Below are 144,179 nucleotides of genomic sequence, written 5' to 3'. Positions count from 1 at the left end.
CAGACTTCTAGCTTCTACAGGAGCAGGAACTTTCATTTCACAACCACTTAGCTCAGGGTCAGTGTACCTCGGACGGTTTAGACATTATGACTGATATTCTAAATCCTTATGGAGAAAATCAACGGGATTTTTACTTCCGGAATCGGCTGTGGGCGGGACTGTTGAGGTCTATAGCCTAAACTGTACATATACGTTATTACAGCTATGACTTTACTGCTACCTTAATACTCCTGATACACTCCCTCTTTCACACACACACACACACACACACACACACACACACACACACACACACACACACACACACACACACACACACACACACCTTTCCCCTTTGCTCAACACTGCAGCTTGCTAGGAGTTTGCTACCTCTAGAACACATCTGAGTTTAAAAACATCTCTGTTGTGGTATGCAGCCGAGGTTCCTCTGAGCGGAGAACGCATTTCAAACGGCAACGCCGCAGTCAATCATGTTCATTTGATTGTGGGAAGCAATCGTGATAGGGATTAGCATCGGATTAATTGTGCAGCCCTATTTATGAGTTTGGGCCTCATAAAGTCCTAAAAAAGTCAGCAATAATAAAGAAAAAAAGCGGCAAAAACTGTCGAAAAAAGCAACAAAAACATTGAAAGAAGCTCCAAAATCATCAGAAAAAGAGGCAGAAATGCTATTGGTATCCTTAATTGATATGCGGGCCAGATCAAAGCCTGCGAGGGGCCAGATTTTGGCCCGCGGCCCTTGAGTTTGACACATGTGGCCTAGCGTATCCAGATTATTACTGCTGCACCCCCACAGTGCCACATGCCACAGTCAAGTTCACAACGAGACAGCGGCATACCAAACAAGCTTTGGCAGAGTAACACACCACACAGGACTGCTACTCTTTGGAACAAAGCTCAACCATGCGTCGTCAAAAACAGAAACTCTCCAACATCACTGCCAGCTGGCAACAATCTGCAGAGGACAAGACCAAAAAGAACTTTCACATGAATATGTCTGTCCTTATGCTTCATACACTGTCAGATAACACCACACAAGTTAGAAGACATAAAATATAGGAAATATTTATGTTTACTAATCAATAGGGGTGGGGGAAAAGAAACTGAAAATCCTATGTATCGTGATTTTATTTGCATTGATTTTTAATATTGAATATTTATTTTTACCAATAATTGAGCTAAATGTTTTCTGTTTCTACAGTACCACTGACGGGGACTACATCATATCAGTTTCCAGCAGAACTGAGAGAAAGCAGAAAAAGCAGAACATCCACGTTATGTTCCTCTTTACAAAGTACATAAGGGTCAGACTGGCTGACATGTGATGTCATTCTTCTTAGAAACAATTAGTTTTTAGAAATGTCTCTAGAAGTGTTTTATTCAACTTTTGTTTTCGTTAAAAAAAGGAAAAGAATCAAATCACAATACTTCTAGAATCACAATAAATGAAAAACACAATACAAATCCAACCGGCACCCATGTATCGGGAAAAAAGAATCAAATTGGGACAAACGCATACCGTCCCAACGCTAATATTTTGTGTGTGCGTGTGTGCGTGTGTGTGTGCGTGTGTGTGTGTGTGCCTCTGGGGAAGCTTGTGGTGTGTGTGTGCCTCTGGGGAAGCTTGTGGTTTGGGCCTGGCAGGGTGGCAGGGTTGCTATGCTGTGGTTTGGCACCACATGCCTACTGTAATCCCACAGCATTAAGACATGCCGCCTGTGTCAGTGCATCCCCAAACAACACCCAGTCCTTAAAACAGACACAATCAATTTAACAATTCATCATTCATTGAACAATAAAAAGGACTTTGTGAAGGACACCAATGTCAACTTCAAACTACTATGTACAGTCAGTCTACAGCTACGTTTCCAGTTGTATCTTTGGCGACAAAAGCGTTAGTCTTTATCTGTTCCCTATCTGCATGATATTGTTTTATAGTTTCTATAACATTTTGATGGTTAGAGCATCCTAATAGATGAGAAAAAAAAAAAAAAAAAAAAAAGTCTGGATGGCTTGGTATTTTGTGTCGCAAGGATCGGCTCAGAGCCGATATGGACATTGTATTCTATTATACCTATTATATATAATAATGTGCAGCTACTATCAGTAGACTATCAGTGAACAAAGGCCCATTTGCAGTTACATTGCAAGCAGTGATGGCCCACATATTCTGCTTTCATAGGTTCATTGTTGTGGGATGTTTATGCTTTTAAATGCTGCCAAAGCAGAAATAATATGGCACTTCAAAAAAAACGTCCATTGACCTACTGCTGATAAGCAATGCTGAAAGTATGGAGCTAAATCGGGGCCAAATGTTTTGTTCATTCAAAAAAAATATATATAGTTGAAAAAATAAAGCTTGAAATTGAAAATTTAAGTTTTGGTCAAAACTTGGAAAAAATAAAACCATGTATTTGAACTAAAAATAAGTGTACCAATTTTTCTTTCAGTTTGAATAAAATATAGATTCAATTCTGGAATTATTTTGAATAAATTATAAATTTTCATTTTTCACTTTTATATTTGTTTTCAGTTCCACATTTCATGTTTTCAGATTCAAAAGTTATTTTTTACGGCTTCAAATCTTTTTTTTACGGCTTCAAATCTTTTTTTTTTTTTTTCGTTTCAGATCTGTTTTCACTTTCAGATATTTTTTTTCGGTTTGAGACTTTTGGCCCTGATTTGGCGTGGGGGGCGTGGCTTCAACTCAGAGGGGCGTGGCATTATGAGTGACAGCCTATCAAAGAAGGCAGAAGACTCCTCTTTCATGTTGACTTCAGGGAATGGTGTTACTGTGAGAACTATGACTGAATGCTTTCTATCCACTATATACATGTGATTTTTACTTAAACTGATGCCAGTGACAAAGTTCCATTTAAAAAAATGTTTTGGACAACAAATGGTACCAATTACATTATAAGAGCAATAAACTGTGCCAGATTGTGCAGTTCAGCAGGAACAATGACTTCTCCCACTTCCATGTATGACTTATAGCACCACAGTATTCACTGGCACCAGCCCACAGGTAGGACATGTGAAAGATATTAGCATTTTTGAATAGATACTTTGCGACGTTATCCCCTCAGTGGCATTTTTTTTGATTAACACATAAAAGGAAAATAGGTGGACAGCTGGACAAAGCTGGCAATCAAGCATCGCTAGCACTAAAGTTAGCATTAACTAACGTTAGCTTCACACTAGCTGGTGTTTTTACACTAATTTCAGTGTCCAGCTCAAGTTTTTTTTTACTTTAACGTGTATTGGTCTTTGTTAACCTCGGTTTGTCAGAATGACCATAACTTGACACTGGCTGCAGTGAAGAAGGTCTCCTTTTATAGAGTAGACAAATATGACTTTACATTAATGCTCTGGCCTGATAAATTACGTTTTACACTATAACGTTACATGTAACAGCATGACAGTTATGCCTTACAAAATATGCCAAGTGGGCAAACTTTGAAGGCTTCTACCACAGCCTAACTTAAGTATCAGAATACACTAACTTGTCTTTTTGTATTTGTATGTCTTACTGTCTGTTTTCTGGACCGTGTGTGTCCGTAATAAAAGCTTTGATTGATTGATTGATTAACAAAGCGGACCAGGACAAGTTATGTTGTTTAAACGAACCATGAAAAGGTAACACTAGCAATGTTAGTTATCTATAATGTTTTACATTATATGTAGACCATTTACATTTTTATATTATATGTTTTATAAGGCTGTGCGGCTGCAGGCAGCCACTGTCGAGTTATGGTCATTCTGACAAACAGAGGTTAACAAAGACCACTACACGTTAAAGTCAAAAAACTTGAGCTGGACACTAAAATTGGTGTAAAAACACCAGCTAGTGTGAAGCTAACGTTAGTTAATGCTAACTTTTGTGCTAGCGATGCTTCATTTCCAGCTGTCCACCTATTTTCCCTTTATGTGTTAATGCCACTGCGGGGATAATGTCCCAAAGTATCTATTCAAAAAGGCTAATATCTTTCACATGTCTTACCTGTGGGCTGCGCCAGCAGGTTGCCTTGGCGGAGCGGACGCTATGCTGACTGCCGAGTGAATACTGTGGTGCTACATTCAATGTCATACATGGAAGTGGGAGAAGTCATTGTTCCTGCCGAACTGCACAATCAGTTTATTGCTCTTATAGTGTAATTGGTACCATGTGTTGTCCAATACAATTTTTTAAATGGAACTTTGTCACTTGCATCAGTTTATTAAGTAAACATCACATGTATATAGTGGATAGAAAGCATTCAGTCATAGTTCTCACAGTAACACCATTTCCTGAAGTCAACATGACGGAGGAGTCTTCTGCCTTCGTTGTTAGGCTGTCACTCATAATACCACGCCCCCCACGCAAAATCAGGGCCAAAAGTCTGAAACCGAAAAAAAATTATCTAAAAGTGAAAAACAGATCTGAAAACGAAAAAAAAAAGATTTGAAACCGAAAAAAAAAAAAAAAGATTTGAAGGCGTAAAAAAAAATAAGTTTTGAATCTGAAAACATGAAATGTGGAACTGAAAACAAATATTAAAGTGAAAAATGAAAATTTATAATTTATTCAAAATAATTCCAGAATTTAATCTATATTTTATTCAAACTGAAAGAAAAATTGGTACACTTATTTTAAGTTTGAATACATGGTTTTATTTTTTCCAAGTTTTGACCAAAACTTAAATTTTCAATTTCAAGCTTTATTTTTTCAACTATATATATTTTTTTCAAATGAACAAAACATTTGGCCCTGATTTAGCTCCATATGAAAGTAGCTAGTCTAAATCTTAACAGAATCAACTGTGCTGCGATATTTCCATGCACTGCATTGCAAATTGAGGTGCACAGGTTAGTTTATTAATCAATTAGTCCATCAAGAGAATGTAATCGCAACCAGGTGCTCGAATATGAAAATGTGCTGAATCTCCACTGGGTGCATCTGTGCTGTGTTCCGTCTTGCTTGTTGAATTTAAAACAAATAATCGTTTCTAACATTCTTTTATTGAACAAATTGAACATTGAATTGACAATGACAGGCACTACTAAAAAAGAATGACATATACACAGATAGTGTCTATCACGATATGTATATTGCGCCAGTTGATATTGCGATGATGATAATAAAGAAAACGATATATTGTGGCCGGCTTAGCTATATATAAATATATATATATATATATATATATATATATATATATATATATATATATATATACTGTATATATACAGGCCAAAAGTTTGGACACACCTTCTCATCTTCTCATTCAATGTGTTTCTTTATTTTCATGACTATTTACATTGTAGATTCTCACTGAAGGCATCAAAACTATGAATGAACACATATGGAATTATGTACTTAACAAAAAACTGTGAAATAACTAAAAACATATCTTATATTTTAGATTCTTCAAAGTAGCCACCCTTTGCTTTTTTTGATAACTCTGCAAACCCTTGGTGTTCTCTCAATGAGCTTCATGAGGTAGTCACCTGAAATGGTTTTACCTTCACAGGTGTGCCTTGTCAGGGTTAATTAGTGGAATTATTTCCCTTATTAATAAAAAAGCAAAGGGTGGCTAATTTGTAGTACATAATTCCATATGTGTTCATTCATAGTTTTGATGCCTTCAATGAGAATCTACAATGTAAATAGTCATGAAAATAAAAAGGAAACACATTGAATGAGAAGGTGTGTCCAAACTTTTGGCCTGTACTGTATAGATATATAGTGCAGCCCTAGCGCAGACGCAGCCAGGGGAAAATAGGGGTATCAGTGCTGTAAATGGAATATCTTTGGACATCTGATGATGTCACCTTGTTCTCTGGGATATCGTGATGGGCATTTTTCATCATTTTCTGATGTTTTATAGACCAAACAATTAATGTTCAGATGAATCGGATAAATCACTGTTGAAAATGTTCCCACCAAGCAGGAACCACAGAGGTAAGCTTCCATCTATGAAGCTTACACAATAGCTGCAGTAGGATTAGGCATCGAGAACCGGTTCCAACTTAGAATCGTTTCAAAAAGTACGATCCCAATGGAACATTTGGTTTTGAATCTGGTCACCGGTTCCAAATTTAATACTCGTACGTTTTGGTTTGTTGTGTTACAGCCACGGAGCACAGTAAGCAGCGCTCTAAAGTGGGGCTTTATTTTACGTTGAAAAGGTCTGTTCAAATCTGTAAACAACCATTGAATAAAATTAAAAGTTCCCTCTTATCTGTGAAATAAGCATGTGACCCGTTTCAACTCCACCCCTCAAAGAATCAGAATCTACAATCGATAAGAACCGGAATCTAAACGACGGATCGGAATCAGAACTGTTAAAATGCCCAACCCTAAGCAGCAATATGACTGCACAAGCCTGCAGCTATATAAAAAATAAATAAAAAAAACTAATCATCTGGCTCATTTATGAAAGGAACTGACACTAGTAGCTGTAACAATTCCACATTTTACTGTACAATTAATTGTCTCAGAAATAATTGTGACTGACAATATAATTGTGTCTTTCAGTCAAATTAAAGTTCTGAATGAATCTCAGAAAACTTCTTTTGGTTAAATCACTGTCATGTGACCCTGATGATGTAATAAACACAAATACACCACCTAGGAAGTAAACCACGCCTCTTTATTATCATAAGCATTGTATTTTATTCAGAAATGGACATAAAATTGACAAAACCATCAACAGTCATAGCCCTAAGACCTCAGCTAATGTTTATTAATTGGGTAACACTTTACTTGAAGGTATCTACATAAGAATGACATGACACTGTCATGACACAGTCATGACACATGAACCATAATCATAACCATAACCAGAGGAGACTTACTAAAAGAACATAAACATTTATGACTTGTTTATAATGTTTATGATATGTTCATGGCAATGTCATGTCACTCTTACGTAGAGTATAATGTAACCATTAACTGCGGTTAAACAAAGAAACAGTGATTAGACAATTACTAAATAAATCTTACAGGCCTACCTGACACAGATCAAAATAAATGAGAGCGAGAGAGGGGGGGGCAGACCACACACTCTGGCCTAACAGAGACGCTCCAGTGGGGATTAGTGCCAGCTGACTGAGAGGACAAGCCCAGACTGCTGTATCCAAACACTACACTCACACACGCTATATATATGTAAAGGCTCTGGCTGGCTAACAAACAGAAAGGGATGTATTTCAGACGCTTTCAGACATGCACCTCGCAAAGTAAATGCTCATTTAGCACGCATTTCCATACAAGCCACGACAGTAACGTCTCAATTAACACTTCCAACCCGGCACTAGTCTGAATGTGGTCCCAATAACATCAAGACGCCAGCAGCACAATATGAAATACACAGAGACATATTAAACGCACGAGCCAACTAGGGGTGGGAAAACAATGGAAAATCCTATGCATCGTCCTATGCATGCACATTTTTTTGCGACAATTTTTAAAATGTATTCTTTTTTACCATAAACGATATTCTTTATTTATTTACCAATGATTGAGCTAAATGTTTTCTGTTTCTACGGTACCGCTGATGGCGACTACATCATATCAGTTTCCAGCAGAACAGAGAAAAAGCAGAAATCCATCTTATGTTCTTCTTTACAAAGTCAATAAATGTCATTTTTCTTAGAAAACTATCAGTTTTTAGAAATGTCTCATCATTATATTGCCTCTAGAAGTGTTTTATTCAACTGTTGTTGCTGTTAAAGAAGGAAAATAAAATCCCAATACTCAATACTATCGAATCTCAATACTTCTAGAATCATAACTGAAAATCACAATACTAATCCAATCAGCACCCATGTATCGGGGAAGAATCTAATCAGCCCAACTGCAACACACTTAATGTACAGCATGTGACCAAATGCGACCTGCCAGAGGAATTCAAATTGTTTTTTCTTCAAATAATGACTTTTCAACTCACACTAAAATTAAAAAAACTGAAAAAAACAATGTGTGTTATGTAACACAGACATAAATGTATGTCTGAATGACATTAGTCCTCATTATTTCAGTAATTATTACTGTAATATATATATATATATATACTTAATAAATATTCTAAATATAAAATATGCACTTTTTTCAGCTACAATGAAATGCTACAAATGTTAAATTGTGTGTGTGTGTCTTCATGGGTGCAACAGCACACAAAAGAAAAAAAGACCAAAAAACGACATTTGAGTTCGTCAATGGGATTAACAATCAAAGTAGGGGGGGGGACGCGCCTTCATTGTGTGTGTGTGTGTGTGTGTGTGTGTGTGTGTGTGTGTGTGTGTGTGTGTGTGTGACTGGGGGGGGGGGGGAGGTCGTACTGAGGTGGCAGCTTAAAAAGAAAGAAGGGTCCCAAAAGAAGTTTCTAAAGCGTAGGCAATGGACTGCTGCACCCCTTTCTTCTCACACACGCACATGCACACACACATGCACACACACACACACACACACACACAGTTGTCCTGCTTTGTTCTGCTTGGAGAAAGCTAACAGGCTCCCTCGCATTACATCTTATCAGAGCCCATCTTAACAGAACCCTGTGTGTGTGTGCGTGTGTGTGTGTGTGTGTGTGTGTGTGTGTGTGTGTGTGTGTGTGTGTGTGTGTGTGTGTGTGTGTGTGTGTAGGGTTGCAAGGAAGGAAGAGATTTTCTTCACACCTCCCCAGTTGGGACAAGAAAAATGTGTGTGACGAGCGCAGGGAGCATATTTATGCAGTGTGTGTGTGTGTGTGTGTGTGTGTGTGTGTGTGTGTGTGTGTGTGTGTGTGTGTGTGTGTGTGTGTGTGTGTGGACCCTAGAGAAATCAAGGTAGACTGCCACAGACTTCCTCTCTTTCTCCACCTCTGCTCCCTCTGTCTCATTTCTCCCTCTCCTCCTCCCTTTGTCCACTTCTCCTCTCCTCTTTTCTCCTTTCCCTCTTCTCTCAGCAACTTTTCCCTTGTTCCAGTCTTCTTCATCTCGGTGTCTGTCCTACCTCCATCAGGTTTGTATGAAATCCAAACAGCAAAGAACCTCCTCAAGTTTCACACCAGAGAAACACAAACAGGAAAAGATATACATCTCTTCCTGACTTTTCTCCTCAGCCCTTCAGCCTCAGACTCTTTTCCTTTCCCTGCTGCCAGGAGCGTACCAACAAGTGTGTGGATTGCATATTCTTCATTTTTTGCCAATTTTAGACTATTAGTTCTATTAGTGGTTGAACAGTAATAGTTGTGAAAACAGGTTTTTTTTCGGAAAAATTAAAATGTAAAATATATATTTCTTTAGATTGTTTCAAACTAAAATATTACATTTCCTTCTGAAGGAATGAAGACACGGAGCAGTAGCTCTGTTCCCAGTCGACCTCCGTCAGGTCCTGCCCTGTTTGGTGGCGTGTCGAGTGTGCCTCCATCCAAACAAAAGAACAGCTCAGTGTATGAAGCCTGAATGCAGTCAATGCAATGGTCCATATGCTGCAGGCTAATGGAGAGCACTGTGGAAATCACCTATTGGTCCGTCTCAGCAGTGGGAAGAGAAAATACCCAGGTCCACTGGGCAGAGAGGTTCTTTTTTTTGGCGGCCCACCCAAATAGACGAGCCCGCACCCAAAAAGAATAATTTTCCTATTCACAAGTCAGAAGAGCTGGCAATCAAACCTCAATCCTTTTTTTAAAGTGCTGAACCAAAACATGTCCGTATGGCTGCTTGTGTTTGGACATTTAACATATGAGAACTTTGGTCTTTATCTTATCTTTAATGTTGTTACCGGTCAGGTGACCTTTCCCTCTAGAAGCAGGGCCAGACCAAGCCCCCATGAACAACAACCCAGGGCTTATAGGCAGGGTTGGGTACCGAAACCTATGCAACTGGAAGGAATCAGACAAAATTTCAGTTCCTCATTTTGGTTCCACTTAATGTGTCGACTGAAATATTTTCCCTCCGAGGTTATCAGCTGTGTCTGCCTGACATACTCTGTGTGTAGGACAACCGATTTAACCCCCCAGTCCTAGTCGATATAGTGCCATGTGTCCCGTAGCTCTCTGCTGTGAGCAGAAAAAAAAGCTTTACAAAAACCTTAGCAGTGAAAAGACAGCTTTGATTTTTTTTTTGGCATATTAGATCAGGGTTGGTGTCCACCTGCCACTGTGGCCGGTGGCTTCCAAGATTTACCAGACTACCGTTGTTTAACTAGCATTTGGCTGGTGCTCATGTCCAACCCTGTGTTATAAACTATGATTTTTGTAAAGAAGTAATGTAGGAAGTGTCTTACTGAAAATATAACGTGTTAAAACAGAACCAGTAAATGGAGTTTTTCAAGAAATAGTAATGCATAACCAAAAAAAACAATTCAATGCAGAAGGTTTTGAACTTTACCGGGGAATATTAATTTCCTCTACATAAATAGACATTTGCACCATAAATTGATGCAGCAAAGGCAGAATGCTGGAAATGAAGTGTTTGACATTCAAAATGTTTATGGGGGAGGACCCCCGACCCCCCAGCTACAATGTGTCCCCCAATGTTGAAACAAAACCTACGCCCTTGCACCATAGTGAAGACGTACTCTAAAGCCACGTCCACACGTACCAAAACAATCTTTTTTTCCCTCGACTTCCCTGGCATCGTTTCAAAAATGTTTGCGTCCAAACGGATCCATTTGTAAATGACTCAACACGCTACTTCATATTCATATTCCAGGCTTCCAGTTTCTGCTACAAAAATTCACCAAAAAACAGAGAAGAGGCGGAGCATGGGCATAAGCTTGCGCAAACAGACAGTAGAAGAAGAAACCAAACAGCCCTAGTAACCCTAATAGGCTTAGTATCTTCTCCAGCAGGAACACAAGCACGTAGTCCGCCATTGTTGTTGTTATGAGACGTTGTCGCTGGATAAGAGAAGATCAGAGGTCCAGAGGTGTGGCGATGACATCATTGATACGCAAGTATACGGCTTCGCCGTCCAAAGGTCGACGTTTTCGATTTTTTTCACCCTGGGACCAGGTTTCAAAAAAGTGCGTCTTCAGGCAGTGCGTTTATAGGATTCGTTTGGACGATCGGCCACAACCATGCAAAACACGTGCGTTTACACCGAAAAGCGTTTCCGTGTGGATGGCCCTTCAGTATCATTTAGGAAAAAGCACACCATTTACAAAGTGATCTGACAGTCTGTCGGCACACAGCTGGGATGTTTGCCCTGCAGTGTACTGACACTACTTTGGTGTTTTTGGCCAATGGGTGTGAAGTGTGCCAAACTTGTGTGTCACCTCAGTGCCAAACTTAGGACATCATTCTTCTTTCGGAACCAACAGGAGCCAACCACTTCAACTGATTCAGTATTCAACCCTGTTGCTCCCAGCGGAAGGCCAGTTTCCAGCGCAATGTTTAAGTCAGACTTACACATCAACTGATTGGTGTATTTCACTGTTAATTAACATTTCATAGTCAGGGCTTCCCTTGAGAAGGGACTGATGGCAGCGTTAATGTAGAGAATAGCTTTTGTGATGACAGAATCATGAAATTGAGAGTTTAAAAAAGCTAGAAGACAGATTCCACAGGGCCCTACATTAAGTCAGTACTTAATGCTAACTGGACATTTGAAAATATGACTGGGGGTAACCCTGATAGTCCTGATCTTTATGAGCAAAATAAGCTATCATGCTTTGCTGCCTGATGTTATGGCAACATGACTTATGTTTGCATGTGTGTTTGTTTGGGGACACCTGGAGGCTGCTGACATCCTCCCTACCTCCATTCTCCTATGTTTACCATCTAAATATTTAGCTATCTAGAATTTTATCATTTTACCCGTTAAAAGAATCGCCAAATATTTAATTGATTAATCGTTTATTGCTCGTTTCTGTTTTCAATCTTATTAAACTGAATATCTCTGTGTTTTGGACAAAACAAGATATGTAACCCTCCTGTTGTCCTCGGGTCAACAAGTTTCTATATCAGAAATGTGGGATTCTTTCAACCAAATTTTAAAACAAAATAACGTGGATGGTTCAATATGCTAAATACATAATCAGTTCACTACTTTCATTGAATTTGGGTGTTTAATTCAATTGTATAGCATGTAAAGAAAAACTGTTAATAGAACGTTGAAAAATATAGGGACAATTATTTTTAAAAAGCACAGAAAAAAAGTCGGTAAAAGTGACAAAAATGTCAGGATAATCTTAAAAAACGTCAGGAAAAGTATTGTTTTTATATAAGCGCAGAAGAATATTGACAGAAACTTTGAAAAAAGTGACAAAAGTGTTGAAGACGACCAAAATGTTTTTACATTTTGACCCAGAAAAACAAAACGTTGCATGGTCGACGGGGAAGACAACACAAGGGTTAAAGACATCACCTTGGACTTTGACAAACTAAGACATTTTTATAGATTAATCGATTAAGCGGGAAAAGAATCTGCAGATTAGTCTATATTGGATATAACCGTTAGTTGCAGCTCCATATGTCCATCCTGGGAGAGGGACCTCTGTCTGAGCTTTTCTCTAGGCTTTCTCTGTTAAAGGTTTTTTTTTTCCTCATCTGAATAGCGGGTCAAAAACCAGAGGCTGTCGTATGCTGCACAGATTGGAAACCCATTTGAGACAAATGTGTGATTTGTGATATTGGACTATATAAAACTGACTAGAGGTCAACCGATAGTGGATTTTACCGATACCGATAGTTAGGTTGGGCCGTATTTGCCGATAACCGATTAATCGACCGATAGTATTTAGAATTGATACTGGATAAATCAGTTGACAAAATACATAATTTTTTTCAAAAAAAGTCCAGACGCTTTTGCCAATAATCAAAATAATAATGTCATATTTATTGATATTACACCAACAGCAATGCTACACAAGCATGTGTGTTGTCTAAAACAGTTCTCCTACATATTTGGAGTCATCCAGCGCAAACATAAACATAATGAGCATTATAAATCATATAAAAGCACAAACTATTTACATTTCTTCAAAAAAGGCCCAAATGTATGCCAAATCTCCAAACAGTGACACCATTCTTCTCTGTAGAACGGTTTAGACCTAGCCTGACCTGGTCCTACCATGGATGTATTAAGAGAACGGGTCCGACTCAGATTCTAGTCAGAATGTGAGTCTGAAACCGATCCATTGGGCTGTGATTATGGGGCGTGTTCCAACAGAACCAGGAAAAAAAATGCCTCTGCATTCATTGGATAGACCTACAACCAATCAGAGCAACGGAACTCAACACTGTGTATCGTCTCCATAGCAACCACTCTTTGTACAATGCATTCGTTCTAACTTCAGACTTTTTTGAAGCTGGATATATCATTTGTTGCGTGTAAATATAAATGTGGATAACGTTAGTGATAGTGACATGCTCACTACAGTCGCATTTCTAGAGAGATGGATCGGTGAAAACACGTTTTATTTCTCTAATTCACGGCTTTGTTCTAGCGCCGGAGCTCCCTCTCTTCAGTCTCTCTCTATGTCTCTCCACCATATAACGCTCGCTCTCTCTCTCCAGTCTCTCTCTATGTCTCTCCACCATATAACGCTCTCTCTCTCTCTCCAGTCTCTCTCTATGTCTCTCCACCAAATAAAGCTCTCTCTCTTCAGTCTCTCTCTAGGTCTCTCCACCATATAACGCTCTCTCTCTCCAGTCTCTCTCTATCTCGCTCCACCATATAGCTAATGCTACCGTGCTTTCGGGCAGTTGTTGATGCTCCTCCGCTGAGGATTTTAAAATGAATGCGCTGTCAATTCTACACATCTCAAATTCCCCAGCGGCAGCCACTAGACGGATCGTGGACAATTTGGGTCGGACTTCATTTTTGTCAGTGTTTAACCGCTTAAGGTAAGTTAGCCTACTGCTAATGTTTAGGGTCATCTCAGCCTCGAAAGCAAACAAACAAAATACTGTTGCGCTGTTCTTTCTCTACTAATGCAGCATCTATTCAACAAATTAATAACTTTATAATGATATGACAAAATGTACTGCATACCTTTTTGCTGTCGATGCTTTAAACGAGCATCTGATGTCAGCCTTCTCCGCACAGCATGTGCTCTCCGTGCAGCGCGCAGTAACACGTGTCGAAAATAAACAACAAGAGGCATCAGTGATAGTTTTTATTTCGCCTCTAGAGGAGCTATTGTAATGCATGATGCCAGCAGACCCTTCTCAGCTCTGTGTACTGTGTAATGAATGACATTAAAGTATGTACATATATATATATATATATATATATATATATATATATATATATATATATATATATATATATATATATATATATGTGTGTGTGTATGATTAAAAGTGAGAGCATAACCTTCACTCTCTAAAGCAGGGTGTCAAACTCACTTTTACTAAGGGCCACACTGGAAAATGAAAATCACATCAAGGGCCAGACATATAGAGCTTATTAACATGCTTTAATTGAGAAAAGTCAAATATCTTTGACTGTATTACTGCATGTTGCTTTTTTGACATTTTTCGTAAGCCGTACAGGCTCATTTTCATCTTCAATCCCTGCATCCATGCATCTTTGACTGCACCACTGAGTGAGCTACACAGAGTTGTGAAGGTTTTATTACACTGTTATACACAGCATTAATGTGAAGCTGCCGTTTTAGGATGCAAGCAGACAAATGGAGTCTGTTGTTATGCTTAATATGTTTTAATGTTTTTTTCTTTCAGAATTTATTTTGCTTTACATTTTTATTTCTTTTCAATCAAGTTGACGGTTTAAATTTGTTTATTTGTAGTGTAGTGATGACGCAAGTCATGTGATGAAGTGATGAAGAGTCAAAAGCATTACTAACAAAGTCCTCAGTAAGAACAGAATATAGATAGGAGAGAAAGAGGAAAGTTTGGTGTATGGAAGCGCTGCTGAAGTACAGATTTCTGGCTCAGAGTCTGAGAATAACTCATTTTAAGAAAACTGCCTTTAAAGATATGGATTATAAAATGCAAGACGTTACAGGTGAACATTTTAAACAGATATCACCATTAAACATCCCCAGTTAATTACTTACATTAACACATATTTTCGTATTACAAGTTTTCTGAAATGTTATGTTTAAATATGCAAATGAGGCATTATCTAATGCTAACTTTTGGTGAATTTTGGAGACATCTACCTGCGCATAATAGACAAAGTGTAGTAAAAATAAACACCTAGGTGTATAATGTTTTTGCCTTAAGAACAGAAGTCAGTGAAACAACATGGTATTGTTCACGTTTTGTACTACCCGGTAATCTGCTTGTACCTTTATCACTTAGTTCATTGACTACCATTAATCTTCCCCAGTTAATTACTGACATTAAGACAACTATCTTTTGTATTACAAGTTTTCTGAAATGTTATGTTTAAATATGCAAATGAGGCATTATCTAATGCTAACTTTTGGTGAATTTTGGAGACATCTACCTGCGCATAATAGACAAAGTGTAGTAAAAATAAACACCTAGGTGTATAATGTTTTTGCCTTAAGAACAGAAGTCAGTGAAACAACATGGTATTGTTCACGTTTTGTACTACCCGGTAATCTGCTTGTACCTTTATCACTTAGTTCATTGACTACCATTAATCTTCCCCAGTTAATTACTGACATTAAGACAACTATCTTTTGTATTACAAGTTTTCTGTAATTTTATGTTCAAATATGCAAACAAGGAATTATCTATTGACATTAGGAGAAATTTGCATGCACAAATAGACAAATTGGGGTGAAATAAACATCTATATGTGTATTTTGGATGTCTTTTTTCCCACTAGTCTGAAAGAAGACATGCTATGGAAGTAAAATAGCCCAAAAAACTATTACGTTTTTGCCTCAAGTGTCTCCCCTTTAGAACAAAGGTCAATGAAACAACATTGTATGGTTCACCTTTTCGTAGGCCCACTACTTTGTAATTTCCAAGTGCATTTATCACTTAAAGTGTTGTAAAAAATAAATGTTAATGTATTTAATAAAAGAGCTTTAAGAGCTGGTGTAATGCCTTGCATCCATATGAGAGAAAGCTAAGCTCCGCCTCTGCCTGGCCACTTTGAGATAAATAGTAAGAGCGCAAATATCAAAGAAAGTAAGGTAAATAAGAGCTAGATCCATAGGGGAGAACATGTTAAGGGTGTCCAGTGGCGTACTCTTTCCCAAATTAAGACATCCCGGCTTCTTTTTCACTATAAAAGCAGAAAGTGTGCGTGACACCCGACACCGAGCAGGAATGGCTGGAGCCGCCGAGGCCCGAGAAAATAGCCCCGGCTGGCTTCAAAATTCATTTCTGCTCCGACACATAAACTCATCAACTATAATGTTACTGTACACAGCACCGGAGACACCGTTTAGTTACAGTTCAGTCATCCTCCAGCGTGACGCGCATACACACACACACGCACACACACAAACACGCACACACCAATGCAAAGTTTCGCCACTTTCATTACAACTAGTGTTGTTGTAACGTTACCCTTGGGACATGAAAAAAGCTCCACTTCCAGACAAGGAATCCCAACTCACAGCGTCTCAGCGCGGGGACGTTTAGCCCACAGGCACGCAGACAGAGTTGTAACTACCATGTTCTTATCGTGTCTCGGTCCTGGTGGCTCCACGGCCCCTTGTTCCCCGAGGATCCATGTTGGGAACAAACAAAAAGAAAAAGTCAACGTACCGTGAATCGCCGGCGGCAGGCAGCTCCACAGCAGCAGCAGCAGCAGCAGCAGCGGCGGCGGCAGCTCCAGCAGCACACCGCCCATTGCAAGTCCTCTGCCGGGCCGCGTTAGATCCACAACTCCCGCTCCATTGTCCGAGATCTACTCCTTAATTAAGTTCTAAACACTTTTCTCTGTGTGTACATGTACACACATGGGCCAGTATTCCGTTGTACAGCCAGATAGCCTATGTGTCTGCATGCGTGCGTCTGGGTTTGTGTGCGCGCGCTTCTGTTCTGTGTATGTGTGTGTGTGTGTATGTGTCCCCTCTCTATACTTCTTTTTCTTCCCCCCAGCTCGCGCTACTTTATACTTTGGACTGTCGAGCTCGCGCACGGATAAAAAGGGCAGGAGGACGTGGTGTGACGTCACTCGACACGAGGCAGCAACATTTTCTTTTCTTATTTCATTTCACTTTACTTTACTTTTGAGGTTATGTATTTTTATGTTAACAATAAAACAAATAAAGATGAATGACAACATGTACATTTCAGCACAAGCAAGAAAACCAAAAAAAACAAAATACTCAGCAAACATAGGCTATATTTCAAAATTATTGTAAATCAATCCAATAAGGATTCCCATGTTCAAAAAGTAGTAGGAAGAAGTTGAAACTTTTCTGATCCTACCCCCTTTTTCTACTTTTGTACTTATATACAAACAATTTCATTTTTCACAGATTTATTGTGCCTCCCATAATAGCCTAGGGTTAATTCAACAAAAGAATTTGAAAAATAATTCATATAAATATCTATGTACAGCTAAATAAAGCTGCGAAGATTAATCGTTTAGTTGTCAAATATGACTTCCTTACATATGACTTAATCTACAAAAATTTTGATATTTGATTAATCGAACATTTTCAGATATCGGCTTGTTAAATGTGAATTCTTTTTTTTTGTTTCTACTCTCCTCTGTGACAGTAAACTGAATATATAAGACGGTTTTGAGAACGTCCTTTTTAGGCTTTTGTAGACCAAACAGAGTGGAAATCTAGTTTTATCACGTATGTTAGTTTATATTTTGCTTAGATGGGGTGTATTACTCCCTGTCGAAGGAGACCTATCAGTGAGCAACAATATCCAATAGAAGTCAGGTATAACCACAAACAATTAGGCCGACAAGCATTCAAACACAGCTTGTTCAGTATCAAACCAACAGACTTATAGAAGCAGGCTGTATGTTCTGCCGATCGGATTAGGGTCATATAATTTGTGCCAAAGTCATTATTTAACATTAACAATATTGTTAATATTATACTTACTGCACCTGTTCCTATTAATGATCATCGAGTGATTGCAGACTGTGTTTTAGTCCAAGTTATTAAAACATGTATCTTTAAAATAAAATAAGAAAAACAGTAAACGTGTCATTTTGAATAGGAACAGGTCAAGATGCCTAAATGCATGCTAGGGTGTGGCATAATGAATCCAATTCTTTTTCTTTTTTCTTTATAAGGACAACACACATTAATCAACATTTGTGTAAATGTGCCAGTGTTAGCCAGCCGGCTTAGTTTCAGCTGTGGTCCTTTGGTGAGATGTTTTGAGAGCAGAGCAACAGGAAACAGTGAGACATTAGGGTGGGTTAAAATATGCAGACAGAAGACAAGAAGACGTCATAAAGACAGCAACAGCAACTAAATCCATGGCTTGTGGCCCAGAGGTAAGATGGTTGCCCCACAACCACAAGGCTGGCAGATCAATCCCAGGTCATCCGGCCACATGTCAAAGTGTCCCTGAGCGAGACACTGAACCCCAAGTTGCTCCCTGGATGCTGTATGTATAGCTGTCCACTGCTCCTAATACTTAGGATGGGTTAAATGCAGTAATATCATTTTCATTGGTGTGTATGTGACGATTAAGAATAAAGTTTGATCCTTTGAATAAGAATTGTCAAGAAGCCATGCAGAGCAACAGGAAGCAGCGAGACATAAACCGTGTCCACATGCAGTACACGTTGCCGTGTCAGCAACTAAACACAGCAGAGCAATACTGATTATGGCCATCATTTATTGCAGTGCAGCAATAAACAATGAGACATAAAACATACAATAATCATGATGGAGATCTTGATAGAACATTAAAAGCAGCAGTTTAGCCAGTCTGCCCTACAAAGGCTAAGAGCAGTATCTCCAATTTTTCCAAAAGCTTTTTTTGCACAAATAACAAGTGGAGGATCTGCTCTTCAATCTGTTAAAATTTCATATGGCTACCTAATACATTTCTTATATAAATTTACATTTTTAGTTTGCAGTTTTTATAGAAAAGTAGAGTGAACCCAAGGCAGAATGCAGTATCTGCCCGTACTGCAGTCTGCCTTGGTTTCACTATGATACTGCAGTTTGCCTTTGTATCAGTATGAACATTGTTGCAACTAGCTAAGTGGCATGAGTCAGGTTTTATAGCATACAGTTACTGTATGCTATAAAAACCTCTCTCAGAGAAGAAAGGAACTGTCAAAATGGCTTCACTTTTACGTGGAAAAATGCTGGTGAAACTTGCCTTAAACAACAAGGCACCCAAAATTGGTAAGTTTTAAACCTCTTAACCCTTTTTTTTGTCAGTTCTGTCTGTTTAGCTCTTTCTAGCTAGCATTAGCTTTTTTACAGCATTGGGATAGCAACGATACCTTGGGGAATACCTTAGAGAAATTACCTTAAAAAGGTCAAAATTAACGTGTAATACTGACAGCTAGTGTTTAAAAAAAGTTACTGCAGTACAAATTTAAAATACTGGAGAGAGACGTCTCCCCCGCCCCCAGCCCAGACTCAAGGGGAGGAGTTCATTCCCTGAATGATTAAACTTAAACTGTTTGTAATTACATGTGAAGACCTATTCCCAAACTGAAATAAAAGCAATACGTTAATAATTGCCATAAAAGACAGCACTTTTGTGATACAATTAAAATATATGAATCTAATAACGCCTGTGTTTTTTGTTTGTTATATAATGTCAGTATATATAATATAATAAATATTATATAAATAAATATAATATAATAGTAATAGTTTGGTAATAATTAACATATACTGTACTTTGACAATACTATAAGCAGCAGTGTGCAAAGGTTTTGGTGTGCAGCAATGCAATATTGCTTGACATGAAGGTCTACAAGAATACCCAATTGATTTTGTTCATATATGTTGACATACATTTTTATAAATGACGGAGTTGTGCCATTGTTAAGGCATCAAGCAGCAAATCTGTAGAAAATGTAGTAAGTGCCTCCTCAATAAATTATTTGATTTGATTTATGATATAAACAAGTGATTATGATCACTTGCTACACTTACTGCTATATGTTATTGTATAGCCATGTAAGTATACGCAGTAATGCAAAGGCAAAGCACAGCATAGCCTATAAAACTACGAAATTTTGCCTGACTGTCAAAAAACTAAATGTTTAATATTCACCTCCCTTTGATCTATCTAATTGTACCCTTTGTTGTTAAATTTAATTGGATGCTTATATTTGGTGTAAGAAAAACACAAAAAGCTGTTTTTCTCAGTTTGGCGTTTTTGCTGATACTGCTCTTTGGCTTTGTAGGGCAGCAGTATCAACAACAGCCAATCACATTTATTTAAAGTGTAAAATCACCATTAGACATGGTATCAGTGCACTTTACAATTAAAAGAACACAGAAATAAATATTTTTTTTGACAATTTGGTTGAAAAAAACCCAAATTTCTGATGAATTTGGAAAATGGGTAAAATGTGACCCGATGACAACGGGAGGGTTCCCAGCTTTGCCAAAGCTTCAGTCTGTAAAGGACACAGATCCAGAGCGTCCCATAGCTCACCATCATGAGGCAGCTTCAGCACAACAACTGTTGCTGCTCAATGGAAACAGCCGGCGTGGTAGTTCACTTTTTTGGACACATTTATTCCAGTAAATTCAGATGTTAGAACACACACACGGCCAAATATCATAGATAGTGCCAGAGAGCAGATCAAGGCTTTGATTATCCAGCTTGTTTTTATTAGATTTTTGAATGTTGTCTTGATTTGTATGTGCTGAGTATTAACTGGCATCACACAGCAACCAGCTCAAACTGGTTCTGTGTAAAAGTGCTGAAAATAAATATAGATCGATAAAAATGACATGCTATGTGGTGTGCCTTGTTGTGATGTAGCAACCCAGTCTTCTACAAATTCCCGTATATCTACCAGCAAGTTCTTTACCTGGATGATGTTCAGTTTATTGTTTTTTTCCAGTGAAGGATGTGCTGTGTTTTTTTTAACAAACAAAAGTCTCAGGAAGGTGGTCGGGGGATGGTGCGCCTACAAAGCCCAACACTTTGGCTAAGGTAAGGGAAAGATTGTGATTTCGGTGATTAACCCTTCTGTTGTCCTCGGGTCAAATTTGACCCATTTTCAAAAAGTTTCTATATCAGAAATGTGGGTTTTCTTTCAAACAAATTGTCCAAAAAACTAACGTGGATGGTTCCCTGCAACGCTCTTAAAAAGTTAAATAAATAATCAGTTCACTAATTGCATTACAAATGTCAAAAAAAGTGACAAAAATGTAAAAAAAAAATGTCAAAAGAAGTGACAAATATAAAAAAGCTTTAAACATTTGGGGAAAAAACACAAAAAGGCTCAGAAAAAGTCAATGAAAGTTGAAAAAGTGACAAAAACAGCGAGGAAAGCCACAAAAGTGTTGAAAAAGACGACAAAACGTTTAGAAAGATTTTTCATTTTCTGTTACCCACGGTAGATTACTGAGTTAGTGTAAACGGATGCATCGTTGCATTTCAAGTGTTGCACCCGGGCAAAGGCATTAATAAAAACTATATAAAAATAGCATTCTTTGCACTGCTAGTCTCGTTTGCTGTTACAGGTAATTTATGATCATTATACAGTCCTTCCAGAAAAATGCAGAGTTTTTTTGTGATTGTTGCGGGCAAAAATCCTTGATTATTTATGCAATTTTATGCGATGAAATTGCGGGAACTTGCAAAAACTGCAGTTTGATGAAAAAGAGAAAAAAAAGTGATTCGCCCCCCCCAAGACCCTGCTTTTCGATGATGTTCATGTCGCGTAATTACGTCACTTCATAAAATTCCCATGGCAACAGGAAACGGCTGCTCTTGTGTGAAGTAAACGCAACATTTTTCAACTTTCTGCTAAAATATATGTGATATATGTTTTTGCAACGAAAATGCGGGGATTATGAAATCATGCAAGCCCCGTATATTTTGCGTGGAAATCGGCAATTTATGCGGCAAAAGTGCGACGTAGTTGAAAAAATGTGGCCCCCGCATAAATATGCGGACTTTGGCTGATTATACATTGAATTATGCAATCGCATAATCGCGTTTCCCTGGAGGGACCGATTATATGAAAAGTCACACAGTTTCAGAAACAATAAAAAGTTAGATATAGGAACTTTAATAATAAAAATAATAAAATACAATAATACATTTTGAATACAAAATCAATATTTAACCATGATCATAAGACCATGATAATTTCCAAAGCTTAACCAAATGCTGTCAAAGCCTAAAACAGAACCATAAAAAACAATCCCATGCTTTAACTGCTACAAGTAAGAGTGGATACTGTTGGAATAAGTTTTTTTTTTTTTACAAAATACAAAACATACTGTACAACTGGTAAGATGAACACATACCACTCTCCCAGGAAATGGGAAATGGAACCTGGGTCCCTGCTATCCAACCAAGGGGGTAAGCTTCGCTTCAGAACTCGAATCTCCTATGGCGCCATTTTGATGCTACAAAACGATCACCTCCCGTTAGCATCCCATTGACTCCCATTCATTTTGACGTCACTTTGACAGCAAATAACTTTACATCTGAAGCGTTTAAAGACTCTATTGGTCCATTGTTTAGTTCTAAAGAAACACGACAATGTATAAAAGGCTCCATTACCTTGTATCTTCAAAATTTATTTGCTGTTGTAATTTCTACTAGTCAGGATTGTATGGGGCTGATTTTCATGGTTCTGGCTTGGCTCCTCAGTTCCAATTAAAGGAATAGTTCAGCATTTTGGAAACTACCCTTATCTACGTTTTTCCTCAGAGTTTTATGAGAAGGCAAATATCAATGTCATGTCTTGAAGCGCCTTTGTGACTGAGCAGTTAAGGTGCCATGATCTTTTGTGCATGTCATTCTCAATCTCTCTCTCACTCTCCACTCCTTTCCTGTAATCTCTCTGCTCTCCACTTGCAAATAAAATAAATATAAAAAAATCTGTACTTCATATGAAGACACAAAATTTATGACCTTCTGATCTCAATCTCGCAATGAAAGCAAATAGGCATATTTCCCAAAATGTTTGATTATTACTTTAAAGCAACTCTATTTGCTCCAGCATGCAATGATATTTAAGACATGGTGTGCCTCCAACTTTGTGTCCACGGTTTGTGTTTGACCCTTTCTTGTTTTAGCTTGACAATGTCCCCTGTGCACAAATAAATCATTTTCCCAGTTTGCTGTGGGAGAACTTGGCTGGTCTGCACAGAGCCCTGACCTCAAACCCGTCAAACACCTTTGGGATGAACTGGACTGTGAGCCAGACCTGATCGCCAATATCAGTGTATGTCTGAATGAAAGAAGTCCATATCAACGTCTTTTTCATTTCCAGAAATGTTCAGGTGTCGCTGGAAATTCTGCCGGATGTCCGTTACCTTCCTCTTTCTTTGCTTTCTAAAATCCAGTGGATTTGTGAGGACTATGGTTAACTGCTCCTCAGATCTCTGCAGGGTAAATCCAGACAGCTAGCTAGACTATCTGTCCAATCTGAGTTTTCTCTCGCACAACTAAAACAACTTTTGAACGTACACGTTCCACCAAAACAAGTTCCTTCCTGAGGCTATTTTGCAGAGGCCCCGTGGCTCCGTCCAATGCTTAGCGCCGCCCAAGACGATTGTGATTGGTTTAAAGAAATGCCGATAAACCAGAGCACATTTTTCTCCCATCCAGGAATGCTTTGTGGACTAGCCGGACCTTCCTTTGCAGCGCTATGGAGGAAGGTCTGGCAATGCGAGACTAGAATGAGAGTGACTCCCTGCAGTAGGTTCAACATCTGCTGGAAAGGCAGTGGGGGCTGGTTTAGCAGCACATTAAAGCACATTATTGAGGGAATTGTTCAGGAGTACATACGTACACCACGTAGTGTGTATTTGAGCAGTGTATAACAGTGTACAAACTGTGTGTGTCTGTCCCTGTTTGTGAAGTAAGCCATTTCAAATGAATCTCTGTAGCATAAAGAATGTAGACTGAGCTTTCAACCCCGTCATCTGTTCACAAAAGAACATGTTGATTGCTGCACATCTGGGCTGCAATGTAACAGAATGCAGAACGTAACAATAGATCTTCCATAACATCTTCCAAGAATAAACAATACAACTGCAGAACCTCCTGAATAATGAGGATGGATTATATGGTCAATGTTGTGTAATGGACTCCACAGTGGTAAGACAATTGGAGGGACTTCATGGTATCAAAACATTAGACACACACCACTGCTTGCCCTCTGATGGAAAGCGAGATGAAACGTCCCAGATCTGTGTCTTCACACACACCTAAAGCCAAGCCAGCCCTGGCATTTATCCCCTCCTCTCTGGATGCCTTGTTTCTCTGCTCCAACTGGCCTCTACTCCAAAGGCTCTGTAAACTCAAAGCACATGTTCTCCTCCTCTGCCTCTCTGTGTACATGTGAGACAGGCCGGCAGTTATTCCACACCATAGAATATGCACTACAGACCAGGTATTATTGTTTTGGCAGCAGTGGTAGTAGGGCTGCATGATTTGAAGAAAAAGGTCATATTGCAATTACAATACTTAGGATTGCGATATAATGGTATCATGAGTGTACTTGATTATCAAGGAAAATGCAGAAAATAAGCTACTAAAACTTTGAAATGTATATTTGTTTACTTGAACATACAAAGTTAAACAAGCATAAGAACAAATACATCAACAAATATGTGCAATACTTTTTAAATAACTCAATGTTTTAGAAAATGAAATAACGATATAAATTCTTATGAAATTAATACATTTTGTATGTCTTATAAATGATGACATTCAAGATCGGTGTAATAAAATAACTAGTGATTATTCATCTGTATAATATATCATATGTGGGCTTTTTTAGGCATCTAGGGGTGTGGGGGTAACAGTAATTGGGGCCCGACCACATGTAATTGGCACACATATCAGACCTGGTGAAAATTGCAAAGTTCTGCAGTGGCTAGACTCGGCCAGCGGCCTTCATAGCAAAGTCAGCCATCTTGGATTTCGTGCGTTAATTGTCATTTTACGAACACATGTTTGAGGACTTGAGGATGTACAAAACTCTGAAAACTTTGCAGTCATGTTCAAACTACTAAATACTTTGATTTGACATCGCATTTGGGCTTGGACGTGGCATGGTGGCTCTATTGGCACCCTTAATACATTCGAAAACTCACCAAAGTTGCCGCACAAATCAGAAGCTGTGAGCATTGCGAGACTGTAAAGCGATTTGGTCCATGCGTGTTAAACGGGCTCAATAGCGCCCCCTTTATTTGGACATAGTAGATCTGATATTCATTGGGTAAATCTGCCACCCCAGCCTCCATCCTCTAGTAGCAGAGGAGTGGTTTAGTTGAGTCGGAGTCGAACCCAGGCCTGCTGCGTCGAGGAGTAAACCTCTATATTAATGTTAATGTTAATGTTAATGTTAAGTCTGCTTGACTCATCGATCCTTTATCTGACTGAGTTAGAATCTACGACCCCGACCATGGCACTGAAGTATCAGAAGCCTAACTGTACGTTTTCCGGCAACAGGGATCGCCCTGCTTACCAGCATTGGACTTGATGGACTCTCCAGTAGCAGTTATCAATTTCCAACATGCAGGCTAATTTGTAAACTTTCCCTTACTTTATGAAAATACTGTAGTTCACTAAAATGTGTTTCTGAAAACATTTTATGTGAGAAATAAGCTGCAGCTCCTGATTCGATTTTCATTTTAGATTGACAACGGTCGGTTTAAAAGATTTAAAGAATGGGTTTTGAGAGGCGGTGAGTCGAGCTGCAGGCCCCTGAGTTGCATAAAGTAGCCTGGACTTTAACTTTCAACGCCCCGTCCTTCGAAAGTCGTTGCCACGCTACCAGAATGCATTGCCCGGCTGCTTACATAGACAGTGAATGGGAAGAGTGGAACTGACGCTGCCTGTAGACAGTTACCATAACTGTGCCGTGTATTGATAAAACCACGGCGCTGTCCGTGGTGCTGAAGCAGTAGACGGCTTTGTAATTGCGACTTTTTCTCTGAGCCCCGCCCTTCTGAGAAAAAAATTGTTCTTGGGGCGATTCGCTAGTTGCAGTTGAACGAAGCGAACCGGGTCCGTCCCCCTGTTAGAAATGAACAAAATCTCCTACTGGGTAGCAGTTATAGGAGTAAGGGAAGAAACAGAAGACAGCAAGACAGTCCTGGGTTCAATTCCTTGAGCCTAGGGACAATGGATGTAAATTAGCTTATTTTTTACTCCTGCATGTTTACATCTTGTGTTTTATACTGATGTTCATTAACGTGCTCTGTCCCATCAAATAAATTAATAAACTTTGCTTCTTTCTTGTGTGTGTGTGTGTGTGTGTGTGTGTGTGTGTGTGTGTGTGTGTGTGTGTGTGTGTGTGTGTGTGTGTGTGCGCGTGTGCGTGTGTGCGTGTGCTGGTTTGCAGTCCAAAGAAATTCAGATTAGCTTAACTGGAGTTTCTAAATTGCCCGTAGATATGAACTCTCTCATGATGAACATCGGAGCCCCACAGGGCTGTATGCTCAGCCCACTCCTGTTCATGCTGTACACCCACACCAACCCCCTCAGCTGTGATATAATCACAACATATCACGGAATGACGGAAGCTATTAAAAAGTATACTTTTCTAAAACGGTCATCAAGAATCCCAAAATGAATACATAATGTTCACAATAAGAAAAGGCCCTGCTGGGCTTATGGAACGAATGTTTAAGTTTTTGTTATGTAGACTAAAGGGACAACTACATTTTGTTGTGCAAACCTGTGCTGTACACTGACAAGAAATTATTCTTGAACATTTTAATATTCTGCTAATTTAAATTCATGTTAACTTAAGTTCCTAAATGTATGTTCTAACATGTTAGACAGCTGTTTGCTGCTACTCTCCCATTGGTGGATGTTTAATTTTATCATAAAGTTATTTAAAACATTATGTTCCAGTGAAGTTACTTATTTTGTCTACTGTTAACCTGAACAGGCTATACAGCATCTCTTCTACTTGTTGTGTTTCTATGCTCCCAGCCTGGCGCTGGAATGCTTTTATGAAACATATTTTCTTTCCCCAGTCACCTGCAACCCACAGCCGCTGGCCTCGCTTTGATCCACACACCGCTCTCTACAAATATCAAAACGATCTCTGCATTGGTCTGCGTTCTTCACTCAATAAAGACGGAGGCTTAGGAGTAATATAGCTGTGTGTAACAAATACCTTTCCATTTCTCCGTGGGTAACAAGGAACAGGTGAGGCTCCCGACTGTCTGAAGCCGCAGTGAGGAGAGCTCTTTATCAAACAGAACATACGTGGCTACAACTACATGTCACTCACATAGTCAGACAGCTTTTAGAAACCCCTGCATTACACGTAGCGCAATATGACATGGAATAACATTTGGTATATAGACTTTAAATCTAAGCATTTCTCTTTAAAAACAGTGGAATGTAAGACTAGCATTGGTTTCTCTCTATGGCAGAAATCAGAGTGCACTCAGTAAGTGATTTTCATGTTTTTGTATGTGTATATAATGTGGTGTCTCACCAGCTGTTTACGGTCATTCACAGTTACAGGTTGTTCTTTTACCATAGACATGTAACTTCAGTTTTTTTTAATTTTCGTGTTTTTAAACAATACAGGAACAATCTGTAAAATAAAACAGACTCATCAAATAAAATTATTTTCTTTACAGTGCAAAATATTGTTCATATTGTTTCTCTATGGCAGAGCTCAGAGTGTACTAACCCTGCTGCAGCCGCCGCTGATGTGTCAGACTGCTACCGTGTGCAGCATACTGCACAACACATCAGGATGGCCTCAGTTGAAGAGTCAAGTAAGTGTTTTTCGTATATGTGTATAGGTGTGTGTTGTCTCAGCAGGGGCAGAGCCTAGCATGGTCATTTCATCTGACCCATACATACATCAGTTTAGAGCCTGCCATGCTGTAGAAACATACAAGCTGGTATTCGTCTCTCTAAAGTGCACTTTACCAGGAACCAAAAACGAATAAGTGGGTTCACCTCACGCTAAGCCTTTAAAGACAAAAAAATCCTCAAACTGTTAAAAACCGCAATATTCCAGCAGCTGGGGTGCTTGAAAAATAATGTAAAATTACAGGAAAGCCTTTTTTGATAAAAATACATAGCGAGATTAAAATACAGCTTGTAGCTTTAATTTGACATGAAATCTTGTGTATTTTGTGGCTTTTTAATGTTTAATGAAGGATATTTACACCGGTAAAAACTATTTATTTTTCTATTCACTAATTGTATCTAATTTAGGAAATGTATTAAACTTAAATTAAACAGTTTAATCAATTAAATAAAATATAAATATATGTAAAATTATGTTACATTTGCAGTCGTTTTATGATGCGTATTGTTATTCACAGTTACAGGTTGTTCAAGTTGTTGTTTTTTACCATACACATGTACATTCACGGTCTGTTTTTACAATAAAAAAAAAATATTTTCATGTTTTAAAACAATACAGGAAAAATCTGTAGAATAAAACAGACTCAGTCAAAATAAATAATAAGTAGTTGTTATTTTAAAGTGCAGAATATTGTTCATTCTGTGTAACATTTGCGTCTAATTGTGGGGTGGGATGCATCTAGCCTCAGCCTCTAGGGTCCACCAACAAAAACTCAAACTCTTAAATCCCGTGAGGCTGTGGCCTTGTGTTTCTGGCAGCAGCATGGTTGGATCATGGCTATGATAGGAATGGGGATAAATGGAACAGACACAAATATCTGGTACTGGGCCACTCTCACAGGGTGCTGGCAGCGTCACATGTTGTTTTCTCAACTAAATATAGAAACAATAATCAATCAGCCTGAACCATCTGCGCTGCTCTAGAACTAGAACTTGGATGAAGCGAATGGTTTTCAGTTATAGGATAGTCTTTCGGAGCACTGGGTCAGTGTGTCATGTGTCAGCTGCTGTTCTCTGTACAGAAGTATGACAGGCTGCAGCCATGAGCGGGGGCCTGCTTCAATGTTGTTCTGACCCAGTTTTACCCAATCTCACAACTTGGCAGTTTTGTGTATAAAATACTTTAGTAGCACTTTAAACACTTTATATGAAGGGGTGTGCATGAGACTGACATGACACCGTCATAACTAGGGCTGGGTACCGAATTCAAGACTTTTTACCCACCGACCGAATTGCCTCCAAAGTATCGAGTAGCGAAAAATGCCTCATCATTCAATACCCAATTTCAATCCCTAAGGAGTGAATCTCATCAGGGTTTCATGAAGGAGTCTTTATGAATGGTTATGACTGTTGTCATTACGTGTCATTTGCTAAATATTGGCGGGTACTTTAGCAACAAGTAAAGCTATCTGTCCAAAACTCATTAAATCATCTCGGTACTGTATTCAAAACTGGCCCTCATGACAGCCAATGTTATATCCAACCACTTATGACAGTTTAATGGGATATTAACACATAAAGCTAAATAGTTTATTTAAGTTTGATAATTAGGCCTGCCATAGTCTTGCTTTGCCAGACCCTCTTCCAAAGCACGCTGGAGGAAGGTCTGGCTACTCCACACAGCATTCGGGGATGGGAGTGGTTTATTGGCATTTCTTTAAACCAATCATAATCGTCTTGGGCGGTGCTAAGCTCCGGAGAAAAGCCGTGGTGCCGCTGCTAAATACGCTCGGAAGGAACTTTGGTGGAACATGTGTACGTTAAAAGTAGTTTTTTTGTTGTGCAACAGAAAACCCAGATTGGACAGATAGTCTAGCTAGCTGTCTGGATTTACCCTGCAGAGATCTGAGGAGCAGTTAGCCATAGTCCTCACAAATCCACCGGAGGTTAGAACGCCAACACAGAGAAACCCAAGGCAACGGATATCCGGCATAAATGAGTGAAATCCGGCAGATTTTCCAGCGGCAACGGAGAAATCCCGGAAGTGGAACTAAAGGATATAGACTAGGCCTGCCATGACATGTTTATGACAGTTTATGTCAAGCTGTCATAACACAGACATTTCAAACAATGCTAACTTAGCATTAAAGTATCATCATTTACTGAATGACACTTGATGACAACAGTCATATACACTTATAAAGACTCCTTCATGTTCATGACAGATGTCATGTCATGGTTACGATGGTGCCATGTCAGTCTTACGCACACCACTTCAAATAAAGTGTTACCCTTCATAATTTTAGTAAAGTATCCGAAGTGCATGCAGAAACCACTGCTAGGTTTAAAATCATTTATTTGTATCATTGTGTTTTTGTATTTCCTGAGCTGTCCCACCCCGTCACAGAAAGCTACAGAGTTGTAACGGTGCAATGCGTGCCTGTTTGAAGAGATAGTTTCACACTGAAAAGTTGAGACAAGTTTAACTTGGCACTGAGGTGCCAGAATTGTTGATTGGAGACTCGCACCTGCTGTGACCAAACCATTAAAAACAACTGAAAAAAAATGCCCAGCGGTGCAGCAGTCACATTACTGAGTGTCATCTGTTTCACAACGCGGCCCGGAGACGAGGCAACCTGAAACATGCCTTTGAAGCCAGAAAGTTGTGTTCTCACAGTTTGCACACTTAATGGCTCCCACATTTCCCTCTTAAAACCTTTGTTTTCCCTGAACCTGAAAAGGCCCTCCTGCTGTGTCAAAGTGTGTGTGGGTTAGCTGTCAGTGTGGGTGTGCTGGTCCTGTGTGTAGGTGTCTGCGTGCGTGCATGCAAGGAGTAATTCATATCAGCACTATCGCCCAAATGGCACATTTTCAGGAAAACAGACAAGCAGTCTGGTTTCCAAACCATTACAGATTAGACTTTATTCATTACATTTTCATTTCAAAACCAGCATGGAGGAATCCTTTGTGCGCCCACACAGGGAGCAACAAGTGGCCAGATTACAGTGAGTTGGGTTTACAAAAAGCCATTGAGAAGAAAGCTCCCAATACTTTTTAAAGTTAAATTGAAAGAATAATTCCAGTTTGATTCCAATTTCAGTCTTAATTTTTGAGTTTATCACATCATATGAAAAACCCTGCTGCTGTAAACACATTGGCATCGCAACAACAAAGTGGGACCGGTCAAGAAGCAGTCAAACTATCAGACTAACAGTTTATCCAGATTATGGAGGACAAACCTCACTAATATTCCCTCATTATGGACAGGACACAGGTCCAAGTCAATGTCTCGTCTAGGGAGGGGACATGATTGATGACACAGTTTTTTTGCTCTTAAGATTGTTTCATTTGAAGGAAGTCTTGAGAGGTAAAATGATCCAATACTGCACAAGAAAAAGCTCAAATTAGAGAAAGGTCAGGAAAAAGAAAGTTGTTTCGTGAAACAGAAAAGTAACTTTTTCTTTCTTCTTTCACAGGTGGAAGTCAAAAATGTCTTCTTGTTACTGTAACAGAGTCGGTTTTCTTGTCACCCCCACACGTGGACAACAATGTGTCATTATGGAAATGCGGGTGGAGATAAGAGACTGAATATTTGAATATTGCACAAGAAATAGGAAAAGAATGTCAATTTGTGAAACAGAAAACTGTTTATCAAGCTGACAGCCTGGCCCCCCTCCCTCCTCCTGGGACTCTGCTGGAGTAGTCTCGCATTGCCAGACCCTCCTCCAAAGCGCCGCAAAGGAGGGTCTTCTAGTCCACACACACCATAGCATAGCCATAAGTCAGCTGGATCCTTTGATAAAAGCAGAATAGGTAGGATAGAAAACCAAAAAAATTACACGCCACAGATGTGCCAACATCAATGAAAGGTGAATGTGATCTTTATGTAAATGTTTTTCATATAATACATAAAGATGCTCAAAATGACAGTATGTTAATTACAACACAGGTGATCTCTCTCACACACACACACACACACACACACACACACACACACACACAGCAGACAGGACACACAGAGCAAGCGTGCGCGCTGCATTCAGGAAATAATCAGCTGTCTGCAGATGGCTCTTTGTTTGTGTCTCGACCTCCTTGATTATTGTGAGACATGACTCATAAAAATTGCCCAATAAAAACACGAAAGCAGAGGGTGAAAAACAAAGAAAGGCAGAGCAGGGATGTTGCTTTGCTTCATGAAGAATGTTGCAGGCTGGGTCCTATTGTCAATGGGTTGCATTCAGCGAGGCGTTCAAAGCTGATGTTGGGCTACATTTGAGCACATTTAGACTAAACTGAGAGGTGTGAAATGACTGTTTAGTATTTACACTTTGAAGGAAGGATGCCAGGCTTCTGTAGCAGTGTCTGCTTTATACTGGTCACAACCTCAGGGCCACAACTAAGGTTATTATAGTTTTGAATTTTCAATTAGATCTTTATTCATTATTTTTATTCAGGGCCACAAGTTCAGGTTATAGTGCAGGTGTCACCTTAAGGTCCCTATCCTATAAATTGATACTGTATTATGTGTGCATTGGTTCTGTCTATTGCAGTCATAGTGTTCCCAAGTTGTACTGTATATAAAAATATCTAAAATACAATACTTTACACAGTACACAGGCTGAGAGGCTGCATGTTTGGGACGGCGGAGAAACGTGTTTACGGTGTGCTGTGTTTACGGTGTGCTGTGTTTAGTCTGCGTGTGGCTCGCTGTGTTTGGACTCCCATGCACCCGGGCTGATGGGTCGCTGTGCGTGTTGTCTCTGTTGTGGCTCTATTGGCAGAGTTCTGGCAGATGACTAAGATGAAAAGAACTCGCCGATGCTCTGGGAAACACATCAGCGCAGAGGTGAAGTGTAGCAAGCCTTGCATGGTTGCAACACACTGCGGTACACATGGAAACTGGATCACTGAGGGATTCACATGTAACGTCAGTGGTTGAAAGTGTTTGGACTGCAGTACAGTTCGGCTGTTTGTATTGCTGTAGTGGTTGTTTTGTAACCTTCCATCCATCCGTGGATACATGCAGACCATAAGAAGAGAAAACTGACAAGGACTTGCACTTCATTATTAAAGGAGTACAAGTGAAGGACGGATTAAAAAAAAATAATAGTTAAAGGAGAATTCCGGTTGATTTCAACCCGTAGCTCTGTTGTTTGTAAATCAGGAGTACTGTCAGTAGCGAAAAAAACGAAAACAAACGGTGCCGCCTACACCGAGTTATCCTCCTGCTAGATTTTGCACCCAACAGTCTTAAACAAGGCTTAAACAGGGCAAGTTTTAAACGTGTTTTTAGCCTCTAAACGTGTTCGAAATGCCATTACTAGTGCTTAGCCATGTGCAGTTATTCCTTACGAGGGAACATAGCGAATTTGATGGCAGTAGATGTGACAGAAAGGCATAAAAGTTGTGTTAATCCTTACCTCTGTTTATGTACTGCTTTCCGGTCAAGTCCTCAACAATCGAGTGCCGATCTCATACAATCCAATAATCCAAAATGTATTTTTTCCACAAAAAAACGATTTGCCGAGGTCCTGTCCATAGTAATGAGCATGTATTAACAGGCTGTAACCTGACACCGCAGTGAAGCGGAGCTGCTGACCTACAGTTCAAAAGTTCAGGAGCTCATTTGCATAGGTAACCTAGCAACGGCGGAGCCTGCCTGTCGGCAGAAGCAGGGAGGAGCTCACAGAGCTGACAGACGGAGCTTGGAGTTAGATCAGGACTAATATGAGAAAATGCTTCGAGTTTGTGCCTTTCCAAATTGCGGCAACCAAATGAAGAGATATTTGAGCTTGAGCTTTCACCGTCTACAACCTCCGCAGCCATGGCTGGTTGCACTTGATGCGGGTACATGGTGGTGCTCGTGTGGATACTGTATCGCAATGACCACCGAGGAAGAAAGCCTGTGCTGTAAGGAATGGGATCTCATCCAGCCTGGTCTGGACGCGTCAACGGACATTGTTTGGCCCATACAGAGGTTTCCCCATCTGATCTATAAGGATGATCTAACCGGACAGACCTGATGGCCAGCTGTCTAATGAGTGAGTACAACAGGCTTTCGTGACTCTGTCTAGCTTAGGTACATTTGTTTTTAGTTGTAAATACACATTCAAAACACTAATCAAAACACACCTCTTCAGATTAGCTTTCCACATACAATAATCTTACATTTCTCACCAGATAGTTACTGTTTTTATTGTTTTTAATTGCTTCTAAATATGCTTGTTGTATGTGTTGGTTTTATTGCTTATCTGTTTTTAATGTGATATATGTGCTGGTTTTTACTGTAAAGTGTCTTTGAGTATGATGAAAAGCCCTCTATAAATGAAATGTATTATTTATTATAAATAAATGCCTCACTTCTTTAGCGAAATAACCAAAGCTCTCCCTCTCCCCCCTCCCAGCCAATGCAGACTCGTGGCCTACCGGGTGATTCTGGAGTGGGTTCTGAGAGGAGAGCACCTTGGCCGGGGCACCAGAAGAACATTGCCTACCTGTGTTATAGCAGCAATCAGACAAGAGTACCCCTCCCCAACTGGAAGTTACACAGGATTCAAAGAGGCACAGGACATTTTCTGAGTCAAAAACTATAATTTCTAGTAATACTTGGTATGGCCATTACTAGGAATAAACAAACCAATTGCACAGTTATATTAGGAAAACGTAAGAATATGTATATTGTACAAGTAAAGTTGAATAAGTAAATTGTAAGAATAAGTACATTGTACAGTTCTATACTGCACTTGTCTGTTATAGTGGTTTTATAATATAACAATACACATTACATTTGTGCTTTTGTGTATTTACTTCAAAAAAAAAAGGAAATAATATCACAATCTAGACACAATTAATGTAAAGTATGTACAGTACAGTGTGTGGTTTTATACATAATCATGCTGCAGCATAGTCTGAAGTGTACAAAGAAAAAATAGTTCAGTGCTCTTTTCCTAGGCCGAGAACATGCTCTTATAATGTGACCTGGCTTGAGCAACCAGTTCACTCTTATCCAGCAGAGGAACTGGGGCTATGTTACAAAGCAGTCGCCTTCTTCTCTGTCCATGACGGGGTAAGGGTTTTTTTCTTCTGTGGACTTGAAATAACTATTTTGAAACTGGCTGGATGACCAGCTGGACGCCTTCTTGGGAGTTGACTGTGGCACTGCAGCTATTCTGTCTCTATGTCACTGGATGGTGTCCCCTAAATAAGTAAGAAGGAGAAAGAGCATTGTAGTCAGACTCAATGGCCAAAACAGTAACATTGAGGATGCATCTATCATAATCAGTGTTGGGTGTAAGGCAATTACAGTAATATATACATTTTTGCTGTAACGCAGTAATATAATTCATTACTAATTACATGTCGGTAATATCATACACGGGTCTCAGTAACGGGAGTTACAACATTTAGTGTTTTTTTTTTTTTCTCAAGAATTCACCAACACCGTGAAACATTTCTTCACAGAAAAAAAAGTGAGAATTACAATAGCCTTGGAAAGTATAAATCATAAAGACGTTACCTCCAATTTGTCTGCAGCTGGTCTTTTCGCTTTAGGAATGGCATTTTCCTTCAGATACCGGGACTTGACGCTCTTTTTGGTGAAGTCGATGTTCGCTGCAAACACGGTAATCTCTCTCATGTAGCTAACGTTATCAAGGGAGCTGAAGTGCAACCAGCCATAACGGTAAAATCTCCCGGCTGCGGAGGTTGTAGACGGTGAAAGCACAATCTTAAATATCTCTTCATTTGGTTGCCGCAATTTGGAAAGGCACAAACTCGAAGCATTTTCTCATATTAGTCCTGATCTAACTCCAAGCTCCGTCTGTCAACTCTGTGAGCTCCTCCCTGCTTCTGCCGACAGGCAGGCTCCGCCGTTGCTAGGTTACCTATGCAAATGAGCTCCTGAACTTTTGAACTGTAGGTCAGCAGCTCCGCTTCACTGCGGTGTCAGGTTACAGCCTGTTGATACATGCTCATTACTATGGACAGGACCTCGGCAAATCGTTTTTTTGTGGAAAAAATACATTTTGGATTATTGGATTGTATGAGATCGGCACTCGATTGTTGAGGACTTGACCGGAAAGCAGTACATAAACAGAGGTAAGGATTAACACAACTTTTATGCCTTTCTGTCACATCTACTGCCGTCAAATTCGCTGTGTTCCCTCGTAAGGAATAACCGCACATGGCTAAGCACTAGTAATGGCATTTCGAACACGTTTAGAGGCTAAAAACACGTTTAAAACTTGCCCTGTTTAAGCCTTGTTTAAGACTGTTGGGTGCAAAATCTAGCAGGAGGATAACTCGGTGTAGGCGGCACCGTTTGTTTTCGTTTTTCTCGCTACTGACAGTACTCCTGATTTACAAACAACAGAGCTACGGGTTGAAATCGACCGGAATTCTCCTTTAACATCTTTCATAAGACCTTTTCTGCCTGGATATCCTAATATTTGTTTCTACTCCACTACATTTTTTAGAGACAAATATTGTACTTTTTACTGCCCTACATGTGTTTGACAGCTTTAGTTATTACTTTGCAGACTAAGATTTGTTCTAACAGATTATGCAATCATCTTGTAAAATATGTTGCAATTTTATAGATGGAAGTACCCAGGATACACTGTGCTGCTTACATGAATGCATTAGGAACAACAATCCAATGGTTTAATATATAGAGTAATATAACATGGCTGAAAGTGACCGTCCTGAGTACTGTAATATAGAATATGGAAACATGCAGTGGGCTGGGATTGCCTCCACATGGCTCTCACAGACCGTTCCCCAATATGTAAAAAAACAAAAAAAATTCAAAGTTACATACACTGTTCGGTCTGTTTATTAGGAAATGAGTTCGGTTTTGGCCTGATCGACAGGGGAAAAGTAACGTGTACACATGAGGGGGGGCGCTAGCAGGCCCGGCTTGGGAACACAAAACGAGGAGACAATATAGTTAATGTTACCGGCTAGGCTAGCCTTTAGTGTTTCTTTGTTCTACGAGCCCAGCTTATCTTAGCCCCCCCGTTACATGCATTAACATGCACGCGCGGCCAGCCCAGCTATCAAAACAAAGAACAGAGAAACTCAGATTACACACAGACGGAGTGTTACTTCATTCATTAGTCCACTTTATCTTTACAGAGCAAATATTTGTTTGCTGCTATATTAATGTCTTAAATGTCGAGTGCAGCCCCTTTAAGTAGCTTTCATAACTTTTATTTTTAATTTAACACCAGGCTGAAAAGCAGTGCTTTGCCGCCCTCTTTGGTTTCAAGTTTGAAGTCGGTTTCACCTCTTACCTCACACGTTCCAAATCTCAAACGTATTGTTTTTGCTTTTTTTTTTTACTTTAAGTCCGTACTGCAGCTGCCCCTACAAAGTATGTACTGTTGCATGCAGTATGCATACAGTTGGGACGGACTACTTCTTCATAACGTTGCGCTTTGAACTTTGACCATCTTGCTCATATATGCTGTACAAAGGATTGTGGGACAGAAAAGCACTCTGGCTTGCATACTGCGCAATGTGAACCGGATGCAGTAGGACATCCTGGTATTTTTGGCACTCTGAATAGATTGGTGGTACAGCTATTGGAACACAGTGTTGCACCTGTAACCACACCTGTACATCACTGCAAAAAAGGTTAGGAGGTAAACCACCAGAGGTCAGCAAATACAAGATTTATACAAGACAAATACAAGTTACTATTTAATAAAAGGATGTATTATTATTACTTACCTTCTCGATAAACTAAGTGACGTACAGTGGGCCAATATCAGTATGGTGAATGCCTCGGGAAATTGTTAGTCTTATGTGTTAAAGGGGCCCTGGGCGAGTTGTGTGGAGTTGTGTAAACATTGAGTGTTAACTCACAAAAACACTCCTTAAAGGTCTAACAAGCACGTTGAAGGCATTTCCTTCCTCATAAAAACATTTGTGTAGCGAGCCCTTCGCCTATCAAAAGAAAGGCCACCGCGGCTCCTGATTTACAGGCAGTTTGTTTCAGACGTGTGCAATAAATGACCATGTGTCCAGTCTTTTTAATACAAAGACAATGTATTTCCTAATCAACAGAGTGCTGCCACTTTATCTCTATATCCCAATCATAGACAAACAAAATGTAATATTCATTTACCGCACGGTCAAAAAACGGTTTGCTTCTCCAGCATTAACAACACCTGAGTGCGGTTGCCTCTTGATTACGCTCTAATACCTTCTTCTCATCGAATTGACAGTGAACTACTGACCCAAGCGGTGGGAGGTTCAAAACAAACACAAATGAAAATAACAATAACCAAAATGGCTCTTACAATCATAGACAGTAAAAGAATGGACACAGCGACGGCTTAGACTTCGACAGAGACCAGTGAAGGATATCAGAAGTTTCTTTTCCGGCGCTGGCTGAGCGTTACTGAGCAGCCTCCAACTGAGCAACCTGTCTGAAAGTTGTAAGTCTTCTGGTGGCTGTGCCGAGAGAAATCTCAATCATTCCCAATCTTACAGAGACGGAGAGCGTAGGTATATGTAAGGAGATAACATAGACACAGGCTAGTTATTGATCACTAACATGCTAGTTAACATTAGTAATTAAACCTAAACAGCTCATGTAAGTCCAAACTGTCTGTGAGCTTCTCCTGTACTGTACAGTAATTCCTCTACTCTGTGACAGTAAGTTGCGTGGTTATGACACAATCATTAGCCTATTATTACAAAAACGTCTGCTACGGAGCCATAACGTGAGCTACAAGGTAATGGAGCCTTTTATGTTGTGTTTCTTTAGAAATAAACAACGGACAAATAGAGTCTTTAAACGCTTCAGATGTAAAGTTATTCTCTGTCAAAGTGAAGTCAAAATGAATGGGAGTCAATGGGATGCTAACGGCGGGTGATGGCTTGTTAGCCTAAGAGTCTCCCCATAGGAGGTATGCTTTCCGGATGCTTGCTTACCCCCTTGCTTACAATATGCAAAGCTGCTTCTTCCCTGCCTTTACTGGCGCATTGCAGCATTTCTTGGCATGCTAGCGCCACCGATAGGACTGTGAATTGTGCCCATGCACATGATAAACACAACAGGGATCAGCTTTAATCAGTTTGTTCCTTCAACTGCATTTCCACAAACACAGTAATGTAATTTTAGATGTGCACATTTGGCAGGGGGCTCGAAAAGAGATTTGAGCCAGAAGGCAAGGCTCTCGATCTACCGGTCACTTTTGGTTCCTACCCTGACCTATGGTCATGAAGGCTGGGTCATGACCAAAAGAACAAGATCCAGGGTACAAGCGGCCGAAATGGGTTTCCTCAGGAGAGTGGCTGTTGTCTCCCTTAGAGATAATAATAATAATAATAATAATAATAATAATACATTTTATTTATATAGCGCTTTTCATGGTATTCAAATACACTTTACAATAAAAACCAGCACATATAGAACATTCAAAACAGACAAGGTAAGATAGGGTGAGAAGCTCAGTCATCCGTGAGGAACTTGCGTTGAAAGGAGCCAGTTGAGGTGGTTCGGGCATCTGGTAAGGATGCCCCCTGGGTGCCTCCCCAGGGAGGTGTTCCAGGCATGTCCAGCTGGGAGGAGGCCTCGGGGAAGACCCAGGACTAGTTGGAGGGATTATATCTCCAAACTGGCCTGGGAACGCCTCGGGATGCCCCAGTCGGAGCTGGTTAATGTGGCTCGGGAAAGGGAAGTTTGGGGTCCCCTGCTGGAGCTGCTGCCACCACGACCCGACACCGGATAAGAGGATGAAGGTGGGTGGATGGATGGATGGAAGGATGGACGGACAGATAGATGGATGGATGATTGGACGGATGGATGGTTTGGCTCGGCTCGCCTTTTGCTACCTGGTATTTTTCGGTTTTCATTTCCCACTGCAGATAGTACCCCATCAATGAAAGCGGGATTCTGAGCTGATCGTCATAGCGCCGCAGCATGAAACTGCCGTGACATCACCTTCCACGAGACACAAACTTCACAAACAGTGGGTTATCTCGCTGGATTCCTTAATCACCACCAGCCTGTCCAGTGGTAACTAGGCATGACGGATCCATGTTCTCATTCTGTTTCCGCCAAATTCTGACTCTACTATTTGAATGTCTCAACAGAAATTCGAGACTTATTGGACCAGGCAACATTTTTCCAGTCTTCAACTGTCCAATTTTGGTGAGCTTGTGCAAATTGTAGCCCCTTTTTCTTATTTTTAGTGGAGATGAGTGGTACCCGGTGGGGTCTTCTGCTGGTGTAGCCAATCCGCCTCAAGGTTGTGCGGGTTGTGGCTTCACAAATGCTTTGCTGCATACCTCGGTTGTAACGAGTGGTTATTTGAGTCAAAGTTGATCTTCTATCAGCTGGAATCAGTAGCCCCATTCTCCTCTGACCTCTAGCATCAACAAGGCATTTTCACCCCCCAGGACTGCAGCATCCTGAATGTTTTTACTTTTTCAGACCATTCTTTGTAAACCCTAGAAATGGTTGTGTGTGAGAATCCCAGTAACTGAGCAGATTTGGAAATACTCAAACCAGCCCGTCTGGCACCAACAACCATGCCGCACTCAAAGTTGCTTAGATCACCTTTCTTTCCCATTCTGACATTCAGTTTGGAGTTCAGGAGATTGTCTAGACCTGGACGATGCCCCTAAATGCATTGAAGCAGCTGCAATGTGATTGGTTGATTAGATAATTGCATTAACGAGAAATCTTACAGGTGTTCCTAATAATCTTTAAGGTGAGTGTATATTACAGCCCCATGTCTAACCACCGGCTATTACTGATGTCCACTGTGATGCACTACCTCAAGAAAGTTGTTTTACTGAAATTAATGGAATCCAGAGGCTAAAACATTTGTATGCTGTGAAAAGAGGTTAATTTGTGGTGAGTGTAGATGACAAAAAAAAAAAAGATATGGCACTTGTTAAAACCCTCTGAGGCGACATCCCCTTTTATGTCATATATTCAATATCTCCACATCTATACAGTGCAGAGACTTACTTTTAGAAGCAGAGAAATGCGCCATTTCAACAGCGTAGACACATGACAGCGTAAATGTAATAAATAATGCATAGATTCTCCGAGCAGAGCTGCAGGTCATTCAGGCGGCCCTGGAGTGTGATCTGGCCTCCTGATGTCTCATAGCAGACAGGAAATGGAGATGGTTCAACTAACTTGTGGGATAAAAGCGTCTGGACTTTTCTGTCTTAGAATCAAAATAGTTTTTTATGTTTGGTAGTTACGCCGGCTGCACACTGCCTGCGTGGCGTGAGCGTGGCGTTTCAGTTGCGTGGTGGCTGCGTGGATTTTTCGATGTCTTTTTAACACACCAGAAAGATGTCTGACGCGGTGCTGCTGCTGCTAGCCTTGTCTGGACACATGGAGGTTTCTCATTGATAAAATGAAATACCATGTTAAACATAAATATATTATGATTTGATTACAGCAAAGATAACGTCGGCAGTATTGACGGCAAAATAGGCTACAGAATATTTTGTTTTGAAAATTTGTATTCGAAATTAGGCATCGTCCTATTTCTAGCATGCACACGTTTTCGGCGCGGCCGAGCTGCGCCTGAGACGTGCGTGTCATGCAGGCAGTGTGCACGCTCTAACCTGTTACCATGGGAGTCAAAATAAAAACGGACACGCCACGCAGCTGACACGCTCACGCCATGCAGCCTGTGTGTAGCCGGCCTCACAGTTTTTATTTTTGCTTCCCCTGATCGCCAGGAAAGAACAAAAGCCACAAGTCTTGTTCATTACTGTGCCGTGATTTCAATAGATTTCTATTTATAGTCATATAACAATGTATACATTCATGTGACATCCCTGCAGCACACATATCCTGGCTTTCCTGAAAAGAATGAAGTCTATAACTTGATTGTGCATTACAGGGTTGAGATTACACAAACTTTTATACACAAGGAAACCAGGCGAACCAAAGATTTGAAAAAATGGCTCAGATCTAGCATTTGGAATCCAACTAGGAACATTTTTAATCTCCAGCGGGTATTGGAACAATCACTGAGGTAAGTTTGAAAAAGAAACACCTCTCCTGCCAGACCTTCTGCAGGAACCACTGTTCAACACGCATGGGAACTTTACTAGCGGGCGGTTTGCCATCTGATTAACAACAACGGCTTAGAAAACCACAGCAATTAAATATTTTACTTTTTACAGTAGCCAAGTGGAATTAGTTGCGTGTCCCCGAGGCGAAGGTGGAGCGGTGAGAAAAGTGAAGTGCAGATTGAACAGCTGGCTCTCTGAGGGAGCCAAAGTGAACCGCTGGCTACATCTGGCAGCGCTCTGCAGCTCTGATCACTGAAGGCTCTCTTCACGCGGAATTAAAACGGAAGATTAAGCAACATTGATTAGCCGAGTTAGAAACCATTCACAGAAACAGTGCACTACATGGTGTGGTCGCCATTTTGTAGTGGTTCACTATATAGACCACTATGAAATACCCAAAATGCACAGCTAACATACGGGGCACGTTCAATCTCAACACGGTGTGCACCGTTTTGCTACGGTTTCCGGGTTGAGCGACGTTTCCTCGGTACGGTGTGCAACGGGCTTTGAGTCATGTTTTCTCTGGTTTGGTGGGGGTGTCTCTCGTTTATTGGCTGGGTCACAGGTGATAGCCAATCAGCAGAGACGTGTCTGTAAACTCGGGATAAAAAGGCAGAGTGCGTGCACACGCAACAGGGTGTTCAATGCACCCCTTTTTCACTTTAAAAAAAATGCAACATGCAACATATATAAAATACAACCTTTACTATTCTCCTGAGCGCTCGCTTTGTTTCAGGGACGTATTAGTATTTTTGTTTCAGTTTGTTTTCAGTTTGTGATGCCTCCGTCATACAAATAACCGGCGCATCTACTGATGCAACGATGGGTTTCTAGTGTAGTGTCTGAAATCTGGTTTGGTCCTTCCCAATATAGTTCACCATTTAATAAACACTATAGAGGGAAGAGTGAGTGAGTGAATGAGGGAACGGTTTCCAACACTGCTTTTGACTTAAACACCAGCAAAGGTCAATTTCTTTTTTATTATTATTATTTATTCTCTGCAAGTAAAAATATCTTTTTAAAGTGCATTCGTACAATGTTGAGTTGGCACACACAAGGTGTCTTCTCTGGTCATTCCCTTGACATTCTGCACCTCAGTTACTGCTGAACACAATCTGTCAGGCTCGCTTCCAGGACCTTCAACTGCTCACTTTGGAATTATTGACATCAGAAATTCAAAATTACAGTTAAAAAAAAAAAAATAATCATCCAATTTCGAAAATGCTTCACGGACGTACTATAACATCAGAATGCAACACATCATCAGTAAGATTATTCATTTGGGTTGTCACTGCAGAGCTCTAGTCAATCTGACAGAAGGCTAGAGAAGCCTTACATTTACTTTGTGTGATCTCAGGATAACCCCAATGGTTTCTCCTAGTCATCAGTGAACGATGCATGAGAGCGCACTATGCAAATTATCTCTAAATACCAGACACAAGGCAGTGATTACCTGATGTCTGAATCGTGAATGTTTTTATCTAATGATTTGAAGATGGTTGGGGTTATGTCGACATCATGAAATAATTATTTTGTGATGACGAGAAAACAAAATGAGTCAGCGATCATGAGAAAATAAGACTAAAGTATGGAAGCTGAGAGCAGCCCGATTATAAAAAAAAAAACTCTTGACAATGTTTTATAATACCGAGTTAGGTTTTCTGACTGAAGATATTGTGAGAAATATCTCATAATGGGGAAAGACAGACCAAAGGGTCTTTTTTTTTGATGATAACTGAAATAAATATCCCCTTCTTCTCAAATTAACAGAACAAAGAGGTTTTCTTGAGGTGAAGGAATACAGGTTAGAGTTTCATGAGAAAACAAAAAGGTTTTAAATCCTCACATATCTAGTTCTGGATGCAAGGGGATAAAGACTTTTTCTCCAGTTATTGGAATCACGACCTCGTTACTGAGATTGAACATCAAATTGTCATGACGACAACACAGCCACTCTCTGCTTCCATACCGCTGCTCTTGTAAACAAACTGAAATGTTCCCTGCATTTCTAAAACCAGATCTTTTTCAAAAACTGGTGAGGATTTTCTTTTAACAAAAAATAAGCATCAGTTATGGCACAACATCAACATTAAAGAAATGGAAAATTAACACAAAGTTTGCAGGTCCGATACAAAAAAAGATTAGGGTCAAACCTAATGCATTTTATATACTGCAGACATAGTTCCTGGCACAAACGGTTTTTAATTTGAAAACATCTTCTGCTGTGTAAGCTAGATCACCCATAGATCTTCCTCCTGCACTCAGACACATATTGATAATGGCTTTATGTTTCCCTTGGCTCTATCTTACAATAATGTGCTTCAGTGATTATTTGGCAATTGTCCATCAAGCATGAAGCCCCGAAGAAGAAAACAAATACAAAATGGTCCAGAAAAGAGAAAAAGGCAACAGTAATTCAGTCTGTAGCATAGATACTGCTTTTCTTTCTCAACACACCAAGAATAACTTCTGTCCATAATCCTTAATATCATATATTGTTCAGCATGTGTTCATTACTTTGTCAAATGGAATTCAAACTTTAGTTATCTGTGCATTCATATTTATAACTACCATACCAATAGTTCTGAATTGGGACTCTAACAGCAATCTATTTTATGAACCAGAGTATTTCACTCATTATGGAAAAACAATGGGAACTTTCTCATTATGAGAAATCCCATAATTATGATCACATGTAGTCACATAATCATGAGGATGCACCGATCTGATATCAGGCTGATACTAACAGCTGGCTCAGGTGACAATGGGGCTGATCTATTCTTTATTGTTCATTATTTTAATAAATAACAATTCTGTAAATTTGTATCCATGTATTTGTTATACTTTTACAAAGTGAGGAGAGCTTTAAGTCCAGCCTGATGTCGCCTTCCACATGAAGAATGATCCCAGTCACTTTTTACACCGTGAGACTTGTGTAACACGCTACAAAGATTTCAAAAGAAAATACTAAAAAAGAAGATGCTAAACAAAAACATAAAAGTGAGGCATGTATGGCAATGTGTATATGAATGGGAATGTATTTTGTTTTGTTTTATTTCATATCTTCTGCAAGTAATGTGTGTTAATATGTAATATGTATATAACATACAGAAATTAAGACATTTAATAAGATTCTGGGGGACCTAAGAACCAAATATGAATAAAATAGAATGTAAAAAGGGTCGGTGTAATAAGCAAATGCTTCAACCTTTTAGGTCAGTATTGAATATAAACGAGTTAAGATGACACCGTATGAATTAAGGTGACATTTGTTTTAGTTTTTTACCATTTATGTTATGTGTGTGATGTTGTGTATCTATGTGATTGATATAAACTAAACTAAAACTTGTTAATTATTTCATTTAGATCAGATCGGTGTGAAAGTGACTCGGATCGGTACCCAAAGCTCAGGTATCAGGAGTGAAAAAGTTGGATCGGTGCATCCATAAGTAAGTCACAAAATATAGATATAATAGAGTGTCTTTTTCTTTACTGAATGCAATATTTCTAGGAATGACGAGTCTCTCAAAATCTATTAAAAATAACAGGATGAACAGCTTCAGATACATGTTAATCAGTGAAATATTAAACGTCTAAACAAAAACATGAGGAAATGTACAGCGAGGAACATATGAAGCTATATGAAGAATCGGTTTAGGAATTATGGACCAAATACAACCCACAAGTTTGCAAAATAGTTGAGCATTCAAAAATACATTCACGGTCCATGAGAAATAAAGAAATATAAGATGTATCGAAATAAACTAGCATGGCCCCGTTCCCATGAGTCACTGCAGGACACGTGTGCAAAAACACAAAATATGGAAAAACAGCTGAAATGTCCTCGGCATCAACGAAAGCTACTGGAATGAATTGAAATCATAAGACTTTGAAATTTAAAAGAAACATTTGGGAAATAGCCTTTATTTGCGGTTAACCACAGTTCGATGAGGGATCTGGATGAGTTCAGAGAGAGAGACTGGCCCAGGGTGGGTTTAGCTAAGTGTTAGCCTAGCACCCAGTCCTTGTGCTAAGCTACATGTAGGCTATTACCACATCTGTCTGTAATACATGTACAGGGTTTCCCACCAGGCCTAAGTTGCCCCCAACCAGGCCTAAACCACTGGGAATCATAATATAAATCATTTTTAATGTACTTAAGATTTTTTTTTAAACTACGGTCAGTTGGAAACTTAGACAGTCGTATTTTCAAATCTCCAGTTAGCTATTAGCACTGACCTAATGTAGTGCCCTATGGAATCGGTCATAGCTTTTTTTAAATTCTTAATTTCGCGATTCCCTCCATGATTGTGTTATCACAGAAACTATTGGGGGAAGCCCTGATGTAGAAATGTGCTTCAAGTCCTATTCATATGGGACTAGTATTACCTCATGGGATTTCAAAATCACCGCCCCAGGTCTGCGTTTCATGGGGATAAATGAAGTGTGTATTTTACTGGAATTCACCGAGATTTTCCCCCAGATATGATGTCAAGGCTCAGTCAAAGCTTTGATTTATTATTGCCAACACGACGCCAAATCAGAGAGAAGCCAGCTAATATCATTACACAACCTCAGGGTTTGGCAAAATATGGTAGGCAATTTGCGGTGAAAATTTTACTCAAATTACAGACATGGCAGATTCACATGCACATTTAGACGACGAATAGGGCTTCAGACACATTTTAACCTTTACGTTACACCTTAGTGTAGACAGTAAAGTGATAACAGGATTTAGGAGCACCGAGCTATTTAAACGCCTATGCAATAAGAGTCACTACTCCATCTATTTTATCGATACGTAGCTTCGGTGACCATATCAATTAAGAACTCATGGCATTTTCTCATGTACTGTAACTGAGTTTAACAGCACACAAACTGATTTCCCAAAATGTCTGAATGTGTGTTTCAAGTAGTGAAATGAAGCGATGTTTTAAACAAACTAGAACAGCAGCAATTAGGACATGCCACACAAAAGGCGCTGCACATACCACCGTCAGTCACGTGGCTAAACAAAGGTTAATGGTTGTCTGTAATTAGTTATCTCCAGAGCTTTCCTCACCGTTTGGAAAAAAATGATGCATGTTTATATCCACCAGTCCACTTCCAACCTCAATATGTTTGTGTGTGCAACCACATCATCAGGGCAGAGGGGGGAGGGGGGGCACAGCTGCTTTTCAATGGGTAGGAGTAGGACCTTACAGCTGTTCTGCCTCACGTCACATCTTTGAAATCACTGATCAAGTTCCAGATCAAGAAAGGAGAGTAATCGGAATGTAACCAGGATTGATTTAATTAACTCTCAGTGTGAATGGAATGACGCAGAGTGTTTTAATGTGTCTGTCTGACATCCAAACAAACACAACAGAGCTGCTGACACACAGCTGAATACTGAGCCAACGTACCAACACTAACTAGTCTCGCATTGCCAGACCTTCTTCTGCAGCGCTGCAGAGGAGGGCCTGGCTAGTCCACACAGCACTTCGGGATGGGAGAAAAACGTGCTCTGGTTTATTAGCATTTTATGAACCAATCACAGCGGTCTTGGGCGGCGCTAAGCAACAGAGCCACGGTGCCTCTGCAAAATATCCTCAGGAAGGAACTTGTTTTGGTGGAACATGTGTACGTTCAAAAGTAGTTTTAGTCGTGCAACACTCTGATTGGACAGATAATCTAGCTAGCTGTCTGGATTTACCCTGCAGAGATCTGAGGAGCATAGGACCATAGTCCTCACAAATCCACCGGAGGTTAGAACACCAACACAAAGAAAGAGGAAGGGGACGGACATCCGGCAGAATTTCTGGCGGCACCTGAACGATCCCAGGAATTAAAAGTCGGGGCTATAGACCAACGTTTACAGACCGACAACACAATGAGAAAATGCTCAACCTGATGACTTGAACCTAAGATGACTCGGTGGTCCCTCCCTGGCCTACTGACTAAACCAGACAGAACACAGTATATACTTTGGCCCCGACTCAGCAGGCCACATCTGGGGTAACTTAAAGCAGAGCGATGGAAACATCTTCTGAGAAAACTCTACCTCTGCGGAACCATGGGACAATTTTTCCACATGGTTGTTTACTTTTGATTAAAGTATGGAAGAGGCCAAGCTCCCTATGCTGTGGAGGCACTCAGGTCAGAGTTTCCAGGTTATCATGGTACACTACTGCTAGTGAGGGGTCTGCTATCTCGGCGGGCTCGAGGGATTACTCAACTGTAAAACTGTGTATTACACCTTGCATATTACTTTTGTAGTTTTTGCCATTGGTTCTATCACTTATAATCACAATTTACTCACCAAAGTCAGAGGCTGTAGAAAAGCCAGCGGTTTATCTAAACTACTTTATTTGGAGTTCAAACTAAAAGTGAGCACACCTGAAATGTTGCTAATATTTGTTGAAGCCCACAAGCTGAAACTGGCTGGTTTTGCAATTAAGTTATTGTTTATCCTACAAGCGTTGCTGGAGACTTTTGTTCTTCTCCGTGCAGACATCCCGACTCTAATAATCTCTCGTTGCACAGGAAAAACAAAAAGGTTTGTTTTGCGTCGACCTGGGTGATCATCTGAATGCTCGGGGTTGCTTGTAACCGCGGGCAACAGTGATGTCACAGCACCCAGACACGTCTACATCACTGCAGCAAGGTGAGAGGTTAGACCACTGCAGGTTTCAGGGGGTGAGGCCGGGTTTCCAGAGCTCACCAATTTACTTTAAGTACCATATTACTATTTCTCATAGAAATGCTGGCCAAAACTATAACAGTAAGGCAAGACTATTATAAACTGGAACAGACACTTAACCCCCCCTAAATTTCCCAAAGCTAAATGTTGATAGGAATGAGTTTTAAATTAACAGTGACTTTGGGGTCCAGGTTTTTGTCGAGTTAGCTTTAAACTAGCATCATCTGGCAATATTTCCAATCAATATCGCTATATTAATCCGTAATACTTTCCCATGTAGAAAGTGTTTACAGAAAATGTTCAAGTGGATGTTAATGCGTGACATCAAACTAAATTATTCAATTGTGCAAAACAAACCCCAAGTAAGCCATTTTGTTTTTAAGTGAATTTAGTTTTCTCAAATTTCAATTTGGACAAGCTACCTAATATGATCACATGCTCATGATACGACATGACTCAAAGTTTATAATGATATTGAATTATCGCCCAGCCCTATTGATGTTATTTTGCACACACAGTATGTGGGAGGGTTTCATCACACGCATTAGAGCTGCAAAGATGAATCCATTAATCAATTAGTTGTCAACTATTCTCCAACTATTTTGATGATCGATTAATCAGTTAGTCATTTTTTATGAAAACAGTAAAACTTGTATGATGTCAGCCTATTAAATGTGAATATGTTCTAGTATCTTCTCTCCTCTGGGACAGTAAACTGAATATCTTTGAGTTGTGGACAAAACGAGACATTTGAGGACACCATCTTGGACTTTTGGGAAACACTGATCCACATTTTTCACCATTTCAGAGACCAAACAACTAATCCATTCATCCAGGAAATAATCAACAGATTAATCACCAATGAAAATAATCGGTAGTTGCAGCCCCAATGGGTTCATTCCCAGTGGGATGTGTTTTAGAGGAGCTAATTGAAGTGCCTGTTCTAGTAGGGTCGAGGTTGACTGACAAGTCTTAAATCAATTTGCTGGTTATTTAACATTTTCAGTCACTTTTAGGTGAAATAAGTTATTAGTTCATTACTAGAAAATGAAAGTTACGTCTCTGATATATTTGGTGTCCAAATTCATATAAACTTGATTTTTTGATATCCCTAGTCCTTAATGAGCACTACACCTCTGTGTGACTACATACATCTTAAAAAAAAAAAAAAAAAAAAAAAAAAGGTACAATAACTCAAACAATTTGACAGATACATTTTTTTCAGCCAGACATTGGAAACATGAAAAAATCATCTGCTGAGCTTGTTATCACCTTGGAAGCATCCTGATTGGTCCAGCAGCCCTGGAACCAACTACAGCTGGTCTGCCCAGCATTGTGGAGGAGATTCCGTCGTGGGCCAATAGCAAAGGGCTTTGCACGTACACATAGAGCTGGAGTTACATCCACGTAACCTCTATTTATGATGCTCAACATTTGGAAAAGCAGGGACAAGCCAAACTCGTCACATTCAAACCATTAAAGAAGGAAAAGCAGAAAGAACACAGCGCTAAGTGGAGCTGTTAAGAGGGAAACAGATCAGTGACTGCTTCAGGGTCAGTTTATTCCACTCCTACTTTTCCGTGAACTCACCTCGTGAATTCAGAGCACCAGCGCGTTACCTCCCAGTCCGTCTTCCACTCCGGTCTCTGACTCCAAGCACAAAAACAACCTCCATGCGTTGTGCTTTGCTTCGCCTCTTCATACCCCCCCCCCCTTCCCCCTCCCCCTCCCTCATACACCAGAGTCGGAGTACATGCCGTTGATCAGGTAGTCCACCTGGGTGTAGTCCTTCCTCCGGTAGCTGTCGTAGGCCTGCGTGACAAACACGGCCACTGTGACCAGGAAGAAGAGCAGGCCGAAGAGCAGGACGGACAGCAAGGACGCCGTGTCCACCAGCTGCTTGGTCAGAGGGGCCCCCGCCACGTCTACCACGGGAACCCTCGGCCCCGCGGCGACAGGCACGCTGCGACCAGTCGGTGTGCTGGGACTGGTAGTGGTTATGGTAGTAGGTCCTGTGGGTGGAGAGGTCTCAATTGGTGGCTTCCCAGTACTCGGGGCGTGATGTGGCGTAGCGGCTGATGGTGGTGGAGGAGGGGACATCTTTGTACCGGTGGTTGCAGTCATAGCAACGGTTGGGTTAGCCGTTGTAAGTCTGGTTCTTGCTTTAACAGATGTTGCAGGGTGTGGAGCTGTGGCTGCTGCTGTAGATGTTGCCGTTGTTGTAAACGTAGCTGTGGTAGACGTAGCGGATGTAGCAGCAGACGGTGGTGTAGTTATTGCTGTTGTTTTTGTAGTCGTCAGTGTGGTAGACGTAGCTGTGGTAGACGTAGCTGTGGTAGACGTAGCGGTTGTAGCAGCAGACGGTGGTGCTGTCGTGTTTGCAGAAGTCCCCAGCGAAGCGGTTGGGACTACATTCCCAACAGGTTGTGTAGCTGCGGTCGTGGCAGCACCAGCGCTGCTGGTTGGTTCGGTGTGAGCCGCCGGCGTGGTAGAAGGCTGGATGAGCGCTACAGAGTTATTTAACACTTGGCTGATGGACAAAAGTGAGTTGGGAATGGGAAACTGGTCCGCCTGTTCGCCTTTTAAGTGCCCTTTCAGTTGTAGATCGGTTGCATTTACACTGACATTATCATTATCCCCCGGGGAACAAAGACCTCCAGGAATGACTAAAGACCATGGAAGAAAGAAAAAAAAAAAAAAAAAAAACATTAATGAATCATAAAACATTTTTATACTATACTGTACAGACAATATGTGACAAAAGCAACACAGATGAAAGCAGCTTTGTAGAGTATTTAGACCTGTTGAGTTGACACTTTGTCCGCAGGAGCTTGGCTAAACAGTCCTGAAGTTGAAATCAACTTATGGCGTTTTTCTGTGTGTGCGTTGCGTTAGGTCACGGCAGTGTGTAGAGTAGAGCTGGTACCAGCAGTGGCTAATAGGGGTGGGGGAAAAAAATCGATACAGCATAGTATCGCAATATTTCTTGTGGCAATACTGTATCGATACACAGGCGCCAAGTATCGATCTTTTATTATTTAAATTGCACATCAGAATTTAACTTTTTGGTAGTATAATAATTAGGGCTGGGCGATATATCGATATTAAAAATATATTGATATATTTTTAAATGAGATATGGAATTAGACCATATCGCATATATCGATATAGTTCAAATGTGATCCTTGCTCCCATAGATATATACACAGATGTCGCCTTGAGGTTCTAAACATACGTCAAAACCGCCGCCATCTTGGAACAGGGGTGCGAAGCATTCAGATCAACGCTAAAGATGCCGGACTTTTGTACTGCTTAATTATGTTCGATAGAGGAAATGAAAAGAACAAACAGCAATGAATAACATTTAACAGGTGACAATGTGTTTTATGATTATGTATGCCGCCTTCGACCAGCAACCTGAGCTCCGGCGGCAGCGGGAGGCGGAGAGCTCCGTGGCCGGCCGCAGCGTCTCTTCCCCCGGGAAAAACACAGCTTTGCCTCGCTGCTGCGCCGGTCCCCGCTGATCCAAATCGGACCAGCCAAAGACAGAGTGGTGATCGGTAGGATCTTACACGTAGTCCAGGACGACCTGTATGTCGATATCGGCGGAAAGTTCCACTAAGTTTGCCGGCGGCAGGCGGACGGAGAGAAGCTACAGCGGGGCAGCAGAGACCGTCTGCGGCTGCAGGATCTGGAGCTCAGTGCTCGTTAAAATGACATGCAACGCATAAATACATACAGAAATAAATAGTGGAGGAATGAGCCTGGACATTTCATTCTGTTTTAAACTTCACCTTGAAGCAGAAACTCTTAGTTCAGAAGGGTGAAGTTTCCGTTTGGACTCAGATCTGTGAACCGATCATAATAAATATTCTTTGTATTAACACATTAATTAGTTTCTTTGTTTTGTAGTCGATAGTTCATCTTTTAGTTTACTTAAGTGGAAGCAGTATCAAGTGGAAGAATGGGACTATAAACCTAGGCTTACAGGCATGAGGCATTACATTTTGAACAAAGTAGATTATATTAATATCAAAAGCTTAATTGACCTTTGGAACGAATCACAAATATGGAGCTTTGATTTCAAAAAAGGTACTCCTGTTATACAGTATTTAGGTTTACATTTTATTGTTATTTGAACAGCTGAGCATTTAATCATGAACCAGGTGAAGAAACCGGTTTATTATTTATTTGATTTTGCAACTGTCTCTATGAAACTACTTGTGACATGTCATATTTGATTTTGGCTTTGACTGAACATTTGCTCTCACTTTGCGGAAAAGAATATCGGGATATATATCGTATATCGATATTCAGCCAAAATATATCGGGATATGACTTTTGGTCCATATCGCCCAGCCCTAATAATAATAAAATCAATGGCTTATTCAGTCCACCAGATGGCGCTGTTTGTTTTCTGGTGAGGTCAGCGGGGTGACTGTCAGCGTGCAGGAGGATGTAGATAAAATAAACATGGCAGCGTCAGAGAAAGAAATCAGAAATGCACCATCTGCGTTTAAATCAAGTGTTTGGACTTTTTTCGGATTTTTTAACAAGGAGGGGACAACTGAGATGGACATGAAACATGGGATTTGCAAGGAGTGTCGTATGCAAATAAAATACTCAGGGAATACCACAAACATGAGGGCTCATCTCACACGCCACCATCCAGAGTTAGCGTTAGCCGAGGACGGTAAAGCTAATGCTAAACCAGCTCCGCCGAAAAACCAACCAACACTGGACACACTTAGCTTGACAAAGCTACCTCCCAATTCAAAGCGAGCTAAGAAAATAACTCAAGCCATCGCCTACTTCATGTGCAAAGACCTGCGTCCATACAACGTTGTGGAAAATGAAGGATTTTGTCACTTGCTAAAAACACCGGAACCAAGGTACGTGACTCCGTCGCGCCGTTTTTGTACTCATTTTAATTGTAAAAAATACCTGTAGTAGCACAGCAGTGCATACCTGTTGGTAGTCTAGTCCACCTTAATTAAAAATGCAAACAGTTCAGTTTGCCAGGTGTATACAACATTTATAACATATTCATTAAAGTGCTGGTTAGTTAGTCAGCTTGACAGTCACATTTTACAGCAATAAAATTCATGTGAGATGAACAAACAGATGTTGACAAAGTTTTCCTTTGGGGACATAATAATGAAGTTGGAAAAAAGGTAATAAATTGCAATATATTGCAGAATATCGCAATATGTTTAAAATCGCAATAATATCGTATCGTGACCTAAGTATCGTAATAATATCGTATCGTGGTACCTCTGGTGATTCCCACCCCTAGTGGTTAAGGGACATAAAAGCTGAGACTGTGGATTTAATGAGCCCAGTTGTATTCACATGTGAAAATGGCAGCGACATCTAGTGTTGAAACTAAAAAGTGCAGGGGCAGGACTCACTAGTGCTTGTTTAAGATAACAGCACCATCTACTGTTAAAAAGGGGAATGTTTGTATTTTTCTCCCTGGACCCTTTCTTTGACGTGATGTCATTTCATAGCCTCGTGAGATCGTCCTGATCTGGCGAGCTCCAGTTCTCCACTCGCAGATCAGTCTGGCATCTTGAGATAGAGAACATTTGGAGCCGTTAGCCAAACAACCGGGCCAATCAGCGTTGGTTTTGAGGCGGGTTTAGGTGGTGATAGACAGATGGTTTATCCAATCAGCTAACCACGATTTTCAGACAGCGGTAGCCCTAATTCTGTTAGCTGCTCGCTAATGCTTTTTTCTCTTGGATCCTTCTTTTGGAATATGGACCGGGAACCTGAAATGGTGTCTTTTATTCCTAAATTCTCGTTACACAGACGGCAAATATCCTTTACCGACATGTTGCTTGCTTGCTGAGCTAACGAGCTATGCTTTGCCTGCAGCAGCAGGGGCGGGCTTGTGGTTGTATTTTCATACGCTTCGTTGATCTGATTGGTTGATTTGGCCCATCTATCACCAACATAGGTGATAGACAGATGGTTCATCCAATCAGCTAACCAGTATTTTCGCCACTTCCCAAAAGTTCTCCAACGGAAAGTTCCCAGATGGATATGCCGAGCAAATGCGAAGCGATCCATCTGGAGGAGTCAGGTTAGTCTTTTCCTGTGTCTTTTTGAATTCTCCTTCACATCTTTCCTTGACCTCATGACATTTTACATTAAAAAGGTTAAGAAAAAGCAGTTAGGAAAACACACGGGAAGTCTGTTTTTTTGACCAGTCGCCCAGCTGTTTAAACCCAACGCTGAACACTACAAATCTAAACGGACACCATGGGTATCTTTGGAGGATGTAAAAATGTTGATTAAATACTGAAAATACCAATACAGTTTTAAAACAAGTTAGTAGCTTTTGAATGAATGGCCAGATGCATATAGCAGACATATGTACATGAACATGTATTTACATATATGTAAAAGGCATTTCAGACTTTTTTCAGCTGTGTGACCATCGCTCCTTTATGTCGGAATCTTGGCTCATACTCCAGCGGTGCAATGTAACTAAGTACATACTTACTCGAGTACTGTACTTCAGTCCAGATGTTGAGGTACTTGTACTTTACTTGAGTCTTTTCTTTTCATGCCACTTTCTACTTCTACTCCGCTACATTTCAGAGAGAAATATTGTACTTTTTACTCCACTACATTCATCTGTTACAGCTTTAGTTACTTTACACATTAAGATTTCTGCACACAAAACACTTGTAGTTTATAAAATCTGATGTGGTATTATGTTAAGTCCAGCTGAAATGATTAGCTGACTAAACACTTCATTGATTGACCGAACTGTATGGATCCTTTCCACTTTCTACAATGGGAGGATTCTTCTTTACTTTTAACACTTTAACTACATTTTCCTGATGGTACTTACATACCTTTTCCTTAACATTTTCACTGTAGAACTTTTGAGTGTTTTTACAGTGTGGTATTAGTAGTTTTACTAAAGTTAAGGATCTGAATACTTCTTCCATCACTGTCATACTCACATGCAGCGGAGCAGTTAGCTTGTCTTGTGTTCAGGAGCTGGGATGAGCCCTTCTTAGATACTGTGGAGTCAGTGAGGAGAAACAGCAGACAGAGGAGGCCAAGACACACCAATGGAGTCAGCTGGAGCGTTGAGGGACACAGGGACATGGTGGGCTGGGGGGTATTGACAGACACACACACACACACACACATATATACACACACACTTCCTAAAGCAACACACTCACATAGGCCTAGAATGGATTTACACACCCAATAGGCACAGTCAGGTGCACACACCATCAACTTGCAACACACACATTCGGAGTTGAGGCTCAGCTGAAATGGGAGGATGGAGACCAGCAGGACGTGAAGGCAGCATCCACTCTCTGGACCTACATGGGACACCAACACAACGGCAGCCATTAGAGATGTGGAAGGGACACTTAGATTTTAGTTTTCCTTCCTTCAACACAGTGACGGGTCACTGCACATTTCTCGTGAAAACTCTTCCAATAGATTTGTTAAAAGGATGCGCAGACTTTTGAGACTCGGCTGTTAACTGTCTTTTAAATTAGTCTGGTGTTATTCTATTTTTTTTGTTATTATCAAACCCATTCATTCCCAGTGTTTGCCCCAGTGTATTGCAAGCCCGGTGGCCCACCAAGCCTTAGTTGCCCCCCCACCAGGCCTAAACTGGAGAAAATGTTTTTGCAATTTTAATTACAGTCACAGAGGGGCAGCTCAGTTGGAAACTTAGACGTAGTCATATTTATAAATCTCCAATTAGCTTTTAGCACTGATTTAACGTAGGGCTCTATGAAAGCTGTCTTATAGCTTTTTTTAAATTCTCAATTTAAAGTCTGGGACTGGCCACAGCCGAGCCCTCGGCGAAAAAAAAGACACTTGCCACCGGGCCGAACAACTTTTCTGGGAGAAACCCTGATTCCGAATTAAGACGCAAGCCTTAAAAACGCCTCACAAAAAAAAATGTTTCATTTTTTTTTTTAAAGTCTCAGTAATTTTCTTAAAACAGCTGGGGAGTGCATGAGTTCATGTCGGTAAAAACAAACTGTACTGGAGGCAAAGTAAAGGGAGGTGGCATAGTTATACATCTGAAAGAAAGGTTGGTTCAGATATGCTAGAATGAATCCAAACAGCATAACTAGACCTACAAGCACACATTATTGCAAATTGTTTCAAATAAATTGCATTCAGCCTTTACCATTAATGTAATAGTATAGCTTCGGCAGAGAGGAGTAGGATTCAAGGATTTCCATAACAGAAAGAGAACCCTTTACCAAACGTGAGGAATGACTGCCATCTAGTGGCAGAACAACGCAAGTCTCACCTAGGGCAGTAGAGCCGCTCATGAATGTTAATTTTATGCAAAAAGCCTGAAGCCTTTTTTAGTTTTTATTTGGATAAACATTTTATATTCCTCTTTTTCTTATTATATTTACTGTTTTTTCCTAAAATAAATGCTGCAATAATGTTACATAATCACAGATTATTTACAGAAATGTCCTAGTTTCTGTGGATGTTTTCTTACTTTATTTAACACGATCGTACACACTTCCAAAATCTTATTATTATTATTTTTTTTTTTTTTTAGACAGAATTTGGCGGTCTCCCTGCACTAACTGTGAGGACACCCTAGGGGTCACAGACCACATATTGAATTACTCTGCTTTAGAGGCATTTCGGTCGGTGCCTAAAAATACTGAATTTGGTACCCAGCCCTAGTTAGGAAGCATCAGGACATAGCAATAGTCTGTGACCACCACATGCAAAACCTTTCCCTTTTCTTTAGGGGGGTGGGTCTTGCTTTTGCCTCTCCATTGCACCGGTTGTCACTTTCATTTGCACCAGAGCAGATGAAACTGATTCACCATCACTTGTGCTTCCTAAATGGTGATGATATCCCTGAACTTTAGCTGGGACATTTAAATGTTCCCTTCATTCTTCTGATCACGGTATTAAGAACTGGAAAAAATAATCCTGTTTTACAGTTCTGTTCTGTTTTGTTTTACAGTTCTCCTTCCATTCAGCTCCAGCACAACGCTTTGTAGGGACCTGCCCTGAATGTCAATATAGGAACCACTCAAAGGTCGTTACAGATGCATACGTGGAGAAAAGTATTGGTAGACACACACACAGCATGCGGTCTATATACACGAAGAACCGCACGTCGGCAGCACGCAAGTTAGGAATCCAATGAGAAAGCCTCAGGACCAAAGTCGATTCAAAAAGCAGGCTGTTTAAAGCAAACCAAGTCTTTAGGGCATCCATTCACTCTGCCAACCAACGCAAATCGTTATTCAACCCTTGGGTTGTCTTCCTATCGACCTGCAACTTCTAGTTTTTAATGGGTCCAAATTTAAAATAAAATTAATGTCAACGTTTAAGTCGTATTTTTCGACACTTAATCTGACGTTTTTGTCGCTTTTTCCGACATTTTCCCCCTTTTTTAATTTTTTTTTTCTTTCAAATGCTATAAAATTGAATAAAACACGCAAATTCAATGAAATTAGTGAATCATTTATCATTTATTATACTTGTGAAGAGTAGCCTAAAGATTGTAGGGAACCATCCACGTTATTTCTTTTTTGACAATTTGGTGGAAAGAAACTCCCAATTTCTGATATAGAAACTTTTTTTTTTTTTTAAATGGGTCAAATTTGACCCGAGGACAACAGGAGGGTTAAACAATATCTTGATAATCCAACAAGTATTCACATACAGTGCAGAGTTCATGCGTGGACATTTACAGAAGCCTAACGTTATCTCAACAATGTATTACATGCAGTGGTGTAGCAGTATACCCACTAAGATAAGCTTCAGGATTTCCATATACCCACTTAATAATGCGCAATGACATGTAACAACGTACTTTCCATCATATTCTACATATTTTGAATTGTCATGTTTGTTTTTTTCTTTGCATAGGCTAAAGATTCCCCCAACCCCCAAAGTCCCATTCTGACCCACACATACACAGTACAGTAGAGCCACTACACCACCGATGAATGTGTTGTTGGGTCCGTGGTGCGCTAGCATCAGCTCGCTGTATGCGTCCGTCCTGTGGTCAATAAGCCGAGGAACAACTCCACTACCGCCGACACCAGTAACAGTTCAGATGGGCAATACCAAAGTTTAGCCCATATTCGACTAACTTACTGCTAACAGGACACGGTAACATGAACCAACAGGTAGACAAACGTTTACAGCTCAAACTGCGACGATACCGGCTGTTATCGTGCCAGTAAGCAGTGTGCATTGAAAAATGAGTAGACGGTAAATAATGAAAAGATAGCACCCTTTTAACAGAGAACACAGCTAACATGCCAATTGTAGCCTAGCTAATGCTAACAAGCCATTTACATGAGGGAGGGGTTTCTTAATAGTGTAAAGTGAATACAACCGCTAACATGCTACCCACAATGAATGTGATTTGGGAGACTTACCAGCGATATGTTGGGGTTAATCTGATGAAGACAACAGAGACAGACATGCACCCATCAGGCTGAGGAACTCAACATTTCCTGTAAGCAGGAGGCAGGAGGCAAGGGATCTTCTTCTGCACCTTTATTTCTGGTAGCGTAGACTCATCCTCGGCGTATTTCCGCCCTCTGCAGGTCACACCAAACCAAAACAGGAGAAGAAGCCGCAGCAACAACTGTCCTGGCCAGTAGTGTCCTGAGGAGTGTTCCAGGTCAGTCAGACACTGTCCCGGGACAGTCATGGAGTCACAGGACAGTGTCTGGGTGTCACAGGACAGTGTACAGGACAGTTTCTGACGCACTGTTCCGGGACACTCCTCAGGACACTACTAACAGGACAGGACAGATTTTGCTGCCACTGCTGCAGCAAAACAGGATGCGATTAAAATGCCTGTTCTTGCTTCAGTTTGCAGCAACAATAAAATAATAATAATAATAATAATAATAATAATAATATTATATGAATAATATATCATAGTAGGGGGTCTGGGTGTCCTCCCCGAGGGAAGTTTTGAGCATCAACAACTTCATTTCCTGTATTCAGATAAAACTTTTATGCACAAATTTACGGTGGAAATACCTTTATTTAGCCTATGTGAAGAAGGAAAACACAGATGACAATTCATAATATATCAAAAATATAGGATGTTGAATTCCTACTGATCCGATTGTTTTGTTACTTAAAGGTCCCATGACATGGTGCTCTTTGGATGCTTTTATATAGACCTTAGTGGTTCCCTAATACTGTATCTGAAGTCTCTTTTAATAGACCTTAATGGTCCCCTAATACTGTATCTGAAGTCTCTTTTATATAGACCTTAGTGGTCCCCTAATACTGTATCTGAAGTCTCTTTTATATAGACCTTAGTGGTCCCCTAATACTGTATCTGAAGTCTCTTTTCCCTAAATTCAGCCTTGGTCGGAATTACAGCCACTAGAGCCAGTCCCACAATGAGCTTTCCTTATGATGTGCCATTTCTGTGTCTGTAGCTATTGAGGAGGAAAGAGGAGGGGGGGGGGCCTTGACCATCTGCCACTTTGCTCATTTAAAAGCCATGATGTCTCTCTTTCTCTCTCTCATGGGTGGGCCAAATAAGGGGAGGTAACCTTGCTCCTTATGACCTCATAAGGAGAAGATTCCTGATTGGTCCATCTGAGCTTTCATTTTCTCAAAGGCAGAGCAGGATACCCAGGGCTCGGTTTACACCTATCACCATTTCTAGCCACTGGGGGACCATAGGCAGGCTGGGGGAACTCATATTAATGTTAAAAAAACTCATAAAGTGAAATTTTGTGTGAATTTTTAAATTCATTAACAATAATAATGATGAAACGAGACAGCACCCCCGGCTTTCAACGCTGACTGTGGCGATATCAACATGTAGCCTATTGCTGACAAAAAAAGACAACACTAAAATGTAGTTGAACAAAATCTCTCTTTATTTTTCATCCCCCCCCTCTCAAGCAACACTGGCACACACACTCACATTCCTGAGCCGGCTGACAACTTCTATGTGAGCCCTTCTCGGTCCAGTTCTGGTGGTGGATTAATGGATATTTTTGCTGACTGGCTCTCATAACGGGCCGGATTTGGTAACTGGCCATATCCATGGGGCAAATGTCTGCGATTGCTCCACATTTTAATAGTAATATTTTGTGAGTAAAATCTAAATCTGTAACGTTTTCTGTCCGGTAGCCTAACTGTAGTAGAACAATGTTTTCCTCTGTGGTGTAGTCTAATGTATTGTAGTTGGTATACTGTACTCTGTGTGTATATGGCCAGAACCTGCCTTTGGAGGAGGGGAGGATATGAGAGCGCGGGGGTCTGGGTGTCCTCCCCCAGGGAAGTTTTGAGCATCAACGACTTCTTTTCCTGTAGTCGGATAAACTTTTATGCATCAATCTACGATGGACATATCTTTATTTAGCCTATGTGAAGAAGAAAAACACAGATGACAACTCAAAATAATCAAAAATATAATGGAAAGTATGTTGTTGTGTGTCATTGGGCATTTTTAAGTGGGTATATGGAAATCCTGGAGCTTTGGAGTGGTGTAGTCACATAGACTACACCACTGCCTCTGAAGGAGAAGTACACCATAAATCAGTAGCGTGGGTGCATATCAGGTGCAGGACGGTTCTGGAGAAAGCTTCAAGCAGCAGCAGCACAGGCCAAGCCCTTTCTAAACAGGCCCGTTTTGAACTGGACACTGTAGGCTTCTAGTAGGCAGGCCTAGATAGAAAACACCTCCTAACTATCACTAGGCTAGCATCTCCTCTTTAAGTGGACTTTCTTCTGTGGAAAGTTGCACACAAAGGAACCATTCCTATAAAATATCTATAACATGCAGTGCACTGTTAGGCTACTGTAGGCGTATGGCGAAATTGTTTGAACTTTGACAAAGAAGTGATAGGCCTATATTTAGCCAACATGATTTCATCTGTCGAAATAAATGCTCAGAAGCGTCTCCTCGGCAGGCGGCTGCGGTGTTGTGTTCCCAGCGACAAGAGGAGGTGGAAGTATAGAGGCGGCCCGTCCCTTATATCCAGTCTACTGTACAGTCTACTGTACAGGCTATGGGTGAAATCATGGAAGTATAGAGGCGTCTCGTAGCCTACAGTCTGGGGGTGAAATGAGGACACGACAGAGCGGTCGGAGTCACATACCCCGAGGTGAGCCGGCCAATTAAATTCCGACGCTGGCTGAAGGCGTTCAACGTGGACGTCCCACTCCCTCCCTTCCTCCCTCCCTCCCACACACACACACGCACGCACGCACACCCTGCGCCTGGCACATAGAGAAAAACAGAAAGTCAGGTAGAGCTGCCTGTGGAGTTGTACTGTCCTCCGATTCCGTCGCCATGTCTCTGCCCACCGTGTCCCGCCTGTTCAGGAGCGCGCTCAGGACTCAGCTGGTCCCCGTGGCCAATGTGTCGGCCAAACCTGCCAAGCACCACATCTCTACGGGGGTGAGTTCACGTTCACTCTACTGTCCTAACATGACGGCGGCAGGGCAACATATCCCCGGCAACAGGCTGTAGCCATGTATCAGGCGGTATTAGCTTTATTAAGGCGTTATTAGCTTGATTAAGGCGTTATTAGCTTGATTAAGGCGTTATTAGCGATTAAGCAACAATTAAGCGGTAAGGTGCGGTTCCGCGTCGCAGCAGCGCATCTCGGCCTGATGTGACACAGCAGAGTTTCCCCTAACTGCGTCAAACTCTACATGTTCATGCTTCACTCATACATATATGAGCATATATAATGCATTAGCATAACTATTTGTCCGCGCGTCATGCTTATGAACGAACTTTATTTTATCAAACGAATTTTAATGTTTAACTCTTTCGACATGTGCGTCAGTATCTCGCCATTATTCCGCCTAAATCTAACACGTACACATCTCGGCTGAGACATAAATAGCCCCGCAATATGGAGACTATTGATTCCGAAATGTCGACATAGGCTATATATCACATATCCTCCAGCAGACTATGTATGTTATTCTTCCACGGTGTTAATTAGTCAGCAGTAGTGCAGGGTTTGGGATCGGAGTGTGTAGAAGTTGGAGAGTAAAGTGTGTGTGTGAGGTGTAGCTGTGTGTTGAGCAGGTGCCAAGTGACTGACCTTGATGTGGATCACGGTCAGACACACAGAGACGCATTAACCACCGCAGCTTTTTATACCAGTTGAACTGTCCCACTGTAAAATCACATTAAATAGCCTACATTTTGTCTTATAACAGAAAGGATCTTGTTTTTTTCAGTTGACACCCTCTGTTTTGTCATGTCATGTCCCCCATGGCCTTCAATGAAAGTATATAGGCTACTGGGATATGAGAACTCAAATTAGAAAATCTATTTTGCTATTCACATAAACAGAACTGTGCTTTTTTTTTTTTTTACAGGTAATGTTTCTTATAATAGAAGATGTTGATTCCATTACGAACACATTTTATAATTATATTCAGAGTGCTTCATTGGTGTCCATAACGGTTTGAAGACTAATGGTTCCCAATATCATAAAATAATGACCAATTAGAATAGGGATTTAAGACCTGTAGGTGGGAAAATATGTTTTTGTGGAAGTTAAATATGCCCTTAATGTTGTGGGGGTTGTTCGGAAAAGTAATACATTTTGGTAAAAAAAAAATGTCAATGTCCAAATCGTACAGTTTTTTAGGGAATGACTCATATATATTCACTTCCATTAAATGTTGGGTTCCATTTACCCAACTGCATTTAGCTCAAAGTTTGACCCACTTTGAGAGGTAATGACTCAATAACAAACCAGGAGCAAATTAGAGTCTGGTCTGTCTGTAAAGAGTCCTGAGATAACTTCTGTTAGGATTTGATACAATATCAATACAAATGAATTAGATTAAGAAGAAGAAATGCTACAAATGGTGACTGTGCTGATTGAATCAGGACATTTAGACTTTCTACTGAACACGTCATCGGAGATGGCTTTCATTAGAAAACCAGAATGCTTGAGTTGCTGCTTGTTCTCAGACTTTTTTCGAGTCCTGAAAATAGATGGGCAGGGTGTTGTTTTTGGACAGACTACAGAATCAAAAAAGTATTTTTGTTGTTGTTGTGTTTCCTGCCAACGATAACAGCAACCTTCTTCTCTTATGACCAAATTGGGACACAGGTCTAGTAAAGAACCAGTGGAGGGGTTGTGCCACACAGATAGAAGAATATGTTTAATCAATCTCTTCCTTTAGTTTTGGAGTCTTTGTGAGGTCTCGGTACACGTTTTCTTTTTAAGTTTTGGCCATTTTTGGGACGTTTTGGCGTATTTCACATTCATTCAGCTTAGGTGCTGACAAAAACGGCTTGGGTGCTGCACCTAAGACTGAAAATGGCAGGGAAACCCCTGAAAGTATTCCCACATGCTGCTCAGTGATCTCTTTGTGTCTGTGTGTCCCTCAGGAGCAGGCAATAGCCATGACTGCCCTGTTCGTGGCCATCTTGGGTCCCTCCGGCTGGATCCTGGCTCACCTGGAGGACTACAAGAAGAAGGAGTAGAAGAGGAGGAGGAGGAAGAAGAAGAGGGAGAACAGAGAATCATTCCGGCCCAGATGAAGATGCAGATCAGCCGGCCCCTCTCCCTCCAGGCCTCTCCCTCCAGGCCTCCATCTTTCTGCAGCTGATCAGACCAGACGCCAGTTGTTTCTGCACTTCTGACCCGTGTTCATGCACCTATCTGTGCACCTGTCAACCTCTTACCAATAAATACCGGTTTCCTAGACAGAGAAGGGCTCAGTGTGTGTGTGCTGTTGGGTTGCAGATTTCCCTCTGGTTGTGGTAATAACTGAAATTGAAACAGAATCCGCAGATGCAAACATTTCACAGAATTAGTTTTTTATGTTCTGTGAAACAAATAAATTAAATTAAACTAAACTAAACGGAACATTATTTTTGTTGTGCAGGTGGCTTTCAGTGGTTCATCTGCAGGTCATGCTGCTAATCTAGGCACTTTGTATTGGCCAGACACAACACCGGTTTAAAGTTTAATCCACTCACCTCTCATCTGTCTCACCTTCTCTTTAGCTCTAGCTTCTTAACTGCTTTTTCTCTCCGTTTCCTTCTAACTTTTTCTTGTCTTCTTTTTACTGTTTCCTGGCATAAGGCCTTATATACTCTATGCCAGAGGCTCTCAAACTTGTGTCAATAATGTTCCCCCTTTGAATTGTGTTTTTAAGCCAAGTACCGCCTGACCTGCCCAAATCATTTTTGGTAGAAAAAAAAGTTTATATGAAGAGGAATAATCCATGCTGATGAAAAAAGGCAACAAAATAAAAAAACAGACAAAAAACTCAGAAAAAGACAGTAATAAGAAGGAAGGACGTAAGGCAAGAATAGGTTGAAAATATGACAAAAACATCAAAAAGCAACAATCTTCAAAAAAAGAGACAAAAACTTCAAAAAAAGCAACAAACTTGTAAAAAAAGATAGAAGGAAGGAAGGAGGGAAGGCAAGAATAGGTCCAAAGAAGGCGACAAAAACGTCACATTTTTAGTAGACAAAAAATGGTCTGGTACAACAGCCTTGTAACTGAAAAACATTTAAATAAACATTTCAAATGTTTGGAATCCATCCCAAATTCATTATTATAGCATAATTATTTGATGAATTCTGCATGACATCTTTTTTAATCAGCATTTTGTAACAACCAAAAACTCACATACCCCCTGCAGTACTCATAAGTACCCCTAGTATATATAATTGATCAGTGGTATTCAGTATTGACTTTACTTTACTTACTAAAAGTAGCATTAGCTGACTGTTAAAAGGCTGTGCAGCGAGTTTAAGTCCTGAATTCAGAAGTATAATCAGAATTATATATTACATGTACTGTACTGTGTATAGACCACAATAACATGTGCACCATCATGCACAGTTGCACTTTGGGGAATAGCATTTCGTTTTTATATGAATGTAAATACATGAAGAAATGACAAAGGAAATGTAGGAGCCAGGGAGGAGGAGAAGGCCACCGACAGCCGCTGACGTGTTTTTATGAACGGCTCTTCATTTCATAGTGAATCCAAATGTTGAGGTTTGTTACTGCGTGCAGCACCAATGTGTTCTGGTACGATCGAGGCAGTGGATTCATTCCACCCTCATCCCCAAAGCTGTGAAGGCTTCCTGGTTCTTTACTCCTGAGAGTGAAAAACAAACTGATTGTTATGTCCTGATTTAATCCTCCTTATGGGCCAAATATGAAACATGGTTTCATATTTGTTTCTTGTGTGGAAACTCCAACTACAATCTTTTAAATCAGAGATCTTCAACAGGGGGTCCTCAGAGTTTCTGCAGGAGGGGGGGTGGTGGGGGCACCAAATTATAGTTTGATATATATATATATATATATATATATATATATATATATATATATATATATATATATATATAGTACAGGTCAAAAGTTTGGACACACCTTCTCATTCAATGTGTTTTCTTTATTTTCATGACTATTTACATTGTAGATTCTCACTGAAGACATCAAAACTATGAATGAACACATATGGAATTATGTACTTAACAAAAAAGTGTGAAATAACTGAAAACATGTCTTATATTTTAGATTCCTCAAAGTAGCCACCCTTTTCTTTTTTGATATCGCTGCAAACCCTTGGTGTTCTCTCAATGAGCTTCATGAGGTAGTCACCTGAAATGGTTTTACCTTCACAGGTGTGCCTTGTCAGGGTTAATTAGTGGAATGTTTTCCCTTATTAATGGGGTTGGGACCATCAGTTGTGTTGTGCAGAAGTCAGGTTGATACACGGCCGACAGCCCTATTGGACAACTGTTAGAATTCATGTTATGGCAAGAACCAATCAGCTAAGTAAAGAGAAACGAGTGGCCATCATTACTTTAACAAATGAAGGTCAGTCAGTCCGGAAAATTGCGAAAACTTTGAATGCGTCCCCAAGTGCAGTCACAAAAACCATCAAGCACTACAACGAAACTGGCTCACATGAGGACCGCCCCAGGAAAGGAAGACCAAGAGTCACCTCTGCTGCTGAGGATAAGTTCATCTGAGTCACCAGCCTCAGAAATCACAAGTTAACAGCAGCTCAGATTAGAGACCAGATGAATGCCACACAGAGTTCTAGCAGCAGGAAACCACTGCTAAGGAGAGGCAACAAGCAGAAGAGATTTGTTTGGGCCAAGAAACACACGGAATGGACATTAGACCAGTGGAAATCTGTGCTTTGGTCTGATGAGTCCAAATTTGAGATCTTTGGTTCCAACCGCCGTGTCTTTGTGTGACGCAGAAAAGGTGAACGGATGGATTCTACATGCCTGGTTCCCACCGTGAAGCATGGAGGAGGAGGTGTGATGGTGTGGGGGGGCTTTGCTGGGGACACTGTTGGGGATTTATTCAAAATTGAAGGCATACTGAACCAGCATGGCTACCACAGCATCCTGCAGCAACATGCCATTCCATTCGGTTTGCGTTTAGTTGGACCATCATTTTTTTTTCAACAGGACAATGACCCCAAACACACCTCCAGGCTGTGTAAGAGCTATTTGACCAAGAAGGAGAGTGATGGAGTGCTGCGCCAGATGACCTGGCCTCCACAGTCACCGGACCTGAACCCAATCGAGATGGTTTGGGGTGAGCTGGACCGCAGGGTGAAGGCAAAAGGGCCAACAAGATAAAACTTTGTTAAATGTACACATGATGGATGCTAGGATTACTGGCTATCCACAGATCCAGTTCAGCTTCAGGGTTCACTGTTCCACATTTTAACATTAAAACATGATGCATAAATATATGAATATGTCAACAATTCTTATTTTAATAGCTTAGTATTGTATGCACCCTTGGGGTGTAATTTCCATTGGGAACAGAGGGGACATGCCCCACCAAAAAAAAAACTACTCAAAATCCTGTATGTGTCAAATTCAAATTAGTTTATTTTATTTTATCTTAAATATTTTAAACAATAAATAAAGTAAGACATCTTTTTCTCACACATTTAGTATGTTTTCTAGAAGAATTTATCATTATAATCAAGTTCATCATTTCCTGGAGTTTGGATCACCACGGTCCCTATAAATGTAGAATGTAGAAATGCAGGAAATGGGATTCAAATCGAAAACATTTTTCTGGCAGAGGAAGTCGGGGGGGACTTCAAAGCAAAGTTACACCCTTACACCCCCATGAAAAGGTATATTTAAAAGGTTCTAGGACGCCCTACACATTATTGTAGGCCCGGTTTAATATGCAGCTCAATATATATAGCGAGGGGTCCCTGCTCCGTCTCTTTTTCAGCTGAGGGGTCCTTGGAGATGGAGAGCCCGGTTTTAAATGAAAAAAGCAGCTCTCACCACTAGAGGGGGATAAAGGACATAAGACGCACCACAACATGATAGTTGAAACATTTTTATTCCATGAAAATATTAACCATTGGCACTTAATTTACTCAATATTTAAAACAATTTCCATTTACTAAAAACGGAACAAAATCAGTCCAGGAATGTGGAGATAAATGGTTCCATTACAGCAGATGCTGAGCATTACTTTGACATTTGTAATTTACTTACATAACTTGGCTATGGATCAAAAATCATTTGCATCAATACACCCGGCAAAAAAAATGAATTGTAATTGAAAGAACATCACAGAAGTCAGGGAGCTTGATGACAATTTTCAAAATGATTGTATGGGACAACTCAAGTACGGAAGCCCATCTCTGCCAGAAAAATAAACACCAAGTAGAAATAAAAAAAAAAATGTAGGGAATGATAAAAATAAATGATGAAATAAATTCCTGGGATAGTCAAAATTAGGATTTCATCACAATTATGATCTCTCAACATGTGTCAATGTTGACATGCCAGTTTAGACAATTTATAAGGTCCAGCTAGCCCAAACTAATGCAGGGTTCAGACTACACAATGTTTTTGTTATGGTGGTCACTGAGTCAGATTAGTCAAATTATTAGAACTTAATGTCATTAGTTTAATTTAGCATTAATAATTGTATTATTCCACTGTTTCCTTCCCCTTCCTTAGGAGAAATAAGCCCGGCCTATGTACCAATCAGAGGGCAGCTACTTAATTAGCGTTACTTAATGTTCTTTTAGTGTTGGCTTAACACTTTGAATTAACATTCTCTTGCCTGCTTTGTGCTCCTGTGTTAAGTAGCTTCTAGAACATTTACACAGGGACTGAGGACTCCATCTGGGAGTCTGACATCAAGGACTCGGAGACGGCCTCGTCTGTGTGCATGGACATTTACTACTTTGACCTCTGACCTTTTTCTCTCTCAATACAAGAGTACAACATGTGGAATTCATGTTTATGGTTTTAACATGGGTCGGATGAGAAGATCAACGGAACTCAAAGAAATAGACCTTACTAAAAAGCTCTGAAATCATACGCACATAGAGTAGGCAACCCAGCTGATGAAGATGCCAAACAGGACACACACAAAAAATGTTGACTACTAGCTCAGGGGTCAACGCTAAGGTTTTTTTTTTTCCCACTTGTCCGGTCAGGCAAGGAAAAAAAAACCCATCAAAAACAAGATTGGACAAAACGGGGCGAAAAACCCGTGAAAAAAAAGCATTGGAAAAAACATTTCACCAAATTAAAAAATAAATAAAATAAAATAAAATAAAAATCAAAAGTGTGAAAACATGTCGGGAAAACAGTCAAAAGCATGAAGCGCCAAGTCAATCCTTGATTGAGGCCAACGGGACATTTGAATCAAATGATTATGATACGATGACGCCCAAACGGCACGAGTGTGTTGTTAGATTTACTTGCCCCGGGCCATTGGGCAACCCTTACTGTTGAACATTTCCAGACTAAAGTTGTCAATGTCTAGGTTTTATCCACGCCAACATGTGCTGCTGTAACAGAACCACAGAGGACACACACATATTCTCAAAGAGCTAAATTACACAACCATAAAAAAATAAACATTCTCCAAAACGTACAGCGTAAAAGCAAGGCCAAGGGCTCGTTCTAAACAAGGCTCATTTGTTTCTGCATCAGCCACGAGTTTCAGTGAGGTGCTCGGATTTTTTCACGGCGTCACTAAGTCTTTGTAGGAACAGTAATGTAACTTTCATTTCACTCGCCTCTAATGGCCGTGCACTTCCAAAATTATCTTCAGTGCGATGCCACACAGTGAGTTTTTCACACTGAAATTACAAATCTGAAGAAGTTAGTGGCGTGGTGTGGCAGGAAATCTCTTGAGGCTCTAAAAGACCCACCATTAAAATGTTTCTACAAGAAGACAAAGGCAAAAAATAGCCTTTGCTGCTGGTCTCTCAAGTCTTCAGCTAACTAGCAGTTTGAAACAATTCCTGTCCCGTTGTCGGTCCCATGGGTGCTGAACGTCTGTAGCCTTGTCCTTACAATCAGAGTGTGTTGTTGTTAAAGTCAACATTATTTCCTTTCATAGTTTTATAGATTGTACTTCCCAGAACTAAACATGAGTCAAACAAACATTCTTGATTTGTTGCACATCTACATGCACTGTGAGACTATTCCTTCAGATGTAACAGAACTCAAGTGTAGCTAGTGAAGTACATGGAAAAGAAAATTCAAGCCATCTTTGGTTTGAAGGGTTAAATAATAATTTTTTGGGGTTATACGAAAATCTGCAGTTTGCTCTTTTACCCAAAATCCTGGGATAATTAAGATTAAAATGGCACACGTAGCAAAATATAGGAAAACAATATTTCCAATTGGAATGCGCAAAACGATCTGCACCAGAATGAAAATAAACCACAAAAGTAGGAAATGGACAGAAAATAAACGACTCAAACTCCACAGATGGGGCCAGATGTTTAAAGGTGCCCAGCCACACAAAACCGTTTTCCCTTGTATTTTTTGAAATCTGTTAGACATCATGTTGCCTGAGCTCATTACTATTCATGAGCTCGCACAGTTGCGCTGGGTAAAGTATGCTGATAGCCAGGCTCACATTGGCTAGCTGTTAGCCAATCAGTCAAGCAGCTTAGCTTGTTGAATATTAATGAGAACTGGCACAAATCAAGCAGAGTCTTCCTGCAGGCTTTCTATACCACGCTAAAAATGGCTTAAAATAAGGTAACCAAGGCATTTTTTCCACAAAAATGTTTTATAGAGTCCATGGTAGACCTTCAGACATCACCACAAAGTAATGAAATACATGTGGCAGGGCACCTTTAAAGGATGTTAAAGCATTAAAACATGCATACGCCATTTCCCACACATCACATATAGTTCTAAAAGAAGCACCTCACGCAGACTACCGTTTTCTAGAGATAGCTGTGGGCGATATGGTAAGGATGTGATTAGGATGTAACCTTATGGTAAAACATTGTTCAGGCTGTTAAAGGCAGGACAATATACCGGATTGTTATCAGCGTTCTGTTAAATGTCAATCAAAGGTGCATTTATAAGATTTACGAGTGATGAGTTTTATCACTCTATAAATTTACATTTGAGCATCGTCTCCCTGTGGGTGATCTTTTCATGTAATCCTTCTTTGGGAAGAACTTTGTAAAGTCTGCTCCACAACCACTGAGATTTTTAAAAACAGAATGAGGCGTACATGCGCCAAAAACATGTCTGCACATGTCTTTGTGCGTACACCGTTTTAGTTGTGAATCTATAGATCTATGCGTCTGGCCCCCTGGATCTTTGCCCCGCGTCTCGTCTCTGTTCCATTCATAGCTAGATTCAATTCTTAACTGGGGGAAGCCAGCAACAGCCCCAGACCCTCAAAAGCTCCAGGGCCACTGCGTGGTTATTTTTGATAACTTGCATATTTGTCTGGAGTTATACACCATTAAAGCAAGATTTGCTAAAGTCGGAGATGGCTAAGTAACTTTTTTGCTGACTTTTTCAGGGCTTTATGCAGACCAAATTGTATGTGAGAAGACTATATGAGACATGCAATAATACAGTCAAAATATTTTACCATTTCACTTAAATAAAAGCATGTCAATAAACTCTACATGTCTGGCCCTAATGAATCAAGTTGATTTTGACACCCCTGCTCCAGCGGATTCACCTAGTCCCGTTTGTAGTCCAGAGAAGACATCATCAAAATTCAATGAAACCAAATGTGTATGGCTGATGCCAAATCATTTCTTGATGCAGTTTTTACAGAAGCAGCTTTTCATCAAGACAAAGATACAAAAATAAAATCAAAACCAATGGAAAAGTGACTCCTGTCACAACTGGCCAACAGTAAATACATTTCTGGTAGTGGCGTCAGCAGCTAGAGTAAATCACTACTAGAGTAAGTAGTTGTTAAAACAGAAACAGCATCACTTGTAAGCTCCATCTTTTTTCTCATACAGGTCAAAGTTGTACGTGTAGAGTTCACATTTGTCTGTATGTTGCACGGGATAGTGATTCAGAAGCACCGGTCGGCTAACAAAGCAACTAAAAGCAGCCACGGAGGACTGGGAGAATATGATGAGCCCAACAACTAACAACTGCACTTCTGTTCAATAATCGTATTACATTGTAATACATGTAGTGCAGAGAAATAAAAATAGCAAAACATATTTGGTCATAAAGATTGAAAAGCTACAAAGACCTGGAAATAATTTAGAATATATACAAATCAGTTCAGTGTCCCAAAATGACACAACTGTAAAAACATACTATCATTCAAAGAGAGAAAAGAAACGATCACAAACTCTTTTAGGGGGTCGTTTGGTAATCTGAGCGGACTGGTGTTCAAACCTCACTCACAACCAAACCAACCAACCAGAATGAGCAACTGAAGACATTCTATAGGCTGCATCTGCAGGGCAGAATAAAAAAAATAAAAATGTTGTGTCCCATAAAAACGTTATCCATAAAAACCTCTTTACTTGTAGGCTTGTCTGAAATAAATTAGCTGAGAAAGCTAGAAGGGAACATGTTGCAGGTGCTTCTAACTTATTAAGAATGAAAAGTAACACACCGGCAGTCAGACTAGAATGAAAGGAGCAGGAGACAGTGTTAAAGAAAGACAGCCCTGAAGATAAACACCACTTTGGAAGTCAAAAAAAAGAAGTTAAGGCCTCGAGGGAAAAAAAGCCAGAATCTTGCATATAACCATCATCTTCCTGCCTGTTATTCTGTCTCTTGGCAGTCATTGCATGGAGTCAAACTGTTGTCAGACCGATAGTGAAAGAGAGACACACACAGATACACAGATACACACACACACAGACACACAGACACACACAGCCCCTGAGAAAGGTTAGTGTCATCCTGCTGCTAACTTGCAACCCCGGCAATAGGGGAGAACAGCATCCTGCTGCCTTCACACCACACAGGAAGAACTATTATTAATAAATAAAGGAATAATGATTTAATAATATTATTTTAAAATGTTGCTAACCCTGCGAGCGCATCTTCAATATATTTTAAAGATCAGAGAAAAGTGTATGTAGTGTGGTTGGCCTGTGATGTGAAAGCAGCATTGTGCTGTCCTACAGTGGACATCTTTCAGAAGGCTTAGTGCTGCAAACACACACCTCCAGTTTACACAATGCTCTTTCTTTCATAGTTCAATCAAATCCGCTCTGGTCTTGGTCGGTCAGGAGGAAAATTACGTCATGTCCCGGGCCCTACTGGTTTACATGGGTACCGGGATTTGCCAGGGAGCTAGTCTTGTACCGTGTTAAACTTGGGTCCCGCCAAGAGAAGGTGCGACCCTCAGACTCAGCCGGCAGTATCGGGGCCGGCCAGCGAACCAGCCAGCGAGCTAGCCAGCAGCCAGCGAGCTAGCCAGCGGGCCAGCCAGGCAGGCCTCGGCGCTGCTAAAGGGTGGCAAGCACCCTGAAGAAGGAGATGATGAGGACACAGAATGATTGTCCCACACCGAAAAATAGAGCCTCCAAAGACATCATCCTCTTTCCTGCAGCCTTGTACACACCTGCTATGGCTGCACCTTTATAAAAAAAAAAAAAAAAAAAAAAAGGCAATCATTATTCAACAGATTTATGGTTTAGTTTGACCTAGTCGCTAAGGCTGCCTCTGGTTAGTTGACTAATCTGTAGTTTTTTTTCTTCTAATCTGTCTCTTTTTTTTTTTTTGTGCCTCTTTTGCCTCCAGTGCAACTCTAGAGTCGTAGTGAGAGAAACAAAGTGTCTCCCCTGTTCGGTTCTTTCTGACCACGGTTGGAAATCTGGAGCCGGAGAAGTTAACCCTCTCTTTTATTATTCACTATGGAGAAACTCAGTTTTACAGATATGTCCATTAAATCAACTAATCAATTAGTCGATAAAATGGTATTAGTGTTAGTCGACTAATCAAGGCCAGCCCTACCAATCTCTGATGAGATAGACCACATTATGTTCCATAAGTCAGGAAAACTGAATTGAGTAATGAATAGTTAAGACAAAATCACAGATCACTAATATATAATCTGTCCTGACACAAGCACATTTCACTGGATTAGTATTGTCTAAATTAAACCTGAATGCCGATCTTCTCTGTCCTGCGATTTGTCCACCTCAGCCTGCTAGTGTTGCAAATCCGTTGTCCTTTATGACAGCTGGGCACTACAGCGGAAGCATTTTATCTGAATATGAGAGTTAAAATTACCGTAATACTCGTTAGAGCTGCAAGGATTAGTCCAGCAATATAGAAAAATAATCTCCAACTATTTTGAAAATTGTTAGGTGAAAGTAATTTTTCATGCAAAAAAAAAACATCGCAGAAAATGCTGTTTTTCCTGCTCTCAAATATGTTGATTCCCTCCTCTATATTTCCTGCTTTATATTATATTATACTGAATATCTTGGGGAAAAGAAATGTAAAGCCATCAGTTTGGACTTGTTTCACTATTTTGTGACATTTTATCGAATCAGAATCAGTTTAATTGTCACTAGCATAATACACACTCGGCATACATGTAAGCGAGATATCGTTCTCCATAGATCATCCTATGTCAAAAAGAACTAAACTAACTAAACCATGAATCGAGAAAATAATCAGCAGATTATTCAATATGAAGTTAATCGTTTGTTGCAGCCCTACTACAAGGGTTAGAAGACTTACTGGTGAGGACTCCCCCACAAACTGGTCCCACGATGCCCATGAGGAGGATGGCGATGGGAATGAATCGGGCCATCTTGTGCTGGCGCAGTGTGGCGAGGGCGAGCAGCGCTGCCGGCAGGTGGAAGACCAGAGAGGAGACCGCTGCCCACAGAAACACTCCGTACCACATCTCTAGAAAAACACACAAGCACAAAGACACACATCACTGCATGCCCATCAAAGTGCACGTTGTTTACAGGTCCACCGTGCACTAGGGCAATTCAATTAGGGCATTCAATTATTCATTAATGTGGTCCCAGCTGCCTGGATCAACAGCCTTCATCTCCTCTAGAGAAATGCTGGCGTCAGTGTCAGCGTTGCCAAAGGTCTCCGTTTGCGGTCGTTGAGACTGAAACACAACCCCACAGATTCCAAACCAAAACGGGTCAGAAGTGTTTCCAAATGTGTCCGGTTTGGGGCTCAGAAACACCAGAGCAGGGGGAATATGAGGGGGAAACGCCAGAGCAGGGGGAATGAGAGGGGGGAACGCCAGAGCAGGAGGAATGAGAGGGGAAAACTCCACAAAAAGTGTCATGGTTAAATGTAATAACAGTTAAGAGAAACAGAAACACGGTTTGATCACAGTAAGTTCCACATCTCACATGGCTATTCAGACACACACACACACACACACACACACACACAAATAGAGGAGCTGTAAGAAACTATTCTTTATTAAAATGTTCCTACAGTAAACAGGAAAGTAACGTTACACACCTAAAATAGCTAAGAACATCGCAATCTTATAATAACATTTTTACACATTTGTTACACATCGCTTTGGACAAAGTCCGACTATTAACGACCGTTGGGATGAAGCAGGAAGTTAGCTAGTTCACGAATATACACAGCACCAGGACAATGCTAACGCTAACAACCCAGCGTCCAACAACACTTAACGTTATCCTATTCTAGGGATACATTTGAACGTTGCCATGTTCGTTAAAAGGGAAACACTAGACGCGACTTCATGTGATATTCATCCCCCGACATTAACCTAGAGGTTTTCAGCACCGATACACAGTCTGTGTGTATGTATGTTACAGCTAACAAGCTACCAAACATCAGCCCACCTGAGAAGTCGTTGAGAGTGTCGTTGCCTCGGTGTGTGCCATTCTTTCTCGGCACTAAATTCAAACCGAGTATTTGCTTGACGAAGCCTATCTCGCTGTACCTATCCGGCATTACTCACATTGAAACTACACACCGCATCTGTGAATCGAAGACGAGAGTCGGTGAGGGATTAGCTAAGACTCGGTGTCTGATCTTGACGCAAGACTAGCTAGCATCAAGCTAGCTGTCAACATAACTTGTTTCGACGTCACCAAGCTCGATGTCCGACCCTATTTTACGGATGCATTTTAAACCCAAGTTTGGTCTGTCAGGTAGTAGCGCGAACTCAAAACAAGCCCTCTGGAAGGAACTAAACTTAAGCAGAGGTCATAAAACTGCAGAGTTAATATAATTGGTAGTGGTTAGTAAGAATCCTCCTGAATGAGGTTAATTGGGTTGGCTGGATTTGTACATAGCTAGGAATTAGCGAGCTAAATCCCGGGAACATTTAGCTCAGAGTAAAGGTGCATTTGAGACGGTGAACTAAGTGGGACAAACGGCCATTATTAATAGGTCATTATGAATTAGTTATTAACCCAAATGCAAGTCTCCCTTCTTTCAAATGTTTGTTTCACTCAGTCACTCATAACCATAAATATGTTCTAGAGAAAGGTTTCTATGGATATTAGAATTCACATATTAACATCATTTGTATTTTTCTCATCTGTTTTAGATTGTAAGGACTTTGTGGTAAAAATAGAAGAGTAACATTAGGCTAATTGTAACTAGATGAGGCAATTTCTGAGAGGGCTGTCCCCTTTTAGTTGATTAGTCGACCAATTCGTTGTTTTTAGTCGGCTAAGCTTTCTTTAGTCGATTAGTCATTTGTTATGCTTTTTCATGCTGAATGACTAAACACAAGATTTAAAGTGGTGCTTTTGCAAGATTCTTTGTGGAGAAACCCAGTTTAACAGACAATAAATGGATGCATTTATATAGCGCCTTTTCTAGTCCAAACGATCAGTGAAAGCACACTGATAGGTCGATTAAACCGACTAGTCGACATAAGTTAGAATTTCTTTATTCAAGGACAGCTCTAATTTCTGAAGAAATTGCAGTGTGAATGTTCACAGCATTGTTGGCATATGTGTAAGAAGAAGGTGAAATAGAAAAAGAATAGTTTGAAAAGTGGGAGTCAAAGGGAGGCAAAATCTGAATCTAACTAATCCACAACATTTCTGTCAGGTAAACGTAGTAGTAAAATATTTTCCTAGTACAAGTCAGTAGTATCCAGTATTAAGTGATTTTGGGGCCTTCTGTACATTATATTTCAGGGTACAATGAGTTAGAATAAGTAACATTCATATTCAATATTTTTCATATCTAAACATCACCATAAATCAATAGCTGTTAGCTACCCTGAGTAGCCTTGGCAGGTTTATAGGTCAAGACCCAAAGAAGCGCAGTGTCGAGTTTGTAGTCGTTTGAATGAGCAGTTCTCAATAAAGCTGCCACAGCAATACCACAGGCCAAACAATCGGCCGCACTAGTATCAATAATGTATAAAAGATGTGGAATATTAAAGGTTTGTTGAAAAGAGCTATGGAAACCCATTTCTGCCAATGTGAAAAAATAATATCCTGTAAGTCATAACTATGTAACTTAAAGTAATGACTTAGTATCTCAAAATAATGAGAAACCTCCCAAAATACTGATTTAGAATCTCAAAATAGCAACAAAAAAAAACTGAAAAATGACTGTACGGTGGTTTCCAAACTTTGTCTGCAGGGCCTCCCTTTTATAGGTACACAGATTTAAGTATTTCATGAGAAACCACAAAATAATGACCTAGTATCTAGAAAGATTGAAACGTCATTATTTTGACTGAGGCTACATTTACACGTGGGTGGCTATTTTCATAAACCGACATTTCACCCTCTGTTTTCAAAAATAACATCGTGCACACCTTTCAGTTTTCAGAAAAGTGTTCGTTTACATGAACCCGTGCTTATATGCCGTCAAGAGCATGGCCAAACCTGTAGGTGGCAGTGTATCAAAGCTCAAGCCCACGTTAGCCAATCAGAATACCAAAAATAGCAACAGCATCAAATCACTTCCTTTCTCTTTTGAAGAAAGATGGCGCCAGCATCATCAGTCGCATGGACTGCCTAAACCTCTGTTTTTCTCAGTTTACATGCAAACAAAGTTTTCCAAAATCTCCACTCTCGCCGGAATTTTTAGAAAGACTCGTTTTTCAGAGGCAAATTCTCCATTTGCATGTAAACAAAGGGCTAAACCAAAGGGAAATGTCTCAGTTTTTCAAAATAACCATGTACATGTAAACGGGATCTAAAGCCTACCATCACAAAGTCCCGTACACTAGCTGGCTTTCGGTCGTTACTATCCAACGGAGACTAGCATGGTTTTGGAGCACTGATGGGGACCAAGCTACTTGTGGATCTTGTTATGCTCTCGACAATAAGCTAAGCTTAGATGTGAGCTTTATGAAGGTATTCTGTATTAATTTATGAATTTCTAACAGGTAGTTAGCCTACTTTTATAATGATAGAACTAAAACAAATTAATTGAATTGGTGAAGTCGTTTTTGAATGTGGCATGGTGCGATGGCTCCACAGCAGTAACCACCACCAGAATCAGAGAGATGCTTTACTTCTACCTTAACTAATACCCAGTTATACAAAGGCTACACAGGTTTGTTAACTGAAGCAAGACCGAAACGTGGTTCCAAAAATAAATACTTATTTATTGAAAATTAAATTGTTAGACTGGAAGTGCCTGAAAAGAGGGTGGTTAGAAATGTAGATGAATCAAATTAGGACAATCAAATTTAAGTAGAAGAGATAGAAATGTTTATTACAACATTGACAATTTAAAAAAGGTAAATTCTTTTTTAAAACAATTACACTCCCCGTTACTTAAAAAGGTGCTCTAAGTGATGTCACGCATTTTTTTAGGCTACAACATATACGTCACATACAGCAAACATCTCCTCACTATCCGCTAGCTGCCTGTCCCCTGTCAGTGTTCAGGGGACAGGCAGCTAGCGGATAGTGAGATGTTTGCTGTATGTGACATATATGTTGTAGCCTAAAAAACGCGTGACATCACTTAGAGCACCTTTAATACCAAATGAAAAGGGGAAGTGGGCAGAGGTCAGCTGTGGATATGCAATCTAACTCAGGGTGTGTTCCAGGGGTGCATTAACTTACTCACCACATGTGCTCACTGCAATCAATATGTCACCGCAAATCGTGTCCCAGTGCTATTATCACTACAAACTGTGCAGGGACCCACACTAGCATGCCTAGCCTCCACTGCAAGCTGCCTACTAGCGCCACTGAAAAGGAACTAACAAAGATATAAAAACAGCTGGTTATATATAAAATACAAGCAAACCGAAGAGGGAGAGTGCTGCCTGGTGGCACTTTAACAACGACGTACTAAACCAAGGCAAAACAGCAGCTGACAACCTACAAGTCAGAAAACATTTACACATTAAAAACAGGTTTAGCAATAATGTGCAATAATTTACTTTCAGTAGCCAACATTACTTACTGCTGGTTATTCCTACCTTACACCATGTACTCAGTAGACCAAGAAATATACCACAGCACTCCAGGCAGGGGAACTTTAGATTCCTGTCAGACAGGCAAACTGCATCAAAATGGGCAAGTCTTAAACACAGAGAGGGTCCCATGTGGCAAAGGACAGGCAGAGAACAGCAGAGGTAGCCATGATGGCACAGGTGCCTTAAATAAGCTCAGCTAATGGGGGGGGGAAAGCTAATTGGATACTAAGGAGGTGTGTTCAAGAGCAGACCGTGCAGGACTGAATACCCAAAGTTCTGAACACATGCAAACCCCACTACAATCATTTTATGGGACCAACGCTTTTTATTAGCAATAATTCTAATGTCTCTCACCTGTAAATGGTCAAGTACTTTTGCATTTGCACTGCAATGTGTTGCAAGTATAAAACTGATACTTTTGATAAAAAAGAAAGTTGGAAACGAGGCTACGATGAGCCTTGGCAAGCGGACGTCTCCTTCATGAAAAGCAGAATATCTAGTTATAACCGAGCAGTCTGACGTGTGTCATTAGTGCAGTAGATTTGTAGGTGAGAGCCAGGCTTTTCCCATCATGCCTTGAGTCTCGAAGCCGGTGGAAAAGCAACCGCGGTGTCTGGCTGTAACACCTGCAGTCTGTGTTTTTTGAACATTAAAGCATGTTAACATGTTCCAATAGAATCCCAAAATACACATTTTATGTTAAGAAAGAAGAATAACGTCTCCTTTAATTTGCGGTTTGTCATAACAAACTAAAGTGCTCTTGGTCATAATCTTTCCAAGTTCTCACAAATTATCCCTAAAAGCCAATGTTTTCTATTAACTCCAACTTCTCGTTTACTTTAGTACCACTTGACATAGGAAAAAAGGTACTGTAAGAGGTACTGAAGATTAATAAAATGCTAATATCTTTTCTAATTAGGGCAAAAAATTGCAATTTAGTATTAGCAGTTTGTCACTCTTACAATTTTTTTTTTATAACCTATGAAACTTTGCCTTGATAGTAATACACTTTTTCTAGAATGATCTTAACATTTAGAAATTAATATTAACACGAGTGTATGCTCCAAATTTGGATTTTCCCCACTTACACCTTCCATTACCATTGTTGAAAATGGGGGGGTAAGAAATGACTGACCTTTACCAGGTTCTGCTCACTGTAGAGCGCTGCAGACATCAGTGCTCTTCAACGGTGGCCTCCATCAAAATCCATAACTCCTTCCTAAATTTGTATTATCTACGCTGGTTTTTAATGTAGGGAAGAATGTGACATCCTCACTCATAATTACCATCTAAAACAGTGTATCGCAATAAATTTAGACTAACCGCTCATAGATATGGGTAATGGAGATTTCCTGATTTCCACTGTCTGGAAATTAGCTTTCAAAGTTCTGTAATGAGTACTGAAGAAACCCCTAGTGGGATTGTGTAACTGGCCTAGTAAAACCTTAGTTATGATAAACAAGCCCAAGAAAACCATCTGCAAAGACCACTTAACTTTAGAAATTAAGATGAAATTTAATTAATCTGACAAAAAAAGTGGGTTGTACCATCATCTGTAAATAGCTTTGTTTTCCTTCCAATGCTGTAACAGAAAACTTTGAGTTACATTTTCTTTTGGAACCAAATCCCAACCACTGAAGCATTTATTGAAAAGATGGGGGGGAAAGGAAGCGGTTCCATGGAAAGAAGTAAGGCTGCGGAGGAGTGGGATTTCTAAAAATGTATATACCCCATGTAAAGCCCAGCTGCAGGTAGACGCATCGGTAAAGTAAACCTAATGTGGACGGATATTTAGCAGTAATGCTGCAACAGATCTGGTGCCAGTCCAGATTATGTTAATTGTTTTAATCAGTAGACTAACAATTGGCCTATCGCGAAAGTTGGTCCTTTATTTAGGTTAAGAAAAGAAAGTTAAGCATCTGGCTGCTCAAAAGCCAGACATTTATCTCAAGATATGAAGAAGACCAAACCATAGCTAAAAGTCCAGAGAGAGAGAGAGAGAGAGAGAGAGAGAGAGAGAGAGAGAGAGAGAGAGAGAGAGAGAGAGAGAGAGAGAGAGAGAGAGAGAGAGACCCACACACTAAAATATGCCCCAACCATTACAGGTTTTAAGAAATTGGAACAAGGATGCGTTCAGACTGACAAAAGCCCTAAAAAAGCTTCAGACTCAAACTTGACTTCCTGGATTTAAACACTCCGGTCTGGTGGGGTGGGACAAGACAAAATACAATGCAGGAAGTTTAAGCGAAAGCTCACTGAATGCCTAAACACTGCACAGCATATTATCAGGAAGGCTTTTCCAACTCTTAGTCATCACGGTGGCAATCATTCTATCCTTTACCAATTAGCAGATCAACAAGTAACTTAAGCCACCCACCTTATAAAGAGATCTACCAGGAATGTGCACATTTTGATTGGCCAACAGGTGCATTGTCAGATGTCAATGCTTACAGCAAACACTGAGCCACTTCCTGGTGTGGTTGGGCATCGAGAACAGATTCCTACTTGGAATCGTTTCAAAAATTACAATTCCATCGGAATGGTTTCTTTATTGGAATGGTTTGGAGGATTTGGTTTCAAATCTGATCATGAGTTCCAAATTTAACATGTGCAAGTTTTGGTTTATGTAGCATCCAGGCGCTTGTGCCATGGAGCACAGTAAGCGGTGCTCTAGTCAAAAACAGCCCCGTCAAACTGCAACCCACCTTTGAGTCAAAATAAAACTTTCCTCTGATTTGTGAAATAAGCATGTGACCCGTTTCAACTCCACCACTCAAAGAATCGGAATCGATAAGAACCAGAATCGAAAGGAAGAATCGGAATTGGAATCAGAATCATTAATATCCAAACGATGCCCAACCCTACTTCCTGGTCCGAGCCTTCTGTCGGCACCCCCACATTAACGCCACCGTTAAAAGAAAGGTGCTGTGCTGTTGTCAGCCTCAACACAGTCTAAAAATAAACACCTGTGGCTGGAACTTGATCAGCAGCCCATACCACAACTGTAACTTAGTTCTCTTCAGATAGAAAGTCTTAAATAAAGTGACTGAATCACACGTAGCTCCATGATGGGCACTGGTTTATCTTTCAGAGGGTAACTCATCATTTAATTTCACGTTCCTGTGTGTAGTTTGTCCTCCAGCCAACTTTCACTTCCCTACCAAGTTCTCTATAATGCTGTAGCTACCGAAAATCACAGCGCTGCACACTGCAGAAATGCATCTTCAACCTGCAATGGAATTTGAAAAGTGTGATTGTGATCTAAAGGGAGACCCCCCCAAGTTGAGAACCACTGGTCATAAAAGAACTTCAGATATAAAAATAATTTTTGGGCCAAAGACGAGGAGTGTGGTTCTAAAGAAGTTTAGTTGGGTCTAAAAACACAAGCTCAGAATGCATTTACAGCTCCCAGTTCAGGCTGCACTGACGACAAACTCGCTCTCCTGTTGGGCCTTCTAGCTGCGAGGTAGAAAACCAGTTAGCATGAATGCAGCCTGCTAAAAGGGGACAAGGTGTGTTGGTATGGCTCTTTCGGAACAAAACATAACCATCATCTTACTTCCATAATAAATAAAAAAAAAAGCATGTCAAATCTTACTCAATGCAGAAGAATACAAGAGAAATAAACATTTACAAATGATACCTGCAGCAAAAATAAAACTAAGTGTGTTTTCTTTTAAATGTGTTTCAATTTGTAGATCGGAGACACAGACCAATGGTGGGCGAGAATTTTAGATATAGCAACTGTTGTATTAAGTATGCAGGATAACAGATCCAGCCAGTCACAACAGCTTAGTGGTTGGTTGAGACACCAATCAGCTATTCCTGTTTCTGTGGTAATTCATCTTATGTTTCTGTATACATTTTTCTTTTTATAAAATATTTTATTCATACAATCATTTCTTTAACTATAGCAACATTACTATTTAATTTTGAGTGGCAAGATATCAGTCGCACATCACCTCATAAGAACAATAGTATATAAACAAATGCAGAAAAAAAAAATTATTCTGTATCCATTTGAGTATGTCTCGTTTTGCTTTTCAGTTCATCCTGTGTCTGTACACCTGTCTGTCAGTGGTGAGCCAATGGGAGTATTGCTGGTCCTGGTGGGGGCGTGTGATTGGTACAGCTCTGAGCAGTGGCCTCTGCTGGCTGGCCAGGAGGAGGGCCCTGCATGGCAGAACAGGCTGGACATTGGCTGGCATAGGCGACCCTCACGCCGGCCCGTTTACAGCTGGCTCCAAGGACACGGCACTCTGGTCCAGTCTGGGAGGAAATGCAAAGAGAGGGATATGGATTCATTTGAAGATGGAAGCTTAACTCTTAAAGTACTTGATAGGAAACCCATACACTATCATCATTGTCATGTTTTAAAAAAATACAACCTTTTAAAAAGGAACACGCCGACTTATTGGGAATTTAGCTTATTCACCGTAACCCCCAGAGTAAGACAAGTCCATACATACCCTTCTCATCTCCGTGCGTGCTGTAACGCTGTCTGAAGGCTCTAGCATTAGCTTAGCCCAGCACAGATCCTGCAGGTAACTGGTTCCAACTAGCCTACTGATCCAAATTGTGACAAAATAACGCCAACATGTTCCTATTTCCATGTTGTGATTTGTAGAGTCACAGCGTGTACAAAAAACAACGTAACATGAGACACAGCCATCTTCTAACAGTAAACAAACCGGGAACTATATTCTCAGACAGGCTTGCTGCGAGCATATCACTCCGCCCAAGTACTATATTCTTCCGCCTGAAAATATAGTTCCCGGTTTGTTTACAATTAGAAGACGGCTGTGTCTCATGTTACGTTGCTTTTTGTACACGCTGTGACTCTACAAATCACAACATGTAAATAGGAACACGTTGGTGTTATTTTGTCACTTATTCGGAGCAGTAAGATTGCTGGAACCATTCACCTGCATGTTCTGTGCTGGCCTGGTGCCGCTGGAGCCGTCAGACAGCCTTACAGCACGCACGGAGATGAGAAGAGTATGTATCGACTTGTCTAACTCTGGGGGTTACGGTGAATAAGCTAAATTCCCAATAAGTCGGCGTGTTCCTTTAAGTTTCGAAAATTTTATTAGATATACAGATCTCTGTCTTATGTAGAAAATTCTACATGGACTGGCTCCACATGTATTGAGCCAGTTTGTAAACGCAGTACCAAATGCTCCCAGATCCACAAGGAGTGCAGCAAGAGGTGACTGCATTATTCCGCTGAGCAAAAGTGTATTCGGTCAAACAGCTTTTTCATTAAGGGCTGCTCGTGACTGGAACCTCATTCCTACTCACATTAGGACTTTTAAAACTTAGGTTTCTTTTAAATTTAACTTAAGGAAGTGGCTAACAGGTAATCAGGACTGTCAACATTACATGTAGTTACAAAATCTTGCTGCTATCTTGGCTTTCCTGTCCTGCCGGTTTGTGTCACTTGTGCTACGCCTATGAGGTTGTTGGACTGAAAGTGTGGCTTGTGTGTGTGTTGGTGTTGATGTTGATATTGATCAACTATTTTTGTTTATATGCTTGATTATTTCTTTTTTACATTGATAGTCAATTTTATTTGTACTGGACTAAACTTATATGTACTTTTATAATCCTTTTATCTTTGTAGGTGTGACATCGTACAATCTGTCCAGGGACAGCAGACGTAAAGTAGCCTTTTGGCTAATTCTGGCACACTGTACATTTTCTTTATGTATTAGTGTGCATTGTCCCTGTTAAATAAACCTGAAATACATAAATAAATAAGTAAAAAAAAACAAAAAAACATGTCTATTAATGGGCAATAAAATAATTAAATAGTAGCTGTAAACTACAGAAACTTTAACATGTGCTGGACTAACAGCTCAGTGTAAGTAGTATGTTACACAGCTACTAAATAATAAATTTTATTTGTTGCCGCCTTTCAAGACGCCCAGAAGGCCTAACACACATTAATAAAACAATAACACAAGCACAACAAAAATATCAATAGTACAAATCAAAAGAATTCAACTCGTTAAACAACTAGGTCAGTGATATCAAGGTGGATAAGGTGAACGTTATGTTGTGTATGCCAATCTAAACAGATGTGTTTTGAGTTGTGATTTGAATTGATGAAGAGAGTCCAGTTGACAGATGTGTGGTGGGAGAGTGGGGCAGAGCAGACAAAGGCCCTGGCACCCATGGTGCCGAGTCTGAATGTTGGGACAGGTAAAACTGCAGCTGCGGAGGAACAAAGCATTCGGGGAGGAGTGTAGGTCGCCAATAGAGAACCTTGAGATCCAACTCTCACACATGGTACATGCAAGGGCAGTCAGACTTACTTGGCCTCCTCTATGGCTGACATTTCCTCCAGAGGACCATTGGGAAGCTTCTCACTGTTTACAGGAGACACATGAGAGGAGAGAAAGGTTCACCAAGGAGCTAGCCTCGAATCATTAACAGGACATTAGTTTTGTACATATCATGGTACAATGTAAGATGCAGTCTATTGTGTTCACATTTTTCGTTATTTACAATATTATTAGACATAAAACATATTTATTAAGAAAAACAAGCTGCAGGAGTTGGATATTAGGTAGGGGTGGTACGGTTCATGAAAAAACATCCAAACCGTACGGTTCGCTTGTCTCGGTTCGGAACGTGTGTGTGTGGCGCAGTTCGTCCATACACTTCTAATGTGCACAAACCACTTACTGCCGTTGTGCCCTCATTCAACACCTATGTTAAAACACTTACCGGAAATGACGAGCAGGATGAGCGTGACAAACGCAACACATGGCAGATGATTGGACAAACGGGTCACTTGGGGCTGGCTGCTCCCGAATTTCAAAACAGACTAATGGCGTCTCGTTGTGAATACGATATATTTTACGAAACTAGTTAACCAAAACGTTATTCTGTAATATTTCAATCTTCATGTACTAAAAAGGGCACACATGTTCCTGTAAATGGCGATACACACTAATTTTTTTGCCAAATAAATGAAAAGCTTGTTGAAATCATGTCTTCCCTCTTGCTGTATCAAAATCTCACCTCTCTTTCCTCAGAGATGGTCCCAATAATGTGCTTAAAGTCAAATTCCGTTTGTGCATGATTACAAGATAGAACTATGTTTTAATACTGTATCCTACATTGTGGATAATTAAGCTATATATATCATATGCTGAAGTATATTTCTGGAGTGTTAAAGATTAAAGAAAAAACAAGAACCGTACAGAACCGAAAACCGTGACCCTAAAACCGTGAACCGAACCGTGGGTTTTGTGAACCGTACCACCTCTAATATTAGGATATTCCTAATATGTGGGGGGGTGTGGAGTGCTATAGGGTTTATAATACTGTTGCTTTCCTATGGATGTACAAAAGGACTTTATTTCTGTTACATTGCTGGGTAGGAAAAGAAAAGAAAAACTGTATATGATGTGATTATACAGTGAGGAAAATAAGTATTTGAACACCCTGCTATTTTGCAAGTTCTCCCACTTGGAAATCATGGAGGGGTCTGAAATGGTCATCGTTGGTGCATGTCCACTGTGAGAGACAATCTAAAAAAAAAAAAAAATCCAGAAATCACAATGTATGATTTTTTAACTATTTATTTGTATGATACAGCTGCAAATAAGTATTTGAACACCTGAGAAAATCAATGTTAATATTTGGTACAGTAGCCTTTGTTTGCAAGTACAGAGGTCAAACGTTTCCTGTAGTTTTTCCAACAGGTTTGCACACACTGCAGGAGGGATTTTGGCCCACTCCTCCACACAGATCTTCACTAGATCAGTCAGGTTTCTGGGCTGTCGCTGAGAAACACGGAGTTTGAGCTCCCTCCAAAGATTCTCTATTGGGTTTAGGTCTGGAGACTGGCTAGGCCACGCCAGAACCTTGATGTGCTTCTTACAGAGTCACTCCTTGGTTATCCTGGCTGTGTGCTTTGGGTCATTGTCATGTTGGAAGACCCAGCCTCGACCCATCTTCAATGCTCTAACTGACGGAAGGAGGTTGTTCCCCAAAATCTCGCAATACATGGCCCCGGTCATCCTCTCCTTAATACAGTGCAGTCGCCCTGTCCCATGTGCAGAAAAACACCCCCAAAGCATGATGCTACCACCCCCATGCTTCACAGTAGGGATGGTGTTCTTGGGATGGTACTCATCATTCTTCTTCCTCCAAACACAGTTAGTGGAATTATGACCAAAAAGTTCTATTTTGGTCTCATCTGACCACATGACTTTCTCCCATGACTCCTCTGTATCATCCAAATGGTCATTGGCAAACTTAAGACGGGCCTTGACATGTGCTGGTTTAAGCAGGGGAACCTTCTGTGCCATGCATGATTTCAAACCATGACGTCTTAGTGTATTACCAACAGTAACCTTGGAAACGGTGGTCCCAGCTCTTTTCAGGTCATTGACCAGCTCCTCCTGTGAAGTTCTGGGCTGATTTCTCACCTTTCTTAGGATCATTGAGACCCCACGAGGTGAGATCTTGCATGGAGCCCCAGTCCGAGGGAGATTGACAGTCATGTTTAGCTTCTTCCATTTTCTAATGATTGCTTCAACTGTGGACCTTTTTTCACCAAGCTGCTTGGCAATTTCCCCGTAGCCCTTTCCAGCCTTGTGGAGGTGTACAATTTTGTCTCTAGTGTCTTTGGACAGCTCTTTGGTCTTGGCCATGTTAGTAGTTGGATTCTTACTGATTGTATGGGGTTGGACAGGTTTCTTTATGCAGCTAACGACCTCAAACAGATGCATCTAATTTAGGATAATAAATGGAGTGGAGGTGGACATTTTAAAAGGCAGACTGAGGCCATTTCCACACGAACACAGGTATTTTTATAACCGTGACTTTTTTTACGCGGTTTGGCCTTCTGTCCACACGAAAACGCAGTTTCAGGGCACTGTAACCAAACATTTTTGAAAACTCTGGCCAGGGTGAGCATTTTCAGAACCGCCGGTTACAGTGTTGTCGTGTGGACAGTATAACCGGGATTTTTTCCTTGCGACGTCAGAGTGTGCGCCGTTATCCGCTGTGTTTGACGTCATATTGTGCGCCGCTAACTGCTTTGTTGATGTTTGTTGACGATTCTTTGCAATGGCGGATGAGTAGGATGTAACTTTTTTCTAGGCTTCGGATTGGCCAAGGTGACTTTACAATTTGGGTTATATCGCCGCCTGCTGGTGTGGCATGCTCTTGACAGCGCTTGACAGCGTGTTTTTGCGTTTTCATGTGGACAGAGATTTATTTTAAACCGAGCATGTGTGGACGGGTTTTTTTTTTTTTTTTTTTTTTTTAAACTGAGGAGAAAAAACTCTGGTTATAAAAATACTCGTGTCCGTGTGGACTAGGCCTAACAGGTCTTTGAGGGTCAGAATTCTAGCTGATAGACAGGTGTTCAAATACTTATTTGCAGCTGTATCATACAAATAAATAGTTAAAAAAAAAAAATCATATATTGTGATTTCTGGAATTTTTTTTTTTTTTTTTTTTAGATTATGTTTCACAGTGGACATGCACCTACGATGACAATTTCAGACCCCTCCATGATTTCCAAGTGGGAGAACTTGCAAAATAGCAGGGTGTTCAAATACTTATTTTCCTCACTGTATATATACACTATAGTTTGTACATTTTTCAATAACAAAATTGAAAAAAAAAAAAAGATATTCCTAATATCATGTTACGGTAAAATATTTTTTGGTGGATCTATAGATCCGATACCAATTACAAATTTGGTTTGGTAAAATGGTACAGATTTAGATGAACAGTTTTTAAATGAGAAAAAAAAAAAAAAAAAAAAAAAAAAAAAAAGATCAATTCAATTGTTAATTTAATAAAGGCTTTTTGATTTGCTTTTCCATTAACTTATGTGCCTTCCAACTAAATTGCACATTTATGTACATTAAACGGTTTTCATTTTGTGACTGCTTTGATTTAAAAGACACGTTTGCCGTGTGAAACCTAAAAAACTAATCAATCCCACAGAGCAACAGATGGAGCTCTGAATAGCCAGATGTCTGCCCACACAAAACTTTTTAGGTTGCACGTTGTTTACATGTCTTTAAATTAAACAAAAAGAAACATAACAATGGAAAAAAGGTAATTATTTGAAGTATATTTTTATTTGGAGCATTGCAATGCATTATTTCCAGGAAAATCTAATTTCCTGGAACAATTTCTAATCATTTAAAACTGAAAACTGTAGTTAATCTGGAGGCACATTTCAAGCTCCACACTATGGCACTGTGTAATGAAGGCACTACTACTACCTGCATTAAGATGCTGCTATGATGCAGTCGATGGGTTCTCTAAATTCTCACAATTATGAGGAGTGTAAACTATAATTGTATCCAATTGTTTTAGCCACTGAAAAATCCCACACATTTCAGGGCTTAAAGATATGATGTAACTGAACATTTCCGTGTGCCTGTGTGCATTTGTGTGTGTGTTGTATCTGACCCTGTTTTGGGACAGCAGGCTGCGGCTGAGCTGTTGACGCCCGTTCTGTCTGTATCCCCACACTCCACTACGGAGTATTTCTCTGAAGAAGCACTCTTCTCTTCATCACTGGAACACACGGGTACACACACAAAGACGAAAATGTACATCAATACCATATGAAGTGATTCATACCAACGGCCTTCCCCACAGAAACACACAGAACACAGGGAGATGTGAACAGTGATGCATGCTCAACTGACTGACGGAGCACACAGTAAAACAAAGGATGAAGGTGTTGAAATGGGCAACTGTGAACAGTACGTGGGAGAAGCATCAAAATGTACAGCAAATGGAGAAAGTCAACTGTTTTGATTGTTTTGCTACGATACTATGTTGTAGTTACAGAGCCAGCCAATCATAGGCAGGCTTACCACCTGATTTGGACACTGATTAAACCAAAATTGCCAGCCGTCAGTCTCGCTTTGTCTCAGAGAACCACCAATAATCTTGATGAGGCCTCAATCAAAGCAAAACACCCACAAACATCCAATCTAATATTTGAGGTGCAACATGGTTATCCAGCACTTGTTAATTGTTGTTAAGAAAACAAGCTGCCATGCTATAAGAAGAATATGTGCCTGTATCAACATATCTGGTTATTGTTACCAGTTTTTGTGGAGCATTTTCATTTTTCACCAAAACAATACCATTCATACCAGTATTTTCTTGCTTGGTTAAAAGTAGTCTTATTGAGTACTAACAAAAAACATAGATGTTTAATACTTAATTTACTTAATTAAACTTTGGTGGATTTAGCTTTTCACAGATAGATCCGTATTGGCACATAAGTCAACCAATAAGTACAAGAAATAGCAGTACTTAAAAGCCAAATGTATGTTTGAGGTCATTAGGAAAATGTCTCCATCAGTTTGTGCACCAGAGAAGATTGACAAGTTTATTTTTACAAAAATGAATTTTCACAACCAAAATGAAATGAGGAAGGTTGTGGATATTCTAATGCGTTTGTCATTTAAAAAAAACAAAACAGAAGTTGTATTAACATTGACGAAGCGAGTATTGTTTGCAAGTGCAAATACACAAGAGGCCATGCTGTATATACAGTATTAGCTGTTCTACTGTTGCGGTTTTTAACTGCTCTTTAATGTTTTATGTAAAGCACTTTCAATTGCCCTGTTGCTGAAATGTGCTATACAAATAAAGCGGCCTTGCCTTGCTGTGAAGAACTGTAATAAGGGGATTGTTATCATAAATGACAGGAAAGGACAATGTTTTCCATTCATATGAACTACTATGCAAAAGTGACATCAACATACTGTGCCATTACCATTTAAATTAATGCTGTGGCCACAAGTGTGTTCAGTCAGAACCTGATGACCAGATTTATTTTCAACTGGAACTCTCAGGCAGGGTTAACTGAAGGCAAGATCACAAGTGCGCTAAATTAACATTGACGATTATCCACCTCCCATTTACTCCTAATTTTATGCAAGGGGAGGGACAGATAAAACACTTGCTTCCAGTGGCAAAGCAAATTTGCATCTTTGCATTGCGTGGAATTCAACTTTGACCGGTAAAATTGCAGCCTCCAGCAACAGCAAAGCAGTGTGTGGGGTTGACCCTGCTTGGCTGCATCTTTTTGAATGAGCTAAGACGGAGGAGACGCTGATTGTTGCCTTGTCTAACCAGCCGGTATTTCTTTGGCAGGCAATGGTCACTCACCTGCATTCACGTGCCTTAATGTGCAAATGCATAATTTAATCAGCTGTGCTTGTACTGTATAGGCACCCGCCCATGTCCAACGTTGTGACTGTTTGCACAGAATCTATTAAGCAGGTACACATTCAAATTGTGCATTTTAATCTTAATAACTCACAATTTAATGAATGACTCAGGGCCAACACCAATGCCAATAGACCATAAAAGTTAAATAGACATAAATAGAAATACTTATAAAGCGGGTTTTAACCAACACTAATCAAATTGATAAGAGGCTGAGGCCACTGCAGAAAATTAGCCTGCACTTTCACTTGTTTCATATCAAATAATAGTTTGGTTTAAAATGTTAAGATAAATGCAATTTAAATAAACTAAAAAAAACTGCACTTGGACAACACCTTTGGTAGAAACACATGCAGAATGGAGATAATGAAATAAACAAACAAGGAGCTGAAACCAAAGAAGAAGATCAAAATCGGGAAAGAAAAGTTGGTGGTTGACGTGACAACAAGACTACATCACGGCTGCAGGCTGATCTCTGATTGGCTGTACATACCGATAAGATTTCAAAACTCTGTAGAAGACCACACCCACAACGCACAGCAAGAGAGAGAGGAGGGGAAGCTCAGGTTGTAAGTGTCGCTCAATTCATCAGACAGTTGTTATTAACTCAGACAGACAGACAGACAATATAATGCAGAATCAACAAGGGGACAGAAGGACAAAGGACAACCAACTGTAAAACCTGTGGATTAAGAACAAGTGTTTCACCATGGAAGAAATGTTAAAACGAACTCATGAAACAAGACTGGAAGGTGCCTGTAAAAGGTTTTTAGTTCAGCAATTTGTGAAGAATGGAGGGCTATAGTCATCTTGATTTCATGTCTGTTACTATGGATTTTAACAGTGAAAAGGTTTCATGGTGGAAAAAGTATTGAAATGTTCATACTCCTGAGAGAGAACCTGCAAAAGAACCCTCTTTTCCACTGCCCATCTCATTATGTCTAAGTGTGCGCACTGGTTTGTGACAGGGTTGTGCATGCAAAATGACACTGCAGTGCATTTAGTAGTAGTCGTAGGGCTCTAACGGTTCATGTGTCCGCGCCTAACCATCATGATACAGGGGTCACTGTCCAATGCAGAATACAAGGTATGTTGATTGATGTACGCAATGCGTGCACAAGTTCCTCCCAGAAACTTTTAGCCGTAGGCCGTTAGAAACATGCATTGATGTTAGCACAACAAGCCCTCAATCTCCAACTTCAAAAGACAACTATAAAATAATTTCCTATTAACCTATACATAATATAAAACTGTCACATGGACTACTGGGATGTATGTGTAGGATTGTAGGTGTACGTAATTTTATGTATGTACTGGTGCGCTTCTTGCGTGCATTTTCTCATCTGGTTACAGGTGGTAACTGTGTATACCATTGCCCGTACCACTACCCTTTCATGAATCATGGGCCCCCACCTATAAGCTTTCCTAGCTTCTTTGGGGGACCCATTCACACTACCCAATTGATCTTGTACCCCAACTGTATTATTGTAATGTTTGAAGTGGTATTGTGAATAAAAATAAACTGATTGGAGTACAAGTCAGTAACACTATGGCGAGCGCCAATGAAATGCAGGAGCTGGAAGACCCGCCTGGAGGTTCCCAGTCAGCTACAACCGCAACGGAGAGAGAGTTGTGTATAAGAGTGTGTCACCGTTGCTGTTCTGAGAGTTTCTTCAGTTTACATTTTACTGCTTTACATACATGTTTTGGTGCTTTTAACGTTTAAATATAGCCACAGTGAACCTAATGTAAACACTCCTAACGCACACACTTTATTGCCCTTCACCTGTCAGTCATCTTCAAATATTACATTATAGCTGTATTCTCATTTACTTGACAATCTACAAGACCGTTTGCTAATAAACTGGTGATAGCATCGTCAATGTGGTTAGCATGGTGGCTAACACTACTGTTACACCGTATATGACATATTGTTTCAGCTGTACTTTCAAACATGTTGTCATTGTTCTAACAGTTAGCCTTTACAACGAAGCCGCTTAACTACATTTGTTAGATAGATAATCATTCACAGGGTTCTCTGTTTATTTGTGTTTGTCGCTGTGTGCTCTTGTGGAGCAAAATGAATGTAAACAAAGTGGTGTGCCAGAAATGCATTGCACCATGATGCATTTGCCTAACCTAATGTTTGAAATCCCTTTAGTGGACAGAACGTGTAACAACAACTTCATGTTGATAGTGGCAATGCATAAGCCTGAGAAGTGTAGTAAATATTAATAATAGGCTGGATTTGGGCATTAAATATTTGAATATAATTTGAATACTAAAAATAATAATGAATGAAATTCAAATACTGTTATAGAGGAAGATTGACAACTATACCTATAACCACCACATATTAGACAGTGAAAGATTAGCACAAAATTTAAAGACAACAAAAGTAGTCTAAGGGCCCTTTTTTGACTAGCTCAAGCAGAGCTCTGACAGTTTGGTATTATCCTGACCTAGACACGGGCTTTGCCCATCTGTGTAGCATTTTGGTGTTTCCTACACAGACGGAAGGAGAGGAACAAACTGGCAGAAACTTCTTTCAAATGAGGAAGAACAAAGCAAGTTGTTGGTATTGTGGTGGATATTGGGCCTTTCGTTGTTGTGTTGAGAGTAACTGTCTCAGCACCATGTGTGTTTCCGGCTGCTGCCACTTTGATTTTGTCCACATGAGCAAAGTAAAAACTGGCAGCAGATGCACAGCAATTGAGGAATAGTGATTCAAATGCAAGTAAACTATTTTAATGAAACACTCTCCAACCAGTATATGAGTTTGAAAGGCCTGGGGCCCGTCTTGGATCTTGGTGTTAAATTTAACAGCGCCTCTCCAGGAACTGTGACCAAGTGATAGTGTGAGGGCACTTGTAAGAAAACAGATGTGACAACACTAATGAGTCACATTCTGGTAAAGACACCTCAATAAAAGAGTATTCCAGTGTTCCCATCTTGGGTTTTTCGAACACCAGGACATCTTTAGCATTGAAACCGCTCGTAATGTTGCGCATCATTTAGCACAGAGAGCTGCGTAGTGTTTTTTGTGCGGATGAGTTTGGCAAACCTCTTAAAGACGGCAGTCTCAGTCTTGGCGTCAACGGTGAGGCTGACCGTTTCTTTCATGGAGCCATTGATGACTGTCTCTGTGATGCTGCGCTGCTCACTAGAAGCTGTCTCCTCCTCTGCTTTAGGTCTCCCACAATCCTTTGGTGTGGTGGAGGAGAGAGAAGCCACACTGGTACCCAACCAGCCATCACAATCTGGGGAGGTGTTAAGAAAGGTGTCAATATGTGTCAGTACTGACCATGTTCAAGATCATTTAAGCTGTATCAACACTTAACTCATAGCTACCCTGACAGGAGCTATTTTCACTCCTCCCTAATGAGATTTTTGGGTTATTTAAAATTGTGCTACTGAAAGACAAGCAAAGTGAAATCATACACATTAGCCTATGTCAAATTTCATATCAAAGAGTGTCCAGGTTTAGCTTGTCACAGTGGGACAGCAGAGCTCAAAAGGATGTACAGAATTCCTACTCTGTCAATATGGACATGCATGTGCACACATCTCACCTTCAGGCTGCATGGGTGCATTAACCCCCAGAGGGTCCATCGTCTCTATGCTGGTTTCCATGGCAACAGGAGAGTTGCACCTCAGAGGGTCTTTGGGTCTGAAAGAGAGCAATTTGTATTTATGAAGCACACGTTCAGATTCTAGCGATGTTCTTCTGTAGCTGAAGCACTGCAGGCACACAGACCGAAACTGAACCAAAGTGTGTTAGGACGTCCTACCTGACAGGGGTGAAGTTGGAGAAATCAGCCCAGCCTGTTTCAGAGTTGGAGGGGGCAGGGGGAGTGGAGCTCCAGCCTGCCTCCGGGAGGTCTTCTGTGGAAGAGGGAGACAAAGGAGAGGAGGCAGCAGGGTTGTTGGGGCTGGAGGCTGGGGCTGTGGACGTACCCGTGTCCATGGGGATGTCATCAAAATTGGCCGTCCACACAGGCCCTAAAAAGTATTTAAAAAAAAAAAAAAATACATGAAATCAGTCAGAAAAAATAAGGTATTGAACCCACCACCACTCCTTCTTGCATGGACAGATAACATATAGTCATTCCATAACCCACATCATCAGCACTGTAAGCAAAAACCTAAACTGAGAAGAGATTTAATCATAATTCTTACATCAGCCCTAAACCCACGTCTCAAATTTAAATAATTGTAAATAATCTTAACTGGGCTAAATCTTGATCCAATTAAAATCCTAAACTCCATCCAGGCAAAGGTTTCCTTACTTGGGTTCATTTGTTATTCTTATTTTCTTAGTGTTGACATACAGTAGTCTTGGGTACACCAACCTGTGTCGACCTCCATTCTGTCATCGGTGCTGGGGTTGGAAGCTTCAAATGGATCTCTCTTCACATCCTCCTCCTCTGAGTCTGTGCTTTCCTCACTGTCCGTGCTGCCTGAACTCCTGAGATAGACACACAGATCAAGTGTTATTTCTAATCTGCATCGGAGTTTAGAGCAGAAAAAGTTTTTCCCCAAAGCTCAAGATGACGTCCACAACTCAAAAGATATTCAGTTAACTGTCATAGACAAGTGAATACACTAGAAAATATTCACACTCGAGAAGATGGAATCACAGAATTTTGACTTTTTAAAATTATAAAAAATGACTCAAATTACCAAAATAGTTGGCAATTAATTTAACAGTTGACAACTAATTGACTTCTAATTGCAGCTCTATCTGAATTTATCCTCTTTTTATACTGGGGAGGGCAACACATATAAAACTACAGAGGCCAGGTGCAAAATAGTGTACAGTGTTGCTGGCTGGTTGTTGATCAGCAGAACTGGACTACTGCAATGAACTGTTCATAGGTCTGTCTAAGAAATCAATCAGACAGCTTCAGATTATCCAGAATGCTGCTGCCAGGGTTGTAACAAGGACCAAAAAGGCTGAACATACAACTCCAGTTCTCAGATCGAGATCAGAATCACCTTTAAAATGATATTGCTTGTCCGTTCACTCACTGAACGGTTTAGGTTCAAGATAATTTATCAGATATTCTGACCCCGTAGGAACCTGGCAGACCTCTCAGGGCATCTGGTTCTGGATTACTGGCTGTTCCCAGTGTCAAAACTAAAACAAGCCAAAGCTGCGTTTAACTTCTATGTAGCTCAAATGTGGAAAACATTTCCACAAGAGCCTAAATTTGAGACAATGCTAATTACTGTCAAATCTAAGCTAAATTCCCACCTCCTTTTTTTTTTTTTTTTTTTAAACCATTCCTTTAATTAATTTTCTGTTTTTATTCCATGTGCAGTGGTTGTTTCTTTTTTTTTTTTTTTTTTTTTTTTTTTTTAAAAAAGGTCTTTTTTTTTTTTTTTTATACTTACTGTGAAATGTAATATATAAATTAAATTTGCCTTGGAATTAGTTTGGCCTTAAAATGTTTAGGTCAAAATTCTAGTTTCAAATTTGATTATAAGAGAGATTATTATATGTGTATAAATATATTATGAGTTCTCTACTTCTTCCACTAGAACATTACACTATATTCTACATACAAATCCAACACAAAAAAAGTCTGAATTTCAAAACTTGCTCATGTGTACTAACTTGACATTTGACCTTGCAGCTTTCACATTTTGTAACAAACCCTGTGTGTTTGGTTGCAGAGACAATTTAAAATGTAGTTTGTAAAGTGGAACGATGATGACTTGAAGGTAAACATTATTAAGACATTAACAAGGATAATTATCATCAATTATCATAATTATGTGTTCGTGTATTTGTTTTGCTATGTTTACGAGGACCATGTCAGTTTCAAACTTCCTCAGTGAGAATACTTATGAATTGTGAGGTAATTTTGGCTGGTCCATACTACTTTAAAGGATTGTTAAAGCTTGGTTTTAAGGTTAAGGTTAGAATTCATTTGAGGAGTTTGTTTAGCTGACCTGGGGCGTCTCTGGGCCTCTGGTGCGAAGGTGACATCTTTTTCATCCCAGATATCTTCCTCGTCTGAACCAGCATCTTCAAACTGCTGGATTTTCTCCTTACAGCGTGCCTCAAACAAAGCTATATTTGCCTGGGGAAACACACACACGGGCCGCACACTTAGAAAAACATTTTTTTAAATCTACAGTACATCCACAAACAAACTAGGGCCACAAAAGTCACTCAGCCGAGAAGCAGACATATACATGTAAACTATCCTAGCACAACAGCTTCACAGCAGGCCTCAAAAGAGAGCCATCTCAATGCAGATAACTCGCAGCATATCCATGTATGCTTACAGTTTACACAAGTGCCCCTGTTCCGCTACATTTTTAAAACCAGTGGAACAGTATTTGATATAATCAGGTTGTGCTTTGATATTTGTTATAAGCTTTTGGTTCAAATGTAGCTACGTTTTTCTTATCAAGAGAAACCCTCATTCAAATATGCCGCATAAGCATTTCAATTTCGTATCCTCAGACTTTGTGGCATCTGCTTCTAAATGAATTTTTTCAGTTATATTGGAAAAAACAAGACATGCCATATTGATAAAAAAACATTTACATTTGTTCCATGACCTCTCATTGATTGACTATGTATAATTTCAAGATTAATAATAAAGTACTTACACTTTCATTTGTATTCAGTGAAAAATTGATGTCTGATATTCTATCAAAGGGAATACTGCAATGTTAAAGAGAACAGAGTTTAGTTAAGTTAGGGTTGTTAGGCATCCACAAATATAGCAACACACAGGCAGACAGGCTCGAACACAGAGCTCTAACACTTCACGTTAGATGTGATAACAAAAACTTATTCTCCTCCAAATATAAAGCTTAAAACACAAAACATACTGCTGAAGAAACAAGGTTTTTGATAGCCACTTTTGTTCTTTACATTCATGTTGTGTTGTGAACTTGTCAAAGAAAAGAAAAGAATCATGGTAGAAAAAAAACTGTACAGCCACTTTCAACATTGCTTAGTGGACAGCAAAGTTCCCCAAAATATTATTCTGTACCAAATATTTAAAATAATTCAACATAAGTTCAACATTTGGGAGATTGTTTGCCATCAACTTTGGTTGTTTTAAAGGGCTCTGTAAATCAAGATCGATTGACTGATCTTACCCAAAGTCAGATACAAATAATATCTGCTCAAGGCTTAGCCTAGCACAACACAAAGACTGGAAGCATGGGGAAACTGCTATTACTAGCGCTAACCCTGCCAACAACTCATACACACATTTTATACAACAGTCATACATACTAAAGCTCTACAGTATATAGATTAGGGCAGCAATTAACAATTGTATTCATTAGCAATTAATGTGTTGAGGATTTTCTCAATTACTAGATTGATCTAGATAGATAGAAATATAAAGATAGATTAGCAAGCTATGGAATTCAGTACCCCTAGAGATTAAAAAGTGCCTGGTCATTATTTCTAAACATGCTATGCTGTAGACCTGTGTTTTTTGTGAACAAGGTGGGAAGGTGTTTTTGTTTTTTTTCTTTTTCTCACATTTGACTGAGCTGCGCTAGCAATTTTTCTATGCTTCTAGTTTTGTGCTAAGCTATGCTCAAAATATCCTGGAGTCAGTGCAGGAAAGCCTCATCTGACACTGGAAACTCAGTGCTGGAAAGCTTTTAATTAAAACTAATTTGGAACTTCTTATCCGACTGATAAAAATGTATTTTTTTGTTTTAAATCCAGTCAGACTATTGCTTTTAACAAGCACTGTCAAAAGTTCAGGGCAGCAACAGTAGCTTCAATTTTTCCAGTGGGAAACAAGTGAATGGGACTACAATTAACAACACTACAATAGGTGATCAAGACCAAGTCAGATTAAGAGTAAACTTTAAGTCCTATCCACATATGAAGCCAACAATGTCCATGCATCAGCTTATACCAGCCTACAAATCCCACGCACTGGAATTTCACCATCGAACCACTCCATTACTATACCCCACTTCTCATGAGTTTGGGAAATGGCACATATTTACTACAGGAAGGAATCCCAATTTCCTTTTACTTAATCACACTTTACCTTCCAACTTGTGCATTCATGACAACTGGCAAGTATCTGACCTGTATACAAATGTGTTTTTAAAGCACAGCAGGGGTGCAGTGATGTCCAGAGTAAATTTTTTCAGGCCTTGGATAAGTCTAGTCCTCTCCTTGTTGACCCTTAAAAAGGCCAGGCAGATACAGTATGTTCCAGGTATCTTGACTGCACAGATGGGAAGACCACCAGACAGACCTTAGCCATAACTAGAATGGGAGCATTATCGGGTACACCAGTACAACAGTTCGGTAAATTACACACCCCAACCTCACAATAGTTGCCCTTCATGTCACACTTACATGAAATAGTATCATGTAGAACTGACAGAGAATTCAAGACAGCACAAAATGTTGCGGTGTTCAATTTACCATTTCTGCCTTGTGCCGTTTACTACTTATTACTAGTAGTTACTTTCAAGTGGAAGTCTTTTAGTAGGATAGAACCTCCAGACTTCCCATCTTTAGAAATTCATACATGCATCTTAATCTATTGCAGATCTACTCTAACTATTTTTGTGAAGCCAACTAAAAGTTACAATAATAAATGTCAGGACTTGAGGAATAGATGCTGAACGTTTGCATTGGTGTATTGCTTATTTTACCCAGCCCAATGTCTCATTTTGCAAAGTCTGATAATGCTAAATCCAAGATCTACGTAAAAGAAAAAAGCTCTACTTCAAGCCACAATCTGCTTAAGGTAAAGCAGACATTTTAAGTTATTAATCAACTAACCGACATCTCCCACTGCCCACAACCATTGCAGAAAATTATACCCCCAAAACCAGTTTGCTCTAAGAAATATAGAAAGGGACAGCACACTACAACACCAAAGCTGGATACTATGGTTTCATCTCTTTAAGCAACATTTTGTATTTATTATGGCAGCCATTTCAAAAAAGGAAATAAACCACATCTTGGGAGGTAATGGCATTGGTTTAAATGCCCGAGCAAAATGTTTTTGCAACATGCAAAATGTTTGCTTGGGCAATAGCCATCACTGTCATTGATCGGTTTTAATCATAACTTCAGCTATCAAAATTATGCTGAACGGCATTTAACAAGGAAGCTTGGAAAAGGAATCAAACAATATTCTTGTGTTATGAAAGGTCATTACAATGGGGCAGAGAATAAAGCACTTAAAAATAATTTTCTTTTAAAAGTGATATGCAAATTGCAGTTATTAAAATTAATGATTTAACCCGCCCCACCAACTTTGTAATGTCTTAAGTGCCCTGTCCCTTCAGTGTTACACAGTAAAATTTAGACAGCAAGTCCAGTCATGCAGGATGAGTACTCACTCCACAACATCGTCCTGATCAGCAAACTCTTCGTCATTGAAGCCGAACTGCTCAATAAAATTGGACGTCATTTGTTGCATCTGATAATCAGAAAAGGCCTGGCAAAACCCAGGACCAACGATAATGATATAGTCTTGGCTCTACACAAAGCTGGTCATTACTTGCAGTACAGAAAATTGCAAACGCATATACTAAGTTGTAAAAACACAAGAATGTATAACATGAAGGCTAGACAGGTTAATAGCTATAAAAAAGCACAAACATGCATTTACAGTCAGATGCCAAAATGCTTTAACATTAGTTTAAGAAAATAGACATTATTCTATTTAAAGTAGCTGTAAAGTTTCATAAATAACATTAGTAGTTAAGTCAATTAATTCAAAGCGTGGTCGAGAGATGTTCCTGTAGATTGTTACTTTGCACGACCCATAGTCACAAAATTATTTTAGGTTAAGGGCCTGTTGTGTTTAGGTCTTACTTGTTGTAGAGAGGAGTCCTGGTGAAAGCCACTGTCTTTAAAATCCACCTCATCATCGCTGGAGGAATGGATGTGGTGTGTGTTCACCTAAAACAAAATTAATTTGAGCAAAAAAGGGTTGGCCTTAGAGAAGAAAAGTCTTATAACTGCATTAGTGTGCATCCACACCACACTACTGAGCAGGCATGGCTGTCCTAACATTGTGTAATAAAATAAATCTGTCTTGAATTGATATTTGGTCGTGCTGTGCACCCTTGTCTTAAATCAGTATAAAGTCAAACTTGAGAAACTTGAGGACTTAAAAGGATATTTCAAAAAGAAATAGGAAAATGATCTGCGACACGTCTCAGAAACAAACAGCAAACTCTAACTTAAGGCTACTCCAATTTAATTGGCTGATGCAGACATACACAACTCCTGTTAAATTGAAGAAATACAGTGATTTACAGTACCTGACCTTAGGTTTTAAATGCAGTGGGGCTAAAGGAACATTTATGCACCGTGTCTGGGAGTGTGACAAAATTAATAGATTCTGGAGCGAGGTGATCAATAAACTACGTTCATCTTGTCTGTGGACATTCCACGATTCATAGATATTGCTGCACCTGTAGCCAAAAAACTCTAAATCTGAAACCCCAAAAATATAAATGTATTGATTTTGCTTTACAGGCAAAAAAAGTCCTGGAAGAAAATGGAGGCACCTACAATTTGTGCAGAACATGGCGCAATATATGTCCATGGAGAGAAAATCTGGAAGCCATTTAACCAATTGATAAATAAAGAAGATGTAGGGGAGCTTCTACAGAAGGAAAAAGCGTGAAAGGATACCTAAAAATCAATTTAGTGGTGAACCCCAGAAGGGCAAAGGACTGAGGCATGTCTTGGAGGGTAAAAGCAAGGGGGGGGGAAATTATTTTTTTGTTTTGTTATTTATGCATGTCATAACTTTGCTAGAAGTACCATTGACCTGTATATTCAATACTCCACCCGTTCTTTTTTTAACTCAGGATTTAGAGTACAGCCCCTTTAAAGCTTGACGTCAGTGTTGATGTTCACTCACCAGGTCAATAGTGTTTCTCTTGTTTGTGTCAGACAGCTGCCCAGAAATAAAGGTCTCCCATTTCTCTCTGTCCTCTGCTGGGAGCTCTGTGACACACACACACACACACACACACACACACACACACACACTTCATATGCTGTACATTTAACAAACTGTTAAAGAATGGTGCTCTCAAGTTCATTTCAGATGCCACTAGTTATCTTGATAACACAAATAGGCTAAGCACAGAGCTAAGTGATGGCACAGGAAAATTTCCTCCCAGTTACCACTTCCAACATGAGTACTCCACAAATATAGAGTCAACGGTCTCAAACAGTAAATCAAAGATAAAGCTTATTTGCAAGATAGATGATGGCAGAGATTTATGAGCCCTCAGACAGAATTGAGTCCTTACCAGAGATGAGCTGTTGTATCTGTGGTCCATTAGGGCCTTTGTCACAGTTGTGAACTATAGAGTTAGCTATTCTGGTGAGGTGACCCATGTAGCCTCGTCGCCGACCACCTTCTGCCCTAAAACACACACAAACACATAAATTATAAGGACATTACTTTGACCACTAAAGCCAAGTATCATTCTCTTAACTAATCCAAAACATGACCAGTAGTGATCATATTAAAGATGCAAAGGACAGGTTTTGGCGTCAACTATAAGTTATTGTTACAACCTCATTTGCAGCAGATCAGAATACTCACTGTTCTTTCTCATTGGAGCTCCAGGCGTCTACGATTCTCTGTATAAACTGGCACTTTTGAAACAGCTGGTGGAGGAAAATACAATTAAATTAAATACAAACAATTCAGCGTGCTCACAATGTAGTGCATACTGCTGCTGCGTCTGCGCTCACACACGCAAAAACTAATAAACTACATTATTGATAAGCCTTCACTTATTGCCATATTTGGTCCATAGTGACTTGTGTCTTTCTCAGGGAGTCTGTGTACTTACAGTACAATATCCAGTCCCAGACACGGAAATAAACAGATTATGCCAGAGATTACTTGTGGAAATGTGATGCAGCGTTTACCTGGTTACATAAGGGTTTACAATAAAAACAACTCCGTAATCCATTGGCTTCAGTCAGGAAATAACAGCATTCCCAACATTATTGAGTTTACACCATATGTTAAGCTTGAACACATTAAGCTTCATACTCGTATTTTACTTATGTAAAGACAGCTTTTGCTACAGTCCAAGAGGTAAAAGCTTGTGCAGACCTAAAAAAACCATATCACATAAAGCAATATTTAAGAACTGATGTATGCATCTCTTACTCTTTAGTACTCTAATCTTACATGTTTGATGAGGATGCTCTCCCTCGCATTTTCCTGCTCTGTGTCTGGCTGGATGTCAGTGGGGGCTGGGGGCATAGCCAAAATCATGGCTGTGCAGATCTCCACTTGAATGTGAAGGAAGTTGTTCCAGATGTATTTGAAATACATATCCTGGGGAGCAAACAAAACAATTATAAAAAAAAAAAAAAAAAAAAAAGAGAGACATTAGTGAATGGTTTGGATAGTCTAATACTGATACTTTGCTTTAACAGATTACTAAAGAAAAAATTCAGTTATTTCTCTCTTCCCATCAGTTAAAGTAACATTTTACACAGAGCTGTCAAAAATGAGGTTCAAATGTCCTATACCATAACATATAAATATAATATCAGTGTTTCTTCTATGTTGATAGTATAGTGGCGGTGCACCACGGTATCAGAAATAGGGCAGACGCACAACAGGGTTTCCGCTATGTACACCACGCACCACCGTTCCTTCAGCTGTTTATGAAAAGTGATAAAGTCGTAGAGCTGTCTGCTCTACTGAACTCAAGCGAACTATCATTCGCTCTCTCTCACCCCCCCTAGGGTGAGCAGAGCAACTCGAACAGTGACAGGACGTCATCACTCGCGAAGTCACGGCAAACCAAATAAACAGGGAGAGTACTACTTCCCTCAATAAATGATAAACGGCAACGAAAGCCGACATGACGTTAAATCACCCTACAGTACCGTCTACTTGCTGGACGGTCGGCAGCTAACATTAGCAGATAGGCCCGTACACTGACGTCCAATCCCCCCCCCCCATACCAAAAATAGATACTACTCACTAGTATGACTCCTAGTGTGTTGAGGTTAATGAGTTCTGTGTTGATGCTGTGTGTGTTGCTCTGCAAGAGGCTGGCAACCAGTCTGACCACATTGAGCCTGGTGTTGCCCACAGGAGGGTCCAGCACCCCCCACGTTGTCTTCATCACATTCGCCTGTTGGTGGAAAATAAAAACACTGCTCAATATATACACAACCAACTGGGACACATCCATACTAATTACTGAATACTTATAGTATGTGGTAGAAGACTATTTGTCACATACTGATTCTGTGACTGGACCATCTGTCATCTTCAGCTGCTTTCTAAGAAAGGTTTTAAACATACCAATTCAAACTAAACTGAAAACAGCTGATCATGGGTTGGCCTAATAGGATTAAATTGTCCCATGCAGACTGGAACCATGTAACTTTAATCTACAAGTGGTTATTTTAAAACTGCTTACTGCTGTCTGTGTGGTTTTTACCTTTGGGGGTTCCAGTAGCAGCTGGTGAAAGTCTTTGAGTCGGGGTCTCACAGCCTCCAGGATGCTGTGGTTGACTGAGAATGAAGGGTGGGACATTCCAGGGGGGCAGTCCATATGACCCTCAAACCTACAACATAGAAAGTCATAACCTGATCAACTGTTTCCCCAAACACAATGGAGTAGTGCCAAGTATTTTGGGCTGTGTCTAAAGTTACAGATTTGGAGAATAAAAAATGTAAGGGTTAGGGATCTGATAATGAAGCATATATCTACACACAGAGTCTACATACATAGTGTTTGCCTAAACTGCCATCAAAGTAGTAGGAACATTTACGGCAATAATGGAGGTGGGTAGACATAAAAATGTAGTTTTATTTAAAACGTAAACTTGTATTTACTTGTTCATAACTATTTGGTGGGGATGTGAACACATGCCACAGAATTGCCTATTCAGGTTTTTGTCATTTACCAGCAATTTACTGGTGAAATAAGTTGTCATAAGTTATTATTACATTTTTCTTATATGGCCTTAGCAATAAACAAGCAGTTCTTAAATGTTGCCGACTGTTGTTTTGTGCTCCTTTTTTAGCACTGGTATCAAAAAACCCCAAAACAATACCCAACCCTAGTTACGTGACAGCTTGACATCAGGCTTTTTGCCCGCTGGGCCGCAACGTTTTTTTCCGGCATCCCCTGCAGACCCTAGCGATGCAGCCTAAACACATTACCCACATTCAAATGAATAGGAGGACTGGCGTTTTGCAACCTGCATCGTCACCTTAGGCTTGTTCATGTTTCTATCAGACTTTGTTGCTCGGTTCCCAGATATATATATATATATATATATATATATATATATATATATATATATATATATATATATATATATATATATATATATATATATATATATATATACCCAATGTCAAATCAAAATATCAAGAGTGGCAGAGGCCACAGGACGTACGCTGGTCTCCTTGTCTCAAACAATGTGAGGAGGATCTGGATAACGCTGACAATTGCCGATTCATTCTTCTCCTTGTCGAAGATATTTGACAGCAGCTGCTCCACCGTTTCCTGCCTGATGAGGACAGACATGAAGATGAAGGGAAAGCAGACTGCATAGTCACTTGTCAGGTTTGTAGGTCAGAGTCTGTTTTCTATAGCCTACTAGGCAAAAATTACAATAGTTAACAAAAAAAGCAAAAAAATGTTGAGTAAATAAAGGCTAAATAACTGATATACATGAAAATGGGTGCAGTAATTAGAACCTAATGAATATTTAATAAAGTGAATAATGACTGTAAAATAAATGCATGCATACTTTTCAAGTGTGGCCAGAAGTGGGTCAGGCTCTGAGGAGCCCTGGACCTGGAACATCTGGTCTCTGCTCAGTCTGATGATCTCACACAGTGACTGGGAGGCATTAGAGTGTCTCTGAGTCAAGAAAGTTGGAGAAAAAAAAAGAAAGACAAGAAACAATAAATCTGTGGTTTTTAAAATCTGATTCACTTGAAACTTAGCATATTTAAATCATCCCATCGAAGTCCTAATATTCCTGAACAAATAAACATTAGTATTCATCTTGATGTCTAATAATATAAAATGGATTCTATACATATTGTGCTGCTCAATGGAAGAAACAGTGAAGTGTGTGTGAAACTCACATCCTCATCTTGAGATGGTTGTACCATGTCCACCAGTCTCTGAATCACCTTCTCCTCATTCAGCCACTGAAAGAGGACAAAAGCACACAATATAAAAAGGAGGAATACCAAGAGAACAAGACCTCTAATTTGGAGTAAAGGGGTTTACCAATTCAAAATTGACAAAACGTTTATTTGACTTGTCTGGCTTATATAAAGAAGGAATACATTTTTACAAATCTTTGTCCTCTGTTTATAGTCCTCTGCGGCCCAAAATCCTTGATGCCAATACATCTTCAGAAAGCAGCAAACAAGAACTTAGTTTTGAATTACCCAACAAATGAATATTGCAAACTTGCATGCAAATAGTCAAACTGTTTGAGTAGATACCCATGTTACATTGTACCGTGATGCTAGCCTTGCAAAAATAATGCAACCTCAGCTGTTGCAACGAGATTTTATGTTAGACATCTCTATATCTATTGAGACCTGACTAACCCAGCCAGACTAGGTAGTTAGATACAAATAAAGCATGACTTTGTAACCATGAAGTGTCTCTCTCCCTAAAATTGTTTTTTGAAACACTTTAGAAAATGCCTTAAACAGTTTGAAAACCAGTGGCAACTAGGCTTGGGTGATCACTTATATTTTCAAATGGTCCAATTGTGGTTACTGGAGATGGCTATCTGATCTCCGGTCTGACAGGCTGGCTACATTGAACACTGACTTGGCTGGGGTGCAGTAGTAAGCGTATTGCCTCATTTCCGGGTGACATCACTTCTGTGCTGCTGATAGCTTTTTGCCTTTTTGTAGCTCAGGCATTTTTGTCATATTCTTGATTACAGCGGCTAATCATCCGCATTACATTTAAACCTACACTAGTTCACTCAAGCACTCATAGCTCTTTCCTTCTTTTAGCGACTTTGTTGCTAATCCCAGTTGTTTAAATGTTAGTCAGTTCTATTAGCTACTTTAGTTAATGAATCACCTTTTAGCTACTTATTAATGGTCCAATTTAAACTGTGTGTGATAAGTGAACAGATGTGAGATATCATTTTTAGCACAGCTGAGAAAGTGTTATGCGCTACCCACGTTGAGTACGTCCTGTCGTAGCTGTTGTGGTTCGATGCAAGTGAGCATTCTGAGCAGCAGGTCCATGATGGCAGATGTCCCGATGTGTTTGATCATCAAGTCTACAAAGTCCTCCTGCTTCCGCAGAAACTCCACTATCTATAAACAGACAAGCAAACCATACACACCTTAAATAGGATAAACAGCCTTGTTTAGGTCTAAACTATGGAGAGTGGAAAAAATGAAAAAAAAACTCAATGCATGTGACCTGAATAAGGGGGATTATTGCATTTTGGTATTGTTTCTGGACAAATCATATCAGATAACAACTTGCATCACGTTCTCAGATTACCTGTTCAGGCTTGCGTCCTATAAGAATGGACAGGACCTTGGAGAAGAAGCTGGCCAGGAGCGGGTTGAGAGGTGGCTCATTCTGCAGGAAGCCATACAGCTTCATCAGCAGTTTTTCATCTTCTCCCAGTCTGTCATTGATCTGGCCCACATCTGATGTAAGCAGCTCACATGATATGTTGGGATACCTATAAGAACAAAAGCTGCTACTTAAGATTCTTCGAACATAATGGTTACAACACTGTGACAAACATTCTGTGATGCCAAAATGCTTTTATTGTGCACCGCAGTGATCCATTAGAAGCCAACTGATGAAAAGTTTTATATTGTATAATTTAAATTAGCTGTCCCCGTCTTCTGTAAAACAGCAGAGAGAGACTTAGACTAGACAGGTTCTTCATTTTGATCCCCCTTATCCTTTGCACCCTTTCTCTTACTTGTATTTAACCTTCTCCTCAACATCAGTACTGGGTTCTAGTGTGATGAAGGTGACCAGGTCCTCCATGCACTGTGGTCTCAGCAGGAAGTCAACCAGTTTGTGGTTCTGGGCCTTGCACTCCTGCAGGACATCGTCCTCATCCATCACCTCTGTCAGCGTCACATCCTCCTTCTCTAACAGCGTATCAATGTGGGATGTGGTGTGGAGGTCAAATTTCCAAAACATGTTGGCTCTAAAAGATTTGTGCAAACGTCACCAACAACACGCGTCATTAAAATCAATACAACATGAGGTTTTACATCAGAGGTTATCAGAATATAACAGATGCCTGTAACTGTGAAAAAGACCATCACTTTGAGCAAGAGAAAGTTACAGATGTTTGGTTCTTATCGGACACTCTTCAGTGGACCCATATTCACTACTAACCAGTCAGTTACGGTAGCGCCACGGTGCATCCGTTTCTTCAGTAATATTTATATGAGGGATCATTTGACAGCTCTTTCTCCTGCCTACCTGCAAGTGTTACGAGTCCAGACAGCGGAGCGCAGGTTAAAAAGAGGTGTGTTCTAGTCTTTGGGAGTTGTGGCCCATTCCAGGCTAGCCAGCTGGACAGGCAGGCAGGCAGACAGCGGTGATGGACAGACTGACAAACAGTACACATACAGCAGTTCAACAGCACACACCTGTGAGGGAAGAAACAGATGGAGACATGTTGTCATAGGAATTTTCCACTGCTTTCCATGTGGATATTATAGGTATTTTAATTATTAATTGTAGTTTCAAAGGGCACAAATTTCACACACACCCGTAGTTGCTGTTAAGACAGTTTTCTGTTTCTACGGTTCAACAATGCCCAGTACTCCTTATCAACTTAACATTAAGAGATGCAGCTCCTTCATATGCAGGTACACTAAACTTCTAGTACTGTTACAGTACACAATGACCAATTTATGACTGCTTAAATAACGGCACTAGGAAGCATGAAAATCCCTTCTTAAGGCCAAGTTCAAACCCACTTGAATCCTGCATGGGGAAAAAAAACCTGATTTCATTGCATAAGAGAAGAGATGCTGTTCAGTCTTACAGACTGTTGTGACCTGATGCCTTTTGGGAAAGGTTTTGTTTAGTGTTCGTACAGTGTAATACAGAAATGTTCCTAATTTCTATAATGGAAATATTGGGTAAGAAGAACTTCTATCACGATTTCCTCTTGTTTTATGTTGAAAACCACAAATAAAATGTGCAGCACTATGCACTTCTGTTTGCATAAACATTAATATAATAACATAGTCAATGCCTTATGTAAACATGAAAACAATATCAAATGTGCATTAAAGTGCTCATATTATGCTCATTTTCAGGTTCATAATTGTATTTGGGAGGGGGGGACTTTGGGCTTTTTCACTTTGTAAACTGATTACATGCACAAAAAAAGATACATAACACAATAGAGGGGAAAGCCAAAAAGCATAATATGAGCACTTTAACATTAAAGATGGCACCATGTGGATATAGGAGGTAACTGCACTTTTTGAACATTGCAGAAAAGAAAACCGCAACCAAAAAAAACATTTTTTCACATTCTACACCCCAGTAAGGAGTGGCTGATTTCAAACCACTAGTTGTGCCTTTGATTGATTATCAAATTTATTTTCTAGGGATGTCCAGAGAAAAAAATAATATCAGCTATATACACTCACTGGCCACTTCATTAGGTACACTTGTACAATCTAATGTGATTTAGTACAACAGCTCAGCCATAAATTCTGCCTTTACAAAAGATAATAATGTCCAGTTTTAATGACACTGTAAGAGAGGTATTAATTTACTAGATGTTTATTATTGAGGTTGTAGTTTGCAGTGGTGTTTAACTGGACTGCATGATATTGAAGTGTTCCTAATATTTTGTCCACCACATTTACATCCATGAGAAGGGCAGAATATCAGAAACACCTTTCAATATAATGCACTACAGTTAGGGATGCATAATTAATCAAATATTAATCTCAATGGCGATTTTGGATTCCCACAATTAAATAAACATGATCAACTGTAATATCGACGTTTAAAATGCGTGCTCAGTTAATAGAAAACTCTGCTGCATAGCAAGTCAAGCGCTTCCTAAACTAGAAGCCAGCCACCAGGAGTCGATGGAGATATCATGCCTATGCACGCCACCCTGCAGCAGCAGCGAAAAACTTGCAGCTGCAGTCCAGAGTCGAAGAGCAGACGGGGAAAACAAAGATCAAACGTCTGGAGTAAAAGGTGAAGCGCTAGTACTTTTTGTCCCAATTTATTTATATATTTTGCTTCCTTGGAGATGCTCAAAGAATAACAATCACTCTTCACTCAAAGATTTGTAGATTAACAGGAATGTAGCACAACCTGTAAGTGAAAGCAGTGCTCTGTTTAACTGTAAAAGTGCAAAACAAATGTGTTGTTGCTAAAATCAATCAATGATCGTGTTAAATAATCGTGATTATCATTTTGGCTGTGCAGTCTATCATGTTCATTTAATTGTAGGAAGCAAAAATCGTGATCGAAATTAATATTAAATGAATTGTGCAGCCCTAAGTCACAGTTAAAGGAGACCTATTTTGCTTTTTGGTATTTTCTGTCATATCTATAATGTTACAACGTTGAATCTTCATAATAAAATGTGGCCAAAGCTTCAAATAATAAGGAAAATATACTAAAAAATAATTCCTGTGACCCAAATGTCAGATTTCACTGTTCTGATTGCTCTGGTTTTTTCTACTCTCGGCCCGGAGCACCGTCATACCGTGCCGGTTTTCTATATCTGGTCATCTGCTACAGGCATGCAACTGCAGTGTTTACATTACATAGACCGCTACATGTACAGTAGCTACACGCTAACGTCAGGGAAATCTGTAATCTTGGTTGCAGATGTTAATTTCTCCAAAATGTCGTCTCACATTCTTGCTGGAAAATTGTCCGGTTGTGTAGTTTTTGGTTAAGTAGCTTTTATTGGTGATATACAGAAGCGTTTTTTGAACATTTGAAACATGTTCTAGTAGAAACACAAAATACAAGTTTGAGCCTGAAAACAAGTATAATAGGGTTCCTTTAAGCTTCTCCAGACAATACACTAAGCAGATTCCTTAATTAGAGCTAGGGATTAAGTGAATTCCAGTTAACACAACTAGATTTCTACTAGAAAAACCTGTTTTTTGGCCATATTTAATCAGGTTTCTTATGGGATCTTTTAAAATTAAAATTGTAAAATCTTGTAAATAAGAGGATATGGAATGTAAAGCTGTAGGATGAAAAATGTATTATTATTCATAGCTTTTTCCAAAATTATTACAATCCCAACTCTGGCCTTTTTTAAATTCCCACATTCACCCTGCAAGAAAAACTTTTGTGGTCTCACTACTACTACAACTCACTACTTATCCCACAGTGTGCCAGCAGCCCAAATGCACTAACAGATGACAAAATAATCTACTCAGCCTGCAGCCTCATATATCAAATCAGTTTTAGTTTTAAAATTTGGTGTTGAGAATAGGAAAATCGTATTATTGGCCAGCTGTCTTTTATTATTCTCTGATTTTCTGCCTCTCTGTGTCAATTACTTTAGCAACAACTGTCCACCACTGGCAAAAGTAGTGCAACTGTAAAATACATCCATAATCGTACAAACTCTGGGCTCTCTAACGTTAAGTCTATGAATAAAATGTATCCCTTTATCATTAGTCCCTGAATACAACAAAATAACAGACGTATACCAAAAGGTCAAAAGCAATAAAATACTCTAGGCAACGTCCGGAAAACATACGTTTACAGTTCGATCCTAGACACTGACTAGCTAATTAACGTTACTGACAGTATAGCTAGATACATTTGACTGTTTAGTTGCCATGTTCGCATGCGCAAATAGAAAGAAAACAGCACTGTCCTTACTTGAATCGACAGAGTTGCTACAGTCTTGTTATAGAGTCTCTAATTAACCAACAGAGACTGAACCAGTTGAAGACGCAGTTTTTGTCTCAAAATGCAGTAGTAACCGCAAACTATGGCATTAGTTACACTATTTTCCAGCTTTCCACCAATCGCAAACAACTGTATTCCTGAAAAAAACTAAAAAAAACAGGATGGTCCTGTTGTATACAGTGATTTAACCGATCAACGTCAGAAAAGGCTTTAATTCCGGCTAAATATGGTTTGAACGCAAGGGAAACTAAATCTGACCATTCAAGGTGTTACCTGACTTATATAGCTAACATGTTAAAAGTACCACGGATTAACGTTATTTGCGTTTTCCTGTCGAAACACTACGTTTGCAGTAACGTCAGTGCATTTACATACCAGGGCCCAAAACAGACGCAACAGAGTCGCACCGGCTCAGGCAAACTGGCTAACGTCACTAGCTACCGTTAGCTATTGTTAGCTAACCTGGCCACCTAAAATCAGGAACAAACTGACGTTAACGTTACCTCGAGTCGACCGGTTTTATCAGTGAGCTATGCGGCTATCAGGGACTAACTGCTAATGCTAAATGGCTGACGTTATGGTTTCACGGTTGAATGTTAACGTTACCCCTTTCCTAGCTAGAGGTACAGCAAGAGTGTCTGACAGCATAGTGTTAAGATGGCCAAGTATGCCTCTTGCTAGCCAGCTAACGTTAGCCGGCTATGTAAAGACTGCTGGCTAACGTTAATCGTCTCTTCAGCACCAACCAAGTGCATACGAGCTGCCAAGTGTACCTACCGATAGACAGCGGTAAACGGCGAGTCTCCAGCATGTAGCTTATCTTGCCATTAGCCCCAGGCCTTAACAAAACGAACACTGAAAAAACACAAAATTCCGTAAAGGAAAATAAAGCTTTTAAAACTGATTCTGACAGGCGCGAAAAGGTAGATCATCGGAGGGCACTTTTCAAGATGGCGGTTCCGTCAACTTCAGCCGGCGACCCCTTCCCCCACTACAGCTACAGCGTCTGTCATTCACACTGTCACAGCAACATTATTGGTTGTTATCCCATCTCTCAAACCAGGCCGTGAGGTTTGATTGGCTACAGAGCGTGTCACTTGACTGCGTCGTTCAGTCGAAGTATCTGTACACTGTGGCCAAGAAGAGCGGAGTTTATTCAGTTCTATTAACTCTATATGTTTAGTAAAACGCATGTAGGCACAGAAACGTAAAGAACAAAAATGTAGTTCAAGTTATGAGTTAGGAAATCATTTTTGGTGACATTTTGTTATGTTAAAACAGTAACCCCGCTCGCACGTTTGCTTGGCATTGCAAAACGAACATAGCCTCACAGTACGAACACGCCCTTGGCTCGCCGAGAAACGCCCTATTAATTGAAGGTTACAAATAGACATATCTTTAGATTATTTTCACCTATGGCCTCATCTCGAAAGCGAACGAACAAATTACATAGGTGTAACCAAGTAAACACATACTTTAATGGGAACCTGCTAACATTTTAACACAGAGGTGGATAATTCCAATGAACCCAGCTGATAATAAGAACGAACAGAAACACAAGAAACAGCACACACTTTGTTTTAAGTTATATTTGTTTGATTTAGATTCTACTTATTTTTTTAATTTTTGAAGCACTTTGTCTACGCCTTTACTTCTGTTTACAACAGTTTCCATTTTATTAGACAAGGAATTACTATGGCAGGCGCAGTTCTAGAGTGCTTTGAATGGAGGGGTAGAAAGAACTAGTGTTAATTCATGTTTTTTGCTCACTGAAAATGGGGACACATTCTCTGATACATTTTTATTTACCAATTTATGGTGGGAACATCTTTATTTATGTACAGGAAAATACATGTGATAATTTAAAATATCAAAAAATATAATGGAATATCAGGCAGTAAGGGTCCTGGTTCCTGATTGGGAGTACACTTCACCCCAAAGTCCAGTTTGTTTGATAAGTGTGGACATGATCTGCAGGCCCGTAGCCAGCCTAGTGGAAGTGGGGGGCTTTTTGCAGTTTTCCCTCATTTTGTATTTAATTATGAGGTTGAAATACTTAATTATGAGTTTTAATTATGAGGTCTTTTGAACCACCCAAACCCTCCCTGTCTACGGGCCTGATATGTGCACTAGTTCCACACCCATACTGGTCACATCAGTGAAAACCAACTGTAACCAAACACGAAAGTAGACTGCTATTTAACGCAAAATACAAGACGTTTTTAACCGGTTATGAAACTGTCTCAATTTATTACTGATGCCACAAGATGGCACGTGCAGCCCGCAGAGGACAGACCATGCACATTTTACTTATTTTGGAGTATTTGTACATGTGGTTGCTCCTTCCACCCCTGATTATAAGCGTGTTTCAAGTGAGACATGTATTAGGCCTACAGATTGTGTCGCAGTTTATTTCCGCGTCCATTCCGTAATACAACACTCCATTTGGAAATGACTAAATATAAGACCTCCCTGTGCTGTGTATCTGCCTGATCGAGCGGCGTTAATAACTTAAAAACATTACAAGTTTATTATGATTACGTGCTTTAGATGCCTTAATTATATGCCGAATTAATACAGAGTCCATACTTTTAATGATGAATATTAATCTAGTTTCCAAAATTACGTATATGGATAAATTAGTACGTAAACATAAAACAGAAAGATTTCTGAATAGAGTTCCATACCCGGTGTGTTTCACGACAGTGCAGCTGCAATTATGGTGCCTTCAGATGCCGCCAAAGCGCACCAAAACCGAATTCCTCAATATTGCTGCTTTAATTCACATTAAGAAGCTCGGTAGCTCTCTGGGGTGTCCCTTCCCTGTTGTTTCATGAAGACTAAGACTATCATTTGGGAGGATTGTACAATTATAAAAACTTATCCTAATAGTACAATCCTCCCTAATTATAGTCTTAGTCTTCATGAAACAACAGTCCCAGTTTACTGGACAGAGCACAAATTGTGTGTTAAGAATGCCAATAAAATGCACTTGTTAGAGTATTTACATGATCCTTTATTGTTAAAGAATACAAAAAGAAATAAATCAACTAAAATAAGTAAAGGTGTATTTGTCTCTGAGCAGTCTGCCCATAGAACCACTATAGAAACACACATGTAGGCTAGTAGGCCTATAGCACTTTACATACTGCCCTTCATCACAGACTTCATTTAAAACACATTTGCAACTTTATCAGCCTCCTCTAATTATCTCAACAACTGCTAGAATATATTAATCAAACTTCTAACAACAATATGAACAGCAGTCTTCATACAGCAATATAACAGTAACAATGACTAATTATGAAAAATAGGGTTGGGTATCGTTTGGTTTTTTTTCGATTCCAGTGCTAAATCGATACTTTTAAAACGGTGCCGGTGCCTAAACGGTGCCTAAACGGTGCCTGAACCGGTACTTTTCAATAAAGTAAAAAAAAAAGATAAAAAAAAAATAAGGGTAGTAAACAACAGTCAGTGACTTGTTTATTGCTAAGGCCATGGTCAAAATTAAAGATTTAATAATAACGTAATAACTATAACAATAACTTATTTCACCAGTAAATTGCTGTTGAACCCCAGATGGGAAAAGGGTATTTTACAATTACTGTCAATGCACCACGAGGCTACCAGTTTTAAGTGAATCTGTGTTGTTTAATTCCGACAATGGCAGCTGCAAGTGAACGCACCGTCTGTGTTGTTTAATTCCGACCATATAAACATACTGTATATCTATGAATTGCGACAACGGCAGCTGCTGCGCTGCAGAGCAGACTGTTACATCCCGCTGTTGAAGTCCTGCACAGTGAAATACAGTCACACTTTACACTGTTTAACGTTAGCTGTCAGCATTTTAACCGTGATTAATCCAGCTGCTAGCTAAAGGTAGGCTAACGTTACATGCTGTCAAGTGTAGTGTAAAGTCAGGCACCGAAATGAGGCACCGAAATTTTCGTTCTTATTCGTTCTCGTTACTACCGTTTACGTCGGCACCTGTTCCCTATTGGCATCGAGTTTCGGTACCCAACCCTAATGAAAAAGAATGGTCACAACCTTAAATAATAACAGTATTTAACTGAACAGCAACATGTACATGTGTTATTTTAATACGGGCTGATAACAATAAGGTAAAAGCACTGCTGAGTGAACAGAAAAGGTTCCAGGATTAATACATCCTGCTGTTAGCCCGGTCCGGAGCAGGCTAGCTGTTAGCCTGGCTGTTAGCCCGGTCCGGAGCAGGCTAGCTGTTAGCCTGGCTGTTAGCCCGGTCAGGAGCAGGCTAGCTGTTAGCCTGGCTGTTAGCCTGGTCAGGAGCAGGCTAGCTGTTAGCCTGGCTGTTAGCCCGGTCCGGAGCAGGCTAGCTGTTAGCCTGGCTGTTAGCCTGGTCAGTAGCAGGCTAGCTGTTAGCCTGGCTGTTAGCCTGGTCAGGAGCAGGCTAGCTGTACACATTGACATATGACTGTACAGAATAAATCTCCATGGTAATTTAGGTGCCTCTGCTTTTGTGAAACCGAGTCAAGACTAAATTAATTGAGCCAGGATAACTGGGAAATTTCAGATTAATCCGCCATCTGGTGTGAAATAGCCAGAAGATGAAGTGTGTTTAGCGCATATGTATCTCAGAATCACATTATAAAAAAATAAAAATAATTATAAAACATATTAACTTGTGTTACAACATATTATTATTATTATTATTATTATTATTATTATTATTATTATTATTATTATTATTATAAATAAATCAAAATTCGTAAATGTAAATCTAAGATTAACTACATTTCAACAAATGTAGTTACATTACCCTACAACAACAAATACATGAGAAGTTAGTTCCTTCCTTCTTTCCTTGAGCCACCTGAACGCAGCACTTGGTTTACACAAATCCTGTCAAGTAATCTGTCCTCGCCGGCTCGCAGGGATTCAGACATCATGCTGTCATCCGAGGGTGGCGACAAACTATAGCGTCAATATACAATCTGAGCGACACACACACAGACACACACAGTACGTGTCTCTCTGACGGTGCATTGAGGAGGAAGCTGCAATGGCGATGAAAATGGATTTAAAAGGCATCATAGAGCAAATGGAGACGGGAGAGCAAGATGCTGCTCTGACGGCTCTGCAGAGCTACAACAGGGAGGTAAAGAAACAGCAGAAGCAGCAGCAGCAGCCTGTGCACTGAAACATACGTTAATCATACACATCATGTAGCCTCTGGAAGTGCTGCCTATTATACATACCCACAGCGTTATGCTTTGTTTAATAAGATAAAACACTGATTTTGTAATCATGTATGGATGATGTTCACAGAGCGAAATGGCTGTTTACATGTGAAACATATGTATAGCCAGTTATCTTGAGAAAGCCTAGTTTTTTTGTTTTAATTTATATATATATATATATATATATATATATATATATATATATATAATATAATATTATGGCATGCTGTTTAGAAAATTATTATACATATGTGAAGTTTGAATATATTGAATGAATCTTATTCTGAATATATTGAATGAAAGTCTGAATATATTGAATGAATGTTTGAATATATTGAATGAAAGTCTGAATATATTGAATGAAAGTCTGAATATATTGAATGAAAGACGTGATGAAAGGGACCTGCCTGGCCAGAGAGGTTCCTTTCATTGGGTTTCATGAAAGGCGCTATATAAATAAATGTAATTATTATTAATTATTATGTTTATTAACCGTTATTATACAGTATGTCTACCTCTTTAGACATACTGTATACAATTAAGTTGCATGTTAAACTGGGCTGGATGAATGAAAATGAATGGATATTAATATATTATGTATACATCATGTTTTAATGCTAAACATATATGTGGAAGGCACAGTGAACTGTATGGCTACAATATCGGCTACTTTACCTATAGTAAGCTTATCTTCAATGTGTAAATTAAATGCTTTTTTTTTCACAATTATAGGCCAATTTATATTTGATGGATTCATATTATTGTATATGACACATTTTAATGTTGAATAAAGAAACTTTTTTAACATAATTTGGCGGACCCCTGCACTAACTCCGGGGACCCCCTGTTGAATATCTCTTATTTAGATGATAAGCATTCTCCTTTTTAGGGGAGACCAGCAGGGCTGGTTGGCACACGCTAGATTTCTCCAATTCCCATGCTTATTATTAACATAGTCTGGCTAGTCCACACAGCATTCCTGGATGGGAGAAAAATGTGCTTCGGTTTATTAGCATTTCTTTAAACCAATCACAATAATCTTGGGCGGCGCTAAGCACAGGGAAAAGCCGCAGTACCTCTGCAAAATAGTCTCAGGAAGGAACTTGTTTTGGTGGAACATGTGTACGTTCAAAAGTAGTTTTAGTCATGCAACGGAAAACTCAGATTGGACAGATAGTCTAGCTAGCTGTCTGGATTTACCCTGCAGAGATCTGAGGAGCAGTTAACCATAGTCCTCACAAATCCACCGGAGGTTAGAACGCCAACACAAAGACAGAGGAAGGGGACGGACATCTAACCGAAAAAGTGTGAAATCCAGCGGAATTTCCGGTGGCAACGGAGCAATCCCGGACGTGGAACGTCCGGGATATAGACTAATATGGCATTAATGCCAGCCGGACAGAATTAAACCCTGTGATCCACATCAGTTATTCTCTCCTGAAGGCCTTCCCTTCCCTTTGCTCTGGTGTCTCTGTTTACAGCCATCTGAAGGCAGCAGGTATCTCTTCCACCTGCAGCCTTTAGCTGGAGAAATGATGTCACTGTCGAGCCATAATTAAACACAGCAGATCTTTTGCAAAATAACCAAAGAAACCCCCATGTTGGTTTTGATTGACTATTCTACAGTTTCTTCTGCAGTGTAAATCAACAGGTGTGTTGGAGACAGACATATTGTCCCATGGAAAATTGTAGATCAATTAAAACTTCTCTCTCTGCTAATAACTCCATTAGGACCGTCTACTCCTTCAAGTCCTCCCCTGGTGTCTCCATCACCGGGGCAACGGCTCTGTGCACCCTTTTGTTTTGAGGCTTGTGTGTCACATTTTTAGTTACAATACAGGTAGGCCTAGATGTAATGAGCGGCACGATGGGATAGATATTGTTTGTGTAATAATGTTAATTGTTATTTTTTTAGGGGATCGTTACCAGGATCATGTTTATGTCGCAGTTTGAAGATTAAAAGAGGCAACAGTTTTGTTCCCAGATTGTGAGTAATTATCTTTCCATGTAATACTGTCAAATCTAGCTGAACCTCAGAATTAAATGTTTTTTATTCTACTTTCATTTTACTTGGCGATAGGGTGGTAGTAATCTGCAGATGGGTATTGTATGGATCATTGTGAGGATAACTTAACATCGTGCAATATCACGCACAGAAAACCTGGTGACCGTCGGCTCTTTAATATTTCCAATAAGGTGAATTCAATTTATGAAGAGTCAAATGTTGTGTCTCAATTCGCGCACTTCTGTACTTACACTTGCTCTTTTGAGTACATAGTGCTTTTACACTGATATAGTGTTGCAACATGCAAGTACCTGAATGCTGCATTCAAAGCGGTCAAAATGTTGAGTGTGGATTGCTGGACGCTACTCGCACTCAACGGCCGCCATCTTTGCTACAGAGCGGAAGCTACGGGACCACCAACGTATTTAGAAACTTGTGAAAATGGCAGGCAAGGAAGCTGCAGCGGTTATTATTGAAATGGTGAATCACAAAGTGTACAAATGTAATATTTAATTTTTTTATATGTACCACTCGTAAGTTAGTTAGAAAACAAACCGGGCGGACGACAATAGGTAGCAGTAACACTCCACCTGGCTGCAATTTACCAATAAACAGAAGTAGAAGAAGAGTAATTTAATAACATAAGTGTGCACAGTGCACTACATGTTGAAGTGGGAATTATGTCTAAAATACAGGCCCAAAATAAGGCCCAAGAAATCTGACTCCAATTACCTGAGCCTTCTTTAATCGGACTTAATGTTTACCAAAACACAAGGATCAATCTGAGACGAAGAGTTCAGTTAAGCAAAGTTTACTGATTCCAGCATAAGAGGTTACAACACAGTTGCGGGTTCACAAACAGAGACTAAGTTTCCCTAGCAATCAGACATCAAGTCAGAGCTGGTCCACCAAGTTGTCCTCCGAATTATGAGCTCTGATCTGTTTTCTCCCTCAAGCTTTTAGCCATTCCTCATGGGGGGGGGCTTCTTGTTTCTCTCTCTGGTATCTTCACAGACACACATGCCAAGGTCGGGGCCTCATGTGGTGCAACTTCCTCTTCCGTTCTTGCAACCTTCAAACACCTCTATGCCATAAAAGCCTAAACTATTTTTATGACTCAGAGGTCACCCAGAGTACTTTTAACGACTTCATCAATGCCTAACACAGCTCTTTTGCAACAAGCACATACACACATTTTGATTAATGGGCACTCTCGGAAGTATCCGAATGGAGATAAACTCTCAAATTCTGCTCTTGCCAGTATATTTGAGCTGCTGTGTTCACATGTGGACATCCCTGACAACAATAAGTTTCCTCTGAGGAAAACAGGACTATGTGTTCTATTACCACCCTGTATGCAAGTCTACCACAGGTGCACCAGACAGCCTTGGCCACAAAATGACCATGTGTGTTTAGTTGCACTGCGGAAATAGAGCTCTCAGTCTTCATTTGTCTAAATGCCACCTGAGCTGGACCACATGCTGTCTGCTAACCCCAGGTGGTGAGCACTGCTGCATGGTTCCCTCAGCCTCGTTAGCCGTGTGGGCGTTGATCTGAAACGCAATTGGATTAGATTCTCTGATACACAAATACAGTCACCTACAACCCAGTCAAATCCTACTCTGCTAAACCCCTTAAGAGATGAGAGCTTAGTGTAAACTCTGTGGTAAAGGTCTCTGGTGTATACCTTTCTCAGTAGCCTATGCTTCAGCCTGTTTTCGTGAACCATACGTTTAAAAAGCTACAAAAAATGTAAGCACTTTAATTTGTATGATTTCCACATTTCTTTTTTGCTATGTGCACCACATCGACTGCTGCTGTATAGAATGTGGCTGGCCGTGTAGGGAGGAGTTCGGGGTTATGGGTGGGCATTAAAACACAGGACTTTTAGCCAGGGAGTGGAGTTTGCTTCCTGGGGAAAACAAAAGACTTTCACCCAGGAACTGCATGTTCCTTAGTAGTGTTTTAATCCAAACCACCATCTTTTTCCTAAACTTAGCTATTCGTTTTGTTGCCTAAACTTAACCCTAATCTCTGCCGAACGACCGGCGGCTGGCGGTGCTCTGTACCTGGCTCACAGTCACCTATTCTTGGCTAACTGAACGGAGCACCGTAGCCGTGTTGCAGAGCTCTGTAGCGGCTAAACACATCTACTAACTGCCGCTGATGTGAGGAGCTGTGACGGAGGTCTGTAGCTGGCGTCACAAAGCTCTGTAGCGGCTGAAACAGCTAGCATCTGCTGCTCAGCGTCATGGAGCTCTGTAGCCGATGTCACATGACCAGCGGTTTCCAGGGAGAAAGCTCTGATCAAGCCACTGTACTCGACCTGCTAACTGCCATTCATCAGGCCACAAAAACACAAAGACACCAAATGAATGCTGATGTTGCTCTGGTTTTGCTGGATGTATTTGCCGACACATTCACCATAAAGCTTTATATAATTCAGAGCTGTAAACACAACATCCACATAACATTAGATTTACTATTAGAGTTAACACTTGAAATGATAAAGGAACCATAAAGGAAAGTGAACCATACCATGATCATTTTGACCTCTGATCATAGGATTTCATCAAACTTTTTGTTTCTTTTTACAAATGAACCACAACACTGACAATGAGGAAGATAATGGGAATAAACATGAAACAACATTTAAATCATACCCTGTAAACTAAAGAAATCAGGTTTGAATTGAAATCAAACACTATTACTAATTATCTTTATGTGGATGTTGTGTTTTATAGCTCTGAATGCCATTATTTTAAAAATATATATATTTTTTAATTCAAATGTGTGAAAATATACATGAATATAAATCCAACATAGTTAAAGGTAGCTGCTATTGTAGATTCACTGCGCCTTCCACACGTGATGTATAAATATTGACCATTTATTTTCATCCATTTGGCCCAGTTTAATATGCAACTCAATTATATACAAAATATGCAGTACACTCTAAGCAATATCTGTGTATTAACAGTAGTATGATTGTATATTTTAACAGAAATTTTAAAATGTGATTCACAGTTTTTTTTACATTTTGAATTGCATAATTTGCGCCCGACAACTTTTGACCACGGAGATTGGTTTTCACTTTTTGTGCCTATTTTTACGACAGTTTTGAAGATTTTTTTTTTCTCAAATTTCTTGTCACTTTTTTCTACATTTTGGCAATTTTTTCCGACGTTTTTTGTCATTTTTGTCTACCTTTGTGACACTTTTTTCGAACACTCTGTGTTCTAACTGTAGTTACACACATCATTTCCGTTTCCATTTCTTACGTTAGAGGTCTGCAGCATGACAACAAAATCCTGCTGCTTCCTGATAAATGCTGTTGCTTCTCTGGTTGTACCAAACAACCTCAGAATCACTTTTATGATTACTTTGCTCTCTTTTTTGTCTCACATCTTCAAGATTTACTGTATGTTTTCTCTTTCTTTCACACCTTTATTTGTGCCTTCTGCTTCTCCTTCCTTCAGATGAACCACTGCTTTACGTTCAGCAAGGAAGACGAGCAGTACAGAGAGGTATTCCTGGCACCATCATTACACTGAGAGTCCTCCTATCTATTTAGTTAGGATGCATTTCTCTTTAAGGTACCTCAAGTATATTCCTCATTTTGAACTTCTTTGCTACAGTCAAGAAAGACTTCTTCTAAACCTTGAAATATACTTTAACCCTCTGAGGTCTAAGGGCATTTTCACATATCTTCTTAAATTTACCTTTTTAAGGTATTTGCATATAACTGATCCCTGTGTGTTTCATATCAAAATGTTCAGAACAAACTCAGCTGTATAGGGATGCCCACATTTTTTCTAGAGCAATGTGTAAAGAGATAATTTGGCGCTAAAGCTGAAATATTGATGTTGGCTTCCTTAAATCTCTTTTTGAAAACAAATCTTAACTTATGATGTGTTGTGAGAATTGTTTCGGTGTTTGAAATTAGTTTACCAAAGTCTTTAGGTTATATATGATTAAAATAGTAAATAAATGTCTGAAATGAAATGTTGTAATATCGCTTTTTGTCAAACATAGGTGCGTCTCTCATCCTCAGAGGGTTTTAAAGAATGTTTTAGGACATATTTTAAAGCTCATGCTGTACTTATTCATACATTTTCAGATGTGTAGATTTAGAGCTGTACATCTAAGTCAGCAGTGAAAGAACACTATCTCACCTCCTCTGTGTCATCTGTCTCTCCCTGTGTGTGCATGCCCCCCGTGTTTTAGGAAGAGAAGTTACGGAAGGTATGAATAAGCAATGAGCAGTGTCTTATGCTTCTTCCACAGTTTGTCTACAATTTCCGACATATTTTTGTATCTTCAATATTTTGGCGTATTCCCCGCATCCTATAAGGAATCCCTCAGGAACATTATGATGTCACTTGATGACCCAGCTGGTCTTCTATTGTAAAGTTCACAACCCTTCTATATGTCCAAAGATGAACATCTTGTGCAGCATTAGTGAACTCGTGGTGTGCAGTGAACTCAGCAGCTGACATGAATGCGATATAGTTGGGCGCCCGGATAGCTCAGTTGGTAGAGCGGGTGCCCATATATAGAGGAGGTTTACTCCTCGACGCAGCGGGCCAGGGTTTGACTCCGACCTGCGGCCCTTTGCTGCATGTCATTCCCCCTTCTCTTCCCCCTTTCATGTCTTCTGATGTCCTATCCAAATAAAGGCAGAAAATGACCAAAAACATAATCTTAAAAAAAAAAAAATGAATGCGATATAGTTGTTGTGAAAGAAGAGACAAATAGGTAGAGAAAACGAAAAAGAGAGAGGTAAACAAAGATAAGGTATTGTGGCAGTCATGAAGCCACGTGAGACAGCATACACTGTAAAACTTTTCACAGTAAATTAGTTATATACTGGCAGCAGCTACGCCAGTAAACTACATTTAAAATGTTAAGGTATTTTACTGTAAATAGACCTACAGTTTCATACTGCATTATTTTAATTTACAGTAATATACTGGCTGCAGTGTAATTTCCGCCTTTTCCTTTATTTTCCCAAGATGCATTGGTATTAACAGTAAAAACCTGTAATCTGTAACATTCGCAGATAGTGCTGTATTATTATGATTTTCTCCCAGAATGCATTGCAATTTACAGTATGACCCTGAATAACATTAAAACAGTAAGATACTGTGAGGTTTTAGTTGTAAATTTACATCAAAGGTTTACAGTGTGGGATAGAAATGGTGTTAAATTGAGTTCAGGTGCAGCTTATGTGCCATTGCGTGCCTTCTTTATCCAATAGACATAGAGCACACACCTGCACACAGACTGTAGGAAATTATTATGCAAGACAGCTTAGCGGACGTATTTATCAGTGCCAGTTTTAGCTGCCTGCATCAGGTCACATCATCGGCCAGAAGACATAGGAGTTCATATATTGACGCAAATGTGTGAAATGTTGCTGTTCCCTTTCTCTTACGTGTGGCAGTGTAGTAGCAATATTGTGCTGTGGAATTTACTAGAAAGTACACTGTGACAGGGTTAATATGTCAATCAGTATCTTGCTGAATGCTTCATATTACCTTGCATTTCTATTATTATTATATACCTATGTGAAATAAATACGTATGTGGTCTCAATTCCCCTATTTGAAATGTTTAGTTTTAAGTTTTGAAATTTCAAAAACTTACAATAATATATTTTATGATTCACCAATTCAGAAAATGTTAGCACCCAATATTTAAAATGTATATTAAAGTGGCTCAAATTAAATTAGCTGAATTTAGATCTATAAAATCCAACTGCTGTTGGCACCGTCAACATGTGAATATATATATATATATATATATATAAAAAAAAAACCTTTAAATTTCACAACTGAAATAAACTGACAATTTAAAATTTTAAAGGGACCACATACATTCAGAAATGTTTTTTTTTTAGAGTAAAACATTTCAGAACAGTGGTATTTAAATTTAAACATTAAGTATTTAGTGGTGCTTCAGTTTGCCAATCTGAATGAATATAGGTCTAACCTGTCTGAGACTCCGATCTGAATGAATATAGGTCTGACCTGTCTGATACGTTGTGTGATGTAGCTGCTGGGGGAGCTGGTTCTCGGCTTCCTGAACAGAGAGTTGCAGCCGTCCTGTCAGCTGGCCTGTCTAGAAACGGTCCGAATCCTGACCAGAGACAAGGATTGTCTGGATCCCTTCCTCAGCCGCTCGGCCATGTCCACTCTCGCTCGCTACGCCGGCATCGCCGTGTTCAGTACTGCCACACCTGCACACAACCAGCCGGGGGAGGGCCAAGGTAACTCATACATCTGCCCATGCACAAACTATATATTATTTGCACATATTGCACTCAACCCATTCAGCCTCTTTAATCCTTTGCTTTAGTCTATAAGAAAATTACCCTACTTCTCACATGATTTCTTACCTCTATAAACATTTTCATAATGAGTTTATGGTCTCAATCACTAGTTTCAGCCTCTTTTTTCCTTTAAAACTAATACCTAAAATCATCTGCTGTGAACATCCATCATAGTTCAGTGAGTTGTGTTCACAGTTTTCCTGCTCAATGCGGAATTATCAGCAACATTCAGGCATGCTCACTCTCAGTTTGACCTCCAAATAAAGTGTTTATAATATGAATAAACTGTTGTTGACCTGTTGACCATACTATTCCCAGATGTGAGGGATTGGTAGTGATAAGTATACTGCTATTATTGCTGATAAATTATGGACAAAACTACAAAAATAAGACCTAAGTGGTATTAAACCAGAATTATCCTTTAGTGTCTTTCATCTTTTTTCTGTGTCCATTGTCCATCTATAGATTTTTTCTATTCTACGGTCTTGACTAAGTAGGTGCTGATTGGAAGAAATCTCACTATCTGAAAACATTTGGGGATATTTGAAACACACATATTAAATGTCAACAGGGCTAAAGTTCACCCATGTCTAATGAGCTGTGTGTGTTGGTCAAGACAAGATTCAAGGTGTCATTCAAGCGCAGCGCAGAATCTAAAGAGATGACATAGAGATAGAAGCAGCTCGGTTTATCCTAAAAGGGGTCTAAATGAAGGTTGAATGTGCTTCTTGACCTTGCCATTCTTTCTCTTCCCAGTGGAGGGTGAGGGAGGAGAGGGGGATGAGGCAGCAGAAGCATCCAGCGAGGGGATGGAGGAAGCCTCCCCTTCTTCAGAAAACGCTGACCAGGAAGTGATTGCTGAGGCTCTCAAGTCCATCTGTAACATCCTGCTACACAACCAGACGGGACAGGTCAGTCTGCTGCGGGTCTCCTCAGGTTTAACAGAAGTCCTCAGATTATAACATGTCATTTGGTTGATGCTAATTTAAATTAGAGATGTTCCGATACCGAAACAAGTATCAAAAAAGCCTCCGTTACCGCCTAAAATGCTGGTCTCGGTATATAGGAAAGTACTGGAGTTTACTACCGATCCGATACCACGTAATTTATCCCTGAAGAAAATCTACTTTAAAGTAGTTTATTTATGTTCTTTTTCCGTTATGACTGACTGTCAAACTGGATAATAAAAGAAAGTTCTGTGGCGTTCATTGTTTTTGTTTGTTCATGTTTCACAAAGAGTTTAATAACAAAGATATAATTCATATCACATCCATACAGGAATAGTAGTATACAGCTGTTAAAACATAGTAAAATATATGTATTTTTTAACACACTGGTATCGGATCGGTACTCGGTACTCGGCTGATACACAAGTTCAAGTATAGGTATCGGGGAGCAAAAAATGGTATCAGACCATCTCTAATTTAAATCAATAAAATGTATCTTTGGATGGATGGATGGATGGATGGCAGGTGATAGCAGCAGATCTCCAGCTGATAAAGGGCGTGGCAGAGAGGCTGAAGCAGTGCCATGATCCCATCTGGAACCATGAGGTATGGACATCAGTTAGAAAGAGGATTCCATTTGTTGTGTGAGAGGTAACCTTTGTGTACATATTCATTAAGCCAACACATTCTGTCTCCTGCGTTCCACTTTTTAACCAAGTGTCTGATTTACCGAAACATAACCATAAAAACAGCCTATGTATCTTTGTTAATGCAAATTTTTTAAATATGAACATAAGTTTAAGAAGATTGGGTAATACTTTTCAGCACAGGTGCCAATACAAACACATACCAAAGCTCAGTTAGCTTTGGTACAAAAAACATAAAAGATATTTTTTTTGATACCTTTCGGCTGTGGAAGGACGTAATCATGTTGGTTATTTTTTTACCAACCTTTTTTCATTCAAAACATCTGAAATATATTTGTGTTTAATGCTGTGTCAACTCAAAGCAGTTGAACTACAATTTGCCTAAAAAAAACAGTTATCAATATGACCTACTGTCATACAGGAAATACCTCTATGTATATATATATATATATATATATATATATATATATATAGCTTCTGATGCTGGGCTTTATGTCGGTCTGCTGGGGTGCAACTTGACCCCTTGTACTTCGTATATATATATATATATATATACACACACACAGACAATCATTTAGTGCCTGCTTTTGGTACTTTACAGTTTCTGATACATTCGTACCAAATAAGTATTGAGGCCCGATTAGAGGTGGGGAAAGAAAAATTCTAAGATTCATCGTGATTTTCTGTCTCAAGTCAAGTCAATAATCAGACATTTAAAACCCAGTTCTGATCACGTGTTACAACTCTGTAAGACCGGCTGTACGTTCCTAACAGCTGAACCAGTTGGATGGTGAAACGTAACGGACGTAAACATGTGTGCCGTGTTTACGTTGTAAGCACAGATGGATAAATACTTTTTAATGTTATCATTTGATTCAGAACATGCTGAAGTCCTGCTACCTTATTGTTTTTTTTTTTTTGTTGGTTCTGGAAATATTTTGGCAAATGTAACCTTCTAGTTGACTCATCTCTTCCATTTGTTACTACTATTGCAGTAATATAAGATAATGGAAGTAAACTCAATCTGTTTATTTTAAATGTGGCAGCAAGTAGTCACATAGTGAGAAAAAATAAATCATGTATAGAAATCAACATTTTGATGTATCGATGATTGTTTTATAATCGCATCGTAGCCCTCTGAATCTGAATTGAATGGTGAGGCGCCTACTGATTCACACCCCTCTTGGATATCCAGCCGTACTCGGAAGAGGAAAAAGCAGAATAAATAAATGTCCATGCGTCTGCTTCCTGTCCAGGTGCGATTCTTCGACCTGCGCCTCACCTTCCTGCTGACCGCCCTGAGAGTGGACGTCAGGGCGCAGCTGGCTCAGGAGCTTCACGGCATCAGTCTGCTAGGTAACTGATTTCCTGTGTGACCATCAGTGTAACTACTGACCTGGGAAACCAACGTCAGCTTTCCAGGTCACCAATGTCTGTAACACCTGGGATGTTCTGACAGGAAGTCCAACAGCTCATGATCATAGGCTGTAAAAATAATGGATGTAGCTTCTGGGCCTGAAGTCAATGCTGAAGTGCCTTAAAGCTACATTCTATCTAATTTCACGCAAAGTGAAGTCCTTTTCTATAGAAGTCTATAAGAATATGAGCCTACTTCTCTCTTGATTTATTACCTCAGTAAACATTTTCATAATGAGTTTATGGTCTCAATTGCTAGTTTCAAGTCTTCTTCAATACAGCATGATGTTCATTTAGTAAATGATGGTCCTATTTATTTTAAAATAGACAATTAAGCAGGGGATGCTTTAGGACCTGTGAATCAGGCTTAGCAATGCTAACCATGCTAACACTGTGGACATTAAAATAGACCTCAACTTGTTTTGGGGTGTTTTTGTCTTAAACTTTGACCCTCTCACTGTGTGTTTTCACTTCAGCAAAGTTAAGTGGAACATTTTGGTTGCCTGAGATTGTCTTGTTCAGCATTCTGTCAACAAAGCTAGCGAGCTACCGCTAGCAACAGCTGGTAATTTAAGGGAAAGTTTGCAGATTTTCTGTTCTGCTGTACATGCAAATGAACAGTGCCAGTAGGCGGAGGTCTTTGTTTACCCGCTAGAAGGGTTGAAAATCACAACTTTCCTTCCTTAGCATTTAGCTTAGCGCAGCGCCATTGGAACCATAAACAACACTGGCTTGGCCACGTCATCCTCCCCAGCTCCACCCTCTTGTCAAAATCATCACGTTCAAAACAGCAGTCTGCAAACCAATGGGTGACGTCACTGATGCTACGTACATTATTTTTTACAGTCTATGCTCATGATAGATCTAAAACAAGAAGCAAATGATTTTGTAAACAGAAGGTGCCAATGTACTAAGTTAAAGAGCATAAGTTCCGTAAGATCATTTCCTGTCCTGTGTATATTCCAGGCAACCAGTTGGATGCCACACTGGATCTGAGTTGGCCAGATACATTGGAGACAGCCAGGGCGGGGTTAGAGGACGTCCCACCGGAACAACTGCCCCCACTGAGCCGGCAGCAGATAGAACTCGCCATGGAAATACTGAAAATACTGTTCAATATCACATTTGACACAACCAAGCGCAAGGTCGACGAGGTACAGACGAAAATGACCCGTTAGGAGAGGTTTTTTTCTTCTTAGTTCAGCCATGTTGTGATCAGTATTATACTATCAATTGTGACTTTATGTTGTCAAAAGTCACTGAATATAATAGTTCATCCAAAATCCGCTTTCTGTATGATGAAACGGAATTACTCATTACTATTGTTTACTCTTCAGGATATTATGAGGGGACATCTCACATTCACAATTACCTCACACACTGAAATGCGTTACATACTCTCACATACTATACTGAAACCTCACACACATACACAACACAACTGAAACACTCATAAACACTGTGTGTGTGTGTGTGTGTGTGTGTGTGTGTGTGTGTGTGTGTGAGTGAAGGAAGAGGCAGCTGGGTACAGACATTTGGGAGCCATACTGAGACACTGTCTATTGAGTCATGCAGACGGAGACGAGCGCACTGAGGAGTTCCACAGGTAGGACAACACACGCTCCGACTGTTTTTCTGTCCGTTGATTCACACAGGCATTACTCTTACATGTGCCCTAACTCCCCCTCTCCCCCCCTCTTTTTCTCAGCCATGCTGTTCACTTGCTAGGCAACCTCCCTCTGCCCTGTCTGGATGTACTGTTGATGCCCAAAGTGCAACAAGGCTCCATAGAGTACATGGGGGTCAACATGGATGCTGTAAACATGCTGCTGGAATACATGGAGAAAAGACTGGACGGGGTAAGACAAGCCCCTGTGTGTATGTGGGTTAATTACCTCCAATATTATAATAATTAGTGAAAAGGCATGAATCCTATCCTGAATTACATCACACAATGCACAACAATGCTTTTAAATTGTGCTAGAATAATATTGATAGAACACTTGTTTGGTTAAAAGATGAAGAAATGAACACAGCCAGGCCAACCTTTGCCACTAGGTGGAGCTGGATGTTAACTTATCAATGAACACACTAGGATGGCAAATACAGCAGAGTTGCCATTTTTTTGCACAAAAAAAATATATTGTGCATATTTATAAATGCAATTGTGTTTGATTATATTACCACCAAATAACATAATCAAAAATTATATTTCTCCATATTTTACATGGTTGTAGTTCATGATACTGACTTGTTGGTTTTGCAATCCAGCAGATTAGTTGTATTTATCATTCAATAATGTTTCATGTTTAATTAAGTCTTCTTGTCTCCCAGGGACATAAGCTGAAGGAGACCCTTCTCCCATCACTCAACTTGCTGACTGAGAGTGCCCGAATCCACCGAGAGACCAGGAAGTTCCTCAGGTCAAAGGTCAGGCCTGGCCTGAGAGAATCCATGATGAAGAGATGACTTATGAGTATTGCTGGTGTTTTGATGACTTGTGTGTGTGTGTGTGTGTGTGTGTGTGTGTGTGTGTGTGTGTGTGTGTGTGTGTGTGTGTGTGTAGGTGCTGCCCCCACTGCGTGATGTGAAGAACAAGCCCGAGGTGGGCAATTCCCTGAGGAACAAACTAGTCCGTATAATGACACACATTGACACCGACGTCAAGGACTGTGCTGCTGAATTCCTCTTTGTTCTCTGCAAAGAAAGTGGTGAGGGAATTTTTTTGGAGAGGGAGTTTGTCGATTTGTTTCAATAATTCATGAACATTTTAGTATGACTGACTTTAAGCCCATGGCTCACTGTGACATCCACTGCTGCGATTGATACTGCCATATCAACGGGAATATGTTCTATGTTCTATCCAGTGTCCAGGTTCATTAAGTACACTGGCTACGGGAATGCTGCAGGTCTGCTGGCTGCCAGAGGACTGCTTCGGGGGGGCAGAGACTCAGGGATCTACTCTGAAGATGAAGATTCTGAGACAGAGGAGTACAGAGAGGCCAAAGCCCAGTCAGTACCACAGATACATTAGTGTAGTTCTTGTTTTATGTTTAACCAATGATGCATCCATCTGCTGCTCATTTGGGTCCGGTTCAGTGTGGCAGCAGACCAAGTAAGGTAGCTCAGGCACTCTCCAGACTCCATGGGATATATAACCCCTCCGGTATGTTCTGGGTCTGCTCCCGGGTCTCCCCCTAGTTGAACATGCCCTAAATACCTACCCAGGGAGGTATCTAGGAGGCATCTTATTCTGTTCTTCACTATCCAAAGCGTCATAGGTGTGCGTAGGGTACCTTACGGTTAGAATGAATGGTAAATCCAGAGCTCAGGCTCCGCTCACTCTGCACCACAAGTTTGTGCTGAGAATACGTACACAACTCTTAATCGGTACCAGAACGGAATGATCGTAGCAATGCTAGGCAAGCCATTCCTCCCAGACACCCCCTGCAGGTAGCTTGACCAATGGCACACTAGCAGTAATTGTGCAAAATGATGCAGGCTTAATGCTGATATGGCACACTGATTAACAGGAACATTTTAAAATGGCAATTCATGTTAAAAAGGTTGCCGCTGACCCCTGCTCTGGAGAATGTGAACTGTTCAGTGTAGAGGCATGGTCAACAGTCAGTCTCCCTGTTGGCTCCTTCTTGAGAGGACGCTCACACAAACATCAACTTAAAGGCTTTCTTTGGCCAAATTAGAAATAAGCATAACATTCTTGTAGTGCCATGAGTGTGTGGGTAAGCGCATCATGAGGTGTGTGTAAAAGTAAAAGTCAAAATAAAATGTATCAGGGACAAGCTGGAGTGTCCCCAGAGTGGTGGTGCATGGTGAAGAGAGAGAAGGTATGGGCTGCAGCCGTCTTAAATACAGATGAGCCAGGCCGTACAGGTGTGCCACATCTCCTGTGACGACACCTGGCCTTGACTCCTCCTACAGGCACCCTCTAAGATAAAGACACACATGCACGCACACACACACGCGCACACACACTTTGGCGATTGCGTTGACCATTCCAGTCTCCAAAATGAATCACAAAACCTGAACCTCATACGCTTCACAAAGGTGCTGTGTGTGTCTGGTGCGGGTCATTTATTTCAGTAAGTTTCAACACACAAAAACAGCACAGCAAAGGGACAACCCCAGGGTCGTCACATGACATTTAGTCACATAAAGGAGATCCTTCTGACCCAGGTGTGTCATGACAGGGGATTGTGTGTATCTGCCCAGAGCTTGTCACCCTAGCCAACTGTGGAAAACAAGAGTCTGGTCCCTATCCAGGAGTTTGGTTCTGTTCTAGAGCCATCGCTGCCCAACTCTATTGTCCACACCAGAGCTGTGATGTTCTGTGTCCCTAGAGGCAGTTTTCTCTGCCTGGAGTCAGAATGCAGTGGAACCCACCTTTGCTGGCCACTTAAATGGCAGAGCAGCAGACCTCTGGTAGCCTTGCCATGCAGAACTGCTGAAGGATTTTCATTTAATTTGTCAAACAAAACGGAGGCTAGCTCTCTCCCCCTCCCTTCCGCGCACTAACCCCCCAACCCCCACCCCCAAATCTTTCTTGTCGGTTATTGACTGGAACACTTTGTTGCGCAGTTTGTTCTTGTTGCTGTTTGTGGAGCCTGGGCTGTCTACAGAGACCGCGTTTTTTTTACAGTGTGTTCAGGGGACAGGCAGATAGCAGATAGTGAGGAGATGTTTGCTGTATGTGACAAAAAATGTTGTAGTGTGATCACTTAGAGCACCTTTAAAGGAAAGAAAATAACAATTCCAGACAAGAGGGGCTTCAGATAGAAAACAAGGAAGAAGAAAAAAAATAGAGTAACATATTTCCACTGCGTTTAGCCTATACACTGTAGATTTTTTTAAATGAGCACTGACTGCGAAGGAAAGCAGAACAACTGTTTCATAAAGCTGGAGCTCTGTACCTGATTGAAAACTGGCCAAAGTTAGTTCAACGCTCTCTTCCTCTCTCAGCAGCAGGGACAGCACAGGAGACAAAGCTAAATAAATGAAACAGACAGAATAAAACGATGATTTCAATTGTTGCCAAAACCATCTCACGCTCAACGTCCATGTATCAGTTGCTCTGGAGATGTGGCTCATATCACATGACCTTCATCAGCACATGGAGTCTGTTGTCATGTGTTGTCAAATTCCCCTCTTTTCTTTATCTCTTCAATGCTGGCTTTAAATTTGGGTTTCAAATCTCAATCACAACCTGATGAAGATCATGTGATATTATTGAAAGCTATGTAATGAACCTTGAGGTGAACTTGTTTTTGTCAGGGGCCGTTTCCAAAAGGGCAAGAATTAACTTTGACCGATGTGAATGTGAATTAAAGTAGCCATTCATTATTTTTGCATATCATGCATCGATGCAATACATATGAGCTGCTCCATTTAAAGGTATAGTAAGTGATGTTAATCCATTACACTTTTTGTCAAATTCAGCGAATATCTTCTCACGGTCACTTAGCTCTCTATTTTCTGTGTGCACTGAAAAAACATCCGGTGTTAATACACAGCTGTGTAAATGGAAATCAAACAGAAAGGAGTGCACCAGCCACGAAACACTGCTCCAGCCAATCAGCAACAGGTGGCAACGCGGCAGTTCATGATGAAGGGGAGGCAGCATGTGAATGTTAACAGATAACTGTCCGGGAATCTCGGGGGGGGGGGGTGGATTCTTCCCCTTCTGAAGAAGATTTTTATATTTGTTATTTGTTAGATATTTGTTTGGCAGTTGAGTTCAAATATGAACAGTCTTTGCGCAGCATCGCTTACTGCACCTTTAAACCATAGACTGCTTTAAACAAATATTGCTGTTTTCTGCTCTCTCTCTCTCTCTCTCTCTCTCTCTCTCTCTCTCTCTCTCTCTCTCTCTCTCTTTTTGTCTCTGTCTCTCCTCCAGTATAAACCCAATAACAGGAGCTGTACAAGAGGAGCAGCCCGATCCCATGGAGGGAATGACAGAGGAGCAGAAAGAAATTGAAGCCATGAAGCTGGTCCAAATGTTTGACCGACTGTCAAGGTCAATAAAACACACACACACATACACACACACACACACACACACACACACACACAAATGATATTTCTTTCTTTCTTTATATTATGACTGGAAATTATAAAGAATAAGTAGACAAGACTCCGAGGCATTTAGCGGCATTTACTGCCAGTTGGTTAGATAATTAATAGTGCCACAGTTTTCCAGTCTGTACTCACACATGCACACGTTATTACATTTGAACCATTTCTCCCTGCAGGACCAATTTGATCCAGCCCATGCAGCTCGGTATGGATGGGAAGATGCGAGAGATTGCTCCAGAGGATCTGCATAAACTGACCCACAATCCTTTGTTCCCACCAGAGCCCCACCAGGAGCCAGTTAATTCAGACAGTGAAGATGAGGCTTAGTAAACACAGAAGCATAAAGGCAGAAATGTGGAAGACCTGTGTCATTATTTTAGATATTCATGTCACACTGGGTTTACTTATTCTGATGGGCGGTGAGTGACGGAAAGTTGGAATGTGTTTAATCAAAGTAAAAACAAAGCATGGAGTACATTGGAGGCAGCTTAAAGGACCACTTTGCTTTTTATATGTGCTATCGTGTCAACCACAAATCACCAGTGTTTTACTGCTCACCATTTTCCATTTGAAAATTGGTTTCCTTCCACGCAAACTTTGTTTCAGTTCATTTCAGTACACTGTAAAAAACAACTTGCTTTGGGGCGCTATGGAGCACTTCAACACCAGAGAGGGTAAAGGTAACACTAAAACATACATACATACACACACACACACACACACACACACACACATATATATATATATATATATATATATATATATATATATACATACATACATATATATATATATGTGTATGTATGTATGTATGTATGTATGTATGTATGTATATATATATATATATATATATATATATATATATATATATATATATATAAATATATATATATATATATACATATACACAGTACAGGCCAAAAGTTTGGACACACCTTCTCATTCAATGCGTTTCCTTTATTTTCATGACTATTTACATTGTAGATTCTCACTGAAGGCATCAAAACTATGAATGAACACATATGGAATTATGTACTTAACAAAAAAGCGTGAATATATATTCTAGTTTCTTCAAAGTAGCCACCCTTTGCTCTGATTACTGCTTTGCACACTCTTGGCATTCTCTTGATGAGCTTCAAGAGGTAGTCACCTGAAATGGTTTTCCAACAGTCTTGAAGGAGTTCCCAGAGATGTTAGCACTTGTTGGCCCTTTTGCCTTCACTCTGCGGTCCAGCTCACCCCAAACCATCTCGATTGGGTTCAGGTCCGGTGACTGTGGAGGCCAGGTCATCTGGCCCAGCACTCCATCACTCTCCTTCTTGGTCAAATAGCTCTTACACAGCCTGGAGGTGTGTTTGGGGTCATTGTCCTGTTGAAATATAAATGATGGTCCAACTAAACGCAAACCGAATGGGATGGCATGTTGCTGCAGGATGCTGTGGTAGCCATGCTGGTTCAGTATGCCTTCAATTTTGAATAAATCCCCAACAGTGTCCCCAGCAAAGCCCCCCCACACCATCACACCTCCTCCTCCATGCTTCACGGTGGGAACCAGGCATGTAGAATCCATCCGTTCACCTTTTCTGCGTCGCACAAAGACACGGCGGTTGGAACCAAAGATCTCAAATTTGGACTCATCAGACCAAAGCACAGATTTCCACTGGTATAATGTCCATTCCTTGTGTTTCTTGGCTCAAACAAATCTCTTCTGCTTGTTGCCTCTCCTTAGCAGTGGTTTCCTAGCAGCTACTTGACCATGAAGGCCTGATTTGCACAGTCTCCTCTTAACAGTTGTTCTAGAGATGTGTCTGCTGCTAGAACTCTGTGTGGCATTCATCTGGTCTCTAATCTGAGCTGCTGTTAACTTGTGATTTCTGAGGCTGGTGACTCGGATGAACTTATCCTCAGCAGCAGAGGTGACTCTTGGTCTTCCTTTCCTGGGGCGGTCCTCATGTGAGCCAGTTTCATTGTAGTGCTTGATGGTTTTTGTGACTGCACTTGGGGACACATTCAAAGTTTTCACAATTTTCCGGACTGACTGACCTTCATTTGTTAAAGTAATGATGGCCACTCGTTTCTCTTTACTTAGCTGATTGGTTCTTGCCATAATATGAATTCTAACAGTTGTCCAATAGGGCTGTCGGCTGTGTATCAACCTGACTTCTGCACAACACAACTGATAGTCCCAACCCTATTAATAAGGGAAAACATTCCACTAATTAACCCTGACAAGGCACACCTGTGAAGGTAAAACCATTTCAGGTGACTACCTCATGAAGCTCATTGAGAGAACACCAAGGGTTTGCAGCGCTATCAAAAAAGAAAAGGGTGGCTACTTTGAGGAATCTAAAATATAAGACATGTTTTCAGTTATTTTACACTTTTTTGTTAAGTACACATATGTGTTTATTCATAGTTTTGATGCCTTCAGTGAGAATCTACAATGTAAATAGTCATGAAAATAAAGAAAACACATTGAATGAGAAGGTGTGTCCAAACTTTTGGCCTGTACTGTATAGACATATATATAATTAAATATATATATATATATATATATATATATATATTTACACCAGGGCATCACATATGCACACAAAGGAACATTTCCAGTGAGTTTGGCTATTTAATATTCCATTCAAGGATGGTTTTGTGCAGGTTTAAAAGGTAGACCGTAGACCCAAATAAGCAACAATCTACACAAGGCTCCTTCTTTTGATTGACAGCTAGTCTCGCTTTGCCAGACCTTCCTCCACAGCGCTGCGGAGGAGGGTCTGTCTAGTCCACACAGCATTCCTGGATGGGAGAAAAACATACTCTGGTTTATTGGCATTTCTTTAAACCAATCACAATTGTCTTGGGTGGTGTTAAGCTCTGGACGGAGCCACGGTGCCTCTGCTAAATAGCCTCGGGAAGGAACTTGTTTTGGTGGAACACGTGTACGATCAAAAGTAGTTTTAGTCGTGCAACAGAAAACTCATCCAGCGGAACCTCCGGCGGAACCTGAACAATCCTGTAGACTTCTTGATAGCTGATGTTAGCTTTCCAACACTCGGCCAGGAGTGTAGTGCTATTTGTTTAAGTACAAGAGCACACCTACGACGTTGTGAACGGGTTCAGTAAGTTGCAGGTTCGACACATTAGTCAACTCTAACTAGAAAATGAAATGATGTTTTGCTGCCTTTTCATCTTAATTAGTTTACTATAGACTGATCAAAAAATGATTTAAATCACTGTGCTGCTCAAAGGCTACCGCCAGCAGCCACCTGCAACTTTTAATACAATGCTGTAATGTTGTGAATCAACAGACCTTAAATGTCAGTAGGCTATGTCAACTTTGACCATTACATTTTTTATTTTCTCTCTTGCATGACATACCCTTGAGTGATTATTGGATCTTTAAGCGCTTCAAAAAAGCCAAATTTCAACGGGATTATGTGAACCGAGAATATCCCAAGTGGCGGAGCGTAGTTGCGGTGAGCCTCAGTATCTTCAGCCAATGGATTTTCATTTTATAATGAAATGACTTGAAACAAATGGCTGTCTGGAATTGGCGTAAAAACTGAAATTGGTCAACAATCACGTGTTGTTAGATGGCAAAATATGAACAAAGCATCGATATGGTCCTTTAAATCGTGCTCCTCTCTAGATGAAGACACACTTGTAGTATTCACTCACTGTTATGAAACAATGGGATGGTGATTGTTTTGTGGTCTGTATCCTATCATGTACTGGCTTCACCTCTGTCAGTTGATTCTGAAAGCAGTTACAGGGGCTCGGAGAAAAAAGTGAGCAGGGTTCAGTTCTCAATGCTATAAGGTTTCTTAAGACACACAAGGATATACAGTATACATTTTCTACCAATCGCTTCATTTACTCTGATGACTTTAGAGTAGAAAGATAAGAAAGAGGCACCAGAGGGAAGGAGGAGTGGTTCAAAGTAGCGTCACGACAGATACATCTTCAGGATTTTTGATTATTGACTTTATGATACAAATTAAAACAGATGACAGAGGCGTTGAGTTTTCACAGAAGGAATGTAACACACACACACACACACACACACACACACACACACACACACACACACACACACACACACAGAGTTCTCTGTTGCGGGTCATTCATTTCAGTATGCCATTATTACCAGCATGTTTGAAAGGACTAACTAATGATCAAACAGAATCCAAACTACAAACTCAACAACTAGCTGCTGTCACCCAGCACCTCCTACCCTAACCATTACCAACATATTGACCCAGACAGTTTGGATTTGATTCGTTGAGGCTGTGAGGTCTCTGACTTTGAGACTCAAAGCTCAGATGTAAATGGAATTTGGTTTGTAGTCCGTGAAGCTTAGAATGAACTGTGTCTTGCTCGAAAAACATCCCAGTTAATGTTACTCAGGATAATCCACAGACCAGACCAAGACTAGTCTCTGTCTCTATTTGAGTTTTTTTTGTGTGTGTGTGTGTGTGTTGGAGCTCTTCAAAATGAGAATAAGATGTGTGGTTTCATGAAAGGAGAGGGAAATGTATAAAGGCTAGCGCTAGCCAAAGAGCTGTACTTCAGTTTGTGACAATGGAATCAACTGTATTTTTGAAAAAAAAAAAAATAATAATTTTAGATGCCTGTTATTTTTCATAAAGCCCTTCAGATGTTTTATTTTTAGAAGTGACATGTGAAACTGACAGATAAGTTATACTTTAGAGTGAAGATGAAATACTCTTATGCAGAGCCTAGAATCTGAAACGCATATATCAAACGTACACTCCTTTATATTATTGTAAAGCTGTAAACTGTATCGTGGACTATAATATACATTAAATGTGTTCACATGACAGAATTGTCTCATGTCTTATTTTTAATGCAGTTATTGAGCTAATTTGCCAAGTGCTGACCTTGTACCTCCATATTTAGCCATGTCTGTATATATATTTTTATAAATCAATGCAATTGGTCACCCTTTATGTCTGTTTGTGGGTTTTACATATACAGTATTTAAACAAGGACGAGATGATTTCATATGACTTTGCTGTTTTCAAATGAGCCTTTTTTCATTTCCTGAAAAGCAAAATTTTCACCTGACGATGACGAATACAGAATATTCAGAATACACAATGATCCACCACATTGTCTGTTCCTTATCAACTCTGACAGTACTATATCATGAACTCATCAACATATCTATTATTTCATTGATAACTAGATCATTAGTATATATTTATTCTTTCTGCTATACTGTATATGATCAGGAAACATTTTTTTGAATGTTTGTGGCCCACACAAACTCTGATAAACAAAAGTGAAACTGTAGCTATCTACCCATTGCTAAACAAGATAGTCTGGCCGGCTAGTGCCAGCACATTCCTCGCTAGCATGTCAGAAGATAGCTGGCCAACTACTGTTGCTCATCAACTAGCACTGCAACTACTGTCACTACTAAATCATGTGATTGTGTTGCTTTCTGATTTGACCAGGCTATAGGGTTCAAAACACAATGACAAGGCCTTCACCAAAATGAATAGAGCAAGAATCAGACTTTGACTTTGAATAACTAGACACAACAGGGAAGAGTGGAGCATTGAGTATATTTTATTGTTCACTTTATTACCACAAGGAGACCTTTAGACAAACTTAATTTGTAATAATAATGTAAATAGAAACAATGCAGGTTTTAAAACACTTTGCCAGTGTTTTTATAGTTTATAGTTGCTGACTATACTGATCAATTAATTTTTCAAGTAGACCGAGATGGTGTTATAATTAAGATCTTTATTCAAACAAAATACCTGAGTTTACTTTGCAGAGGAACCTGAAGCCATTTTCTTAGAATACTAGTACTTATACAGTTGGGAGGATGGACTTCATGGCACAGTACAGTACGTCATCTGATCAGGCCCCACTCCTTTTTTGGACTTAGTAAACTCTGTAATCTCCTAGACTGACGCACATTCTGTTACACTGGAATTTCACTTCTCAGAACTTAGCTGAATGCCATGTTGGAATTCTGCATCCAGTTTTTGTTATACATTTATGCCATTTTTACCGCCGCATTTATAATTTTCTAGTATAGTATATACTATAGACAGGCATTTGACATGTACATTTTTAAACAGATGCAAGTTACACACCAGTAGCAGTAGCAGCAGTAACAACATCCACCACCATCCCCAGGAGGCGTAGGCTTGCTCCAAACATTGGTATGTGTAATGTAATATACGTTAATTTAAAATTGAACAAAAATAACACATAACAGTACTGTGATGAAAAAGGTAGCATAATGATTATGATAAAATAGTGGGCAGTAGTGAACACAACTTTAAAAGATGCACTTGAAATCAAAGAGGAACATCTGTTTACAGGTCTTGGGGAGTATTATTGCATATGTAAAAAAAAGTTGCCTTTAGTTTCTACAGCAAGAGCTAAGCAAATGATAAATTATCTTTAGGGCTGAACACTACAAATGTGAAAATGATAGCCCACTCCTCATCTCTGCTTGAGGCTAGTGGGTCTAGGCTACATTAGCCGCTACTAGCAAAACACACCTGCATCTGACTCGACTGAACTGTTGGCGGCAGAGTTGCATTGTGGGTTATATATGGAATTCAAAAGTTATCTATGGTTCTGCAACGATTTTAATCCCTTTTGTCCATTGTGAGTCAGATGATGCTGTGCTAATCAGTAGAATTCTCTTTATAAGCACTATGCCATTTGCACATTTAGAGTGCACTGATCAACACATATAGCCAAGCTAACATATACAACAATTTCTTTCTGTAAACTTTGGGAAAACCATTTCATAGTTTGGAATTTTCTTGATGAGCTCTATGACTTGCTTGGTGTCGTTGGAGGAATTATTAAAAAGATGAAGACGATTGCCGCACATTTCAACCATGCTCTTGAGGCCGTCATTCACCTCAATAAAGCTTGTCAGACTTTCTTTCAGGTCCTCCTTGTGTGTCAGCAGGATGATTGTGCTCTCCCTGATCTTCCAGTCAAGCTTTTTTTCCAGCTTTTCCAATATTCCTCTCTCAACATCCGTAAACCGGCCCAGCTGTAACACGAGTAACACCACGCATCGACCTGGCTGACAGTACTTCTTACACTCCTCTACCTGTTCCTGGGAGTTATTGAGTTGGTCGTTTAAGAAGTCCGGAGTGTCAACCACTCTCACCTGTGTCCCGCAGAGCCTCTTTAAGATTTTGACCTCACACTGGGTGGTGACCGGCAAGGAGTTTGACATAGATCTAAAGTGTTTTTTTGAATTCCGCTGGGAGTTCCCAGCAGCCAGGATGGTGTTTGCTGATGCACTCTTTCCAGTCCCTGTTAGTCCCAGCATAACAATGTTAAATATGTTGTCCGGCATTTCACAGGTACTGTTACCTAAAGGATACAGTTAGAGCAGTTAAATCATTTCAACAAAAGATCTTAAACAAAAAACTCTGACACAGTAGACTTTGATGGGAATGCTGATAACCTTACATATTTGAATATCTTGAACATCTACAGTTTTGCCTGTGAATTATACTTTATTAACAAAGGGATGCTGCAAAAGACAGATGGACATTTAATTTGTCAAAGTGGCTATCTTGTTATATTCTGACATATGTCGTATTGGATCTTCCAGAGCATACCATTGTGATGTTCAGGTGCTGCTTCTCTAGCAGGTGCTGCAAAGGCATTGTGATGTTCAGGTGCTGCTCTTGTATGTTGTGAGGTGGAGGGTGTCATGGGCTCAGCACCTGTAAAGATGAAACACACACTGCCATTTATAAAGACACAATTCCTTTTTTAAAGTTTCAATAGCACCTTACACATTTCTCTAAAATATTGCATTTGTGTACTGTAATTGTTATACTGTCGCTTACCTCCAAGTCAAAATTATTTTTTTAATTATTGTGTAGCTTTGACAAAGCGATCTCTCGTTATTCCACACCCTTCAGCAAAATTCCTCTTTTTTTCTTGCGTGCTTTAATATTCACAAATGAAAGGCCATTTGACTTTCCCTGTAGTCTGTATATGAAGTATTGTACATATATTTGTACAGGTGAACTTACTTACAGTACAGGCCAAAAGTTTGGACACACCTCCTTCAATGTGTTTCTTTATTTTCATGACTATTTACATTGTAGATTCTCACTGAAGGCATCAAAACTATGAATGAACACATATGGAATTATGTACTTAACAAAGAAGTGTGAAATAACTGAAAACATGTCTTATATTTTAGATTCTTCAAAGTAGCCACCCTTTGCTTTTTTTTGATAACTCTGCAAACCCTTGGTGTTCTCTCAATGAGCTTCATGAGGTAGTCACCTGAAATGGTTTTACCTTCACAGGTGTGCTTTGTCAGGGTTAATTAGTGGAAGTTTTTCCCTTATTAATAAAAAAGCAAAGGGTGGCTACTTTGAAGAATCTAAAATATAAGACATGTTTTCAGTTATTTCACACTTTTTTGTTAAGTACATAATTCCATATGTGTTCATTCATAGTTTTGATGCCTTCAGTGAGAATCTACAATGTAAATAGTCATGAAAATAAAAAGGAAACGCATTGAATGAGAAAGTGTGTCCAAACTTTTGGCCTGTACGTCTTTCCAACCATTCATGTCAAAATGAAAAGCATGCACCTAGTTACAAAAAATCAGAGAAGCACAACTACGCACTGCCACAACTGTCTGAGCTTTTGCATTGTACGCGAAAGATAGGATGATGTAATTTGTGCACGCAGGGACACTACAGCTATCATAAATCTATCTTGAGGCTGATCCTAGCTCACCCTTTCAGCATGATATAACATGTTATAACCAAGTGAGACAAATGAAAGTAATTAAAACTAGAGATTTACCTGCTCTTCCAAGGGGATACAGATGATCGACATTGTATCTGAAATAGTTATCACAATTACTGTAAATTGCAATATGATAACATTAGAGAGATAACCCAACTACTTTGTGTTCATCATAGTTTATGATGTTCAAAGACCACATTTTTCTTCAAATACTGTCTGTATAAATATACCAGTATACATATGTATGTAAATGTGTCTGAAACGCTCCTTTTTAGCATCTGTCTCGTAAGCGCTCCTCCCAAAAAGCCCAGTTAGCTCTTTTTGGCCTGGTTGAAAAATATGGCACACCTTTGCAA

General features: G+C 40.0%; 6 protein-coding genes across 13 annotated transcripts in view; 2 read left to right on the top strand and 4 right to left on the bottom strand.

Moving 5' to 3' along the window:
• Positions 1-16,977, bottom strand: part of lrp5 (low density lipoprotein receptor-related protein 5) — a 73,784-nt gene extending 56,807 nt beyond the window's left edge. Inside the window, 1 exon segment of the mRNA XM_028584913.1 lies at positions 16,626-16,977. Within this exon segment, the coding sequence (XP_028440714.1) occupies positions 16,626-16,710 (85 nt within the window). The 5' untranslated portion in view covers positions 16,711-16,977.
• Positions 16,978-50,268: 33,291 nt separating this feature from the next.
• c8h11orf24 (chromosome 8 C11orf24 homolog) lies at positions 50,269-59,062 on the bottom strand. Of its 3 annotated transcripts, none has more exons than XM_028586101.1 (4): positions 58,965-59,062; positions 55,771-55,892; positions 55,518-55,638; positions 50,269-51,203 (listed from the first exon to the last, which is right to left on the bottom strand). In XM_028586101.1, exons 2-4 carry the CDS (start codon positions 55,798-55,800, stop codon positions 50,269-50,271), a joined length of 1,086 nt encoding a protein of 361 aa, XP_028441902.1. In that variant the 5' UTR covers positions 55,801-55,892; positions 58,965-59,062. The 3 variants fall into 3 exon arrangements, with proteins under 3 accessions (XP_028441902.1, XP_028441901.1, XP_028441900.1); XM_028586100.1 differs by having other exon boundaries at positions 55,518-55,671; positions 55,798-55,892; XM_028586099.1 differs by having other exon boundaries at positions 55,518-55,892.
• Positions 59,063-61,745: 2,683 nt separating this feature from the next.
• Positions 61,746-64,260, top strand: cox8b (cytochrome c oxidase subunit 8B). The gene is made up of 2 exons (XM_028585585.1): positions 61,746-61,969; positions 63,935-64,260. Exons 1-2 carry the CDS (start codon positions 61,862-61,864, stop codon positions 64,028-64,030), a joined length of 204 nt encoding a protein of 67 aa, XP_028441386.1. The 5' UTR covers positions 61,746-61,861; the 3' UTR covers positions 64,031-64,260.
• A 7,190-nt stretch (positions 64,261-71,450) lies between these two features.
• tmem170a (transmembrane protein 170A) lies at positions 71,451-76,112 on the bottom strand. Of its 2 annotated transcripts, none has more exons than XM_028585446.1 (3): positions 75,637-76,112; positions 74,525-74,695; positions 71,451-73,412 (listed from the first exon to the last, which is right to left on the bottom strand). In XM_028585446.1, the coding sequence occupies exons 1-3, from the start codon at positions 75,746-75,748 to the stop codon at positions 73,282-73,284; spliced, it is 414 nt and encodes a 137-aa protein (XP_028441247.1). In that variant the 5' UTR covers positions 75,749-76,112; the 3' UTR covers positions 71,451-73,281. The 2 variants fall into 2 exon arrangements, with proteins under 2 accessions (XP_028441247.1, XP_028441248.1); XM_028585447.1 differs by having other exon boundaries at positions 75,756-76,112.
• A 6,440-nt stretch (positions 76,113-82,552) lies between these two features.
• On the bottom strand, positions 82,553-113,370 carry ppp6r3 (protein phosphatase 6, regulatory subunit 3). Of its 3 annotated transcripts, none has more exons than XM_028584691.1 (25): positions 113,145-113,370; positions 108,927-109,096; positions 108,412-108,645; positions 107,976-108,162; positions 107,645-107,782; positions 106,574-106,639; positions 106,231-106,343; positions 105,874-105,987; positions 104,907-105,033; positions 104,442-104,594; positions 103,634-103,783; positions 103,034-103,098; positions 102,735-102,850; positions 102,338-102,423; positions 101,278-101,364; positions 100,800-100,897; positions 98,067-98,121; positions 97,398-97,528; positions 95,792-95,907; positions 95,231-95,441; positions 95,012-95,109; positions 94,504-94,699; positions 89,658-89,765; positions 85,523-85,576; positions 82,553-83,474 (listed from the first exon to the last, which is right to left on the bottom strand). In XM_028584691.1, the coding sequence occupies exons 3-25, from the start codon at positions 108,636-108,638 to the stop codon at positions 83,423-83,425; spliced, it is 2,748 nt and encodes a 915-aa protein (XP_028440492.1). In that variant the 5' UTR covers positions 108,639-108,645; positions 108,927-109,096; positions 113,145-113,370; the 3' UTR covers positions 82,553-83,422. The 3 variants fall into 3 exon arrangements, with proteins under 3 accessions (XP_028440492.1, XP_028440493.1, XP_028440494.1); XM_028584692.1 differs by having other exon boundaries at positions 100,800-100,879; XM_028584693.1 differs by having other exon boundaries at positions 100,800-100,846.
• A 3,832-nt stretch (positions 113,371-117,202) lies between these two features.
• Positions 117,203-135,373, top strand: ric8a (RIC8 guanine nucleotide exchange factor A). 3 transcript variants are annotated; one of them, XM_028586132.1, is made up of 16 exons: positions 117,434-117,507; positions 119,505-119,576; positions 123,074-123,121; positions 123,822-123,839; positions 125,651-125,864; positions 126,684-126,838; positions 127,400-127,480; positions 128,778-128,877; positions 129,904-130,091; positions 130,449-130,543; positions 130,646-130,796; positions 131,272-131,367; positions 131,504-131,648; positions 131,805-131,949; positions 134,855-134,974; positions 135,210-135,373. In XM_028586132.1, the coding sequence occupies exons 3-16, from the start codon at positions 123,074-123,076 to the stop codon at positions 135,358-135,360; spliced, it is 1,707 nt and encodes a 568-aa protein (XP_028441933.1). In that variant the 5' UTR covers positions 117,434-117,507; positions 119,505-119,576; the 3' UTR covers positions 135,361-135,373. The 3 variants fall into 3 exon arrangements, with proteins under 3 accessions (XP_028441930.1, XP_028441931.1, XP_028441933.1); XM_028586129.1 differs by lacking the exon at positions 119,505-119,576 and having other exon boundaries at positions 117,203-117,507; XM_028586130.1 differs by lacking the exons at positions 119,505-119,576; positions 123,822-123,839 and having other exon boundaries at positions 117,203-117,507.
• Positions 135,374-144,179: the final 8,806 nt, after the last annotated feature.

Source organism: Perca flavescens, chromosome 8 (genome assembly GCF_004354835.1).
Source record: "Perca flavescens isolate YP-PL-M2 chromosome 8, PFLA_1.0, whole genome shotgun sequence".
Classification (NCBI taxonomy): Eukaryota; Metazoa; Chordata; class Actinopteri; order Perciformes; family Percidae; genus Perca; species Perca flavescens.
The sequence above is the reverse complement of the archived record's forward strand: the minus strand, read 5'-3'. Positions and strand labels throughout refer to the sequence as shown.

What these genes read in the sequence shown, in the direction of transcription:
- c8h11orf24 (XM_028586099.1), bottom strand. Translation starts at nt 55,800, where the DNA reads ATGGTGTGTGCACCTGACTGTGCCTATTGGGTGTGTAAATCCATTCTA. An exon ending in AGCTAACTGCTCCGCTGCAT is followed by an intron (nt 51,204 to 55,517) that starts GTGAGTATGACA and finishes CATGGTCTTTAG; the next exon opens with TCATTCCTGGAGGTCTTTGT.
- cox8b (XM_028585585.1), top strand. Translation starts at nt 61,862, where the DNA reads ATGTCTCTGCCCACCGTGTCCCGCCTGTTCAGGAGCGCGCTCAGGACT. An exon ending in AGCACCACATCTCTACGGGG is followed by an intron (nt 61,970 to 63,934) that starts GTGAGTTCACGT and finishes TGTGTCCCTCAG; the next exon opens with GAGCAGGCAATAGCCATGAC.
- tmem170a (XM_028585446.1), bottom strand. Translation starts at nt 75,748, where the DNA reads ATGCCGGATAGGTACAGCGAGATAGGCTTCGTCAAGCAAATACTCGGT. An exon ending in CACTCTCAACGACTTCTCAG is followed by an intron (nt 74,696 to 75,636) that starts GTGGGCTGATGT and finishes GTGTTTTTCTAG; the next exon opens with AGATGTGGTACGGAGTGTTT. An exon ending in TTGTGGGGGAGTCCTCACCA is followed by an intron (nt 73,413 to 74,524) that starts GTAAGTCTTCTA and finishes TTTTTTATAAAG; the next exon opens with GTGCAGCCATAGCAGGTGTG.
- ppp6r3 (XM_028584691.1), bottom strand. Translation starts at nt 108,638, where the DNA reads ATGTTTTGGAAATTTGACCTCCACACCACATCCCACATTGATACGCTG. An exon ending in TACGACAGGACGTACTCAAC is followed by an intron (nt 106,640 to 107,644) that starts GTGGGTAGCGCA and finishes GTCCTCTTTCAG; the next exon opens with TGGCTGAATGAGGAGAAGGT. An exon ending in CTTCTGGCCACACTTGAAAA is followed by an intron (nt 105,988 to 106,230) that starts GTATGCATGCAT and finishes TGTCCTCATCAG; the next exon opens with GCAGGAAACGGTGGAGCAGC.
- ric8a (XM_028586129.1), top strand. Translation starts at nt 117,412, where the DNA reads ATGGCGATGAAAATGGATTTAAAAGGCATCATAGAGCAAATGGAGACG. An exon ending in TGCAGAGCTACAACAGGGAG is followed by an intron (nt 117,508 to 123,073) that starts GTAAAGAAACAG and finishes TCCTTCCTTCAG; the next exon opens with ATGAACCACTGCTTTACGTT. An exon ending in CGCACTGAGGAGTTCCACAG is followed by an intron (nt 130,544 to 130,645) that starts GTAGGACAACAC and finishes TCTTTTTCTCAG; the next exon opens with CCATGCTGTTCACTTGCTAG.